Genomic DNA, 122520 nt, shown 5'->3' with positions numbered 1-122520 from the left:
TTAGTACGTAAACAACGCGTAGGATAAGACACTTGTTGGTTTGTGATTAGTTCGTTGACATGAATTGGTGAAAATTAATGGTGATAGATAATTAGTAAATGAAAAAAAAACAAAAAAAAAACCACATCTTATATTTAACTAAAATACTTCATACATTGAATGACCTTAAACTCTAAATTACCTATATTATTTGGTGTTCATGTTATTTAACCAAATATATAAAATGTATCAAAAAGATGAAAGCATTGCAGTTTTTTTTTAAATATCATATGATACAATAATAACAAGTAGTCAGAGGAAAATTAGATGTGAATATATGTAAATATATTGGCTATTCGAATCACACATTTGCTTACTAATTTATAAAACAATTGTCCGAATATATTTGAAAACATTTGCAATCACAAAAAATATAAAAAAAGAAATAAATAATAATAAAAAAGAATAATAATAAAAAAAAAGAAAAAGAAAAACAAGCAGGTAATTTATTAAAAACTAAAAAACAAAACAAAAATAATTAGAAGCAAATACAAAACGAGTCTTAAAGTTTGTGCTATGATAATTTAATTTGATTTGTATAACAAAGTATCCTAGCTTATTGTTGGCATTTTTAACTTTTTAGGATTCGAGCGTCACTGATGAGTCTTTTGTAGACGACACGCGCGTATATATTAAATTTAGTCCTGGTATCTTTGATGAGTTTATTTACAACCACTTGGTCGATGCCACTGCTGGTGGAGATTTATTTCCCCGCGGGTATCACAAGCTCAGTAGTCAGCACTTATTGTGCTGACATGAATTATCATTGATATTGTTATATTTATAAATTAACTGTTTACATAATTTTGTATTTTTTTTTTGAAATACTAAGGCTTTTCTACCTCAGGCATAGATTACCTTAGCTGTATTTGGCAACACTTTTAGGAATTTTGGATCTCAATGCTCTTCAACTTCGTACTTTATTTGGCGTTTATAACTTTTTGGGATTCGAGCGTCACTGATGAGTCTTTTGTAGACGAAACGCTCGTCGGCGTATATATAAAATCTAGTCCTGGTATCTTTGATGAGTTTATTTGCCACACTGGTTAGTTTTTCTATGAATTTTTACAATAACAATAGCAAATGATACCGTGGAGAAGTATCGACAACCAAATACGTTTTACAGATCTTTTCATTTGATTTGATTTGATAAATGCCGTTTTGTGCTTCTTTGTTAAATATTTGTTGTTTTTATTGTGATTTAGATTAACAAAAAATGTTGAATGCTGTAACCCAATTTTTGACATTTTTACTTATGTCGAATAGTTTTGTTCACGTATCGTTGTCAATGTAATGGAATGTGATGCGACTGCCATACAAATGAGAGGTTAAGCTAGCTATAAAATCAGGTTTCATCCTTCATTTTCGACACAAGAAAATGTCTGTACCAAGTCAGGAATATGATGGGTTTTTTTTATTTTGCCATTTTATTAGGGAATTTCCCTTTTGAATTTTGCTATTTTTTCAACGTTATTGTGAGTTTATTCTTTTTTCACTTAAAGCAGAGGTTATAAATGTTGTTTTAAGTATATCAGCAAATATGCAGGCTGGTAGTTTTTCAATGGACGTGAGTTTCTTTTACGAGAGTCTCATAAGTGATGCCATGATAATAACAGTTAAAATAACTGATTCCCAAGAAGAATGTAATTAAATGGACAATGTTAACTGTAATATGATAAGGTATCATCATGTCTAATTTGCAATGAATACCTCAATGAGGGACAAAATAATAAGATATGGGTATTTTAAAAAAAAGATTAATTTCTTAGACAAGTTATATTCACCATTTGTTTGCTTTGCTATTCATCATTTTTATTGATGAAAAATGATAATGTTGCCTTAACAAAGAATGCAAATTTTGTTTTATTTCATTTATTACATATAAGTTTATTATAATATCAAGATATAGATATAATCTTCAATAAAACAATATTTATATTCTGTATTTATCGGTTGTATAACAGTTATTTCTGCACTTCCTCTGTTATATCTACTTTTGTATTTCATGAACGTTATTATCTACATTTTGTACATTTTTTGTAAGGAACATTGAGTATGTTCCAGACCATATAAGTATTTGAAATATTCACGTATGGCCATGACCGTACGCATATACTCGTATGGTCTGACCATATGTGAATGGTCGAATCATATGAGTATTATACTCGTTTTGTTATTAACGCACCAGACAATATGAGTATTCATATTGTATAAGTATTTTTGGAATAATTATGACTTTCTTTTTGAAGGAATACCAAGCCTATTGTATAAACAGAAAACGACACAAGTGAATGTCATTATCTGTCACATAGTGTATTAAACATGGTGTTACTGTTATGTTGCATACGTTTGTGTTAATTTAAATCGCTTTTATACTGCCGATATAGGTCCGTAAAGGGTATTTTTCTGCTTTCTTAGTGTTTCATTTACTATTTCAGAAACACATTTCTTCTTATTTCTGCTTATATTCATACAGTTGATGTGTTCTTGCTCATACGACCTTGCTGCGGTTGTAAGATTGTATAAATAGGAGCAAGAACACACGACAAATTAACTAGAAACATCTTATAAGAAATATCAAAGAAACTTTGATAATATAATAAAATCATATTTATACACGAATATACATTAAAAAAAATAGAAAAGAAAGAGGGTTCAATGTCCAGCGTTCATAAGTTGAGAAATTGTCTGATTGTATAACCATTCACAAATATTTATTAGAAGTAATTTTCCTAAGTCGACTTATCCGTTTCGTAACGACAAATCAATAGTAATAACAACATCAAATCAATGTAGTATTTATTTTTTTTACCGAAAAAGTCCAATGAATTATTTCATGATAGTCATGTAAATAATATGAGTATGTTGAATACTAAAAATTCTAAACCAAAATGCATTCAATCTTGTAAACCTTATAGTTTGCTTTTTGTAAAGTCTCATCGATGATAAAATTGAGTATGGAAATGGGGAGTGTGTCAAAGAGATAACATCCCGACCACAGAGAAGACAACAGCCGAAGGCCACCAATTGATCAACAATGCAGCGAGAAACAACTCTCGCACCCGGAGGAGTCCTTCAGCTGGCCCCTTAACAAATATGCTACTAGTTCATTGACAATGGACGTCATACTAAACTCCAAATTATACATAAAGAACTAAAATTAAAATTCATACAAGACTAACAAAGACCAGATGCTCCTAAATTGAGACAGGCGCAAAAATGCAGCAGGGCTACACATGTTTTTTGAGATCTCAACCCTCTCCCTAAACCTATATCCAATGTAGGAAAAACAAACGCACAACAAAAAAAAAAAACTTGTATAAACATTTAAGAGACACACAATTTGTGTTTTTATTGTGTTGTAGGTTATCAAATAGGGCAATGTAAGTCGAACCTGCAAAACTTTATTGTAAGCGTATTTTTTTTTACATACAACATGTATAAAGGTAGAAATCATGATTGAAATTACAAAAATATATTCTAAAGGCAGTTAAAACAACACTATGTAGTAATTTCCAATAATATTTGGTAGTGAAAAGCAAGAGATTTTGCATATCAATTTACAAGACGTTATTCATTATACAATGACAAACCAATTGCAAGGAATTGATGATTTTTTTTTATTTATCTAAAACCAATTCTTGAAAATAATTTGGCTTGAGTAAACTTTTAAACTGTCGGTATTTGGTATGTGCCAGTCCAAGAACACAATGAAACAACAAATGTTAAAAAAAATCAAATTTGAATCTTTCTACTGCACTCAACAGCCAGTTTTCAAGAACTTTAAATTTAGTATCAGGCTAAATCAATAGTAGTTTGACACTCTAAAATTTGAATGACCAAATATTGTCTGAAACCAAACATTCTTAATATCATAACTATGAAATATAAGAAACAATATTATTCTACCATATTAACCAGAAATTCAGTTGATAGCAATCAACTTAATCACGAGTAATCTCATTTAATTCTGTCAAATATCATATCATGTTTTACGCATAGATTACCTTAGCCGTATTTGGCACAACTTTTTGGAATTTTGAATTCTCAATGCTCTTCTACTTTGTACTTGTTTGGCTTTATAAATATTTTGATTTGAGCGTCACTGATGAGTCTTATGTAGACGAAACGCGCGTCTGGCGTACTAAATTATAATCCTGGTAACTTTGATAACTATTTACCAGACAAGATAAATTTGATTTCATGAATGATCTAAGGAAGTTCGCTGCTCAGTTTCAAAATAAACAGCTTTCCATAACACTAGTATATATTGATAGGGGATTAATTGAGGAATTAAAAAAGCCAAAAAATATAGGGGTCAATGTGCATGTTTTCATGATATTAGCTATTGGAATTTTGGCGGGAAAATATTATCTCTTGATTTTTCATAGCTTTACCATGGACCAGTTAAATTTCTAAAAAACTATTAAAAAATAAATAGAATTTTATAAGACTTTTATCAATGACTTAAAATAACATATTAAAAAAGGAAATGGGGGTCAATTTGTAATTTTTTAAGGCATTTAAATGGATAAAACCAGAGGATTCCGAAAATCTTACAAAAATCCCAAAACATGACAAGCGAACATCCTTAAGACGATTACAAATGCGATTTAAAATCTAATTAATCCTTTTTTGTGTTTTTCATCGACGTCATATGTGTATATTAGTAAGAATGTTAAAACCATATTTATATATAAATTATGAAGGCAAAATCCTCCGACCACATTATGTACAAGTTATATATAGTTGTAGGTATATATTTCTTGCGATAGAATTTTATTATACTTTGCCAAAATGAAGGTTTTACTATGCTCTTTAAAAAAATATAATAAAAAGTATGGGTCACCGTCCTAATTTCTTAGCTACGTGATGTTGAAAAATGCCTAAATTTGGTTAGATTATCCACGAAAAAAACTAATTTAAGTGTATAAAAGAAAATCTTTCAGATAGAATTTTGAAATAAATTGTGAGAAGATAGGTTGTATAATATATTTTAAGAAAATAAAAGGAAAAAATGGTGTAGTCGAACTTGTTTTCTTGCTTCGAGCAAAAAAAATCACTATCAATCCAGAATATGTTTTTTTCTTAAAGAATTATCTCCCCTTTAATGGCTAATTTGAAAATAAACTGATACTAACAACACCAAAAACACAACTTAAATTTGTTAGAATATTTTGAGTTATACAATTAATCACCAAGTTTAACTTTATATAAATAAACAGAATAACCAATAAATTGCAATTATGTCTCCAAATTTGCAGATTTGTGAAAATAACTAGACCTATTTTGTACTTGGATTGTACAATCCAAGATGGCGATATACCATGTATATACCTTAACTCCCAATGGAAGTTTTATCTTCAATTTTGTTCACTGTACAACACACATATCAGAATTTAAACGTGCTTTCAAAGCTGCAGATAATGTTTTTGCTCTACCATCCGACGACTTCGAAAAACTTTGCATTGTAGAAGTAGGTTTCGGAGCATCAGTGTTTGATTCACTGGAGACAATGTTTCTCTGTACATAATTAGGTATTGAGGATAACACTAATTTTCTGTCAAACACAACAAAGATTTGAGGATCTTTATCTTATCCACACATTTTAGAAAACTAAAGACTGAGCAACTTGAACCCACCAAAAACTGGGGGTGATCTCAGATGCTTCGAAAGGGTAAGCAGGTCCTGCTCCACATGTGGCACCCGTCATGTTGCTCATGGTTTTACAAATCCGATAAATAGTCTAAATTGGTAGATCACATTCATGAAAATGGAAGGGGATTGTAGTTACAACGAAAGAAACATATCCGATATCATCTGTGAAACGGTTATTACATAACGGTCAACCAACTCGTGATGGCGTCCGTAAAATTAACGAAAGGATGATTTTAACTTTACCATTTGGAATTCTTGGTTTAATAGCTTCCTTGAAAGCAGCAACCCTCTGTCAAGGAAATCATGATAAGAAAAACACTCGCAGGAATATCGTATCCATTGGGAGATATATACTCCGTGTGCAGGCGCTGCTGAAATGTTGCTGTAGAGAAATTGAAAGTTCACATTTGGGAAGCTGAAATCATTTCGTATGACAATCCAGTGGGGATGTCCTCATTTTCATGGTCCAGCAACTTCTTGGAAATCTTTTCACTTTTGTCGATGAGTATAATTGGTTGATGGGTTCCTTGCGACGTCTACATGTTTGTCAGATAGGTTTCATTGTACCTCAACCTTATATCATGGATCAGTGATCAAAATTAAAGATGTTTTATGATTGCTTGATCAATGTTAAGTTTGTGTGGTTTGGTCTATGTATCAGTGACTACAATTATTCAGAACACTATATTTAGTGTATGGAAATATTATGACGTGTATATATCTATCTTGCAGTTTTATATGACATTGCCGTCATTTTCAATGTTCATTGGTCAATGTTAAGACTTTTCATGTTTTGATTGATTTAATTGTAAGGTGAACAAGTTTGGCTGGCAGGAATCATCCGACATTGACCCAATTTTCATGGTTTATAATCAACGTTAAGTTTTTGTGTTTTGGTCTGTTTTTGTCATTACTTTAAGCAAATATGTAAACTAAAAACAGTTCACTTATCATTAGATATTTTGTATAAATTGATCTTATCTTCACCCCAGTAGTCAGCACTTCGGTGTTGACATGCATTTCAATGTTATGGTCATTTTATAAATTTCCTGTTACAAAACTTTGAATTCCTCGAAAAACTAAGGATTTTCTTATCCAAAGGAATAGATTACCTTAGACGTATTTGGCACAACTTTTTGGAGTTTTGGGTCCTCAATGCTCTTCAACTTTGTACTAGTTTGGCTTTATAGCTATTTTAATCTGAGCGTCACTGATTAGCCTTATGTAGACGAAACGCGCGTCTAGCGTACTTATTATTAATCCTGGTACCTTTGATAATACATATGAGAACTTGTATCCTACTGAACAATTGCGATATACTTGTATGTACAACCTGTTTATTGTGTAACTTATGATAAAGTAAAAAAATCAACATGTATTATATAATATTCACATAACACCATTAACAAAGAAAACAACTGAATAATTATACGACTCTTTGCTACTGTTGTTACTGTCTATATTTAAATTACATGACACACATATTGCAAATAAGTTTGTATTGACCACTTATCATATTGAGTGAAATCATCATGTGATAAAAGCGAAAATTTCAAAAACTAAAGAAATAAAATAAAATGTTGATGAAAAGATGCAACAAGATAAAGAAATAGCGATGCCAGACATTTCATTTGTGTTTTACGATAAAAAAAAGCCGAATATTTGAAAGCAAATGATGTATAAACATGCACCACAACAGGTGAACAGCTACATGAGCAAAACGAAAGAAAGAACAATTATTTGAGTGGTTAAAAAGAGTTAAAAGCTTCTTTTAACAAAATATGCATGTTCTTTTAACAAAAAGTTGTTCTATAACAGCACAGAACGCAAGAACACTTCATAATTAATATAGCATCAACAAATAGAAAGTTTATCCGAGTCGTCTTCATCCTAGTGTCCATCACTACTATCAGCCTTCAGTGGAACCAAATTCTGATCCAGGTAACTTAAATCAGACTTGTCTTCATCCTAGTGTCCATCACTACTATCAGCCTTCGGTGGAACCAAATTCTAACCCATTTCAATAAAATCGCTTCCTTTGTATACATCGTCATCATCGTCGACAAGTTGTTTGTAATGGTCCGAGTCACCTATAGCATTTCGATAATTGGACACTCTTTTAGGTGGAACGTAGTTTTTTTCACTATTAAAACAAAAAATGGAGAAGCAGTAGGAAATTAACAAAATAAAACCAATAACTTCATATATGTTACATTAACAAGCGTTGAATTGCTTTCAAAATCTTTATATGTATATAACTATGAACTACCTAAACTAGCTACTTAGTATGTTGATTAGGTCGAATAACACTTTAACCTACTGAAAATTGATACTTTGGGTTTCTTGAAAGTACTTGGATTTTTTATGCTATCATATAATTCACAAACTGTCATTTGCTAATTCATGTCATGGTTCTATTATAAACAACAGTTGGCGATGTCTTACTAAAATATACAATAATAAGTTTTGTAACAAGAAATATAATTATTAATTCGAGTTTTAAAGTTTTTTCGTGTTTGAATAGTTTAGTTAATCAAAATGTAAATTTTATTCCATTTCCGAAGGTGTGGTGAAAAAAAAAGCAAGTACTGAAAGACTTGCACGATTTTAATTTGATATGCATACCAAGAATGCAGAAATTCAAAAAGAGAGCATTAATTGGGAGATGCTGGTCACCGTTTGTGTACTATTTGAAATGAATAAAACACGTAACAACAAAATATATCTTGGTAAGTAACCTATGTAGACCATAACATTAAAGAACTCAACAAAGTAGATATTGAATAATCAATCTTGAAAAGTAAGTTTCAGCGTTTGAATGATATTCGTTTTTAAAACAATTGTAGCTTTTTCATAGTGGTCAAGACATGTTTAAGGGGCGGGGTAGACCTTGGTTCAGGGAGATAACTTTTTAAATCGGTTAAGCGTTTGTAAAAGTCAAGTTCATCAATGTATTTTAAGCATTTACCTGAAACAGATTGAAAATAATCTATGTAACCTAGAAGCTTAGAATATATTCTTTAAAAAATGGTTGACACAAACGTACTGATGATTTTAAGAGTTATTTTCCTTAACCTATGTCTACCTCCTTAATATCCCATCAAACATTATTACTAGCACTAAGAAATAATTTAATTTTGAATGCAACACGTCTTCTGATTGGCTGACGTCGTTTTCTTTATCAACCCATAGACATAACTTACTCATGTGACCGTGACGTCATCAACGTTTTTTTCATTTTTTACTCCGGTTTAAAATGGAACTTATAATTAAATGATAAGAAATAACTGTTATATTTTTCTGTCTATTCGAAATAACACAAAAAATGTGTTGCACACTGTTGTATAACCCGCTATTTTCTTCATAGACAGAACAAATATTACAGTCATTCTTTAATTACATTAATACGTGTGCTAGTTATAGTTAATAATCACATTTGTTTTTTTCTTGATATGAGTGAGCTTCTTTATTATAGCTATTCAAAGTAATTTTTATCTGAAAGTGTAACTGTAGTTCAAAGTAAACAATGGATAAATTGAAATAAATATTGTCAAACGTTTCCCGTGGATAATGTCTTATGATCATGATGAAAACGTATAATCACTATCATTAAATTCCGAATTCATGGATGCTTTTTAAAGAAGTTTACTACATACTTAACCTGAATTTTGAGGAGAATCCCACGATATACTGTATATGTCTCATCTTTAAGACTTATTTCAAAGGCACGACAAAGTTATCTTAGATATTGCATCCTTTTAATCTTATATTAAATATTTGCAATACATATTCATTAAAACCTGTCTCATATTTACTCTGTTGACACTGACAACTTGTTTTGATAATACAAGTAAATACTAAAAATCATACACTGTATGCTCTGAAATAAGAATCTATTAAACAAGTTTTGATTTATATAGAATTGAGTTTGATAGCTGTACGCCAAAAGCGTAGTTAAAATAGTTCAACTCTCAACTTACAATTTTTTCTCATAAACATCATCTTTCGACACAAACAGTGGACGTCTGGTAATACTTTGTTCTCTATCTGTTTTGACGTTAACCTGGATCATCTTCTGGAAATCTATCCTGTACATACTACGGTTGTTCTCCATGGTATACAAATAAGTGTTCTGTTTAGTCTGATACGTCCTCTCAAGGTCATCCTATGAAAATAACAACTTTATATGAAAAGTGATTAAAAAAGGTAAATGTCAAAAATGTTATTTCACATCATGAACCCAAAGCTAACACCAGAGACACTTAACAAGTTGAATTTTTTTTCTGTTAAAATGTAACGTATAACACAGTATTACAAGCGAATAAGGGATGCATAAGTAACATGGTATTTATTGAGCGCTGAAACGGTAACATACGCGCTTATATGGTTATTTCACCTTAAGAACCCTTAGCTACCACCAGAGATAAGACAAAAAATAAAAAGCATTTTTTTAAAGGTGCAACGTATTACACGCGTATTGCAAGTTAATAAGGAACGAATAAGAAAGAGGGTATCAGCCGAGCGCTGAAGCGGGTACATACCCACTTATAGGGTTATTTATCCCCATAGAACCCATAATTAACACCAGAGAAAAAGAAACAAATGCAAAATATTTGTTTTAAAAGATGCAACGTATAACAAACGTATAACAAGCGAATAAGGAATGAATAAGTAACAGGGTTTCAGTCGAGCGCTGAAACGGGTACATACGTGTCAATAGGGGCATTTCACTTCTAAGCACATAAAGCAAAGACATTATAACAATTGAAAAGATTTTTTTTTTAAATGGGCAACGTATAACACACGTATTTAAAGCGAATACGTAACTTATTTATAACAGGGTATCAGTTAAGCGCTGAAATGGGTTCAAACTCGCATCTATGTTTATTTCACCTTTAAGAACCCATAGTTACCACCAGAGATAAGACAAAAATTGAAAAGTATTTTTTAACAGATGCAACGTATTACACACGTGTTACATGTGAATAAGGAACAAATAATAAGTAACAGGGTATCTGTCGATGGCTGCAATTAGCGCCAAAAGTGTATTTCACCTCTACAAAACAAGAACTATTAACAGAAAGTAAAGCAACACAAGAGGGAGAATACTAAAATCGAATAAGTAACGAGTACGTTATAGGTATCGAATAAGAAATAAGGAATAAGTAACGATTAGGTAACAAATAAGGAATAAGGAACAAGTAACGAAAAAGAATAAGGAATAAGTAACGAATAGGTAACGAATAAGGAATAAGTAACGAATAGGTAACGAATAAGGAATAAGTAACGAATAGGTAACGAATAAGGAATAAGTAACGAATAGGTAACGAATAAGGAATAAGGAATATGTAACGAATAATGAATAAGGTATAACTTGATATTTCTTATTTTTATACGAAATACATCAACACACGTTATTAGGGATTGCATTCAAAACATCAGAAATCAAAAGGCAAAAACATTTCGATACCCTTGACAGTAACCCCTTGTGCTGTCGCATTTTTTTTATATAATTTTTTTTGTATTAATGTGATGGCAATGATGGCAAATTGGTGTTTAAACAATCTAGTGGTAACATTACATAAATAAATTAGGTCAAACATTTTTATCTGCTAACCATTCTAAAGCACATGAGATCATTCCTAGTTTTTGATGAAGTTCGTGAAGCTCATTCTTTAGTTGTCTATGTTGTATTTTGTGAACTGTTGTTTGTCTTTTAGTATTTTCCTTGTTTAACCATAGTGTTGTCAGTATATTTTTGACTTATTAATTTGAATGTTCGTTAGTATCGGTTGCCTCTTTTTCATGTGATTTGTACTGGTTCGTTATGCTGAGCAGAAATTTTACAAAAAAAACCCAAATTTGACGTGTTGTCAAGTCTTTGTTTAACCCTGTTAAGAATCGCTTCTACGGTTTCTTGCACTCAGACGACCAAGCTACTTTTTCCAAAGTACCAAGTCAGCAAATGGCCATTGTTATATTATAATTCGTTTCTGTGTGTGTTATCTTTTAGCGTTGTGATTCTGCTGTGTCGTAGTTCTCTTATATTTGATGTGTTTCCCGCAGTTTTATTTTGTAACCCGGATTTTTTTCCCCCAATCGATTTATGAATTTACAACAGCGGTATACTACTGTTGCCTTTATTTACATCACGTCTGCAGTAAACACAGACTTGAAGTGTGACAAAAATATAAGTTGAACACCCTATCAAGCTTTATGCAGACGAAAAAGATAATAATTAAATTTTAAAGTATATGGGACTTATTTAGTGCTCCAAATATTAATTATAATGTATCCCTACCATCTGAATATGTAATATATGTGTCAAATTTGGATTGTTATTATTAACATTGCCATGACTATATGGAATTCAACAGATATTACAATTTGACTGATTACGGATGAAAAGCACAGGTTTTTTTTTCAGGTTAAAAAGATACAAATGGGTTTAAAACATATAAAAATGTGAACCGTTTTTACCTTGTTGTACATGTTCCATTTTTTACTGCCATCTTGCCAATACCATCTCCATTGTGTAAGATAACTATCAACCAACATTTCATTCTCAGTGAAGGATGGGGTACTCAGACGTCTGACATTACACCTCTGGGTACCAACGGCAGGTTGACCATCAACATCATTAATTATGGCCTGCATTTCTGAGAACCAAATATGATAACTGAATTTATTACTACCATTGTACTTTACCTAAAATTAATTTGAAATATCTGTGAAATATGTATTATAGTATATGTCATTACATTTTAAACGTTTTGTCTCCTTTGAAAAACTGTATTCATTAACAGTATATACAACCAACCATTTATATGAACGACTTTTTTTACAGACAATCAGTCCGTCATAAATTGTCTTATGACATTTACGTACTTTCTTCAAATAGAATCAAATTAATAACTGAAATCAGTATAACTTACTTCAGTTGATTCATCATCTAGTAGATTACAGTAACCTTTTTCTATTTTCTCGTTCTCTGCCAATGTTAGTGAAACCCATTTGTCACGCATTTTTATTTGCCACAAGTAAGGAATGCCACTAGGCAGATGCAGATTCTTACAGGATGCAGACGGACATTTATCCTTAGACACGAAAATGCAGATTTCAGAAATTTCTGTTTCATCCTTTAACAAAGCTGGGTTTCTTTCCTGATAATCTTGATTAGATGGACGCAGTTTTGAAGGTTTTGGTGGAGGCTTTGGCTTACCAACTTTACCAGAACTGATTTCTAGCTTCTTCTGTTTGTACTTTTCCATCATTATCCGTTCTTTAATGTCATCATCATTATCATCATACTTTTGTTGTGGCGCAGATATTTTAGGAAGACATTTGTCGTCTTTTCCTACAATTCCACAAATGATATGTTCTGATGATTTGAATCTTTCTCTGCGGCCAGGTTTTATCGTTCTCCTTTCCTTATCATCTTGCATACTAAGATGTTCAACAGAAGTGATCAGATTATTGGAATTTCTGAACGGCCCACGTGATGGAGTACTTGAAAGACTTTCTTTATTGTCACTGGTATCACTGTCATAACGACTACTGGCATCGCATGCATCGTCTTTATCTTGACTGAGGGCAGAATCATCGGACTTATCGTGATTTTCTTTTCTTTGTATGGGTGGTACATATATAGATCTCAATACTCGTCCCTCTGGCCATCTACTCATATTCCATGACGTAAGAACCCATTTGTTGTGATACTGAGTAATAGAGTGAGTTTTCATGAACTTGCAGTGGCCTTCGCAATTTCCAAATACTTTGTACTCACATAAATGTAAGTGTGGGCATCTTTTTTCTCCATTTTCTACCTTACAACCATTGTTGTAAACATAGTCTGCACAAACTGAAAGAGAATTACAATTAAGGATAACTCTGATATCAACATCACTATAATCACTGAAGCCAAGTTTATCCCGTATAGTCTGATTGTGTGGATTTCCTAAACTATGTGACAGCAGACAACTGCTTTCTTTACAATTGCCTCTAATAAAGCGACGACAGATATGGAAAAAATCACACGGAATATTCCGACATTGACCAGGATTTTGTCTATTATTCCATTGGGTGCAGATTTTGGCCTCTTGATAAAATGGTTGAATATAAACAATATCATTTTCGTCCCAGAAAACATGAAATCTTCTACTATGCTTTTTAAACCACGAAAATAAATTAGAGCCCTTTGGAAAAAGATCACAACGTATTAAAAAGTCTTTGAAAGTACATCCTCCACCAAAAGATTTGATCAAGAATTTAAAAACATCAATATCATCAACACCAGGTATTTCCCCATCTTCTTGTTCATTTGTTCTCTCCAATTGACGTTTATCACCTCTTCCAAGACTCCTATCGCTACCATTACCCCTCCTTTTTTGATTTTCAAGAGCATCATTATCGTCCAACTGTTCATGTTTATTTTCATTAGAGCCATGTCCACCTCTCCCTATTTTTGGACCTCTGACTCTTCTTCTATCTTCTTGGTGTTTAATTTGTTTTTCTTCTTCAGACATTAATAATTCAGATAGTTTCGTCTGTTCTGACCTAGGAGGATCCTGTTTTTTATTCTCTTCTGCTTTATTTTTGTCTTGTTTGCCTTTTTTCTTTATAAGCTGTTTTTCTCTGTCTGAACTTTGTTTGTCTCTCTGTGGACTAACTTGATAATCAATCATATTCACATTTCCTGCCAAAATATATAAATTTGTTGAGTTATGTACATTTTAATTAATTGATCTAATGGAGACATATGTGCATGCCTGTGTTCAGCTTTTTTTTTTTAGTGTTGAGAGTTCAAATTTTCGAAACATAATAACATAGTAATTATTTATTTATCGTATATATTATAAAAACCTTTTTTTTCTTCTCTAAAGTGAATATTTCGTCGTGGTGTCTTGCCATGGCTTTGTTTGGACTTGTTTATTTGCTTGTTTGTCCCTTATATTTTATTAACTATGCATTTGCATTCAGGTATCGCAGATCTAATTTATTCGTTCATAGTGTGTTAATTTACGTTTTTCATTGTGTTAAGCCTTCCTATTGATATTTTATCGTGTGTTTTTCTATGATGTTATGCTATTGTTTCAGAAAAAGGGAGAAGGTTTCGTAGCATTAAAATGTTTAATCCAGCGGCAAATGTTTACACCTGTCCAAAGTCAGGAATCTGAAGTACAATAGTTGTCGTTTGTTTATGTAATTTATACGTGCTTCTCGTTTCTCGATTTTTATGTAGATTAGACCGTTGGTTTTCCCGTGTGAATGGTTTTACACTAGTAATTTTGGGGCCCTTTATAGCTTGTTGTTCGGTGTGAGCAAAGGATCCGTGTTGAAGGCTGTACATTGACCTATAATGGTAACTCACACCACATCTTCTTATATCTATCTATGAAAGTGTCCTATGTGAAATCTGCTATTTAACACTAGAAACCGTATTCAACCTTCATCAATAAGTAAATCCTATAATGCATAGTCTGATATAAAACGGCGTGAAATGACAATGTAAACTTGTTGAAATGAAAACACTAACGGCTTAATTTGTGTACAAAATATTGAACGAAAAAAATTATTTGAAATAAATAGCAACACATGACAACCATTGAAAAATGGCTCATTACTAGGGACAGGCACATACAGAATATTGCGGAGTTAAGCCAAGAACTACACGAATAGGTATCTTGTAAAAATGCAAGTATAACCCTGCACGCTGCGTTAACTATGGAACGCCGGAACTGTCTTATAGTGTAAATATTTCACGTGTTTTGTCGATTTGCCTTTACGTCCTGTCATTCCTTCTTTATGTTATGTGCAGATGCCTCTATTTCCTGACACGGCATCTGTTTATGTTAAATGAGTAATTTGTTTGGTCAAACAATTGTATGATATGTCATTGCTAAACTTCGTTGTGTAAAATATGCATTACATTATGCTGTTACTACGACATATTCTGTGAATACTTCGAAATTTTATGATCAACCACCTTTACATTCTCTCATATTTTATCTATGCTGTGTCTATTCTTCTTTTACGTAAGTCAGTTAATAATTGCGTCCTGTCTCAAGTGTTATTGATTTGTCAAATATTCTAAAGGTTTTGTTTTGATACACCTTTGTTCTATGTAAATCTCATGATATCATAGTCTTTTGGCGTTATGTTGTGTTTATACATATGTATCTACAGTAAAAAAACACAATACATCATGGTATACTTCATATGCGTTTTGCCGAACAATTGATACTCTCTGTGAGCATTCATTACGTCATGTGCAAATGCCTTTTACATTATGTGCAAACAACTAATACGTTTTGTGCAAACCTCGTTTACCTTATGTGCTAACATCGTTCACCCTGTATTCAAATATCGTTTACCTTATGTGCAAACACCTATTACGTTATGTGCAAATACCTATTAAGTTATGTATAAAAACTACATCATTATGTGCAAACAATATAACGTTATGTGCAAACACTATTACGTTATGTGCAAATACCGCTTACATTATGTGCAAACACCATGTAAGTTATGTACAAATACCTATTACATTATGTACAAACATCTATTACGTTATCTGCAAACACCTATTACGTTATTTTCAAACACCTATTACGTTATGTGCAAACACCTTTTACGTTCTGGTAAACGCTTTTTTGACACAGATTAAAACAAAACGCATCAATGATATGCATTTTGAAAATGAGGAAAATTAAAAGTTTGACCTTTCTAGCAAACTGCGCATTTTTATATTAATTATATTGATTGGTGTAAAAATGCTATATACATACAATGTATCTAGTTTTGTGGGAAATTATTTTGCTCTACTTTAAGAGTGTGCGTTATGCATCCATGCTTTGAAAATTTGTTTACTTGACTTGTTGAAAATTGTAACAAATATACAGATACGAATTTAGTTTTCAAAAGGTGCAACTGAAAGGAACAATACGATATAAAAAGGAAGATGTGGTACGAATGCCAATGTGACAACTCTTCACAAGAGACCAGGATGATTTGTTATTACCCTCCCAGTAGGGTTTTCATCTAGCGTGAAACGTGTACTAGATTAATGCTACAAATGTAATGACGTCTCCCATGATTCATGTAGCAGCTAAGGAATCCTACAAAATGTTTAAGATTTTATTTTCGTTCATTTCCTTTAACAGTTGTGAATATTATTCTGAATAACCTTCCTAAGACTTATTATTTCCTCCGTCCCTGACAAGGCGTGTTGAGACGGGTGGGTGTCCTGAAAAGGGGTGGTCAGGTGACCCGTCCCTCTTATCTGACAATTTTTTTAAAACTAACAGGGATGTTGTAAAAATTTGATCCTATTTTGGATCAGACAGGTAGAAGGGTGTAACAAAAAGCTGCAAATCCACAAAAATGACGCATACACATATTTTTTTTCCTGAATGAAAGGGTTATCAGCCTTGTTTCACCTTCACTGGCCATACTCAAAATTAAATCCCGCAACCTTAAACTCCAGATAATGACTTTCATTTATCCGTATTTGGTCGGGTAACTTTCCGAACCGTGTCATTAAGAACGATACTAAAAAATTCTAGTAAATTGTAATTGTTTACTTCTATTACTTTTTTTTATAAATGATATGCATATCGTTTATTTTGTTGTCTATAAGAAGAAATAAATAATTTCGTTGCTAAAATGGTCATCATAACATAACTTTCCCTTCGAATTTCAGAAAAAAAACTGACTATATAAAAAAGATGTGGTATGAATGCCAATGAGACAATTGTCCACGAGAGACCAAATGACAAAGAAATAAATAAAAATACATCAACAAAAAGCACATACCGCATAGTCATCTAATCTATTTATTTTTCTACCCCATTTAATTTTTCACCAGTTTTTAAAAAAATGGTTACAGTTAAGGAATTCGCTTTTATCCTGCAATTAGCTAGTTATTGTATACAAATAACAGGAAAACAACATTTTTTTTTGCTTTGTATGTACATGTACAAATAAATTTTCCTGCTACCCGTTTCCATGTTGATCAATCGGTTATATGGATATTTCTTTCTGGGTAATAGTTTATTTTGGGGTTTTCTTCGAGTCCGCGTTTCAATAATTGTAAAAATCAGAGACAATGGTTAAGATTTCTCATTCAATGACCAGTGGCGGAACCAGGTTTTTTAAAACGATGGAGTTGCGTTTGTTGGCTTGAGTTTGATTAAGATGGGGATCTGGACTCAGTTTTGCCAAACTCCCTGCTAATTCAAAAAACAAATACAAGATAAGAGGTGGCGGGAAAATATCTTTGTCCTCGGTCAATATAATCTGAATAGATGCATATATAATGTTTTGACCTTGTCAAAAGTCTATAATTCATAAATGTAATTTGGCGCTTTCAAAAACCATATTTTATGATTATGTATGCAAGATATGGCGATCTATGAAATGACCCGCTTGGTGCAGTTGAAAGAGAACATTACATAAATAAGGCCGTTAGTGCTCTCGTTTGCATTGTTTTACATTATCTTTTCGGGGCCTTTCATTGTTGACTATGCGGTATGGGCTTTGTTCATTGTTGAAGGTCGTAATGTGACCTAAAGTTGTTAATTTCTGTGTCATTTTTGGTCTCTTGTGGAGAGTTGTCTCATTGGCAATAAAACCACGTCTTTTTTTATATCAACTTATTTTCCGTAAAGAAATCTAAAATCCGTTGCATTTTGTTTTTTACATGTAGCTTTATTTTGCTTCGAATAACAGGGCAAAGCTTTTAGTTTCAGTCGATATACACGCCCTTTTGAAATAATAACTTGCCACATATATATTCTGTTTGTTTGCGTCATGATGTTGCTGATATTCAGCAACAACTATTGGCTTAAAGAGATAAATAATTACAGACTGTTTTCTTTTGAGGATATTAAGCCATCAAATGCCGGAAAATTAATTATGTGTATTACATTTCAGATCAAATGTTATTAATTCATGGTCGTTTTATTATGCATATATTAAACACTGAAATTGAAAATTGAAATATCAATCATTAATACGTCTTTATTTTCATTGCTAATCTGCAATATGCACGATGTGTTTGCTAAAAAATGTCCCTGTACAATGTTTTCAAAAATGCCTTAAATGTATTCTATGACTTTTGTCAATCAAAGCTCACCTCCAGAGAGACACACCTCGATAATTGTGTTTATATATTTGTAAATATTTTCAACAAGTAAAGTGAACAAAATATAAAAAGAATGGACGTATAACGCCCACTCTTTAAGTAGAACAAAAAAACTAAATATTTATATAACATTTTTATATCAATCAATATAAATATAAAAATACTACATTTCCAATACTAAATCAACCACCCGATGCACATATATTACCTTCAGTTCACATTCAGCATCCAATGGATATTACCTTGAACAAGAATACAGCGAAGTAGTTTAGAGTTTTTTAGAAAGCTAAAACTTATAATTTTCTTAATTTTCAAAGTGTATATCACTGATGCGTTTTGTTCTAATCTGTGTCAAAAAACGTTTACCAGAACGTAATAGGTTTTTGCACATAACGTAATTGGTGTTTGGACATAACGTAATAGGTGTTTGCACCTAACGTTATAGATGTTTGGACATAATGTAATAGGCATTTGCACATAACTTACATGGTGTTTGCTCATACTGTAAGCGGTATTTGCACATAACGTAATAGTGTTTGCACATAATGATGTAGTTGTTATACATAACTTAATAGGTGTTTGCACATAACGCAATAGGTGTTTGCACATAAGGTAAACTATGTTATCACACAGGGTAAACGATGTTTGCACATAGGGTAAACGATGTTTACACATAGGGGGAACGATGTTTGCACATAAGGTAAACGAAGTTTGCACAAAACGTATATAACTTGTTTGCACATAATATAAAAGTTGCACATGACGTAATGAATGCTCACAGAGAGTATGAATTGTTCGGCAAAACGCATAGGAACTATACCATGATGTATTGTGTTTTTCATTGGAGATACATATGTATTAACACAACATAACGCCAAAAGACTATAATATCATGAGGTTTACAGAGAACAAAGGTGTATCAAAACCAAACCTTTAGAACATTCGGCACAACAATCACAGTTGAGACAGAACGCAATTTTTAACTGACTTACGTAAAAGAAGAATAGACAGAACATATATAAAATATGAGAGAATGTAAAGGTTGTCGATCATAAAGTTTCGAAGTATTCACAGAATATATAGCAGTAAAAGCATGATGTAATGCATATTGTACACAACAAACTTTAGCAATGACAAATCATACTACTGTTTGACCAAACAAATAACTAATTTGACATAACACAGAGATGCCGTGTCATGAAATACAGACATTTGCACATAACATAAAGAAGAAACGATAGGACGTAAAGACAAAGCGACAGAACACATTAAATATTTACACTATAAGACAGTTCCGGCGTTCCATAGTTAACGTCTAGCTGCATGTTTATTTCAGTCCAAGATTTCTCTAATAAATAACATCATTTTAGGTCTGACTGAGATAATTATCCCCGTCAGAGCAATATTGTGTTATTCCAAACCAGTGTTTTGAAGAATAAAAATATATTCGAATAAATGAAATGGAAATGGGTTTTGAAAATATAGATGTATTTACCTTGAGGCGAAATTGTCGGGGTGTATGGTTGCATCACTAGAGGATTAGGTGCAAGTCCTTGACCTGAAGGTGATCCAGAGGGAACATGAATCGGTAGCACGACAACTGTATAAAAAAAGCCTTATTAAGAATTAATGTTTATGAACATGAAAGTTATTTATTGATGGAAAGTTATAAACAGAACTGTATACTGGTTAATTTGTTTTATTTTTTGTGATACTTTTGTTATCCAATTAAGTAATTGTAAGTGATAAACTTAATTTAATATGGAAGAGTCGTTACTAGAATGTTATTTTGATTTGTACGGAACATGTCGGGCATTCTTGCATACTAGTCATTTTGGGGCCTTCTTAGCTTGCTGATTAGTTTGAACCAAGGCTCCGTGTTGAAGACAAAATTTGACCTATAATGGTTTACTTTTACAAATTGAAACTTGGATTGATAGTTGTCTCATTGGTATTTATATACCACATCTTCTTATATCTTTATGTTGATTGGCAAACAAAATTATCAAACATGTTTTTAAAACTAAAAACTTTAGACGTTTTTGTTTTATTTCGTTGTTGTCTTATTGATATATACTCTATAGTCACTTCTTTTCGTTATTATTTTTCCTTTCATATTATTTTTATTATTTTCACCATCAGGTAATTTTTCACTGATTCTTTAAGAGTCATTAATAAAAACGCGATAACATATTAATCGTCCTTAATTAATTTAACTTACCAGTGAAATTCTGTTGAGGCGGGTTTATATTTTGTGCCGGTAATAATGGTGGTGACATCATTCCTTCTAACCCCTGACTATATAGTTGTGGTTGATGTGGTTGGTTGTATTCATGAAACTGGTTTTGGGGTTGGTTGTTACCTTGATGCTGGTTTCGTTGTGGGTTATATCCTTGATGCTGATTTGGTTGTTGGTCAAATCCTTGATGCTGGTTTGGTTGTTGGTTATATTCTTGATGATGGTTTGGTTGTTGGTTATACCTACGATTGGCACACATTCCTTGTGGTCTTTTTTGATACTGGTTCAGTGGTTGGTTAAATCCTTGATATTGGTGAGGTTGTTGGTTATACCCTTGATTGGCATACATTTCATGAGGTCTACCTGGATATTGGTTTTGGTTCTGGTTAAATCCTTGGTGTAGTTGTTGGTTATACCCTTGATTAGCATACATTCCTTGAGGTGTTCCTGAATATTTGTTTTGGGGTGGATTTAATTCTTGATACTGGTTTGATTGTTGGTTATATCCTACATTTTTGTACATTTCTGTTGGTCTTTCGTGATGCTGATTAGTAATAGACTGGCATCCTTTTCCTTTTAGATGTTTATCAAGTGGTCTCTCTGGAGAACATTCGTTCTACTCAAAAGAGACAAATTAACCATGTAATATAAAAAAGAAGATATGGTATGATTGCCAATGAGACAACTATCCTCAAAAGACCAAAATGAGACAGACATTAACAACTATAGGTCACAGTACGGCCTTCAACAATGAGCAAAGCCCATACCGCATAGTCAGATATAAAAGGCCCCGATAAGACAATGTAAAACAATTCAAACGAGAGCACTAACGGCCTTATTTATGTAAAAAAAAATGAAGCCTATATACAAAATTAATCGGAAAACTGCAATGTCTTAGCTGCACGTTTCTGTATTAAAACCATGACAATACCATATATGGTGTATACGATTTACACCACTGGGTCGATGCCACTGCTGGTGGATGATTCGTCCCCGAGGGTATCACCAGCACAGTAGTCAACACTTCGGTGTTGACATGAATATCAAAATTGTGGTCATTTTTATAAATTTCCTGTTTACAAAACTTTGAATTTTTCGAAAAACTAGGGATTTTCTTATTCCAGGCATAGATAACCTAAGCCGTATTTGGCACATTTTTTTACAATTTTGTATCCTCAATGCTCTTCAACTTTTTACTGGTTTGGCTTTATAAATATTTTGATATAAGCGTCACTGATGAGTCTTATGTAGACGAAACGCGCGTTTGGCGTATTAAATCATAATCCATGTACCTTTGATAAATCTATGTAATTTTGTCTGTCATAGTATCAATTTTTTTCAGGATTTGTTATAGCATTTCATCTTGTATCTTCTTTCACAGTTATTCGTATCAATGCAGCGATTTAGAGTTTTCCAGGTCCTGAGCGTACATGGTGAGGCAACATATGTAGAAAAACGTAATACTACTATGACTAGGAAAGTAATTTCTGAAGATAAATTCACAACTTAATAAACTGTTTGAATTGAATGGATTTGTAAAAGCAATAGTCAAATCTGAAATAAAAGTAAAATTGTGGTAGACTGTATCATATTTGCTAATCAAGGACAACACGCATATTTGATTTTTTCTGTTGAAGATTTTAACAGCTACGTATGTCCTCTTCACACTTAATCCGTTGGAGGTGTACTGATTGCAATTTGAATCTGGTTTATTCATAAGTTTACATTTAGCTTTAAACTAGTACTCAGTAACTGCTAGTAATGGGATATTTGTACTTAACATGCTTAACGTATTTTTATTTTATATTTATTGTTGTGCTTTGTACTGATATATAGAGTCAATCCCTTTCCAGATAGTTTTTACAGTGTGATCCTTATGTGGTGGAGTTGGCTCATTGTTAAATGCTGTATGGTGATCTGTAACTGTTTACACCTGTATTTGTTTGTTAATCTTTATGGAAAATTATCTTATTGGCAATCATACGTCATCTCCCTATACTTTTTAACAACTTTTACAGGAAAACTATGTGGAATGAAATGTTTACTTGTTGAATATAATGTGCAATTGAAATGACTAAAACCTATTATGTTTGACAAAGGATAGGATTTGACAAAAAAAATTATACACGTCTAGATAGGTTTTCATGAACAAGATGAAGTGGAATAAATACTGACATCAAAAGAATTTCTATCAGTGATAAATAATATATTACACATCATTACTGCCGATGAAGAGATTAAATACTTGAGATCGGTCTCGTCTACACTGTTTGAAAAGATTGTTTGATACATTAAATTTAAAAACTGTGAATCAAAAATATCTTACTAAAACAAGGGCACTAACTAACTTGTACCTGATTTCTAGACATTACTGGACTTTGATTTTGTCTTTGTTTCATACCATCTAAGTAACCATTTTCGTTTTTGACGTTAGTTCTCTTAGAATCCGAAATCTTTTTTATCACTCCGATTGGTTCATTCAACGTACATTCTTTCCGGGCATTTAGTTTTCTTGTATCTGATTCTTTAGGAGATACTTTCGCTGCAGTAGAGATTATGATAAATAATCTATATTTCCATAAAGAATGATCAGACATTTTATCTATTACCTGCTGCTGAACTTGGAAACTCATATGATATTAACACAGTGAAACAAATTTCATTCATTATCATGATTAATATAATAATGTTTGTCCAGTAAAAGACCAATCTTCTCAGACTATATTGTATGATAATTCCATACAACGTCAATCCCATTTACCTGTCATAAACCTTTTATGCAATTTCATGGATTTATCTTATTCTTACAATTATAAGTTACCCCTTCTTCAACAACAAAGACTGTAGAGGCTATAAATTCTCTGGTTTCTGCCAACACAAACATTGACAAAGAGCAAAATCTTTTTCATTTAATAATACCAACTCCTATACAAAGATAACTCCCAATGTTATCTATGCTAACATATTTACCATGTTTACAGATCTTGTATCGCTGATTTAAGTTTCTATCTATCAATCACATGTATTCAAGATTATTGTTTAAGGAAAACAGAGGGTAAAATTAATCGTTTAAGAATTATAACTGATCTGGCAGTTTGATAGACAGTAGGTAGATGTCATCTTTCAAAACATCCTTTATCTGTAAGATTTTCTCTATGAATATCTGTATTCAAGATTTGAGGCAAAACTACATTGCATCCTTAATTCTGTATTTCACATGTTTTAAGTCTGTACTATTTTTCGGCATTTCGTTTATATTGAATGGCAGTCTGGGTCATCCAGACATACTAAAAAAAAATTAAAAAATACACAAATAAAGGTAGTAAACGGACGACGATGGACAACGACGGCGCTAAATGGGCCAGAAAAGATAATAACATATATCAAAGCATTATATACACGGATTCTAACACTAGTTCTGAAGTCGCAAATATGCATAAACCTTTATTTTTATGTATGAATACTGTTGTACACATTTTTACACAACCTACATAGAAAACTAAAGAATAAGCAACACCAATCATGTATTAACCTATATATGTTTTTGTTTGGTTATTTTTTACAGAACTATTTCATTTGCCTGTACCTCATACCTGCTGTTTTTGATTTTTAACTTACAATATGCAATGTATCTTTCTTCACCTAACCTCGGCGGTCGGCTATTGTTTTTGCAAATCTCAAAAGTTTTTCTATCAAACCTTAATCTATTTACCTTTCCAAAACATAATAAAAGAGGGGCGAAAGATACGAGGGACAGTCAAACTCATTGATCGAACATAAACTGACAACGCCATAGCTAGAAAGAAAAAGACAAACAGCCAATCATAATACACAAGACATAGCATAGAAAACTAAAAACTAAGCAACACGAAACCCATCAAAATATGGGGATAACAAGTGCTCCAGACGGTAAAGGAGATCCTGGTTTACATGGTAGCACACGTCGTGTTGCTCATTTTATTACAAACCCGGTGTATAATCTAATTCGGTATCAAGTATTTTATAACTTAAACATTTCAATATCATACCCTTTGCGCTTCTTGACTGTGGTCGTGCTGTATCGCACTTTGAACAACTTTCATTCTCCACACTGTTTTCCATAAAACATTTTGAGCATATCCACATTTTATTACTTTTTTCCCTATGAGTGATCAAATTAATTAATCATTTAACAACTGTCATGAAAAAAAAATGCGATTAACAAATGATTATGTATGGAAAATTAAAAACAAATACCATTGCTCTATCAATTCAAATATTTTGTTTGCGCTTGTTCAGTGGTCATCCATTTTGGATATATGCATGCTTTGGTTCAATAATAACCTCAACGTTATAAAAACCAGAAACTCGTTTCATAGAAATTGAATAAGAGGTTAAAGCCGAACACATTTTGGTAAATGACCTTTATAGGTTACTAGTATTAAAGTATTATAAGGAAAGAAAAATGGGGCAAATTAACTATAGTTAACTATTAGTGTTTTATTTGTGGTTAACATTACAAAAAGTATTCATCTTTTTTCTGAAGAAATCAATTCGTAAATATAACGGAATTTGATGAGACTGTCAACAAAGTGAGAGGTTTAGCGCTATAAAACCCGGTTTAATGCACCAATTATTACATTTGAGAATGCCTGTACCAAGTCAGGAATATGACAGTTCTTGTCCTTTCGTTTTTGATGTGTTTTATCATCGGATTTTGCCATGAGTTTAGAATTTTTGTGATTTTACTTTTTTCGATCATTCGCTCATTATTAAGAAAATCTACATAACTTTTTTTCTGTTTAAAAAATGTCCTTCAAGTTCACAAATTTTAACACACTGTCATGCTTGCTGAAATGTATTGTTTGTACTGTCTAGATGATTCGCAGATTTATTTAACCATTAGACACAATAAACTGTCAAGCAAAGCGAATCAATAATGAACTAGTATCGAGATAGTTTGTTTAAAAAACCACAGGTGAATATCGGTGTATATGCAAAGTTTTACAAACAATAAATGTGACATAACCCATATACCTGTTTACCGTAACAATGAACCTAACTAATGACTTCAGTTTTTGTCTTTTAAGAATACGTATTTTGTCAGAACACTATTTAACAATCAATGTTCTTCAACTTCGAACTTTATCCTACCTTTTTCACTTTTTGATTTAGAGCCTCACTGATGAGTTTTATATTTACAAAACGCACGTATGGCGGCTAAACTTTTGCTTGTTATGGTTTAACTTCTTCTGATATAATTGCATTAATGTTAAGATTTACTAAATTCATATGTCGGAATTATAAAAACAACATTTCTTTTACACTTTTATTCAGGAAACGATACATTAAACTTCACGAGACTGTTTGATAAGATTTTCAGAAAATCATAACAGTCTTAGTTTCACTTTTAAGAAATTGTTTAAAAAATGAATAGTGTACGATAAAAAGTAAGTGACTTTTTTTGTAAGTTTTCAAATATAAATAGAATTATAGTATTTATATATATATATATATGGTTCCAACCACTACAGTACTAATATAACACCTGGTGGTTAATTCTGGACTATAACTAGTTGCTAGGTAAACAAACACACTAAAAACTGAAATGAAAAAAAAAATACAAATACATAGGCTTATATTTATAGATGAACAGCTGATAGTTATCTTACATATAACGTTTCCAAAATAATTCAATCGCTCAAAATTATTTTAAAAGATTACACGCACTTAGAACCCTGTACACAGTTGAAAAACTGAAATGTTGCACTAGGCATAATTGTCAGACCATTAAGCAAAGGAATAAATATCTATCATGTCTATATAAACCATTTTAAAAAAATAGGTATAAAAGACTTGAAGACTTATAGCTAAAATTTAGACAAAATTATTAATCGAATTCTTTCTGTTTTCAAGTATAAATTAAAGCGGAAACTTTCATCTTTTTCATTATAAACTGTCATTTTGACCCACATTTGTCACAGTAAGCTCAAAATCATCTCATCAGTATTATGGACTTGCACGTCAATACCTTAACCTTATTGAACCAGTATTCATGGGATATCAATAATATCCCTTTAGCTAGAGATGACTTTTGCCTATTCAGGCGTATTCAGCGATCAAAAAAAAAATGTCAACATTGAAAGTGAAAGGAGGCTGAACTATTTGGTTTAGTGATACGAGCTACAAACAAAATCCTTCTAATACAGAAAGAATCGATGATTTACATATTTGTTAGCCTACAATATGAAATCAAACAAATCTAGAAGGTGTTCGTTTTCTTTGAATCTGTTTTCATGTTTGATTCAGGTTTTTTGACCATCATCAATCTTCGTAGGTCAATTAATTAGATGATATTGGGACTTAAATACACACAACATGCAAATACATATAATGTTGTCTATGCATTCTAAATTGTGTTAATGAAGAATGTTTTTGAAATTTGTCAATACTTTTACTATATTATAAATCATATATGATAATTTCAGTAAAATCGGTGAACGTGAATTTAACAGCTAATGCCTCACTAAGAACCAGTTGTAATTTACAAAAGCTGTCTTCCAATGGAAGCGATTTGAATTGAGCTCACTGTGATGTAGCAAAAATCCAGTGATTCAATTAAATATAAAAAAAATAAGCAAAACTTGTTTTTTAAATTCCATATTATCAACATTTTTCAAAAGTTTAATTAGTTAATTATTTATTAAAGTTACTAAGATAGAATTTCATATAATGAACTGATTTTAAATTTACACAAACTAACTTGATAAAAATTCTGCCTTACCTGCGTGATGTGTGTGTTAAAACCTTTTAAAAACACACAGATGTAATTCGAGATACCAAAATAAAACTATAATAAACTTATTGTAGTATACACAAGTTTACCTGATAAAACCCAAACATAACATGAGAAAAAGATGTGTTTTGGAGATGTTTAAAAATATAAAAAGAGATTGAATATTACCTCTCTCACATAAAAAGGCTTGCCTTTATTAATTGTTCAGCAAAAGTATTTTTTTAAGAAATATTCAATTGCATCATCTGTTGTTCATGCAATATAACGGATTTTACTACTTTTGCCAAAACATTAAAATTTCAGAAATCTCAATCACTCGATTTATAGACATGACTAAGTTTTCTTTTATTCATACTGATTGTTAGTCTGTTATATTATTGGATGGTCATATATATATATATATAACTCGTCTAAACATCAACCCAACAATGTTAGATCTATAAATTTGCTTTTGCAATTTATTTGTTCTTCCCTCGCCGGAATTCGACGCCTGCACTGTAGCCGTCCGGCTAGACCAAACGAACACTTGGGCTTCATTAAAATGAAGCTTTCGGGGGCCGGGTGTTACCTTTCCACGTCAGTTTTAATCTAGCGTCGTACTACAGTACATGATATATAAAAGAGGGACGAAATATACCAAAGGGACAGTCAAACTCATAAATCTAAAACAAACTGACAACGCCATGGCTAAAAAAGAAAAAGACAAACAAACAACAGCACACATGACACAACATAGAAAACTAAACAACACAAACCCCACCAAAAAACTTGGGGTGATCTCAGGTGCTCTGGATGGGTAACAGATCCTACTCCACATGTGGCACCCGTCGTGTTGCTTATGTGATAACAAATCCGGTAAATTATTCGGTAGGTCACATTCATGAAAGGGAAGGGGATTGTAGTTACGACGTGAGGGACATATCCGATATCATTTGTGAAACGCATAACTGTCAACCAACTCGTGATGGCGTCCGTAAAATTGACGAAGGGATGATTTCAACTTCACCATTTGGAACTCTTGGGTTCATAGCTTCCTTGTGAGCAACAACCCTCTATCAAGAAAATCATGATAGAAAATGCAAGCACGGGAATATTGTATCAATTGGGAGATATATACCCTGTATGCAGGTGCTGCTGGAATGTTGCTACTTAGAAATAGGAAGTTCATAATTGGAAAGATGAAATCATCTCTTTTGTCGTAAAGTTTTGTTTTCAAGGCATGCAAATGTTATACATACAGACCAGCTAAATTATTTATATTAAAGGATCCTACAAATTAATGTTAGATACAGTCACAGAAGATAATTATATTTATAAGTACGTCTGAGCCAGTGACAACTCTACAACAGATTTATCCATCGGATTACCAGCAGTGATAGTTATACATGGCTGTGTACATTATGTATATACAACTCGTCTAAACATCAACCCAACAATGTTAGATTGAATTAATTATCAAACTGTACCTATCGATTTGTACAGCCGTTTATGCTTTTCCATTTGACACTATATTTGGCCTGCTAACTTTTCCTATTCGAGTGTCAATGATTATCATGTCTTTTGTAGACGAATCTTGCGATCAAAACTTTTATATACTTTTTAAAATCTCAGAATAATGTCAATATTAAGAAAAAAGATTATAAGTGTAATTATTTCAAATCAAAGAATTGAAGTACCTGGTGTAAAGTTACTAAACTACTGTCCCAGCACTAATACAAATTGAAAAAAAAACACGAATTAGGTATTGAAAATTCACTTGGAACCCCAACATATACCCCCACGACACTTACCAAAGAGGAATTCCTGGATAATCATAGGCCTGTTCTATGTTCCTTTGAAATTTCATCCAAAGATGATGAACTTGATCTTCCGTCACTGTATTGGATACCTTAACTGCATAAGTGTCCTTACAAACAACGGTATATAGCTGGGTCTTCCAAGTGCTCCACGAAACCTCTTTCTAAATTATTAACATCTATTTTATCAGCAATAAAAGACGGGCTTCAAAGTTATTGTGAAACTGCCTATTCTAGAGGTGGCGTGAATCAGATGTGGATACTTAAGAATTCAAAAGATGTTTTATAGTATATACAATCTAACTCTCTTATATCTTGTAATGTATTAACACATTTGACTTTTCTATACTTTATACAAATATGCAAAATTCCAAACTAAAAGACAAATTGAAAGAGTTGGTATTGCTTTGTTTCATAAACAAGAATGCCCAACGAAGATACAAGTATCTTGTCTCAGGAAGGGATAAATCTTACTTTATAAAGGATCACTCTGATTCAAACAAAAAATTCTCTGAAACTGACACTATCAAGATGCTTGATTTCTTGATTGACAACATATTTGTGACGTTCGGAGGACGTGTTTTTCAACAGACTATCGGCATTCCAATGGGAACGAGTTGTGCCCTTCTTTTTGCCGACTTGTCTCTTTATTAGTATGAGGCTGACTTCATATAGGAACTTCTTAGGAAGAAAGATAAGAAGTTAGCAATATCCTTCAACTCTACTTTCCGCTATAAAGATGATGTTCTTTCACTAAATAGTTCAAAATTTGGTGACTATGTCGAATGCATTTGTCCAATTGAACTAGAGATAAAGGATACAACAGATACAGTTAAGTCGGCCTCTTATCTTGACTTACATCTAGAAACTGACAATAAGGGTCGATTGAAAACAAAACTTTACGACAAAAGATATGATTTCAGCTTTCCAATTGTGAACTTTCCATTTCTAAGTAGCAAAATTCCAGCAGCACCTGCATACGGTGTATATATCTCCCAATTGATACGATATTCCCGTGCTTGCATTTCCTATCATGATTTTCTTGATAGAGGGTTGTTGCTCACATGGAATTAAATTAAATCAAGAGTTCCAAATGGTGAAGTTGAAATAATCTCTTCGTAAATTTTACGGACTCCATCACGAGTTGGTTGACCGTTATTGAATAACCGTTTCACAAATGATATCGGATATGTTCCTTACGTCTTAACTACAGTCCCCTTCCCTTTCATAAATATGACCTACCGAATAAGACCATTTACCGGATTTGTTATTTCATAAGCAACACGACGGGTGCCACATGTGGAGCAGGATCTGCTTACCCTTCCGTAGCACCTGAGATCACCCCTAGTTTTTAGTGGGATTCGTTTTGATTATTGTTTAGTTTTCTATGTAGCGTTATGTGTACCATTGTTTGTCTGTTTGTCCTTTTCATTTTTAGCCATGGTGTTGTCAGTTTATTATCGATTTATGAGTTTGGCTGTCCCTCTGGTATCTTTCGCCCCTCTTTTATGAACTATTGACTTTCCAAACGTGGTCAAATAAAGGACTGACATTTCGACAACAATTTTCATTCCAACACGAATAAAATATCTATTAGTTTTTATGACTTTACACTAAGGATGTATTCGTCGTTTACCACATGAAATTAATTTGATGATTTAAGCAAAACTAAGAAAAACTATAAAAAAATATGTTTTAATCGGCATTACGCTTTCCTGTGTAAAATTTCACTCTTATACATGTATTCAAATTATTAATATTGTTATATTGTTTTTATGTATATATTAATGTATTTTTATTTAATATGCTTTCATTAATCTTAACTCCAGGCATGTTAACACGCTTACAAGTTTACCTTATTTACTGAAATTTTGTGTTGACATAAAACGAAACCATGTATGACTATAAGCAGTCAACCATAATAATAAATCAATCTGATATCGGGTCAATGAAATCTTAACTGATCGATCGGTTTCCAGTATCAATCATGTCATAGTTGAAGGATGAATGGATAATTGTTTTTGATTTTCAGTTCAAGTGGAACATATCACAAATTTTAAAAATACTAGTACATGCAAAATTTGAAACAAAAATGACCAATCGACCGGTCGTGAGTGTTTAATGTAGCAATTTTTCTTTTATTCTTGGCAGCATATATTTAAGTGTGTTTTAGAACTCACATTGAAAATTACTATTTAACTTTTCTTGAAATTTATTTTACCTGTTGTATATATATTAACAACAATCTTGTTCATTCTAATTCAATCAGTGGATGACACGCTTATGACTGTAAAGATTGACATAAATATAGATCGGTTTTACATTTCGTGTTGATTTTCAGAAAATCATGACATACTTTATTTCACTATGAAAGGTAATGTATTTGCTTTTTAAAAATGAATATAATAAAATACAATCTACTGACTTCCGTAAAGTGGGCTACAAGGTCACTAGAAATGGGAGAGAAAATAGAACGACAAACTTAAGGTTAATATATATTGATAAACAGCTGATAGTTACTTTAGAAATAATAATAACACGGCAATTAAATTATTATCCGTTCAAAAAACGTAAATACCGACAGCTATCTACGTTAAAAAACATTAATTTATCGATAATTTTATCGATTTTAAAAACGCCGAATTTGGAAGAAAAGGAAAACCCAGGTGTTTTTCAAAATTCAATATCGTTTGATTCCTTAATTTTTTTTTCCTGATATGTTCACCTTTTTTAATTATGTTTCACAATTATTGTTATAAATTATTTATAGGACTAAGCACTAAACGCTATGGCAGTAGAATATTGCACCATTGACTTAGTATGGATGCTTTATGAATTATTGAGTAAAGACAACATAGCATAGACATTGTATTAAGTCATTTGATTTTCAAACGACAACGGTATAAGAATGAAGATTGGCACGCTGATAATCATGTTTCTATACTTTTGATATAGGTCATTCGGATCTCTTTTGTGCGACTGTCATACAATTGAGAGGTTAAGCTAGATATTAAACAAGTTTAATCCACCATTGTCTACATAAGAAAAAACTGTACCAATTCAGGAATATGACAGTTGTTATCCATTCGTTTGATGTGTTTCAGCTTTTGATTTTGCCATTTGAATACGGGCGTTCTTTTGTAATCATTTGTTAATTTCAGCAGTGCGTTATACCAATACTACAAGCTTCTCGTATGTACCTAGCCAGTACTTATAACAACCAGTACAAAGTTATATTTAGAATTATTTTACACACTTGTACTTTATTGTCTAAACACATTATATTCATTTACTTTTTAATAAAATAAATGTTGACATTTTTATTGACTTTTACAGATCTCTCATCAATGTAATTGCCATTTTTTATTTAAATTTCTGAGAATCCGATTTACCATTAAAGTGCCAATCATTTATTCTACAAAATCACTTCCATTTTGAAGGTCTTCGTCATCTGAATCGAAAACATCGATTACACCAACATCTCTTCCATTACGAGGCTCTGTACTGGAACCGCAGCTATCATAATCTTGACTTGTCTTTGATGGAACATACACTTTTTTCATTATATTTTCCTCCGGCCAGTGACGCATTTCGAACGCGTCAAGCACCCATGCATTATGTTCAGTTTTCAGATTATGACTCAAATTGAGTGTACAAGGTTCTTTGCATTTTCCAAATTTGTATAATCCGCATAAATGCAAGTAAGGACATTTCACACCTAACTTGCAATGCCCTTGTGCAGAATAATATTTCTGGCAAATAGCAGGATAACGACAATTTAAAACCTTTTTCATTGGAGTATCTGGTAAATCATCAATTTCAAGTTGCTTTTTAAGTTGTAAATTGTGTTCGTTTGTAAAATCATGGTCTAATGTACATTTTTTATATGTACAAGCGTTATTTCTAACTGACCGTCGGCAGATGTGGAAATGCGAACAATTTGCTTCTGTACAAACCCCTGGTCCATGAACGTTATTATAATGGAAGCAAACACTAGTGTTCTCAAGATACGGAAAAATATAAATGATCTTGCCCATATCTTTATACAGACGAAATTTTGAAGTATGCTTTTCAAACCACAGAGAAATATTGGCTTTTTCAGGAAATATCTTGCACCGCATACAAAACTTTTCAAAGGTGCAGCCTCCACCAAATGTCGTGACGATATATTTTAAAATATCATTTGCATTGATTCCCTTTATTTCGTATTGATAAATGACTGCAACTTGGCTCTGCATGTTATCTGTGCTATCTTGAGATTGCTGTTGCGTTTCTTTTTGAACGTTAACATCTGTAAAGTACAAAATAGATTCTTTATCAAAGGTGTCAGAAAAATCATAAATACACATATCAAAACTATACGTGCTATTTTTATACATATATGTGTATATTGTAACTAGAATAAGATATATAATATATATTACACTACATAAGATGTCTTCACAAACTATTAAAATATACACCTTATTTGAATTATAAGATATAACAACACATGTATTATATATCTTTTGAACCTTATGAGAAATCGTCAAAATGGAATTAGCTTAAAAACAGTATGCCCTTCACATTATTAAAGGGCTATCAGACAACTTTTTATAAATTTTACGGACGCCTTCACGAGTTGGTTGACCGTTATGGAATAACCGTTTCACAAATGTTATCGGATATGTTCCTTACGTCGTAACTACAATCCCCTTCCCTTTAATGAATGTGACCTACCGAATGTGGAGCAGGATATGCTTATTTCCAGAGCACCTGAGATCACCCCTAGTTTTTGGAGGGGTTCGTGTTGCGTATTCTTTAGTTTTCTATGTTGTGTCATGTGTACTATTGTTTGTCAGTTCGTCTTTTTCATTTTTAGCCATGGCGTTGTCAGTTTATTTTCGATTTATGAGTTTGACTGTGACGTCCCTCTGGTATCGTTCGTCCCTCTTTTATATCATCTAGTGATTATTCAATTAATAAATTACAGATTTTGAGTATAATAAATTAGTAAAGTAAAAGTATGACAATTTTCAATAGAGATGACCTAGGGATACATCGTTCTTGTTTGCATTGAAAAACATTAAGGTACTATATTACCGTTATGTGAATTACTTTGGGTCTTTTGAAAACAAAACATACCCACTTTGGTACAATGATCAGCAGCTGATGAAACGCCATCTTTTACATTATCGCAATCCATCGTTGTTTGTGTTCCTTGGCTTTGAGAAGTCTTTTTCATTTTAGAATTACCAGAACCTGTTATATATTTATAGTATATACAATAACGACTAAGCAAGTAACAATAGATCAAAGGACCGATCATTCCATTGCATCACCAGTGAAGGTGGAACACGGCTGAAAATACATATTATACATTCCTTATCACTCTATATATCAGCTCAACAATGTTAATAACAATAACGGCACCAATTTTCTTGCACCAGATGCGCATTTCGACAATTCATGTCTCTTCAGTGATGCTCGTGGCCAAAATATAATCTGCAAATTTTCGGAAGCAATTTTTTTGTTCTTCCTCCGAACTCGTAATACATACACTCCACCCAGACCAATCGACGAACTAGATCGAACTGAGAATTCAGCTAACAGTATTGTTGATAATCTTTTTTGATTTTTTTGAGATCACAAATACATGAAATACCAATTGAACGAAATACATGTACTTTTTTTGCCTGATATTATTACTATTACATGTTATATATTAAAACACAAACACACAGATATTTGACAAATTCAAGATGCATGCTAAATCTATCTTATTATGAATCGTTTGACGTCGTAGGAAAAGCTTATATGCGCCACGATCTCATTAAGTTTATAAAGCATTTTTTGCATCAACCCTTTTATGCATCTCGGTAATATTTGAGAAAGTAAACACATCAAAACAGGTATACGTAGTGCGGTTTTGTATGATTGTAACGGTTTTCAGGAGCCTGTAATTCAGTGGTTGTCGTTTGTTTATGTGTTACGTATTTCTTTTTCGTTAATTTTTTTTTATAAAAATAAGGCCGTTAGCTTTCTCGTATGAATTGTTTTACATTGTCATATCGGGGCCTTTTATAGCCGACTATGTGGTATTGGCTTTGTTCATTGTCGAAGGCCGTACGGTGACTTATAGTTGTTTATGTCTGTGTCATTTTGGTCTCTTGTGGACAGTTGTCTCATTGGTAATCATACCACATCTTCTTTTGTATATTGACAAGAAATGAAAATTACTGTTGTATTTAACAATTGAGGGAATTTTTTAAAATCTATAGTCGTTGCTCATAAAAGGCCGTTTTGTTTTTGCCGATTAGATACACAGCTACTTTTGCATATGTACTATTTCTGTACTAAAACTTTGTAGTACTGGAAATCTACTTTTAATATTCAGTACTATTTTGTTACTCTAAAATTATTGTAATATTTAGGTACCTGTACATGTATTTTACAGCACTTCATTTGTACTTGAAATTAAGGTACTACAGATTTTTGGTTACTACAGTTACATTTTCAGCATTATGAAAGTTTTTCTATTTCAAATCTCTTAAAGTTATGATTTTCAAACATTGAATATTGCATTATTTCTGTACAAATCAAGTACTGTAAAATACAATAGTTTTAAAGTAAAGAAATAGTACTAAATATTACAAGTAAATTTCCAGTACTGCATTTTTTATTACATAAATAGTACCTATGCAAAGTAGCTGTGTATGATGAGTCAGGTAAACAATAGTAAACAAAAATGTCGAATTTTAGTACATATGCTTGTTTTACTTTCGTATAAGTTGGTTATGTAATTGTAAATGTTAAAACACAAGACTAGTTTGTAAGATTTTTGAGTCATAACATCATGATAAATACGATATAAATCCATTTTGAAAATATTAAAATATCAAAATATTTATAAGTCAGACTTTTGTGTAATTTATGTGCGTACAGTGTCACTGTAACACCTTTTAATAAATATTATTTTTATGTTATCTAATTACCTTGAAATCTGTAGAGCGAACTTTTTTAGAACGTTTATGATGACTCTAACAAAAACATCAGGGTTTCTTTAATTATCTTTATTGTTTATGAAACATTTTTTGTAAAGTAATTCAATGGGCGAGAACGCGTCTATCCTGTCACCGCATTGTTACATTAATTGTTACTCAATCTAATTTAAATGTTGTAGAGTTTTAATCCTTACAGTTTCGTACACACAAATGTAATACTTTTATAGGTAACATAATAGATTAACTTAATTAGGTGATTTATTCCGTATTGATTAAAACTTCAGAAGGTTTTTCTATATGAATGGGATTTTGACATATTGACCTGCGAAAAAGTGTATTCCCTGCGCAAAACATAGCGTACTTCAACATGTATAATTTATACTATTTTAATAAACATTTCGAATTTTGTAGATTGTTTGTTATCGATATTATATCGAGTAGGATGCATGCATCTAAACATATTTTTTACACTCAAAGTATCCTTGAATAATTTGTCTTCCATATCAAAGTAAGAATCGAGAAAAATATATATGTAAAAACACGATATTTTGATGAAAAAAATCCTTTCGTCTAATTCCAGAATATCAAATGGTCATCTATTGTTCATGAGACTTTAAGAGTGCTTCAATTTTCGAGGAGGAGTTTCTTCTATTCTCCAAGTCATATCAAACATTTATTTACTTTACCGCAAGTAATTACATTTATATTTCAAACGCTAGTGCTGTATATCAGAAACATCGTCAAACTAAAAAAATCAATGGTTTTCGGCAAGGAATAACTTTAAAAAAACGTCTATTTTCTGTGATGACAGGCAATGTCATATTCGTATTTGCAGTGCAGAAACCAGCAAAACATTGCTTTTTGATAAAGATATTCTGTTTTATACGCGACAATTTTGATTATTTGAAGAAGAAATATGTCTTCATTATTCTGTGCACGTTTAATTGTCAGTGGAATGCTAAAAATATCTTACCCATTTTATGCTATTATCTCTATTTCGGCAATCCAGGATGAACTATGAATACAATTTTGAATGTGAATATGAATTTTGTAGATTGTTTGTTATCGATATTATATCGAGTAGGATGCATGCATCTAAACATATTTTTTACACTCAAAGTATCCTTGAATAATTTGTCTTCCATATCAAAGTATGAATCGAGAAAAATATATATGTAAAAACACGATATTTTGATGAAAAAAATCCTTTCGTCTAATTCCAGAATATCAAATGGTCATCTATTGTTTCATACGCGACAATTTTGATTATTTGAAGAAGAAATATGTCTTCATTATTCTGTGCACGTTTAATTGTCAGTGGAATGCTAAAAATATCTTACCCATTTTATGCTATTATCTCTATTTCGGCAATCCAGGATGAACTATGAATACAATTTTGAATGTGAATATGAATTTCTCTATTTCCGCTGGATATACAGCTAGTCGTATTGTATAATGATGCAGGTTGTGTTTGTTGTTCCCTTGGATATGATTGTAATTTTACCTTCATAACGAGTACGTAAAGGTAGCATATTTTCACATTGATTTTTCGGAAATTGTTGTAATGCGACACTCTAATTATTTATGCTTTGCTGAAAGATCGATTGCATTTGAAAAGAATTTTTTGATTTACTGTTAGGTGTTTAAAGGGACGAAATAATATATGACTAGTTCGGCTCTATTAAGGTGATACAATGATTGCATATCAAGAAATTAGTGGGTTTTTTTAACAAATAACATTCTTGCGTTGTGTCATTGCTTTACACTGTATTTGTGACATTGCTTTATACTATTAATAAAGGCAACAGTAGTATACCACTGTTCGAAATTCATAATTCGTTTGAGAAAAAAAGCAGAAACACAATATTAATTGTGACATTGCTTTCTACTGTAATTGTGGCATCGATTTATACTTAATTGTGACATTGCTTTCTGTAATTGTGACATTGCTTTATACTGTAATTGTGACATTGCATTATACTGTAACTGTAATTGTAATTAGAAATAAGGTTTTTAATTTAACTAAACAACATTCATGCGTTGTTTCATTGCTTTACACAGTAATTGTGACATCGTTTTATACTGTTAGTGTGACCGTGCTTCATACTGTAATTGTGACATTGCTTTATACTGTTATATGGACATTGCTTTATACTGTAAATGTGACATTGCTTTATACTGTAACTGTGACATTACTTTATACTGAAATTGTGACGTGGCTTTATACTGTAACTGTAATTGTAATTATAGATTAGGTTTTTTATTTTACTAACTAAAATGCATGCGTTGTGTTATTGATTTACATTGTAATTGTGACATTGCTTTATACTGTAATTGTGACATTGCTTTATACTGTAATTGTGACATTGCTTTACATTGTAATTGTGACATTGCTTTATACTGTAATTTTGACATTGCTTTATACTGTAATTGTGACATTGCTTTATACTGTAATTGTGACATTGCTTTACATTGTAATTGTGACATTGCTTTACACTGTAATTGTGACATTGTCAAGCCAACAAAACAAGTTATTTTCTTATATTTTACCCATTATATGTATAGCTATGAGTGAGGTCCAATACAACTTTTTTATATTGCGTAACGCCTTGTATAAAGCGTCCAACCCCAATGAGTTTTTAAAAACAATAATGCTACATACACGTAACATTTCTTAACTTACAGCTAGAAGTTAATAATTATTCTAATTTTCCAACTGTGATATTTCAATTTCTGTGTAGCATCATACCAGCCAATTTATTTTGTTTTCCTAACATCAGTATTGGCAATAGTAGTATACCGCTGTTGGAATCCCTTCCTATGTTATGTTTTATCGGTCTTGCTTTTTCTGTTTGTTTTTTTGAATTTTTCTATGGCGGCCACGTTTGACCTTAACATTTTCAATTATCTGCTTGATATGGTTCTTTCTTATAGAAATTCATTTGCCTTTTAAACTAAAAGGACTGAAGGAATCGAATACATGTGTTTCTATTTATATTGTCCTGAAGTCGTAAAACTGACGAAAAAATCTTATATGTACCATTTTGATGCTATCTACCAGACTTTCATGTCTCTGATTCTACTACTAGTAAAATTGATATTTTTACATACACAAGGCTACCGCTTGCATACATAATAAATAAGTAGAACACGTGATATGGTACATCCGATAGATGCGGCCCCTTGCATACATGATAAATAAGTGGAACACGTGATATGGTACATCCGATAGATACGGAAAAGAATTCAATTATTTATCAAGTAATCAACAGGGATTAAGCTGGCAGACTTTCGATATTTAAAAAGGAATTTTCAGACTTGTTTGATCTTCCACTTTCTATGGTTATTTTACAATCAATCAAAGATCAGAACTACTGAACAACACACACATTGAACTTGACCAGCATTGACCACTCTTCCAAACCTCTCGACATATGGAACAGTGGTGTGTACATCTTCAAATGTAAATTACTCTCAAACATTCTATATAATCAAAGTGTTGGAAACTGTGGAAGTTGATTACACCAACAAAAAGTAAAATCACAAAAATACTGAACTCCAAGGAAAATTCCAAAAGGAAATTCCGTAATCAATTGGCAAATTCAAAATCTCATACACATCAAACGAATGGATAGCGGTCATATTCCTGACTTTGTACAGGCATTTTCTTAGATAGAAAATGGTGGATTGAATCTGGTTTGATAGCTAGCTAAACCTCTCATTTATATGTAGCTTCTTTTCCCTGCCTGGCAAAAAAGATTTTAATACTTACTGGCCTAATTTAACTTCACTTTACCTCAAACTGGATACGTACGTCGTGCCGACTGGTCAAATAAACAAAAGCAATTTCAAGATCAATAGTTTCAGTTTTAATTACCGTTAATTTCAAAATTACATCTCATTTATCTTGTATATTCTAATCATACGGTAAAAGTAATAATTATTATTTTTTTTTCCATCCATTTCACCACAAACTGAAAAATATTCACACATTTTTGTACTTTGTAACGACATAGAGATATTAATACAGGCCTAACTAAATAAGCACTATAATAATCAAAATAATATTCTTAAAATTACTAATTCAGGGACAGCAGACGAACAACGGGTTGTATGAATTTGTGGGGTGGACTGATATCAAACCAATTAAAATTTTTCACCTGTCAGATTTGCTCTAAATGCTTAAAATTTTTGTTTCATAGATATAAGCCAAAAACCGTATTTTACCCATATGTTCTGTTTGTTTATTGGCACGCGGGTCGTCTGTCCAGTAGTTTCAGAGAGGAAGATTTTGTAAAAGTAAACGACGACCACGATGGACGAGTGATGAGAAAAGCTCACTTGCACTTTTAGGCCAGGAAACCTAAAAAGTAGCCTTATTATACCATAACCATTAATAAAAATGACAAAAGAAACCCTTACCACAATACAAAAAATACATAAACAATAGTCCAGGCAATAAAAGACAAAATTAACAATGTCATGCCTTGAAATTAATCACATCCCTTCCATTTCTTCGAGTTAAAAAGTATGGCTGGGTAGAATTGACTCAAGCTGTAAAATAACTATATAAAATATCAGAAAGTGCAATATTACCAGTAGTTTATCATCAAAATTGCATATGTGTGGAGGAAGATTATTAGAATCTTAATTCTGCATATAAAAAGGTAAGGGTTTTTGACAAAACAAAAATTTTTAAACTATGAAAAGTAAGGCTAAGTGTTTTATCCAAAGTCAAAGTGAAATGCATATGTACAATGATGTAAGCAGTTCATTAGCAGTTGTATGGTAGTTTCTTGAATTTTAGAAGTTTTGAAACAGTTTTAAACAGTTTTTTTAGGCAGTTTAAAACAACTGCTTACAAGTAAATGATAAATGTTAACTAAATTCATATGAAACCAGTGACTTGTGAAAAATAATGTTTATCCAGTTCTTGAACCACTACATGGATATATTATAAACTTAGTCGTCTGTGCATGATTTTATTATTTTTTACCCAAACATTTCGTAATATCGTCAATTTTTTCCTCTGTCTGTTGTGTCAAAATATTGCAGCTACTTAATTGTCGTGTTTTAAGCCGAAGTTTACCGATAATTGACAAATATAATGAACAACCAACAAAGAAGCATGGATATTGAGCATGTGTATAACATGTACAATCAGATAATAGTTTATTCAAATGACAGATCCATTTGTATTGTGATCACCGTATTTTACGAGAAGGGTCACGCTGAGGTCATTTGCATACCGAAAATATGTCGGGCGAATTGCTTCCTTCAGGAAGCAATTTAAAAAAGTAAAATTCTTCAAAATGTGGACAAATTAAAGATTTTTTTTTCAGAATAAAGTATATGTACATAAGTTTTATAATAAAAATTATACATTTAGTTAAAAAAACATATGCATCTTTTTTTTTAATTTGAGGTCTCATATGACTTTAAAGAAGTAAATATATTTCCAAATAGTTTTCCATAGCAGTTTTTTAAAGAACAGTTATCTCGATTTACAGTTTCCCCTATCATCAAGATACAAATTGATGAAGGTTATAATTGTCTTCCAGTTGAGCGGGCGGTCAGTGTTATATATACCAGTTCGATTTGCATATTATTTCTAAGCAGTTAAATTTGTTACATCAAACAGAAATATTTAGATAAAACCGGTCTTGTAGAATTGTGCCATCTATTTATAATTAAGTGGACAGGAAGTATAATCTACACAGAGATTGAGAACACAAAGGATAACACATATCTTAATAAATAGTTCTGCAATAACTATCACTTTTAAATAACTAGAGGCTCTCAAGAGCCTGTATCGCTCACCTGACTCTACTTCGGTTTTTGTAATCATATAAAGATAAAATTTGGTTACAAAGTAACAACACTTGGCCAGCACCTCCTACGGAAAGAAACATTCATGCTATGTTTGGTTTCATTCAATTCAGTGGTTCTCTAGAAGAAGACTTGTGTATGCATTTCCTATAGGGTCCTATGTTAAACTAAGTCCCCCGCTGGCGGTTATTTTTGATGATGGATCAGCTACAAAGTAACAACACTTGGGCAGCACCTCATAAGGAACATACATGTTATGTTTGGTTTTTGAAATCATATAAAAAAAGATAAAATTTGGCTACAAAGTAGCAACACTTGGCCAGCACCTCCTAAGGAAAGGAACATTCATGCTATGTTTGGTTTCATTCAATTCAGTGGTTCTCTAAAAGAAGTCATTTGTATGCATTTCCCATAGGGTCCTATGTATAAATAAGTCCCCCGCTGGCGGCCATTTTGGATGATGGATCGGCTACAAAGTAACAACACTTGGTCAGCACCTCATAAGGAACATGCATGCTATGTTTGGTTTCATTACATTTAGTGGTTCTCTAATAGAAGTCATTTGTATGCATTTCCCTTAGGGTCCTATGTTAAACTAAATCCCCCGCTGGCGGCCATTTTGGATGATGAATCCGCTACAAAGTAACAACACTTAGTCAGCACCTCATAAGGAACATTCATGCTATGTTTGGTGTCATTCCATTCAGTGGTTCTCTAAAAGGAGTCATTTGTATGCATTTCCCATAGGGTCCTATGTTAAACTAAGTCCCCCGCAGGCGGCCATCTTGGATGATGGATTGGCTACAAAGTAACAACACTTGGTCAGCACCTCATAAGTAACATTCATGCAATGTTTGGTTTCATTCCATTCAGTGGTTCTCTAAAATAAGTCATTTGTATGCATTTCCCGTAGGGTCCTATGTTAAACTAAGACCCCCGCTGGCGGCCATCTTGGATAATGGATCAGCTACAAAGTAACAGCACTTGGTAAGCACCTCATAAGGAACATTCATGCTATGTGTGGTTTTATTCCATTCAGTGGTTCTTTAGAAGAAGTTCAAAATGTGAAAGTTAACGACGACGACGACGACGGACGCCAAGTGATGAGAAAAGCTCACTTGGTGAGCTAAAAATTAAAGGTACTAATATAATTTTTTTAATTTTATTTTTTTCGTAATTTTCATAACCCATTTTTAAGACTTTTGTAGACAAAACACGCGTCTGGCGTTTTACATTTTAATTCTGGTACCTTAAATAACTATTAACACCCCTGGGCCACTACTGAAGGATGTTTCGTCCCCAAAGGTATCACCAGCCAAGTAGTCAGCACTTCGATGTTGAAATGAATATCAATTATATGGGCATTTTAAATATTTACTTTATGCCAAATGTATGAATTATTCGAAATACTTAAATTTTCTTATCACAGGCTTGGAGTACCTTAAGTTAGCACTATTTGTCATCTTTTTGGAATTTTGGTTTCTAAATGCTCTTCAACTTTGTACTCGTTTGGCTTTCTAACTATTTTAATATGGGCGTCACTGCTGAGTCTTATGTAGACGAAACGCGTGTCTGGTGTATTCAATTACAATTCAGTTCCCTTGATAACTATCATATGGATTATATGAGAATGAATTTTATTCAGCCTTTTAATATACATGTACGGTACCAAATCATATTCAAGAGTCTTCTCACTAATCATGTCATACAACAAACAATTAATTTAAAGTAAATCACATTGCATAAGTTGTGATTACACAGCATTTAGACAGAAATATGTTGCATGTATTTTTGACATTAAAATATGTTTACAATACTATAAACTGATAACCTAAGGATTGTTTAACAATGATTATGTTTAGAAGTATTGTTTCGTTTTTGATATTTACTACATATTATAACATGTTACTGTTTTAATAGTTACTATTAGTACCTGTAAGAATAATGCACAAGATCATGACCATATTTGAATTTTCCTTCACAGTTTCCCCCTAGTTTTATATGAATATCATTTCCTTTAAAGCAGTTAAATATGAATATGCATAAGCCGAAACAGTTTAAGTACCAATTTAAATAATTCGTTAAATATTCTGCTACAAAACAACCTTAAGGATGTACTTAGGTGAGGTTTTGAAATTTGTGTCAAATGTTCGGACTCCTTGGTGTTTTTCCATACAATACAATGTAAAATATTTTGCCCCATAACACCCATTTATTTTTTCATATAAGATTTAATTGCTCATGAAAGTTTATTTACCAAAATTTTAAAAGATTTTTGATTTTCTTTCTTTTGTTTTAAGACCCAAATAATACCAATGCAAATATAAGGTAAAAGTCAGAGTCAGCCTTTTCCCGCCATTTCTTAATCTCAAATATCTCGAAAAGGAGGTTCATGACCTATCAATATTTTTAGCTTATCTTTATCCTTAATTGATGCTCTACCAGCCTATAGTATCAATTTTAATTTCTTAATTTATTAAATTTTACCTAACCTCACCTAAGTACATCCTTAAGCAGCTAAAGAACTGCTATGGACTGCTAGAATAACTTTGAAAGTTTAGAAACCGGTAATTTTTGTATAGGAAGAAACTTATTAATTTTATCCAGTAAACCACTGTCAAGCATCAGAAACTGCTAAATCTGGGAAATGCAAAGGATGAATAACTGACAAGAAACTGCCTTCAACTTTGACTTGGAATAAATCACGACACATGAACCAAGTTGTCTCATTAGAGACTCAAACTCCTGATCTCTGTGTTTCAAGTCAGTTCGCTAACGGACTGAGCTAGAGAAGTACTAGTAAGATAGAAATTCAATTCTGATGTAATACGAATCTCAAGTAACACCTGAAACCCAACTCAAAATCAACAGTGGTTAGACATGATATCTACCCAGTTGTATGAATTGGGAGAGTCATTATGGTATGGTGACTCTTGAGTTAGAAGGAGTGTGGCAAGAGTGCTTCCCTCACAAAAAAGACAATTCAGGCTAGCTGTATATGGTTGAGTTAGGAAAGAACTTCTTTATCTCAGTCCGTTTAAAAGATCTGACTGATAACACAGAGGTCCCATGTCTGAGTCTAAGAGGAGACAATATCATTTCAATGTGATTTTCTAATAAGAATCATGCTCTATTTCTCCTGATTCATACTATTGATAACTTTTTGCATAACCACAATTTTTAATCAAATATTCTTGACAATACAATGTTCCCTTTAACCGCACATATTGTAACCCACCACAATAAATGAATCCACAGTATCATGCATTAGACTATAAGATAACACAATCTCTATCCTGATTTGTATTTGTGCTGATGGAGTTTTGTGATGAAGATGGTTGACTACTACCAGAACTCACATTAGAATGATCAAAAGGCTGAAAACTGGTAGAACTTGATGAACTTGAACTGTTCATCATACTTGATGATGAATTAAGAACAGGATTATATTTTGCTGCAGTCCCAGAACTGATTTCTCCTGAGGAGTTGGCGGTAGAACGTGCTGAATCTGTACTTGATTGTACTGGTGTCCTTGCAAAACCTGAACTTGTACTTCCTGACGAATGACCAGTAGAACTTGCTGAATGTATACTTGATTGTACTGGTTTCCTTGAAACTCCTAAGCTGTTTCCTACTGAGGAATGGCCAGTAGAACTTAGTGAGTGCATATTTGTTTGTACTTGTTTCCGTGGAACTCCTAAATTGGTTCCTCCTGAGGAATATGCAGTAGAACGTGTTGAATGCATACTTGATTGTACTGGTCTCTGTGAAATTCCTAAACTGGTTCTGAGGTAAGAAGGTATTGAATGTGTACTTGATTGTACTGGTTTCCGTGCAACTCCTAAACTGGTTCCTCCTGAGGGGTAGGCAGTAGAACTTGTTGGTTGCATACTTGGTTGTCCTGGTTTCTGTGCAATTCCTAAACTGGTTCCTCTTGATGTATACGCAGCAATTTTTGTAGGCATTCTTTGGTGTATTGGTTGCTGAGAAGTCCCTCCTGTTAATGGATAGGATGGAACTGAACTATGTGTAGTCCTTGAAGAGATTCTTCTCTGATCATAATCCTTTTCTCTGTAGTTGATAAGGTATTCTGGGTAACTTTGACTCCTGTCAAAAATGACAAAAATGTTTGGATTTATTGGGTTGTTAACACAAGAATCGTACAGTTTATGACTCTGCCCTGGAATTTCTGGTGGTCTGCGATACTCAGGTTCACCTGTTGTAAATTTTCCAACTAAAACTTTAGCCCTGAACATGTATCGGTCACCAAAATCGAATGATGCTTCTGTGTATTGATGACTATATCTTGCATCCCTTGCAAAATATGATCCCTCCCCAAAAGCTGTTGCATTTTTACCACTTTTTCGAAAATCAAAGTTGTTTATGCATATACCTCTGCAAACATCTAAAGAGTTTGTTCCATGAAACAGAGATCTTTCGTCTATTGCTGAAAATGTTGGATTGTATTTCTCTGCATCCGCATACAATTGTTTCTTCTTGCTGTAATATAAGAATATAAAGCATAATAGCTTTCTGGAATTTTCAGCTCCTGGATGATTAAAAAATTGAAGTTTATGTTATATTTTTGACCTGACCGTTTGCATTAAACAACCACACATTTCCAGTCATTAAAGTGACATGCATGAAGAATAACTAATATCAGAGATTTTCTTGAAAACATTTTCTTGCTATGACTAATTTCGCTATGAAAACATGCAACTTATATTAAAATCATTAGACCTAAGGTAATAATCATTTGATCCAAAGCTTTTCCAGATAGCAACTTATAGGTAAGGCCAAATAAAATATTTGTAGCTGAGGTTACATTAATGAAAAATAAAGGGTATGTTTCTAATTAAGGTAAAGATGTACAGAGGATACATTGTAACTTAAACCAGATCAACAGTACTTATATTAAAAGATGTAATTTTCTTCAGGGAATTGTATATTTGCACAAAAATATTCTTTGGTTAAACATGTTAAAGTTATAGCTCAGAAATGAAGCAATGTCAAGTATGAAAATAATGTGGAAAGAGCTTATAAAATATGTAGTACATGTATCAAAGTTATCCATCTCTGGTCCATGTTTTACCATTGTCAAGACAACATCTTGTATTGGGAAAATGTACTTTTTATCTATTTTACAAACAAAAGTGAAGATTCATAGCTTAGTTTTGCTAAAATAATGAGTCTTACGCAGAAATTTGTATGTAGATATTGCACACTTCAAATGATGCACTGTCAACTCAACAATTAACATCAGAACATTAATTTTTGTATCAACAGTCATTTTACATCAATCAGTCTTAATAATATGAACCTTTACTGATTAATTATTACCTTTTCTTACTAAATCTGAAGGAATTAAAATCATGACAAGACAAAAAATGTCTAGCAGGTCGGAAATGTTTTTGAAAACCCTGGTATTAACCAAAATAGAGCTAACACCAAACTAATCCTAACCTGAACCATAACCCATATTGAACCCTAACACTATTACCCCGATCCCAAACATCTAATCCTCACCCAGAAAAAAAAATCATTAAAATGAACCCTAATCCTCAAGTACAGAAACCCCTTAAAAAATAGTCCCTTTCTCCTAAAAATTACAGAAACAAGTGTAAAACTAAAAGTTATGATTTTTCTGTGATATCCAAATATAAATTTACAGAAATACTGGAATAATATATAAATGTTTGGTGAGATTTTTAGAGTAACAGAAAACAATTTAGAGTTATATATATAGCTATACACATTCAATTTAGTTCAGATGAATACAAAACAAGATGAAAAATTATTTATATTATTTCATATTTTTTATCAGTTGTCTGGGCCAAATAAATTTAGGAAAAAAAAGCTTTAATTTTCATTTTAGACATTCAACATTTCTAGTAACTTAATTAAAATATTCAAAAATTTGCATTAAGCAGCAAAGTCATAAATACTCAAGATGACACTAGACAGTAGAACATATCTTCAACTTGATTTTTATAAACAAAGAATGTGAGCACACAAATGCACCTGCTTCCAAAAAATACAGCACATTTGGTAATTTTTCAATTTACTAATTGTTATACCTCAAAAAAGAGACACCACCCTTATTCGAACTTGATCTGTGCTTTGTGGTAATGAGTATTGTGTATATGTTTTAGAACATTTAATTGAGACAAACTAATGTTAGAGAATAGAAACTAAGTCAAGGACGTACGGACAGACATACACATGGACAACTGTAAAACTTATTGCCCCCTCTGCAATGGCAGTGAGCATAAAAAAAAGACTTACATCTCAAACTCAGACCACAGTTTCTTGCTTTGGACTCTTAAAATAGATCTAACTTCATACTTTTCTTCACTCATGGTCTCATGGAATGAACTCAGTACATCGTTATATTCACTGGTAAATGAAAAAGGTATTTCAACCAATTCAAACTCGTTAGCAAGATCCCATGGATAAAAATGTGCTGGTTTAGATTTTTCGCCATCAATTGCTGTACTTACAATTTTCTTAGGACTGAAAAGAAATTCACCATTATGTAAATTAACTGGCTTGCAATATTTCAAACTTACATACTTACATACTTACATTTTTATCAACTATAAATTGTCATGTGCCTGTATAAGGTAAGGAACAACATGAGAGCTTGTCTAACATGATAACTCAAAAATATTTGTCTTTTAATATTGTTTATACTCCTACATTTCATTTCATTTCATTTGTTTTTTTTGTTTATTTATGTTGCAGGGTTGCCATTTCATTTACATACACCCTTCATTATGTTTCATTCATATAAAAATACTAGTAGGAAGTTTTACCAAATATATCTATATACATATATATTATCACAGTACCCAAATTGCACCTATTTTACAAAACAAGCAGTGAAAATCTTGAAAGTTTTCCTGGCAAATAATTATAAATAATTTGTATTTGTTCATTATTTGACATTATATGCGTGTCTTTCAAATAGGTAATTGTATAATTTAAATATTCACAAAAAGTTCAGTGTAATAATCAACAGGCAGATAATTAAAGAGGTCACTGGAAAAAGTAGAATCTTAGGTACTGTCGCTATGCTACGTCCACAAAAAGTCATCGTTTAAAAAATAGCAAATAAAATATGGTCTGAGCATCCATTTCTTAAAAAATGAACAGTAAACACGCACTAATGTTAAATTGTTCTAAATATTTGAAGAAATAAAACAAAACATCATGTAAATGATGTGAATTTCATTTAAGTGGCAATTTGGGTACTCCTCATTACAGAATCATGGATTGTTTAAAGGGGCTTCAAACCCATTTTCTATGATTCAATGTGGATTTAGAATTCAATTGGTTGAACAATAATATATATATTATTTTCAAATTGATAAGAATTTTCAGAAAAGTTATTGTTTAGAATATTACAAATAACTATTGATACCCTTCAATAGGTTTAACAAAATAAACATCCAAACAGACTGGTGTGCAGTGTTTAAATGCATAGCCCAAACCCTAGAGGTTGAAATTGCAATCCCTCTATAAACTTAATCCTTGAGATTGAATTTCAAAGAATCCCTTATATGCTTATTCACAGTATCTGGTTTAAAAAATAAAATGAAATGCCCTGCAAAGTGCAGCTTGATACAGTCAAAGAGGTTGCTGGGCTCTATAGTTTAATGTTATACAACTTTCACTTTTTACCATTTGTGGTAAATTGTCATTTTTAATTAATTAGGTTATATTAATCTCATTTTGATACAATGACTATGACTCACTGATTTTTCTTTTGAATGTCCTCCTTGGAAACAAATAATGGACGTCTCATGATCTCTCTTGTTGTTCCATATTCTATATTGACCTGTTTCATTGAACTGAAGGATAAACGATACTTTTGTTCATAGTTTTCTCTTGAGAATAAGTATGTTCTCTGTTGATTCATATATTTCACCTCCAAAGTATAAATCTGTAAATCCTAGAATAAAGAATGCTTAAAATAATTTTGATATTAGCAATAGAATTCAAAGGATAACCAACTAGTTAATCTTATAGATACTTAAAAATGTTAATGTTAATAAAATGTAGATTTCTTTCAAAATTGTATTTTAATGGCTTTTGCCTAATCTGCATTATTTGATCATGACCAAGTTCAAAAACAATTACTACATAATGTACTAGAGGAAAAGAAAGAGAGTCATCAAAATCATCCACTACTGCAAATTTAAAAATTATTGCAATGTTTTTATTACTGCGAAAAAATGTGACAGGGTAACGTCATAATAATCACAATAATTTAAACTCTCATTTTGAAATTTTTAAATAAATAAAACAGGATTTTTCTTAATCTCACAAAAAAACAAAATGGCTTTTTAATCTTAAATGAAAAAATCGCAATAAATAAATGCACGCAATAATTTCTTAATTTACAAAATGTGTCAGTTAACATCTGACCTGATGGAAAAGAATATACTACCTTTAACAATAAGGATTATTTTAACTGGTAGATTGAAAAAAGATAAACTTAGGTTGACTGAATTTTCTAAGTACTAAAATATGTGAGTGATCCTACTGACCATTGAAGAACTCTAAGCAATAGTCAAGAATATCCGTTGAAGGAAAAAAAAACCAACAATTTCATAATGGTATGGCATTACAATGATGCAAGCTAACGATTTTAATATATATGCATATATTCTTTTCTTCTTAAAAAAAAGAGGTAGAATAGTTATCAAAGGTACCAGGATTATAATTAAGTACGCCAGACGCGCGTTTCATCTACATAAGACTCATCAGTGATCGACGCTCATATCAAAATATCTATAAAGCCAAAGAAGATGTTAATCAAGGTAAGGTATTTCCAATTGAAGCTTAATGGTGTCATTTATCAAGAAGCTATATATGGCTCGTACTCACTTGCTTAGAAAATATAATATTAATATATATAAACAAAGCATATAAACACTTGCATAGAGATCCTATAGAGCAGATACAATAACTTACTGTATCAAATAATAACCACACATCATGATCATTCTTCCAGTACCATCTCCATTGTGTCAGGTAACTATCCACTGATAGATATCTCTCACCAAATGAAGGAGTGCTAAGACGTCTAACATCAACCCTATTAGTAGCACTAGCAGTGTCATCACAAACATTCCCATACATATGTTCATCAATGATCTCAAAGCTTATATCAACTGTACATATGTTTCCAGAATAGACAATGTCCTGTGAAGATTTTTTTTCATAGAGGTAATTAACAAAATACATAGAATACAGTACTATTCTAACTAAAGGTTTGATGAAATGTTTGCTTAACAGTTTACCTCACAGTAAAACAGTATAATCAGGTGTATGTTCTGCCTAACTCCGGTCTATAAATGAATTTTGGGGCCAAGCTTTAAAAACCCTGTTATGGAAAATTCTTGGTATTCATTTACAAAAGAATATGTTCTATTAATTTTTTTAGGTGTAATAACACCAAATCATAGTATTAAGTTACACCCAGTTGCATACTCAAAAGGGTAAAAAAAAATGTTTAACCTTGTATTAAACAGTTTTAGGAAAAACTGAGAGCAGAATAAAAAAGGAAAAAACCAATTTTCCTCTTTTTTCACTCTAATTTCTGACAAGTGCAATTAGAGGCTAAATTTGGACCAGAACGTAATAAATTTATTCTATAACCCATGTATTTGAGAAAAAATCATGAAAAACAAAGACGATTCTGTTATATTAGACTTTATTTGTTACATTTCAAAATAAATTTATACTGAATTCTACACTTAGCTGTCCATTTTTAGTCAACTCTCTGTAAAGGATGCAAAATAGAATAAATTTATTCTAAATGCATGGTGCTTTATGTATATGATCATTTATAAAATAAATTTATTATATGGAGCCTTAATATCTATTATTAGTTCTAGAAAATCATAGAATACATTTATTCTACATTTAATGTGATTTATGATTATAATAATATATAAAATAAATTTATTTTGAAAGTAATTTAAGTAATCTGTATGGTGAGGTTGGGAACAGAATAAAATTATTCTATGTTCAATGTGATTTTTGTCTTGTATAATAATATATAAAATAAATTTATTCTGAAAGTACAGTTATTATATTAAGGTGGAGACACAGAATAAACTTATTCTACATTCAATGTGGATTAAAAGTATTATGATATATAAAATAAATTTATTTGGATAGTACAGTAATTATGTTAAGGCTAAGACACAGGATAAATTTATTCTGGTTATAAAAATATATAAAATTTGTTTAGGAAAGAAATACACAGATCTGTATGATTTGTTTAGGCTACATAGAATAATTTTATTTTAAACCAGCGGTGTGTTTGATAATATTTGATATGTTCACATAATTTTACCTTGAAAATACATTTAGGTCAGAAAAAATGTGTTCCTATATAATTTTCTATCTTTCATGTCATTTACATGTAAGATTTATAAAAATGTATTTTATTTGAAGTTGCGATGTGACTGTTTATAAACCCAACTTAAGACAATGCATATATCTGCTATCAACAATGAAAAAGGACACTCCCTTGAAATATGAAAACATCAATTTCTTCAGCTGATTTTGTTATGTGGGACTGAATAGAAATACTGTGCAGCAATTTAAAAAAAAAAAAAAAATATCAATATATAAATGTAAAATAAACAGATAAGAAATAGTAAAAGTTCAACAGGTTTTTCTTAAATTGAAAATATATCTGTTTTTTAAAACATGTCTCTCTCTGTAGATGCACGTGCTAAAAATTGTCTTTTTTCTTGCTTCTGGATAGGCCTGATCTGAAAGAAATAACGACAAATTCAAAACAATTTCAAATATTTTTAGTAACCATACCAAAATTTATAATCTTTGATAAAGAAATTGTCTGTCTTTCTTTTAATCTTACTTATGATGTCCATTTTGCTTATCAGTCGGACACCAGGTTGAAATAGAACAAAAGAATCGAAGCTCTTTGTTAGAGAAGGCGATAAATGTTTACTGTATTGTTTACTATAGTGACAAAATTTTTAAAAGTTAATAGAAACAAACAAAATTGCAATTTTCTTCTCAATTACGAGGTGTTTTATTTTAAAAACACCATTTGCATAAGTTTTCAATTTATCTAGTTCATAGTTAAGCAGAACAATTAGATATCAAGTCGACGACATGGGTATCTTTCAAGTTGGATGACAAAAATGCATAACCTCCGATTTTTTTGAAAAAAATACCACGGACGGAAACCATATCAATCTATTACTTCAGTAATTTTCGTGTCTGCCCTTCCATTATGTGACTGAAGAAAAAACTCCAAAAATGGGTAACAATTGTATCGAAAAGAGAAAATCGAGTGCACCGTTTTATGTTAGGGCGTGTTTGAGTTGAGTATTTTGTCTTGATATCGTACAAAGCAAGAATATTTCATACATCGTCTCGCTTCAAATTTTATCATTTTTATACATTAAAGCTACAGGTTGACGTTATAACACAAAAAAATCACAGTACTAAAAGATGAAATTTATAGGTCAAGTGAAATACCTATCTAATGAGTCACAAAATCAGAGAAGGTGTGTTCGAATAGCTATTTTTTGTACTGCAAGTACTTGACGACAGTCTTTCAAGTTGGATGATGAAAATGCATATCTTCGAAAAATTCCAATTTTTTGTGTGTGATAACTAGAGTTTATAGTCTTCATACACTAAAAAAATCTAGTCTGCCCTTCCACGAAATATTTATTTAGAATTTTTTTAAATGTTTATGAATTTTCGAAAATTCCACCTGACAACCGATCAGACAATAGTTTTAAGTTGAATCAATGCAGACAAGATTATTAACTGATGCTCATTAGCTAGTTGATACATTTGTCTTTAAAAATACAACTGATATATAAGGATCGTAATGGTGCAATATGAATAAATTTATCGGTTTCCAAGAGCAAAATTGGTAGCGCGTCATCCCTACAATGGCTTCCGTTTCTACGATTGTGAAAATCAACTGGCGTAATGGGGAGATAATTTTGACGAAGTAGAATCCTGACTGTTATATATAATATTATTCACTCTCTTTATTGTAATTAATAATAGTCTTCCTCTGTGTTGAAGTCCGTACTTTGACCTATAATGATTTACTCTTATAAATTGTGACTTGGATGGAGAGTTGTCTCATTCATGTCATTGGCACCTATACCACATCTTATATCTATTGCCTCTGGATACAGCAAGATAAAGATGGCTATGCTATGCACTTGAACAGTAATTATTGAATTTTAATTTATACAATAAATGGATTAACTTACAGTAACTCATTAAACTTTTACAATTTAAAAGTCAACAATCTATTAAATTAAAACCTCGGTATTACATACCTAATCTTCATCTTCAGAGACACTGAATAAGTCAGGACTGAATAACAATCTAGTCTCTTTTGCTGGTGTTTCATAACAGTTTTCTCACTCTACAAGAAATATTTGAAGTTTAAAATGCAGGAACACTTACTCTGTTATTGTTTTTCTTCAGGCATATTTCTTTATTTTTATCAGGATTGGCATGTATCATTCCCAACTTCCTGAATATGCATGTAATATTTGCCATTGGACATTCAGCCAGTCATGATCAATCAATCAATCAATCAATCAATCATAGAGTCTTAAAACAGATGAGTCGTTTATGCCTAGGAGACAGCGAACTGAATACACAAATAACATTTAAAATCAGGTTTCATTAAGTCTTAAACAAAACACAGGAATGGTGTTAACAATACTTTTACCTATCCCATTTAACATACCAGAAAACAAGTAAGACATGTTCCAAAAGGAACAGCAGCTTCTTCAGGTAAAAATGTGAGTAATGTACCCAACACATTCTCCCTTCAACAAAATATTCATTTCCCTCTCAAAACGTTAAAGATGCGCGTTCAGCACTCTGATACAAAAATATATTGAAATTTAGGTACATGTACTTTAGTCAACACTTTACACATTTTATTACCAAAATATGAGTGCAAATGTCTCGCCTTTGTCTTACTTATTATTGAAATCATATTGAAAGTCTTTAGTACAATTATCAGGTATACTTAACTTTATCAATGCATAACTACAATGTATGACACAACTAAAAATTGTCCAATGAACCATAAAAATGAAGTCGAAGTCAATTGAGACCTGTCAGACGGACATTTCCAGCTGACAATGATTCCATACATGATACACCCTATATAGTGGTCTTACTACTTTAGTATCTGAGTAATAGATCAAACCACAAACACTATACATTGGCCAATGAACCATGAAATTGAGGCCAAGGTCAGACGGAACCTGTCGAGTGGATATGTACACCTTACAATCATTTCAATAATCCATACACCAAATATAAATGACTTACTAGTTATAGTATCTAGATACGGTCTTGCTTAAGTTACTTTATTTTTGATAACTGATCCATGGAATAAGGTCGAGGTCAGGTTAACCCTACATGTACCTAGCTGATGAACATGTAAATGTTGCTAGGAACCTATATACCAAACAAAGTTATCATATTACTCATAATAAGTGAGTTTTTCATTTAACAAAACAAAATGTATCAAGCAGTTACTGAACCATGAAAATGAGGTTGCCGGGACAATGACATACAGTACGGGTAGGGACTTATTTTTATGTATGCCTTAATCCGTCTAGATGTCAGACTGGTCGGACAGTTGTCCCAGTGTAATAAACACCTGCTGTGCAATATCCAAGTGGAAGGTCGTAAATCAATCTGTACCAGCTTGATTAGAATTAAATTTTACCTGTACAGATATATTAGTATTTATGGAGGATAGATAAATGTAAAATATTGTTTTGTATTTAAAGAGAAAGAATAAAAATTAAAATTAAATATAAGACTTAAAATTAAAATTAAATATAAGACTTAAAATTAAAATTAAATATAAGAATGAAAATTAAAATTAACTATACTTTTATTTTTTTTATAATTTGAAAAAGAAATAAAGACGATTTTTAACAATATATTGTATTGCCAATTATTTCAATAGTATTGTGCCAATAAACTATTTTGTATTTGTAATTGTAAAACGTAAATATTTCATCTAATTCAAAATAATAAGCCTAATAACAACCAAGACTGTTTTCAATAGAAGTTTAAATCAAATTGTTGAGACTTCAATCCCGTAAACTATACGAGTTTTTGTTGATGGTTATATTATTTCCTCCTTTTAACGTCCTGTTCCTTTATATGTTATTATTAGAAACTCAATTTTAAGTATAAGGCCAACATATCGTATTTATAAAATATGTATAGGCATTGTAAATTAAGTTATTTTCCTTCTGATACAACATTCCCCGTAGGAGCCTCTACATCTATTCACACCTGTCAATCATTTCTCGCAAGTGAAACATTTTGGTCAGACAGATCACTCGTGCTTTCTATTTTGACATATTTCCTGTTAATCTCTTTGAAAGTCAAACAATTGGTTTCTTTTAATACAATATTTATACCGCCGAGATCATTTTAATTTATTTTTTTAAATTGTCGACACTCGAGATAATGCCTTTCTATTTTCATGTCTGAAATTTTTTATGAAAATGGCCGGTGTTATATATATTTTACAAATTGTATCAAATCGATACACGAAAATTAAAGTTTAACCTTATATATAGTTTATTGAATAAATGCACATTTATACCCCAATGGGGTTGAAGGCTAGTCGTACTAGTCGTGATCAGCTGTCATTACTTTTTCGACGTACTTCTAGTCATACTAAAGCTCGCGTAGTCCGTATGATTTTTTGAAATCGATGTTGTATTATTTCCGAAGTTTAAAGGAGGTCTCCAAATAGATTATTTAAATGGGAATCCGGGAAATGACTGATAAATATTAAACAAAAAAAAGTTAAAGAAGACTAAATTTTGTTTTGATTATACATGTATGTAAATCGATTAAATTTCTATTCTGGTAAATCGATCAAGAGCCCCAAAACTAAAGCACAATACTGTCAATCATTCCACATCAAATTTAATCATGAATGGATTTTCCCACGGTCGTTCAAGTAAGGTCACCTGTGTTTACTGTTACGACATTTCCCGCCATATAAAAATCTCGTGCAGTGGACAAAATCGATCTTTAATATCTTTTATTAGCATTCAATATTATTGCGAGTGAAGTCAAGTTAAAGTTCAACCACGTGCACACGTACGCTGTTGATCACTGATATGTGTATCATGAAATTGTCTTTTCACGGCAATTTTTTCTTTTAGATTGCTATAAAAAATATAACATAAAAGTTTCCTTTTTTACATGGATTGTGCGTAAATTAATATTGTGCAATTAAGTTCGGGATTTCGGGATTAACCCTTTCGAGATCTGGGAATTCTTTTTTCGCGATGTCGGGATTTAAATTTATTTAAATTAGGGACCTTGGGATTTCGAGATCCGGGCCCCTTGATCCCCTAACCCCAAATGCAGATCAATTATATTAATTTAGCATAATGAACAAACACGGAAATCTTAAAATAAACTTAGGCCCGGGAAGAATCAATATTTTCTTCTAGTGTTATTATTTGCGTTCTATTTGTGCATCTCCAACTTTCGGACAATATTTGTTTACAGTAAAAAGTAAAAACTACAAAGAATCATCAAGCTACTAATAATATACAAGTATTGCTCACTGTAATTATTTTTATCTCGGAACTGACCAAACACAGACTGAGTATTAAATACAAATTATAGAAATATTTTGCATGTGACCGCGTCAAACTAAAACGTATGCAGCAGCACTTGATCAGAGACATGTATACTATTTATATGTCTCTGACTTGATACAGTATTCTGCTAATCAATGGATTTACGTGGAAAATAAATCAGTAAAACAAAAATAACCGCAAGCTTCAAGAAATAGAATACATGTAAAAATATATATGTGTAAAAAATTATGCAAACAAATAAGAAAAAGATACAACAAAAAAAAAAAAAAAAAAACGAAAAGGAACAAAAAATAAATATAATTTTTAGGAACAAAGAAAATAAATAGCAGTTGAAATATAAAAACCATAATTAACAAAAATAGGCTATTTTTATTAAAACAAAGTTTTCTCCAGTACTTCACCTATAAAAATATTTTATGTCAAATACGATGTAGAACTAATATAATCAATAAAGTGACTAAGAGATTAAAATTACAGGTAACCTGATTCTGAAATCAGTGAACCGTAATTCTAGCAACACGGATTAAGATGAAAGGACCATTCACACCTGTATTTGTTGATTAATGACCATACTACCTACCATAAAAATGTCCGATTATTCATATCCGACTAGACGGATTAAGACATCCATAAAAATAAGTCCCTACCCGTACTGTATGACAGACGGAAATTTCGTAACATAAGGTATGAAGCATTTAGATTGTCTAACTTATAAAATATAATGCTTCAAACAAATAGTGTACACCATCGTCGCCGCCATTGCTTGGTTGCAATACCTACCATGCCATATCTCGCATACCCTGTATGAAACAATCCGTATGGAATGTACACGGATTATAGTAGGAAAATTGCTTTGAATTCCTACCAGAAAAGAGTGATATTCTAGTCAGACAGTAGTAGGAATCCACACGGAAAATAGCCGAAAAATTTAAATTAGCAGGAATTTCTTAGTAGGAATTTTGTATATTCCTACCAGAAATATGCAAATTAGCAGGAATAATTTGGTAGGAAAATAAAATTCCTACTAGAAAACCGGGTAGGAATTTCTCAAAATTCCACCCAGAAAAAAATATTTTCTGGCAGGAATCTAAAAATATACAAAATGTACATTGTAAGTGTATATTCAAAAATACACAACTGGGTCAATGATAAGTTTGAATCTCAACAACAAAGGAAATTCATGGAATCAATTCCTTTTTAAGAAAATGGACTTTTGAAATTTTTAAGGAAACTGCATGCAATATATGCAAGCTATAGAAAGTGTTATACATCAACATGTAGATCTACATTAGTTTAAAGAACAAATAATGAGTAAGATTATGCACTATTAATGAATTATTAATTGATTACTAAATATTTTTGGCAGGCAGATAAAAAATAAAATCATCTTGAATGTATAAGAATTACCTTAAGTCTTGCCATATTTTCTTACATTTCTATATTGTTACGTTGTGTGACCCTAGCTTGCAGCATTGTATTCCAACACAACTTTTCAATCTTTCCCCTCCAATTTTTGAATTTGTGAACTGGAACTTGCTTGCATTTAACATTGCAAAATATGTGTCATTAGCAAACAGGAATCCAGTTCAAGATAACTTTCCAGGTAGAAAGATTTTCTGGTAGGAATTTATAAATTAATTCTGGTAGGAATCTTAAACATGTAGTAGGAAAATAAATAATCAAATCAGATTTTCAAAACAGAAAAAAATCTATACAGACTTTAACAATTCCACCTAGGTAGTAGGATTTTTGAAGTAGGAATATTAAAAAATCCAGTCAGACTTTTGTTCATTTTCCATGTCCGTCTACGTTTTATATGGAATCTTTTAATCTAGGTGGATTCCTACTTCATTCCTACTAGTGTCTAGGTGGAATCCTACTACTTATTTCGTACGGGACAGGCGAAAAAAAAACCCAAATCACTGCACAACAGACATCAACGTTTCATATAAACCTCTGAAGAAAGAGATACCTTTCTGAGAATTTTTTTCCCTGAAAGGACCCTTTAATTTGTATTCATGCTGGACTATATTTCTTCCAGAGTTTAATCGTTAATCATTGTTAATACACATGATATATATGCTACACTTTTACTATTTTATATAAAATTTATGAAAAATTTACTGTTGTTAAAGTGTGTACATTCCCTCGAGATACAATGTATATTAATTACCATTTAAAATTCCTTGCAGTCAGAATTAATACATTTTTTTAAAAATTATTCGAAAATGCCTGCCCATAACAAGTATTAATTTGATGACCATTCGGGCATTCATTTGAGAAGAAAGATTCGACTGAGGTGTGTTTTTTCAGGGAGGTTCTTTTAGTTCGAAAAGGACATCTGTGGTCTACTAAAACAGTGCATAGTTATGAAAATTTGTCAACAGAAGGCATGAAAGGCTTATAATATCTATGTTAATATATAAATACATAAAATAAATACTTACAAACTTCTGTTGTCTATCCTGATATGTTCCTGGTGCCGTTTCAACCACGACAAATACAATACACAAACGGACATTGAATCGTCGCTCCTAATCTTTGAATAACATTCGAAACAGACCTTTCCTCCATGTACTAACTCGAATAATTCAGCGCCCCCAATCCACTACTTTTCTCGAGGAAATGGTTCATGGAGTGATCGAAGTGATCGTAATATAAAGACTGGATTATTAGGGTTATCTATGTACTGACAAATATATTAAGATAGAGTCAAATGCACACGCTGTGAATTTATTATGTAATTTCCGTCGTTTGTTTGTCATTATCTATCGTGCGAAATTTTACATTCGGATGTTTATAATTTATTAGGTTTATATGATCACGATGGCTACAGTATGTGGTCATTAAAATATGATATGGGTAATTAGCATATGATAACAAATCGTGTTTGAAGAAAGAATCGTAAGATTTTATATTACAATTATCTTTTTCGTTTAGTTCTTAAAATTAAAAATCATTTACGTTATTAAAAAAAATCGAAGTTTTGAATACACCAATATTTTATTTTTTGTATAGGAACATTTATTCCATAGAAAAACAAAAGAATATAGGGTATCGATCCGTGACACAAAATGAATATAAGCACATTATAAAACACGTACACAAAATAAGCAAAGGAACGCGCTTTAATTGCTCAAAGTCACATTAAACCTTCAACATGCAACAAAAAGGATCTCACCACACTGCAAATGTAAGACGACCACTAGCAACAGCCAGAGCGAAATAGTTTGCAAAAACAATTTAAAACAAACTTTATTATATGCAGAATAATTTTTTGTAAGTTATATAGATATCAAATGAAAGGGTAAGGACTGCTGATCCTTGTAGAACACACACATTTGACAGATGAATACAAATGATACAAATAGTTATGAACAAATTCTATAAAATTGAGGGCGTATACTGCCTGTTACTCAGATATGAAGTACCTAGTTTGGTGTATCCAAAGTTATAATATAATAAGTACAGTCTGATGTGTAAATAATGGTATACTTATCCTCCATATATATATTTGCATGCTGTTTTTTTTTTTTGTGTTGACGTCTGCACTGTAGACTTACAGTTAAAGGTTTTTTGCTTGTGAGAGAAACATGTTTAACCCCGCCACATTATTTATGTATGTGCATGTCCCAAGTCAGGAGCCTGTAATTCAGTGGTTGTCGTTTGTTTATGTGTTACATATTTTTCGTTCATATTTTTTACATAAATAAGGCCGTTAGTTTTCTCGTTTGAATTGTTTTACATTGTCTTATCGGGGCCTATTATAGCTGACTGTGCGGTGTGGGCTTTGCTCATTGTTGAAGGCCGTACGGTGACCTATAGTTGTTGATGTCTGTGTCATTTTGGTCTTTTGTAGATTGTTGTCTCATTGGCAATCATACCACATCTTCTTTTTTATATTAGCTTATTGTTCCTGCTTTCCGTAAAAAAAAAAGAATGGCTTTTCCATGATAGTATATGTTACATTGCTCCTACCAAACAAATAATGAAGGTTAAGAAAACATTCGTTTATATGTAATGAAAGCATTTGAAGACTGTTACGATTGAAGTTAGAATAATGTGTCTTGGCAGAGTGGCATGTCTTCTTACAAAGTTATTACTTCAAAATAAATGTATTTTATATATTATTATAAACCGAAATCGCATTGAATGTAGAATAAATTTATTCTGCGTCTCAGCCTCACCATACAGATAAATATTATCATAATCATAAATGACATTGAATGAAGAATAAATTTATTCTATGATTTTTTCGCACTAATAATAGATATTATGGCTCTATATAATAAATTTATTTTATACATGATCATACACAGTAAGCACCATGCATTTAGAATAAATTTATTCTATGTTGTATCCTTTACAGAGAGTTGACTAAAAATGGACAGCCAAGTGTAGAATTCAGTATAAATTTATTTTGAAATGTAACAAATAAATACTAATATAACAGAGTTGTCTTTGTTTTTCATGATTTTTTCTCAAATACATGGGTTATAGAATAAATTTATTACGTTCTGGTCCCAATTTGGCCTCTAATTGCACTTGTCAGAATTAAGAGTGAAAAAAGAGGAAAATTGGTTTTTTCCTTTTTTATTCTGCTCTCAGTTGAAATCAATCCTACATTTCATAGCAGTAAAAAATGTCTGGGTTATAAATATATAACTTGAGTGTTTCAAAGCGTATTATTTTTTTATTTGGTGTTTCTATAGAATATTTTGGAAACATGTGGTTAGTAATACATGGTTAATACTTAAGCTTATACACAAGTTAAAACAAAGGGAACAACTGATTGGTTAAGTTCCAGTGATTATTATTTTCTTATATGCAATAAAATGTTATATGAAATTTTGTCTATAGTACTGGATAGGATAAAGCTTAACTCCTGCCAAGCATTTATTCATTTGAAAAAAAATATATCTTCCCAATTTTTTGAAAAGTGCAATTTTAACAAAGACAAATAGGGGAAAATCAATGGCATTATCACCTAAATAACTCAAATCTTGGAAACAATTATATAAAGACAATATTTCAAAAACACAACAAAATAACTGATATTTACTACCTAATAGCAATGCATAAATGGAACATTGATGTTTCCAACCTCAACCTCATCTGAAATAATATTTCGAAACCTATAATAAAGCCACCTTAAATTCAAGAGGAGTTATATGGTGGACACATAGGCAGCTTAATGTATTTTTTTTAATTTGAACTTTATTTGTCCTTCTTTCATTACTATTTGAGAAAATGAAGATGTGGTATGATCACTAATTAGACAAAGATCTAATATAATGTAAACCAGGTGCTCCGCAGGGCGCAGCTTTATACGACCGCAGAGGTCGACCCCTGAACAGTTCGGGGAAGTATGGACAAAACATTCGAGCGTGATACAGCTCTGAATTTGGATTGTGAACAAATTTTTGACATTACATGGTTTTTTTTACACAAAACAAATGTCAAGATTTTACAAATCAATTAAAGATTTCTTCTTCAAACTTATTTAAATCTAAAATTAAATAGTTGACACAGCATAGGTTTCTGACACAGAATGAATGTGGTCTAATGAACTTAAAAAATTTTTTTTGCCTTTGAGCAATTTACTTTGCTGTTGAATATTAATCCTCTCAAAAAAATGTTTGAAGAAATTTTCTTTTTATTTATGAAATCTGAAATGAGAAAAATTTACCCCCCCCCCCCATTTTTTTTTTCTCACTTTTTCACATCCCTGTTTCCCTTTTTCCAAAACTGATATCAATTCAAATTTCTGATGGAGTTTGCATCAATAACTACTCTTTTAAATACATCATAAAATATTAAAATGTAAAATAAAGTGCTTGTTATCACTGCATGGAAAAGATTGGTTGGTAGTAAAAGTGAATATACATTGTTTATTGTATAAAACAATAAAAAAAAAATTCATCAGCAACATTTTATATTCGGAAATTTCCAATGAAGTTATTTACATAAAGTTATTGGCAAATAAAAATAGAAAATGACATCATAGTCATGTCTGGCAAATTTCCAACATATATTATCAACTACTATTCTATACAAAGAAAGATAACTCCAATTGAAAATTAATTGCTATTGCACAATATTGTGCAATTAGATATTTCTTGCTATTGTGCAATACTGTGCAATTGAAAATTTCTTGCTACATGTATTGCACAATACTTGATATGGAATCCTGATTTGGACCAACTTGAAAACTGGGCCCATAATCAAAAATCAAAGTACATGTTTAGATAAAGCATATCAAATAAGCCCAAGAATTTAATTTTTGTTAAAATCAAACTTATTTTAATTTTGGACCCTTTGGACCTTAATGTACACCAATTTGAAAACTGGACCAAAAATTAAGAATCTACATACAGTTAGATTTGGCATATCAAAGAACCCATTTATTCAATTTTTGATGAAATCAAACAAAGTTTAGTTTTGGACCCCCATTTGGACCAACTTGAAAACTAGGCCAATAATTAAAAATCTAAGTACATTTTTAGATTCAGCATATCAAAGAACCCCAAGGATTCAATTTTTGTTAAAATCAAACTAAAGTTTAATTTTGGACCCTTTGGACCTTAATGTAGACCAATTTGAAAACGGGACCAAAAATTAAGAATCTACATACATAGTTAGATTCGGCATATCAAAGAACCCCCATTATTCAATTTTTGATGAAATCACACAAAGTTCAATTTTGGACCCTTTGGGCCCCTTATTCCTAAACTGTTGGAACCAAAACTCCCAAAATCAAACCCAACCTTCCTTTTATGGTTATAAACCTTGTGTTTAAATTTCATAGATTTCTATTTACTAATACTAAAGTTATTGTGCGAAAACCAAGAATAATGCTTATTTGGGCCCTTTTTTTGGCCCTTAATTCCGAAACTGTTGGAACCAAAACTCCAAAAATCAATCCCAACCGTCCTTTTGTGGTCATAAACCTTGTGTCAAAATTTCATAGATTTCTATTCACTTAAACTAAAGTTATAGTGCGAATTTGGGCCCTTTCAAAATCAGGAGGCGTATAGAAAAACAGTCTGTACAACTGTGATTTTCAACAATTTTCAAAGTTGTAAACCTTTAATTTTGTCAAAAAATAGCGGAGCGGAAGGAAACTTAAACATGTCAGATCTGTAACTCAATCATGGTTAGCTCACACACCAAAAATCAGGCCAATATCTGTAAGCATTTAGAAAAAAGGTCTGTATAACTGTGATTTTCAACAATTTATCAAAGTCCAAAGCCCTAAATTACAGCAAAAATTAGCGGAGCGGAACAAAATTTAGACTTGATCTGTACAACTGTGATTTTCAACAATTTTGAAAGTTGTAAACCTTTAATTTTGTCAAAAATTAGCGGAGCGGAAGGAAACTTAAACATGATCTGTAACTCAATCATGGTTAGCTCACATACCAAAAATCAGCCCAATATTTGAAAGCGTTTAGAAAAAAGTCTGTATAACTGTGATTTTCAACAATTTATCACAGCCTGTAATTTGGGAAAAATTTAGCCGAGCGGAAAAAACTTTAACTTGATCTGTAACTCATCTTGGTTGACTCACATGGCAAAAATCATCCCAATAAATATCTGAAAGTGTTTAGGAAAAAATACATCATGTACATATAACTGTGATTTTCAACAATTTATCAGAGTCCAAAGCCTGTAATTTCGACAAAAACTAGCAAATCGGAACGAAACTGAAACTTGATCTGTAACTCATCATGGTTGACTCACATACTAAAAATCAGCCCAAAATCTGAAGGCGTTTAGAAAAAAACTCTGTATAATGGTTTGTTGCGGAATGACGGAATAACGGAATAACGGAATTACAGAATTTCTGAATTACAGAATTATGGACAAGGGTAAAACTAAATGGCACCGACAACTTCGTTGCGGGGCCATAAAAAAAATTGTCATATTACATGTATTATGGCAATATTACTGCTGACCTACATGATTTATAAGTATTTGTCTGACATTTTTGATGTAAATCACAATATTCTAAACATTTCTGTCCCCATCACATTTTTTCTATCATACAGTGGTTTTCAAAATAATAGACAAAATTTGCATTTTTACCACATGTTCTATTTTTTTAAGCCATGTAAACCTTGTTGATTGGCAAAATTGGACACAATATTTTCATATATGAATGTGGCCAAGTTTCATTTAACTTGGTCTCATGGTAGTTTCAGAACAGAAGATTTTTGGAAAAATTAAACAGATTTGTAGTAAGGAAAAACACTAATAGTAAAGTCACATAAGTAAAGCCTGATAGTTTTCAACAGGTATTGCTAAATGTTTTGATTGTAAAGGATATATTTTGTTTGTTGATTCAAGAGTTTAAAATTACAAATTTAAAAATCGACCTAATACATAACATGTTAAAATAAAAAATTAGCTAAATGTCAATGATCTACATTAAGTTATTAATTTGGTTTTAATCAAGCATTTTATGAGAATTGCATAGCAAAACAAAGTCCCCTTCCTTTTATAAAAATTCATTGCATTAGAATGAAATTCTACCTTCAACTTAAACTTGTAATGGTGTAAACTACATTAAAATATCAAGTCAAAATCTACAAGTACATGTATGACAAAATAAACAGCTGCGCCATGAGCGCATGATACGCCCGACGTCTTGTGTGGAAGTTGTATGCAATAATCATAAATAGTTTCTGAGAAAGTTTTAAGCAATTACCATTTATTGCTTTTGAGACACAGCGGGACATGTGAAACCCCCCCCACCCTGTTTTTTTTTTTTACAAATATCACTAAAATAAAATTTTGAATCAAACCAAAAAGTATACAGATCTTTAGATTAATATAACAAAGAAGTGTGTACAGTTTCAAGCAATAATCATAAATTGTTTTTGAGATACAGCGCGACATGTAAAAAAATCCCTCCCCTTTTTTACAAAATACTCAATAACTCAAAAATAAAATTTTGAATCATCACCAAAAAGTATACAGATCTTTAGATTAATATAAAAAAGAAGTGTGTAAAGTTTTAAGCAATAATCATAAATCGTTTTTGAGATACAGCACGACATGTAAAAACCCCCTCCCCCTTTTTTACAAAATACTCAACAACTCAAAAATGAAATTTTGAATCATCACCAAAAAGTATACAGATCTTTAGATTAATATAACAAAAAAGTTTGTAAAGTTTTAAGCAATAATCATAAATCGTTTTTGAGATACGGCGCGACATGTAAAAAACCCTCCTCCTTTTTTACAAAATACTCAATAACTTAAAAATGAAATTTTGAATCATCACCAAAAAGTATACAGATATTAAGATTAATATAACTAAGAAGTGTGTAAAGTTTTAAGCAATAATCAAGAATCGTTTTTGAGATACGGTGCGACATGTGAAAAAAAAACACACCCCTGTTTTAGTTACAAAGTGCCGTAACTCAAAAAGTTTAAATCTTATTTTCACCAAAAAGTATACAGATCATTTGACCATCATAAAAACAACTATATTAAGTTTCATGAAATTTAGATAAGTCGTTCTCAAGTTACGGTGCGACATATTTACGCCGGACAGACAGACGGACGGACAGACGGACAGACAGACAGACGGACGGACAGACAGACGGACACCGTACATTTGTATACCATAATACGTCCCGTCAAAATTTTGACGGGCGTATAAAAAACTGTAGAAAGCCAATTATTTAAGTGACCATATTAACTCTGCACACAATCCTCAGACCGGAACAACATAATGCAAATTAATTTGTAACTAATGTCATGATAAAATATATACAAATTATCACATCAATGTGTCCAAGGATGGCAAACAAACCTACCACTAAATTCTTCAAACAAATTTATGAACAAAAAAAGGAAAAACTCAAAAATATCATTTTGTCTTCTAAAAATCTTTAAAAAAAAATAAGTAGTTTCCCTTTGAAAATAAATTTACTCATTAATAAGTATTTCATCAAAAATGTAATTCTAGGGAGAGGGCTTTAACTAAACAAAGAGAAAGGCTAAAATTGTGAAAATTGAACTTTACCTGTAACTTATTATGATAAAACAATAAACCAAATATCAAATCAATACCTTCAAGCAGGAAAAAAAAAGTTTGGAAAACTGATTTGCAGACAGAAAGATAGACATACAAACAGAAGGAGTTCAAACCTCAAGTCCCCTTCCATTTCTTCGGTAAGGGACTAATAAATATGACACTAAGTCTAGCACGTACTAACCTTAATCTGTACATTCTGTTCAAGTGAGCAATAGGCATTTTCTATTTTAAAGTTGTCCTTTGGTAGAAATGACACCCATTCTGCCTCCATTTTTACCTGCCATAAGTATGGAACACCATTCTGTAAGTGTAAATCTGAACATACAGAGCTTGGACAATCTTTCTTGGTCAATGCTAAACAGATGTGTTTTTTCCCAGCAGCCTCTGCCAAAAGACTATCATCTGATTCTGGGGTATCCTCAGTAACTACAGAATCACTGTATCTAACCATTGATAATTTTACTCCCATTTTTTCTTGTAATGCAGCTTGCTTTCCAATAAATTTGAACTCTGATGTTGAAAGATGTTTAAACCCACCTCTCTGATCTGTCTGACATTGATTGGTGGTATATCTGAAGGTTTCTTGTCTTGAAAAGTCATCCACTTTTGATTCTGTATTTGCCTGTTCTTTGAGGTTCTCCAAATTAGGAGGCACATAAATCATTCTTTTCAAGTTATCTTCCTTATGATTGGCTAAATGACAAGATGTTAACACCCACTTATTATGGGAATCTGATAATGAGTGGTTATACCTACAATTATCTCCTCTGTCACATTTCCCAAAGAAATAACTTTTACAGTAATGAAGATATGGACAGGCCTCATGTTTATTCTCAGTTTCTTTACAACCACCATGTTCATATATATAATGGTGGCATAATCTGGGAAGTTTCCAGTTCAGTAAGACAATTATATCTGAGTCTGCAAAATTTTCAAGTCCATATTTTTCTTTGATTTTAACATTTTGAGGTGAGGCTAAGTCATGAGGGAAGCTGCAATTTTGTCTTCTACAATTTCCTCTCACAAAATTTCTGCAAACATGGAAAGCGTTACAGTTGTCATTTTCACAAAATGTTGGTTTTGAAGGGTTGAAAAAGTGCTTGCAAATATTCAGGTCTTTGTAGTAAGAACCAATGTAAACAATTTTTCTGCCATCTCTGTAAAGATGAAATCTTTTAGATCTTTTGTTGAACCATTCTTCTATTCGTATACAGGGATAAAATAATTCATAAGCTACACAACAAAAAGTTTCAAAGCTACAACCACCCTGACATACCTGAACTAAAAATTCAAGCACTTCCATTTCGTTAATTTTGTCTAATTCTTCTTCCATAAGTTTTTTCTCTTTCATTTCTTTACTTTTATCAGTCTGTATTTTAACCTTTGGTGTATCTTCCAGTAAGGTATTACATTTTCCTAGAGATTTTGTAACATCTTCAATTGTTGAAAACTTTTCATCAAAACCACTGGATGAGTTGGAGTACTCAATTTCTTTTATTTCTACATCTGAATTTATATTCTCATCTGAACCATCTGGAAATTGATGTTTTTGTTGATGATGCACTTTTCCCCATCCTCCTGTTATCCTACTTCCTTTTCTCTCTCTGTCATCACTTCTTCTGACTGAAGAATTGGAATATCTTCTAATTCTCTCAACATTTGTTTTCCTAGATTTTGAAATAGACTTTCCAGAAGATTGTGAAAGACTACCATCATTCAGTTGCATCCGTTCATCATCCTCCTCATAACCTTGAATTTTTCCAATCTTACCTTGATGTTTTCTATTGGTTGGGTCTTCTATACATTTAGGAAATGACAAATCCTCTGACCTTGTTTCAGTATCAGCAAAATGTGGACTTCGATCCTCATCTGACACATTATCTCCATCTTTCTGCTTTCCTGTATGTCTTATTCCACCTCCACCACTACCCTTTTTTCTTGCTGTATACCTATCACCATTCCCTTTACCTTTATTTGGTTGTCGGTAAACTGCACTCTTGGTTGCAACACAGGAATGTGTGTCATCTGATAGATTCTCAGAATCTGCAAGTAATTCTTGTGTTTCAGAATCACTGATAGATCTATCATTATTTTCAGTAGTTCTAACTTTTTGATGAATTATATTTGATGTTGTCAGATTTTCTGTGCTTTCAGCTTGTTGGCAATTATTTCTTATCCTTTGACCTCCTTGGAATCTACCTCCGTTATCTTTTATTTCTGCTCTGTTTGGTGTGTGCTTGTCACTATACATTTGCTCTGATTGTTCACTGCCAATAAAATCAGAAGAATTTTCATTGTCAGACAATTCTTCATTTCTTTCAGCATCTTCTTTGCTAGAGTAAATATTCTAAAAAACAAATTAAAAAATCTGGAAACTTTAATATCACCAGCCCAGTAGTCAGCACTTCTGTGTCGACTTGAGTTATCATTGATATGTTAATAATTAATTAACTGTTAACAAAACTTTCAATTTTTTAAATGCTAAGGCTTTACTACCACAGGAAGAGATTACCTTAGCTGTATTTGGCAAAACTTTTAGGAATTTTTGGTCCTCAATGCTCTTCAACTTTGTACTTTATTTGGCCTTTTTAACATTTTTTGAATGGAGCATCACTGATGAGTACTTGGTAGAAGAAACATGCGTCTGGCATAAATGTAAAATTGTTATTCTGGTATCTATGATGAGTTTATTTAGCTGTGGTTTTTCCCAGCAGTTGGTTAAAAATTTCTGATCAGTTAACCAATTCAAAGTTTGATAAAACAAATTGCAATTTGGTTAGAATTTTGATTGAAATCCAATGGGCAGAGAGCAACACTTACAGTCAAGTCATATCACTGCTTTTAGGCATCTTCATGATCTTCTGAACATTTGAAGGTCCCTACTATGTATTGGTTACCTACACTACACAAAAAACAGTAACATGTCATCTCATCTCAGCCTCTAGTAAGTGTTCTACAACTAATCATTCAGCACTGTTATCTAGTTCCTTAACTACTATCAAGGAACTTATCATAAACGTTTTTATCTAATTATAAATGGTCCTTTCAACTTAGAGAAGAAGTCTTTAAATGAGTTACAGCAAATATATTTGCATTCAAACTTACCCAAAGGAACTTACTCTAAATAAATCAAATCTGAACTGTAACAGTTATAACTTAAAATAATCCTTTAAATAAAAAAGGTTACCAATTCAACACTGTAATTATAACATTGAATATTGTTTTTCTTGGTATTAATATTGATTATGTTATAAGTAAACTAAATATTATTGTTATATACATATGCACATTCATGGATCTACTATCTGTTGATACCTATATCTTGGCATTGCACAAGGTCATGTTTTTATTTCACTGTTTAGGACTTATTTTAACTAAATCCATGGATGTGTATTGATTGATAATTAAGTCGAAGATACATGATTTGTTTTATTTGTTGTTATTGGCTTTGAAAAGCACTCTCAGATCTGTACCTTTTTGTTGTTAGTATGTACAATACCCTGCCAAGTTTACTCTGTGTTTTTGTTAGATGTAATTCTATGTGTATCCATCTGAAGACTTTAACCTTTTTCAACTGATTTTAATAGTTTTTCTTATGGCATGTGTACTGTTCAACCACTGTCCCAGATAAGGATAAAAGGTTGGGATCCCATTAACATGTTTAACCCAGCCACATCCTGTATGGATGTTCCTGCTCATTGTTGAAGGTCGTAGGATGACCTATAGTTGTTAATTTGTGTGTAATTTTGTCTCTTGTGATGAGTTGTCTCATTGGCAATCATACAACATCTTCTTATTTTTCATATTCAACAATAAAGCTTAAATTGAAGGGTGCAAATTTAGGTAAGATACTCAATATATACTTATATTTACATAGAAAATAACTCTCTCTCTCCTGACAATGGAATATTAATTATTCACTGGCATAATAGCCAGGCCTCACTGTGACATTTGGATGATAAAAATGATTTACTGTACTGATTTATATTTTCTTCTTTGATAATACTTTTTTTGCAAAAAATATTCAAATATATTTACCTTGAAAGCATCTAATTTGATGTTTATCATAGCTTTTGCAGTTTCTATGGATTCTGGATTTCCTATTATTTTGAAGATAACACCCTAAAACAAATAAAGGAAATGTTAAACCACTAATCGAATGCGATTGTTATGTTTTTATATCTAGTGCACCATCATAAGGATAATCAAAGCATTGTTGGTGCTGTGATTCTGCCATTTGTTAGCATTGGCAGGTAGACAGACACTTTTTCTGATCTTACTTTTCAATAAATTGTTTTTTACATGCTCCTGAAAATATTTATTGACAACCATCACAAGTTTGATCCACAATTTTAGTTTAGTTTAAACATATTTATTTTTAGTGGATTGGGAAACAAGTTTTGCAACTTATATTAACCCTTTCCACTTTTGCGGGTGAGAGTGCTGCCATGTAGCAGCATTAGCCTGCTCTTTTTTCGAAATCTACAAGGGTGTCTTTAACATGCAAGAGATATTGCTCTCTCTTTACACGGGTCAGTCATTTGTTTTTGGTTCATTTTTTAAAATAAATGAGGCTGTTAGTTTTCTCGTTTAAACTGTTTTACATTGTCATTTCTGGGCCTTTTATAGCTGACTATGCGGTAATGGCTTTGCTCATTGTTGAAAGGCCGTACGGTGACCTGTAGTTGTTAATTTCTTTGTCATTTTGGTCTCTTGTGGAGAATTGTCTCATTGGCAATCATACCACATCTTCTTTTTTATAATATCATATGTGTAAAACAAACAGAACACACATTGAGGCTTGAATGAATAACAGTACTTCATTTTCTATAACTTCCCTTAAAAATTACCAGTGTTATTATTCTATTTTAAATATTGGTTTGGATTTTTTTACCTGATCTTCTGATTGTTTATTGATTTTTTTAATAAAAATTTTGCCACCATAGATGATCAAACTTCAAACTATATATGTACTGTGGATACATTATTATTCGTTGGATACCAATTTTCATGGAATTCGTGAGTACAGGGTAACCACGAATTTGAATGTTCAATAAATTACAAATTTCGTAAGGAATGTATGCAGATTTTGTCAAAACCATGTAATTAAATATGCACAATTATGCAAGTTTTCCTCAAACCACAAAAAATTGGTACCCACAAAAATAAATGAATCCACAGTATATATAATTTTCAAAATTACAATTTGATGCTGTATTTATTCTTAACTATCTACTTTGGATCTTTTTTTAGTGTGCAATACATCCCTGAAGCTGGATTGTTATTTAATTTCACACAACATTATTAATTATGGAGTTTCTGACACAGAAGGAATGTGGTCTCGGAACATAAAAATTTGAAATTGGTCATATATACCTTTTTTGTCCAATATCCAAAATATAAATACATAGTTAGTTTCAGCTTATTAAGAATGCTTGATAAACTTACATCTGATTTATTTCGCCTGATAATTTTGTTTACCATTGATTTATTCTTGATCTCATCTATTGTTTTTCCAGCCTTGCCAATTAAACGTCCTAAAATATATAAAATTACTTGAATATGGTTATATTTATGAAGTATTTGAGAAAAAACTTGAATCTGTATACCAGATAAACATGATAAAATGCAAAATATTTGCAATACTGTTAGTATAAAACCACTGCATGCAAGGAGAATACATAGCAATATTATTTCCATTGATAGTGTACTAGCTAATAGTTTGGTAGATCTACCCTTAAATGATTGTAATGGAGCACATCTTGCAAAACTGTCAAGTCCTACACTGTACAGGCATTTTCTAATAACATTTGAGAGTTGAGATAAGTTTTCTTTTTCCAATCCTAAAAATTCTCACAAAAAAGAGCAAAAAGCACAAAATTTCTTTTACTTGTATGACAGCAATTTTTAGATCCAATGATCAATGTATCTAAGAGTTAAGGTCTATATCTAAACGCAGAAATTTAATGACTCTCTTGTTTCACAGATGACTACAGTCGACTGTAGGCAAAACCAAAACAAAATATTTACTAAATTCTATCATTGGTACAAGGACATCATTCGTAAATATAAATCGACATGCAGACATCTTATACATTCAAGTATTTCACATCCAATATTTTATGGTAATATTCTTGACAAAGCACAAAAATATCAACATTTACCGCAAAAGGTATCCAAAGCTTTAAACAGACTTATTTGGAAAGGATATAGTTACGATACTGTTGTTAAGTCATTCAGGATTGCATATTTTGGTATCAATATTGATTCACTCATAAGTTCTTTGCATCGGAAATAAACATGATTATTTCAAAACCAGTTGTTGGCATGATACGGGTTATGTTCTTCTCATATATTTTATGATGGAAAGATACTGAACCCCTAAAGGGAGGGATTGTACTTTATTTTCATATGATGAAGACATAATCTTTCAATTAGTTTACTTGAGGTCTGAAGCTGACATGTCAGTAACTGCTTGTAGTCCTTTGTTCATTTATGTATCATTGTCATTTTGCTTAGTTTGTAGTTATGTTAACTTTGTAGCCTATTCTGACATTGGATTAAGACTTCTTTTTAACTGCATTTTACTTTGAGTATTGCTAATTAGTGTTTCTTTAATTTACATTGACTGGAGGTATAGGTGGAGGGTTGAGATCCGGCCACATTGTCCCAAGTTTGGAGCCTCTGGCCTTTGTTGGTCTTGTATGTTTTTTAATCTTAGTTCATTTATATGTTTTGGAGTTTATTGTGACGTCCAAATTTACTGAACTAATACACAATTCTATTTAGGGGCCAGCTGAGGACAAACTCCGGGTGCCAGATTTTCTCGCTGCATTAAAGACCCATTGGTGGCCTTCGGTGGTGGTCTGCTATTTTATAGGGTTGTTGTCTCTTTGACATATATTCTCCGTTTCCATTGTCAATTTTATCTCTTTTGTAGTTTAATTGGGGTTTGACATCATACTACAAATATGTTATCATTTTTACGACAATTAGCAACTGCAAAAATGGCTTGAGCAGAGCTCCAGATAAGCTGCGTATTTGCGTGATCACGCAATACAAAGAATAAAAAACCCAATGCAATTGTCCATAGCAGGGTTCAATAATCCAATTAATTCAAAGGAAAACCCAATAATATGCCAAAACCATGAGTTCTCAACCCTTTTATTGGCTACCATTTGCGTTATTTATCCTTATCTGTTTACAGTCGTCGCGTAAACTATTTTTATAATATTTATAATTGGAAATTTCCTCTGCGTTTATCCAATTCGGGATTTATCATAACATACATTGAATTAAAACGAAAGTGAATGTCCGGTAAAAATATTGAATAGAAGCATGTTTTCTGCTTCTTTTGAAAAGCTGAGGGAAAGTTATGATAATAACAAGACTCAGCCAGTGTTTTTAGGAAGCATCCATCGAACACATGGGCGTGTGTGCATACCTTAAAGAGAACATTGCTAATAAAAACAGGGTTTCCTCAAAAACGAAATCAGTTGGAAAAAGTGAAAGACCAAATCAATTATGACATGATAAAGCATCAGAAACCAAAAGTTCTAATAAAAGACAACTAAACCCAGATTTATGAAAATTGGAATAAAACAAAACCATTCAAGTATAATTAGAGTTTATATACTATTTTTTTCCATTTTACTGTTAATTAATGAATACACACACAGGCACTGGTCTCAGAATTTATTATATAAAGGTATAAGACGAGTGCATATACATATCCGTTTTTTTTACAGTTTATATGAGAAAATACAAAACTGGCAGAAGGTTTGAAACGGAACACAAATTAAACCTACAATTGCTCCTCAGTGAATAAACCATCTAATTGATTGGTGTATATTAATCCCTATATTTTTTATGGATTGTTTCAAACTATTGATTACTCTGAGACTATTATACTAATATCAATATATTATGGCCCAACTTAATAACTTTTATATTTTTTTATGAGAAACACTGAATGTCATACACAAGATAATTTTTAATTAAATTGTAATTGATATTTTATAATTTCTTTACATTTTTTAAAATAATTTTTTTTTCTTAGTGCTAGATATTTAGTTGGTAGCTAGTTTCTCACAAGGGCCTTAATTAAAGTAAAACTTAAACAACTTTTAATTTCAAATGTTACTTTAATTGTAAATTTTTTACTCAGATATGAATTGAACAATATAAAAAGAACATTATTTACGTATGGCCCTTTATACTACTGTAAAATCGAAACATTGTAGCGCACCGCGCGAATGAGCACTTCTCTTTCAAATCTCACCACTCCTCCCTATCAGTTTCAAAAAGAGAAGTCACTTCTCCCTATAATTCTGAAGTAGTGTGAGCCCTGACCCTAACTCTAAACCAAATAAAACAGCTAAACAAAGAAAGAAACATATTTTTAAAAGATGGAAAAATCTGGGGTTGCTATTGCCTAAATATTCAATATTGTGTTGATAAAAAACCCAATACATTAAGTAGCTTGGTGGTGAAAAACCCAATTTGATATTAACATGAGGGGTCAATTGGAATTGATCATGCAATTAAAAAACTTTATCACCCAATTATATATGAAAATGGTGGGTTAAAAACCCAATTTATGAATTCTTATCTGGAGCTCTGGCTTGAGCATCAGTGTGTAAAGAACATTTACTAACCTGCAAATTGACGTGGTACTGTTAGTTGCTCTTTCTTGAACTCTAACAAAGCTCTAGCTTTTATAACTGCTTCTGGAGACTTAAATCAAAACAAAAGACAATTGAAATTTCTGTATTGAAAAGATAGCCTTAGACAATGTTATTGGAATGAAAGTGAAAGTAACCTCTTCTTTTGTAAATGATATTATAGTGAGTTGACTATGGGTGTTACTGTTTACCTGTACCTATAGCTCAACCTGAAAAATTGACAATACAATTGATGCTATTTGTACAGTTTTTTTTATTCACCTATTCTAACCTCACAGCATACTTTTTTTCTGAAGTTTTTCTTTACCTAGGATTATTCTATTCAAAAATTGATAAGGAAGAAAATATTTTTGGATTTCATTGTTTAAAATGCCAACTATACATGTATATGATTTATCTAATTTTTACCTAAAATTCTAAATCAGTAAAAGAGTAAACAAGTGAAACTGCGAGCTACTGCTCGCTGATGATACCCCCGCCGCAAGTGGATAATGTTAATAGTGTAAAAATATGCAAGTGTTTAGTAAACAGGAAGTTGTCGAGTGATGAATCTGAAAACGCATCCCACGGTATAGCTGACTTATATAAATCCTGAAACCAAATTTCAGAAATCCTTGTATTGTAGTTCCTGAGAAAAATGTGACGAAAATTTTCAAGTTGGCTATCATGTGTAAAATCATACAAGTGTTCGGTAAACAGGAAGTTGTCGAGTGATGAATCTGAAAACGTATCACACGGTATAGCTGACTTATATAAATCCTGAAACCAAATTTCAGAAATCCTTGTATTGTAGTTCCTGAGAAAAATGTGACGAAAATTTTCAACTTGGATATCATGTGTAAAATCATACAAGTTTTTTCGGTAAACAGGAAGTTGTCAAGTGATGAATCTGAAAACGCATCACACGGTATGGCTGACATATATAAATGTTGATACCAAATTACAGAAAGGGTGGATGTGTAGTTCCTGAGAAAAATGTGACGAAAGTTTCAAGGGACGGACGGACTGACTGACGGACAGACGGACTGACGGACGGACGGACGGACGGACGGACGGACGGACGGACGGACTGACAGACAGAGGTAAAACAGTATACCCCCCCTTTTTTAAAGCGGGGGTATAATAATTAACTACTTGTTAATATGTTTGAAAATTTAAACTGTTTTTACATAATAAATGCTTCTTTAAAATTTTAACCCTTATACATATGGTAGTATTGTCCAACTGCCAGTGAAACAAGAAATAGCTGTTCAGGTGTTTACAGTTTAAATTTTCAGATGGATATGTTGTTCATTTCTTCATGTGTCCCTTCAAGATTTCTATTTGGGATTATTATTTGCAATGTTTGAAATCTATTGGTATCATTGTGCATACAATATTGGATTTATTTTATTTGAATTCACTTCTCAGACTTTTTATAGTAATTTTGCTTCTTAAAATGCGACTTGGTTTTTTCCAAGAACGTATCAAGGAGGAAATAATTCATTCAAACTGTTTTGTGGGGCTTTCATATGGTGATGTACATGTAATATTCGAAATGGTTTTGGAGTATACCCTGCAGCGCTTTTTCTTTGAAATCTATCATAATATATGTAGGACTTTTGAGCATAAAATGATGTGTTCAATCAAGGAAAATTCAATTTTCATAAGTTTGGATTTAGTTATGTTATGGATTAAAAAATTTCAAAACTGGAATTCCATTAGGAGATATAGTGTGAGTTCAACCAACATGTTTCTGTGGCTTTAAATGTGATTTTGAAAACATTCATTATTAATTTTGGGATCTATTACAAAGATGATTCACCATTTAAATGGAATCTTGGAAATTAAATAAAATGTTGGATTAATGCAGTGGATATAGTCTAATCTAGTGATAAAGTGAAAAATAAAAGTAAAATATTCCAAAATATTCCTAACCTGAGGATATGTTTTAAGTGAATGTGAAATTGGAAATAATCATTATAAAATTCTGGATCAAATATTGTCTAATTTGGACATATATCAAAGGAAATGACATAAAATGTATACTGTGGATATAATAAAAATCAAGTGATATAGTAAAGATATGAATAAAATATTACAAAATATTTGTAAAGTGAGGATAACTATTTTGAATATAAAAACGAAAATGATTAAAAAGATTCTGTATTATATAAAGATTCTGCCCCTGTTTAATTTGGATGTATATCATGGGAAATTAGACAGAAAAACTATGGATATATAAAGAAAAAAATCTAGTGACGAAGTGAAAAATGAATAAAGAATTATTTAAAACCTTTGGAATTCTGGATGAGATGTCAAATATCAGTGTCAATAAATAAATAAAAATATTTATTCAACCATGATTTTAAATTTCAATATGCATAAACAATTTGTACAAGGAGCATGTCAATAAGTATTCATCAAATTATGATTATCTCTATTTCCTTCTAAATATTGAATACACTCATTTCAATGAAAAGAATATTGTAAATACAATGTTTATTTCCTTTACTTGTTTAGGATTCTCAAAAGAAAAACATGGGAAAGTGATTTTTTTTTAAATCAGAAGTTTTCAACAAATATTCAAGACATCTTTTACTGATTTAGAATTTAAGGTAAAAAAAAATAGATAAATCATATATATGTTCCGGACCATATGAGTATTTGAACCATACGCGTATGGTCATGACCATATGGGTATATACTCACATGGTCCAACCATACGCGTATGGTCCAACTGTAAGCGTATGGTCGGGATGATTAACACTCTGTTACAGTTTACTTTTACTACTTCTAAACTTTATCATATGGTATGACCGTTCATCAAAAAGACGCTATCCTATACTAGGTAATTTTATTATTATATTATAATAAAAAGATAAGCTACATAAAAAAATTAGAAGTTTCCCCTAGTTAATTTTACTTACTTGTCAAAACTATAATAAACACATTTTATACTTATGGTCATTACTGATGGTCAATACCGATTTGTTATTACGAGTGAATGGCAATATTTCGACTTACAAAAATAGATTCCAAAAATTTCTTAATGAACTGAACAACATTACACAATTAAGAAGTAACTGGAAAGTAACATAGTTTATTTAAGTGGTTTGTGATTATAATGTATTGCAGTCATGTTACGACATTTGAGATCTAGAGATTCTTTTAAAAAAAACCACTGTAGACATATCGGAATGGCCCAAGACCTCGGTGTCACTGTACACAGAGCTACAAAAAGAAAAAGGCTAGCTTTACACTTGCAAACAAAAGGTGTAAATGAAAAGGATTGTGCACAACCAAGACTTGCAAATGCAAAAAAACTATGATACTGTATGGAAGTGAATGTCACCCAAGCCTACATGTAAGAATGTAATTAACGATGAAAACTAACTATGGCATCAATATTTAATTTTACGTAGTATTTGTAATATGAAAATTATACATTGCCATGTTACCATCATTTTTTTTTAGATAAAGTTTTTGTATTATTGAAACTTTTTATAATGTAATTAAAAAAATAAATATACCTATATGGTCCAAATACTCATATGGTCCAGCTTGTTAATAACCAAACGAGTATTATACTCATATAGTCCGACCATATGAGTATACGCATATATATGGTCATGACCATACGCGTATGGTCCAAATACTCATATGGTCCGGAACATATATTCATTGATATTGGGGATTTAAAACAATGAAAACCAAAAATATTTTCTTCCCTATCAATTTTTAAAAAGAAAAGTTCTAGGTAAAGAAAAAATTCAGGAAAAAAGCATGCTGTAAGGTTGGAATAGGTGAATAAAACAGCTGTACAGGTAGCACAATGTAGCATCAAGGTAGATTTAAATCTAACAACACCAACTGGTCAATTTAAATGTCCCTATTGTGTTGTTAATTCTAAAATCAGGTTGAGCTATAGGTACAGGTGAACAGTAACACCACTGGTCAACTCACTGTAATAAGATGGAATTCAAAGGACCAGGTATAAATTTTTATTTTGTGATTTTTCATCAATCTGCATTTGATTTCATTAATGCCATTCAAAAACAGCCCATTCTATAAATTCAAAAATAATTGTTTGCAATTTATAATCAACTGTTAATTGATGGATAAAAGTGCAAGATTGATTTATATTAACAAAAGAAAAAATTTACATAAAGACAAGGGAAAATATCTCTTTTATTTTGAAAGTTTAGCACATGTTTTGCCAAGGTATTGAATTATGAAAGTTGGTGTTTTCACCTAAAATAATCCAAATGCAAACAGAAGTATCTTTAAAGGTAAGTCATAAAGGTATATTTTGTTAGTGACATTTAGTGAAAATTAACAAGAGACCCCTTCTGTATTGTATGTCCTTTATATGACCCATTGCCAGACTTACAAAAGTTAATCTACATACAAAATTAAAAAGCCTTAATTCAAGTCTTTTTCTTAGAACTGACTGTGAATATATATATATTTCTAATCAGGTAGAAACACAACGATGAGGTCACAGGCATACATGCAGATGGTACGCACCAATAGTCCTTCTTAACTTTGTACATGAAAACTAGAATAATTTCAGTGCTTAAACTTACTGTCCATTATTGCTTGTCTTACTGACTGTGTTTAAATTTAGAGTCTAATTTTGCAAAAATCTCCAAACTAAACTAGAGGCTCTCAGGAGCCTTTTGTCTCTCACCTGACTCTACTTGGGTTTTTGAAATCATATAAAAAAAGATAAAATTTCATAACAAATACGTAAATAAAGATTGAGGCCGAATTTGGTTTATTATAGGCCCCATAATTTAATTGTAAATCTTGCAGGTGGCCAACTTTAACAGTAAATCAGTAACAAAGTAGCAACACTTCATCAGCACCTCATAAGGAACATTGATGACATATTTATATGTATTTCCCTTAAGGTTCTATGTTAAACTAAGTCCCCCAATGGCAGCCATCTTGGATGATGGATCAGCTACAAAGTAACAACACTTTGTCAGCACCTTATAAGAAATATTCGTTCTATGTTTGGTTTCATTCCATTGAGTGGTTATCTAAAAGAAGACATGTGTATGTATCCCACAGGATCCTATGGTAAACTAAGCCTCCAGCTGGCGGCCATCTTGGATGATGGTTTGGCTTCAAAGTAACAATACTTGGTCAGCACCTTATGAGGAACATTCATGCAATGTTTGGTTTCATTCCATTCTGTGGTTTTTATTATTATATTGATGTTTTGGGAGGAAACTTTCCTGGTAAGGAACTTGCGCCCTCAGTGCATGGTTCTCTAAAAGAAGACATTTGTATGTATTTCCCATAGCGTCCTATGTTAAACTAATTCCTCCGCTGGTTGCCATTTTGAAGATGGATCGACTACAAAGTAACAACACTTGGTCAGCACCACATAAGGAACATTCATGCCATGTTTGGTTCCATTCCATTGAGTGGTTCTCTAAAAAAGTTCAAAATATAACTAGAGGCTCTAAAGAGCCTGTGTCGCTCACCTTGGTCTATGTGAATATTAAACAATGGACACAGATGGATTCATGACAAAATTGTGTTTTGGTGATGGTGATGTGTTTGTAGATCTTACTTTACTAAACATTCTTGCTGCTTACAATTATCTCTATCTATAACAGTACTTTCTGTGGAAAATGTTATTGAAAATCTTCAAATTTTAAGAAAATTGTTAAAAATTGACTATGACATGTATGAAGGGCAATAACTCCTTAGGGGGTCAATTGACTATTTTGGTCATAGTGACTTATTTTTAGTTCTTACTTTGCTGTACATTATTGCTGTTTACAGTTTATCTCTATCAATAATAATATTCAAGATAACAAAAAAACAGCAAAATTTTCTAAAAATTACCAATTCAGGGACAGCAACCTAACAACCGATTATCTGATTCATCTGAAAATCCCAGGGCAGATAGATCCTGACCTGATCAACAATTTTACTTCCTGTCAGATTTGCTCTTAATGCTTTGGTTTTTGAGTTTAAGCCAAAAAACTGCATTTCACCCCCATGTTCTATTTTTAGCCATGGCGGCCATCTTGGTTTGTTGGCCGAGTTACCGGACACATTTTTTTAACTAGATACCCCAATGATGATTATGGCTAAGTTTGGTTAAATTTGGCCCAGTAGTTTCAGAGGAGAAGATTTTTCTAAAAGATTACTAAGATTTACGAAAAATGGTTCAAAATTGACTATAAAGGGCAATAACTCCTAAAGTGGTCAACTGACCATTTTGGTCATGTTAACTTATTTGTAGATCTTACTTTGCTGAACATTATTGCTGTTTACAGTTTATCTCTATCTATAATATTATTCAAGATAATAACCAAAAACAGCAAAATTTCCTTAAAATTACCATTTCAGGGGCAGCAACCCAACAACAGAATGTCCGATTCATCTGAAATATTCAGGGCAGCTAGATCTTGACCTGATGAACAATTTTACACCATGTCAGATTTGCTCTAAATGCTTTGGTTTTTGAGTTATAAGCCAAAAACTGCATTTTACCCCCATGTTCTATTTTTAGCCATGGTGGCCATCTTGGTTGGTTGGGCGGGGCACCAGACACATTTTTGAAACTAAATACCCTAATGATGATTATGGCCAAGTTTGGTTAAATTTGGCTCAGTTGTTTCAGAGGAGAAGATTTTTCTAAAAGATTACTAAGATATACGAAAAATGGTTCAAAATTGACTATAAAGGGCAATAACTCCTAAAGTGGTCAACTGACCATTTTGGTCATGTTGACTTATTTGTAGATCTTACTTTGCTGAACATTATTGCTGTTACAGTTTATCTCTATCTATAATAATATTCAAGATAATAACCAAAAACAGCAAAATTTCCTTAAAATTACCTTTACAGGGGCAGCAACCCAACAACAGAATGTCCGATTCATCTGAACATTTCAGGGCAGCTAGATCTTGACCTGATGAACAATTTTACACCATGTCAGATTTGCTCTAAATGCTTTGGTTTTTGAGTTATAAGCCAAAAACTGCATTTTACCCCCATGTTCTATTTTTAGCCATGGTGGCCATCTTGGTTGGTTCGGCGGGGCACCAGACACATTTTTGAAACTAAATACCCTAATGATGATTATGGCCAAGTTTGGTTAAATTTGGCTCAGTTGTTTCAGAGGAGAAGATTTTTCTAAAAGATTACTAAGATTTACGAAAAATGGTTCAAAATTGACTATAAAGGGCAATAACTCCTAAAGTGGTCAACTGACCATTTTGGTCATGTTAACTTATTTGTAGATCTTACTTTGCTGAACATTATTGCTGTTTACAGTTTATCTCTATCTATAATATTATTCAAGATAATAACCAAAAACAGCAAAATTTCCTTAAAATTACCATTTCAGGGGCAGCAACCCAACAACAGAATGTCCGATTCATCTGAAATATTCAGGGCAGCTAGATCTTGACCTGATGAACAATTTTACACCATGTCACATTTGCTCTAAATGCTTTGGTTTTTGAGTTATAAGCCAAAAACTGCATTTTACCCCCATGTTCTCTTTTTAGCCATGGTGGCCATGTTGGTTGGTTGGGCGGGGCACCAGACACATTTTCAAACTAGATACCCCAATGATGATTATGGCCAAGTTTGGTTAAATTTGGCCCAGTAGTTTCAGAGGAGAAGATTTTTCTAAAAGATTACTAAGATTTACGAAAAATGTTTCAAAATGACTATAAAGGGCAATAACTCCTAAAGTGGTCAACTGACCATTTTGGTCATGTTGACTTATTTGTAGATCTTACTTTGCTGAACATTATTGCTGTTTACAGTTTATCTCTATCTATAATAATATTCAAGATAATAACCAAAAACAGCAAAATTTCCTTAAAATTACCATTTCAGGGGCAGCAACCCAACAACGAAATGTCCGATTCATCTGAAAATGTCAGGGCAGATAGATCTTGACCTGATGAACAATATTACTCTGTCAGATATGCTCTAAATGCTTTGGTTTTTGAGTTATAAGCCAAAAACTGCATTTTACCCCTATGTTTTATTTTTAGCCATGGCGGCCATCTTGGTTGGTTGGCCGGGTCACCGGACACATTTTTTAAACTAGATACACTAATGATGATTGTGGCTAAGTTTGGTTAAATTTGGCCCAGTAGTTTCAGAGAAGATTTTTGTAAAAGTTAACGCAGGACGACGACGGAGGAAGACGACGACGACGGACGACGACGGACGCCGGACGCCGGACGCCAAGTTATGAGAAAAGCTCACTTGGCCTTTCAGCCAGGTGAGCTAAAAAGTTAATGACGACTTTGACGGATGACGAGGCCCGACGCTTTTGGGCCAGGTGAGCTAATAAAAATATTGGCCATAATCAACAAACTTTACCTCACCACTAATTTTAAAAAGATATCCATCATCACGTTCCACTTTAGTAACAGACCCAATGCCTTTCATACGTTCAGCTTCCTTTATGTTAGCACCTTTGGTACCAATAGCTAGTCCCATTAAATCTGATGTGACCATGAAAGTTTCTGTATGCTTGTTCTTTTCCTGCAAAAACAATACAAACATTGTGCATTACCCATTTTAGTGCAAAATTGTCCCTTAATGCTTTAAACAAGACTGTTAAAGGGCAAAAAAAGTGAAATATGAACCTTCTAAAGAAAGCCCAATTAAGGTGGTACATAACACAACAGGGAGATAAATCTGTAAAAATCAGCTATAGTTAGGGAAATATTAAGCTTTTCGAGTTCAAAATCAGTGTTTGTCAAACTGCTTTATTTATCCAACAAAATGTTTCCAATAATATATGTGGGTCAAGTTTTTTGAAATTTTCATATTTTTGTCAAAGGGTCAAAGTAAATATTTTGTCAAAATTTTATGAAAATTAAACAAGCAAAATTAATTTTAGTCAAGGTGTGTGGTAACATCTTAAACATCAAAGAAAACTTCATAAAAAATAACCAAAAATTCAAGAAACTGACTTATTAGGAAAATTGTTTTTTATAATTGAAAATTTAATCAAGAAAATGAGGTCAAGGTCAGAGGAACAAAGGAGTAGGTCCGGTAAGACCCCTTTTTGGCCCCAAAATATAGCAGTTTTACAAAATTGTTAAAATGTAAACGTTTAGTTATTTATTGGACAGTACAATACTTCTGCTACATAAATATGGGCTGTTTTTGACAATACAATGCACATATATCGGGTACTAGCACCATTAAGTCATGCTAAATTACTGAAATCTTCACAACTCTAGCATTTTAGTTAAATTTTAGACGGTTTTCGTGTAAAATGAAAGTGGCCACATTCGTGTTCATCCTTAATATTGAAATGTAAGTTGTATTTTATGATAATACATAACATATATAATGGTTGAGGATGAACACTGATGCGGCCACTTTCATTTTTGACAAAAACCATCTGAAAAGTGTCATTTTTCGGCATATTTGGTAGATTTTTCATATTTAAGCTTGAATCGGATCGTTTTTAATGACTAAATCAGTTAAAATCTTTCACATAAACTAATTGATTCAAATGAAATAGACACTTAAGTGTTTAAAAAGTGGTCAAAATCTTTCATCAGATGAACCTGAAATTTGAGGCCAAAATCGGTCCTTACCGGACCTACTCCTTTAAATGATGAAGAATTCACAAAGATTCTATATACCCAAAATAGTTAATAAAATTGAAAAATGGAAATAGGCAATGTGTCAAACAGACAACCTATGGAAACTTACATAATGAAAGATATACTGAGGGACAATAAATGTGTGTAAGGTCAGATGAGTCCCCTTTCAACCATTTAAAAAAAGATACATATCTTGCTAAATACTTATAGCAACTGAAGTTTAAATATCTCAATAGTTGTCTTATCTGTAATTTTACCAATTCAAGATAGTAATATTTTGACTGAGTATGGAAAGACATATGCATGGCAGAAGATTCATGTATAGCAGGAGACCAGCACACCAGGTCTTGCTCTTTTTAGAGTTAATGCAATTTACTCAGTATTGTTTTGTTACCCTGATTTGTATTTCATCAACAGATGAGATTTAAACAATGGTAACTTAATAACTGTTTATCTAATTAAGTTAAGTTTAAAAATTAAAGTGATCAAAATGAGAAAAAATTCTCAAGGTTACAAACATATATTATTTTTCAAAAATCTAATTCCCTTGATATCATAATACAACATGATATTGTTCTTGTCTTTGAATTTGTTGATAATTTTAAATGCAGGTCAATATCCTTAGTGGTAATAATTTGTATAAATCAAATAATATGTATTTGAAAAGCACACAGTGGCTTACAGTTTGATGAGTGAATTACCACTTGCATGACTGACGTTATATTTATGCATTCAAATTATAAAATTGCAACAATATCCATATTTACTGTATATCATTTATCAAAATTAAAAATAGGGGAATGTGTCAAATAGACAACAACCTGACCAAAGAGCAGAAAAAAGCTCAAGGCCAGCCACTAAAGAGTCTTCAACAGATCGAGAGGGTGAAAATTAAACTATTTGTATGGAACTTACCCTATATTGTCTCTGTTGTAATTTTTCTTTTAGTGCCTTCACATGTAAATCTGCCAGAAGTTCAGCCTTCTTGTTTAAATATTCACTGGTAGACTGATCAAAATGTTAAAATTTATAATATGATAATAAGAGATGTAGAAAGATTCCCAATGAGACAGCCGTTTATAACCAATGAACAAATGAACTACTGGCGTTTAAAACTATATATCACTGTATGGCTTCAATCAATGAGCAAAACCCATACAGTAAAGTAAGCTATAAAAGGCTAGATATTACAAATGTAAAACAATTTGGTTGCGAAAAACTATTGGCCTGATTTATTTACAAAACAACATATAAGACTTTTCAGTATAAAAAGCAAAAAATGGTTATAGATTAGATTAGCTTTTACAGTGAGTTGACTGTTAGTGTTGCTTAGTTTAAACATATTTTATTTGCGTAAATGTGCAAAAGTGTTGCTCTCCACCAATTGCAACTCATTCAAAATTCTGACCAAATTGCAATTTGTTTTATTAAACCAAATTGTTCAACTGGTCAGAATATTGAACAAATTGTTCAGTCAAAATGTGAAAGTGCAAGGTGATAAAATAAAATATACTTACACTCCTATAAGACTTTAACTCCACTTTAATGATGTTGTGACATAATTTTTTTATCAGTTTGTATAGTTATATTATAGTCCTTTCCATGCTGAAGAGGAACTGTTTATTTTGAATTGCTATAAAATTGTCCAAACTAAGCTTCATATAGTTTTTCTTTCTAAAAGTATTCTATATTTATAAGAATCAGATATCATTTTAAACAAGAGGCTCTCAAGAGCCTGAATCGCTCACCTTAATTCTTTTGGTTAAATCTCTCATTAATGATTATTTTGGCTTTTCAATTTATTTAAATGTTTTTTGGATCGTCCTATTTTCTTTAAAAGCCAAAAAAAATAATCATTTTCTCCTATGTTCTATTTTAGCCATAGGAGCTATGTTTCTTGACATACAAGGAAATAAAATATAAAATTTATACTAGATACTCTGAAACTCATTTAGCCTAAGTTTGGCTGAAATTGATACAGCAGTTTCAAAGGAGAAGATTTTTTAAAGTAAGTCAACATGATGAACAAATTGTGAAAAAAGTCTTTAAAGGGCAATAACTCCTTAAGGGGTCAATTGACAATTTTGGTCAAATTGACCTAATTGAAGATCTTACTTTGCTGAACATTATTGCTGTTTACAGTTTATTTCTATCTATAATTATATTCAAGATAATAAACAAAAACAGCAAAATTTCCTTAAAATTATCAATTCAGGGGCAGCAACCCAACAACAGGTTGTCTGATTCATCTGAAAATTTCAGGGCAGATAGATCTTGACCTGATAAACAATATTACCCACATCAGATTAGCTCTAAATGCTTTGGTTTTTGAGTTATAAGCCAAAAACTGCATTTGACCCCTATGTTCTATTTTTAGCAATGCCGACCATGTTTGTTGATAGATCATAACTTCGGATACAATTTACAAACTAAATACCCTAAGGAACATTCAGTTAAAGTTTGGAAGTATTTGGACCAGTAGTTTGAGCGGAGAAGATTTTTGTAAAAGATTACTAAGATTTACGAAAAATGGTTAAAAATTGACTATAATGGGCAATAACTCCTAAAGGGGTCAACTGACCATTTCCGTCATGTTGACTTTTTTGTCAATCTTACTTTGCTGAACATTATTGCTGTTTACAGTTTATTTCTATCTATAATAATATTCAAGATAATAACCAAAAACAGCAAAATTTCTTTAAAATTACCAATTCAGGGGCAGTAACCCAACAACAGGTTGTCTGATTCATCTGAAAATTTCAGGGCAGATAGATCTTGACCTGATAAACAATATTATCCCCATGTCAGATTTGCTCTAAATGCTTTGATTTTTGAGTTATAAGCCAAAAACTGCATTTGACCCCTATGTTCTATTTTTAGCAATGGCGACCATGTTTGTTGATAGATCACAACTTAGGATACAATTTACAAACTAGATACCCTAAGGAACATTCAGTTAAAGTTTGGAAGTATTTGGCCCAGTAGTTTCAGAGGAGAAGATTTTTGTAAAATATTACTAAGATTTACGAAAAATGGTTAAAAGTTGACTATAAAGGGCAATAACTCCTAAAGGGGTCAACTGACCATTTCCGTCTTGTTGACTTATTTGTAAATCTTACTTTGTTGAACATTATTCCTGTTTACAGTTTATCTCTATCTATAATAATATTCAAGATAATAACCAAAAACAGCAAAATTTCCTTAAAATTACCAATTCAGGGGCAGCAACCCAACAACAGGTTGTCTGATTCATCTGAAAATTTCAGGGCAGATAGATCTTGACCTGATAAACAATATTACCCCATGTCAGATTTGCTCTAAATGCTTTGGTTTTTGAGTTATAATCCAAAAACTGCATTTGACCCCTATGTTCTATTTTTAGCAATGGCGACCATGTTTGTTGATAGATCATAACTTCGGATACAATTTACAAACTAGATACCCTAAGGAACATTCAATTAAAGTTTGGAAGTATTTGGCCCAGTAGTTTCAGAGGAGAAGATTTTTGTAAAAGATTACTAAGATTTACGAAAAATGGTTAAAAATTGACTATAAAGGGCAATAACTCCTAAAGGGGTCAACTGACCATTTCCGTCATGTTGACTTATTTGTAAATCTTACTTTGCTGAACATTATTCCTATTTACAGTTTATCTCTATCTATATTAATATTCAAGATAATAACCAAAAACAGCAAAATTTCCTTAAAATTACCAATTCAGGGGCAGCAACCCAACAACAGGTTGTCTGATTCATCTGAAAATTTCAGGGCAGATAGATCTTGACCTGATAAACTATATTAACCCATGTCAGATTTGCTCTAAATGCTTTGGTTTTTGAGTTATAAGCCAAAAACTGCATTTGACCCCTATGTTCTATTTTTAGCAATGGCGACCATGTTTGTTGATAGATCAAAACTTCGGATACAATTTATAAATTAGATACCCTAAGGAACATTCAGTTCAAGTTTAAAAGTATTTGGCCCAGTAGTTTCAGAGGAGAAGATTCTTGAAATAGTTTACGACGACAGACGACGGACGACAGACGACGGAGGACGACGGACGCCAAGTGATGGCATAAGCTGGGACAGGTGAGCTAATAAACTAGAGGCTCTAAAGAGCCTGTGTCGCTCACCTTGGTACATTTGTATATGTGAATATTCAACAAAGGACACAGATGGATTCGTGACAAAATTGTGTTTTGGTGATGGTGATATGTTTGTAGATCTAACTTTACTGAACATTCTTGCTGCGTACATATATCCCCATCTATAATGATTGGCCCAGTAGTTTCAGTTAAAAGTGTTAGTAAAAATTTACAAATTTTATGAAAATTGTTAAAAATTGACTATCGATTCGTCTGAAATTTTCAGGGCAGATAGATCTTGACCTGATAAACAATTTAACCCATGCCAGTTTTGCTCTTAATGCTTTTGTTTTTGAGTTATAAGCCAAAAACTGCATTTTATCCCATGTTCTATTTTTAGCCATGGCAGCCATATTGGTAGGTTGACCAGGTCAATGGACACAATTCTTAAACTAGATACCCCAATAATGATTGTGGCCAAGTTTGGTTTAATATGGCGCAGTAGTTTCAGAGGAGAAGATTTTTGTAAAAGATAACTAAGATTTACGAACTAGAGGCTCTAAAGAGCCTGTGTCGCTCACCTTGGTCTATGTGCATATTAAACAAAGGACACAAATGGATTCATGACAAAATTGTATTTTGGTGATGGTGATGTGTTTGAAGTTCTTTCTTTACTGAACGATTTTGCTTCTTACAATTATATCTATAATGAACTTTGCCCATTAGTAACAGAGAACTATATTTGGTAAAAATTTACATAAATTTACCAAATTAATGAAAATTGTTAAAAATTGACTATAAAGGGCAATAACTCCTTAAGGGGTCAACTGACCATTTTGGTCATGTTGACTTATTTGTAGATCTTACTTTGCTGAACATTATTGCTGTTTACAATTTATCTCTATCTATAATAATATTCAAGATAATAACCAAAAACAGCAAAATTTCCTCAAAATTACCAACTCAGGGGCAGCAACCCAACAACCGATTGACCGATTCATCTGAAAATTTCAGGCCAGATAGATCTTGACCTGATAAACATTTTTATTCTATGTCAGATTTCCTCAAAATGCTTTGGTTTTTGAGTTATAAGCCAAAAACTGCATTTTACCCCTATGTTCTATTTTTAGCGGTGGTGGCCATCTTGGTTGGTTGACCAGGTCATGCCACACATTTTTTAAACTAGATACCCCAAAGATGATTGTGGCCAAGTTTGGATTAATTTGGCCCAGTAGTTTCAGAGGAGAAGATTTTTGTAAAAGATTACTTTAATTTACGAAAAATGGTTAAAAATTGACTATAAAGGGCAATAACTCCTAAACGGGTCAACTGACCATTTTGGTCATGTTGACTTATTTGTAGATTCTACTTTGCTGAACATTATTGCTGTTTACAGTTTATCTCTATCTATAATAATATTCAAGATAATAACCAAAAACAGCAAAATTTCCTCAAAATTACCAATTCAGGGGCAGCAACCCAACAACCGATTGACCGATTCATCTGAAAATTTCAGGGCAGATAGATCTTGACCTGATAAACATTTTTACCCCATGTCAGATTTGCTCTAAATGCTTTGGTTTTTGAGTTATAAACCAAAAACTGCATTTTACCCCTATGTTCTATTTTTAGCCGTGGCGGCCATCTTGGTTGGTTGACCGGGTCACGCCACACATTTTTTAAACTAAATACCCCAATGATGATTGTGGCCAAGTTTGGTTTGATTTGGCCCAGTAGTTTCAGAGGAGAAGATTTTTGTAAAAGTTAACGACGACGGACGACGACGGACGACGGACGACGACGGACGACGGACGACGACGACGACGGACGCCGGACGCAAAGTGATTGGAATAGCTCACTTGGCCCTTCGGGCCAGGTGAGCTAAAAATGGTTAAAAATTGACTATAAAGGGCAATAACTCCTAAAGGGGTCATTTGACCATTTCGGTAATGTTGACTTATTTGTAAATCTTATTTTGCTGAACATTATTGCTGTTTACAGTTTATCTCTATCTATAATATTTTTCAAGATAATAACCAAAAACAGCAAAATTTCCTTAAAATTACCAATTTAGGGGTAGCAACCCAACAACAGGTTGTTCGATTCATCTGAAATTTTCAGGGCAGATAGATCTTGACCTGATAAACAATTTTACCCCTGTCAGAATTGCTCTAAATGCTTTGGTTTTTGAGTTATAAGCCAAAAACTGCATTTTACCCCTATGTTCTATTTTTAGCCATGGCGGCCATCTTGGTAGGTTGACCGGGTCACCGGACACAATTTTTAAACTAGATACCCCAATGATGATTGTGGCCAAGTTTGGTTTAATATGGCGCAGTAGTTTCAGAGGAGAAGATTTTTGTAAAAGATAACTAAGATTTACGAAAAATGGTTAAAAATTGACTATAAAGGGCAATAACTCCTAAAGGTATGGAACGCCACGACTGCCTTATGTTAATAATCAGCATTATACGCAGTGTTCACAGCATTATATGAAGTGATCACAGCATTATATGTAGTGTTCACAACATTATACGAAGTGATCACAGCATTATATGCAGTGCTCACAGCATTATATGCAGTGTTCACAACATTATATGAAGTGCTCACAACATTATATTAAGTGCTCACAACATTATAATAAGTGCTCACAACATTATATTAAGTGTTCACAACATTATATTAAGTGCGCACAACATTATATGTTTGTTGTTGTATGATGAGATTGATGTATGATGAGATTTATGAATGATGAGATCATTCGGTAAACTTCGTTTTTTAGCGGCGATTACCGAATCCATAATTGGTAAATAACGGTAATGCCCAGCAAACAAATTTAAAAAGTTATTAAAATCATGTTATCATAAGGTAGCATACAATATTTAAAACTGATTGAAATAAGTAAGGAAAAGATGAAACTGAGAGGTGAATGATTTAAGTAGTTCTGTTCGTCGTAAGAAATACGAATGGCAAAATGTAAGTTAAATAATAAAAAGTTTATTTAATGAAATATCGAAGGAAAATTTGTATGATACATTCTCGAGTTCATTTCCAACTGAAGAAATTTAGCAAGGTGCCACTTTATAGTCCGTATTCAGTTTTAAAAAGCTTGATTACCTTTTAAATAAAACAGTCATCTTTCTATAACACATAGGTGCCATATTACGCTAGCTTACATATGTCATAATAGAGTCATTTTTGGCATCGATTTTCAGAATTTGGCATTTTTACATGAATAAGTATCTAACAGATATGGAAAATGCAGTTTAAAGCATTTCACTGTAGGTGTTAAACATAACTTTACATCAATTATTCCATTTCAGTTTTACAAGCTTTTTAGCCCGGCAAGTACTAACATTGTCTTCTAAATATGATCAGCAGTCTTATATAGAAATTTAAACTTTCATAGAAAAATTTACCCTTTCAAGACCATGTTTAACATTTTCATTTAAAGTTATCATCTCTTATGAAAATTGAGTTTGTGGGGATGAATAAAACGTTTACTACGTTTGTTCGTCAGTTTGCACGGTACATATATATATATAAAAGTGGTATGCTTGCTAATGAAACAACTTTCCACAAGAGACAAAATGACATCACAGAAATTTTAAACAGCTAAACGGCCACAGTACGACCTTCAACAATGAGGAAAACCCATACCGGAAAGTCAGCTATAGAAGGCCCCGAAATGATAAACGAAAAATATTCCTAATTTATGTACAAACAAACGATCGAAAAACTAACATGTATATAACACATTAATTAAGAAACGACAACCACTGAAATAAAGGCTCCTCCTGACGGCCACATATATGCAAAATGAAGCGGGTTTTAACATGTTAGCGAGATGTTGGTATCCTCCCTCTAACCTGGGACAGTGGCGTAACAGAACAACATAAACACGAACTATGAAAATCAGTTGTAAAAGGCTTGTTAGTTTTCTCGTTTGAATTGTTTTACATGGTCGTATCGGGACCTTTTATAGCTGACTATGCGGTATGGGCTTTGCTCATTGTTGAAGGCCGTACGGTGATCTATAGTTGTTAATGTTTGTGTCATTTTGGTATTTTGTGGATAGTTGTCTCATTGGCAATCATACCACATCTTCTTTTTTATATTAACTCATTAGATAGGTACAAATATAAATACATATGATCTAACAAGAAAATAGAGTGAACGTGCATGTGGGCGGGTACTTGTATATTCCAACAATAAAAAGACACTATAAGTACTGATCTGAGAGTATATATAACTAATATAGTACCATGCTGCTGATTAAAAATAACATCACTCCAGACCCTTTTGTTTTCTACATAATTAATATTGCCAATAATTAAGAAGTTCGGGGTCGAATCGATACCAATAATATATCCAACATTATATGTTCGTTCCGCATCTGACAGGAGTACCACGAAACACTGTATTTAAGATTTTGCTATATACACGCAGGGGCGGATCCAGAACCTTGATGTCTGGGGGGGGGGGGGGCACCATGAAACCAACATTTTAGATTTTTTAGAGATGTATATACGGTATATGCGAGTGTGAGTGTTTTGTTTTTTGGTTGTTGGTTTTTTTTTCCAAAGGGGTGGGGGTGGGGGGGGGGGGGGTTCAGATCATCGTTTCTATATCTCTATATTCAGTTTAGATCTTTGTTTTTACTATTTCACTTTATACTTTCTTTTCCTGCCAATTGATCTTTATAATATTTGTCCTCAACATGCATCAAATATTTGCCACTGGACGTCATACAATCAATCAATATTTTCTTCATGACCTCTATATTTATTTGGTCTTGCTCTCTAGACTTACTTTTTTGTACATTATTCTAATATCTGTAAAACACCTGTATATCCTTACAAATGGTGACATTTTTTTAGCCTCATACATGTACATGGCAATTGAAACAAGAAAAATAAACAAATATAACTGTATGCTCGGACATTCAAAGAAATGATTAAGTCCCAGATTCAGTTACAAATAGATCTTAGGAAAATAATTTAGCATTTTATTAATGATTTTTTTATAAGAAAATGTCAATTCATCATGTTTTTCCTAGACCGGTGAAAAGGGGGGGGGGGGGCAAATCGTCGATTTCCCTTGAACATAAGAGGGAAGGAAACAGGACATTCCATTTAAAAAACAAACGTGTATGGTATCAAAAAACAAATGATTTGTTCACCAAAAAAAAGTTTTGAAGAGAGAAAAAACATAAATTCTAAATAAAATGGTATTGTGAGTACTGTATTTTGGAATGGAGAGGAACTAAGTACCTAAATATAGATGTATACCAACATAATCGACATTAAACATATAATTTCTACCTATTCTTTAAAAACACAGATCAGAAGTTTCACCTTGTAATCGATCTTAATCGGTATTGTATTATAAACCAATAAAAATTCGTACTATTCCAATCGACTTGTAAATGTATTTTCCATAATTTAAGCTTGCAAAGAGACATTAAAAAGACACAAAGGTGTCAATATTTACACAACCATCGATAAGTTGTCATAAATCACGCATGTGGACGCTGGCATTAATTAACGGCCAGTTTAAGAAGTCAAATCAAGCTGTGATTCATTTTCGCTCTAGATAAGAAGATTCAGTAGCAATAAAATTATGTTAGAAATTATTTTTTTGGTGACCTGAACTGGGGGGGGGGGCACGTGCCCCCTGTCCCCCCGGTAAATCCGCCAATGTACACGGGTCGTAATCACAGGGTTGAAACTACTTAATTCAATCATTGTCACATTGTTTCCGATTGTAGTACTTTAATCAGTATGACTTTCTAAGATGACAATAAGAATAATAAAAATCTGGACTTAAAATAAGGCGTAAAGGTACAGCATGTGCAGTTTTCAATTTGTTAGACGTTTAAACAGCGAATCAAAGATTCAATTTTATTCATAACTCATAAAGGACAAAACTGTTGATTAAAAAATACTCCTTTCCAGAGACTTTTGTTTTCCAAACAAAATCAATAGTACCAATATTAAATTGACAAGTTCCAGGTCGACGGGTTCAAACAGAAAGATGTTAAAAGCAGAGAAAACTTCATCTTATAATCGGCATGACTTTATCAGATGACAATACCAATACTAAAATAAGGCTTACGCATAGTTATATTCTTTAATTCAGTCACAGACCCGCGATATCACGGATGTGTTCTAGTAAATATATATATACATATTAAGTTGTGAATATGGTGAAACTAATCCTCAAAATAAGTTTAAAATGCCCTGGTGTGGAATAAACTTGGGTTAAATTGATCATACTTCTTAATTTACTTATTTCAATCAGTTTTAAATATTATATATTGCCTTAATGATCACATATATAATAATAACTGTTTAAATTTGTTTGCTGGGCATTAATTTACCAATTATGGATTCGGTAATTTCCGCTAAAAAACGAAGTTTACCGAATGATCTCATCATTCATAAATCTCATCATACATCAATCTCATCATACAACAAAAAACGTATAATGTTGTGAACACTTAATATAATGTTGTGAGCACTTAATATAATGTTGTGAGCACTTAATATAATGTTGTGAGCACTTCATATAATGTTGTGAACACTGCATATAATGCTGTGATCACTTCGTATAATGTTGTGAACACTGCATATAATGCTGTGATCACTTCGTATAATGTTGTGAGCACTACATATGATACTGTGATCACTTCATATAATGCTGTGAACACTGCGTATAATGCTGATTATTAACATAAGGCAGTCGTGGCGTTCCATATAAAGGGGTCATTTGACCATTTCGGTAATGTTGACTTATTTGTAAATCTTATTTTGCTGAACATTATTGCTGTTTACAGTTTATCTCTATCTATAATATTTTTCAAGATAATAACCAAAAACAGCAAAATTTCCTTAAAATTACCAATTTAGGGGTAGCAACCCAACAACAGGTTGTTCGATTCATCTGAAATTTTCAGGGCAGATAGATCTTGACCTGATAAACAAATTTACCCCCATGTCAGAATTGCTCTAAATGCTTTGGTTTTTGAGTTATAAGCCAAAAACTGCATTTTACCCCTATGTTCTATTTTTAGCCATGGCGGCCATCTTGGTTGGTTGACCGGGTCACCGGACACAATTTTTAAACTAGATACCCCAATGATGATTGTGGCCAAGTTTGGTTTAATATGGCGCAGTAGTTTCAGAGGAGAAGATTTTTGTAAAAGATAACTAAGATTTACGAAAAATGGTTAAAAATTGACTATAAAGGGCAATAACTCCTAAAGGGGTCATTTGACCATTTCGGTAATGTTGACTTATTTGTAAATCTTATTTTGCTGAACATTATTGCTGTTTACAGTTTATCTCTATCTATAATATTTTTCAAGATAATAACCAAAAACAGCAAAATTTCCTTAAAATTACCAATTTAGGGGTAGCAACCCAACAACAGGTTGTTCGATTCATCTGAAATTTTCAGGGCAGATAGATCTTGACCTGATAAACAAATTTATCCCATGTCAGAATTGCTCTAAATGCTTTGGTTTTTGAGTTATAAGCCAAAAACTGCATTTTACCCCTATGTTCTATTTTTAGCCATGGCGGCCATCTTGGTTGGTTGACCGGGTCACCGGACACAATTTTTAAACTAGATACCCCAATGATGATTGTGGCCAAGTTTGGTTTAATTTGGCCTAGTAGTTTCAGAGGAGAAGATTTTTGTAAAAGTTAACGCAGGACGACGACGGACGACGACGGACGACGACAGACGCCGGACGCAAAGTGATGAGAAAAGCTCACTTGGCCCTTCGGGCCAGGTGAGCTAAAAACATCATATATTCAGTAAAATATGTGTGAAATAACAATATGCTATTGATAAGTTTTCAGGGGAGATAACCTAAAATATTATTCTTTTGAATAAAGACTTTTTGAAAGAAAAGTTATTATCTCCCCCATGGAAACTTCCTACAAACATATATTGCAATTTTACACATATTTTACTGAATATGAATCGTTTTAATTCACATAATGTCTGATTCTTATAAATATAGAATACTTTTAGAAAGAAAAACTATATGAAAGCTTAGTTTGGACAATTTAATAGCAATTCAAAATAAACAGTTCCCCTTCAGCATGGAAATGAATATAATATAACTATACAAACTGATAAACTAATTTTGTCACAACATCATTAAAGTGGAGTTAAAGTCTTATAGGATTGTAAGTATGTTTTATTTTATCACCTTGCACTTTCATGACTTGGCTGTGGTTTTCTACAGCAGTTGGTTCAAATTTCTGACCAGTTGAACAATTTGATTTTATAAAACAAATTGCAATTTGGTCAAAATTTTGAATGAATTGCAATTGGTTGAGAGCAACACTAACAGTCAACTCACTGTAATACATTTGTAGTTGGAAATTCAACTTAATCTGAGTCTTGAGTTTTTGACCATGTGGGACCATTTAAAATACACAGCTGTACTATAAATATAAAAATAAGGCCATGTGATAATTGATTGCCAATAGAGCACATATAGTACAATTATACATAACCAAGGACGTATAACTCTAATATAAGTCTTGACATAACTAATCTAATAAATGTTACAAACTAGAGGCTCTAAAGAGCCTGTGTCGCTCACCTTGGTCTTGTGCATATTAAATAATGGACACAGATAAATTCATGACATAATTGTGTTTTGGTGATAGTGATGTGTTTGTAGATCTTACTTTACTGAACATTCTTGTTGCTACAAATATCTCTTGTCTGTAATGAACTTGGCCCAGTAATTACAGTGGAAAATATTTTCTACAAATTTACAAAAATTTATGAAAAATGTTAAAAATTAACTATAAAGGGCAATAACTCCTTAAAGGGTCAATTGACTATTTTGGTCATGTAAACTTATTTGTAGATCTTATTTTGCTGAACGTTATTGCTGTATACAGTTTATCTCTATCTATAATAATATTCAAGATAATAACAAAAAACGGCAAAATTTCCTTAAAATTACCAATTAAGGACAGTAACCTAACAACGGGTTGTCCAATCCATGTGAAAACATCAGGGCAGATAGATCTTGACCTGATAAACAATTAAACCCTGTCAGATTTTCTCTTAATGCTTCGGTTTTTGAGTTATAAGCCAAAAACTGCATTTTACACCTATGTTCTATTATTAGCCGTGGCAGCCATTTTGGTTGATTGGACAGGTCACGCCACACATTTTTTAAACAAATTACCCCAATGATGATTGTGGCAAAGCTTAGTTTAATTTGGCCCAGTAGTTTCAGAGAAGAAGATTTTTGTAAAAGATTACTAAGATTTACGAAAAAATGGTTAAAAATTGACTATAAAGGGCAATAACTCCTTCAGGGGTCAACTGACCATTTTGGTCATGCTGACTTATTTGTAAATCTTACTTTGCTGAACATTAATGCTGTTTACCGTTTATCTCTATCTATAATAATATTCAAGATAATAACCAAAAACAGCAAAATTTCCTTAAAATTACCAATTCAGGGGCAGCAACCCAACAACAGGTTATCCGATTCATCTGAAAATTTCAGGACAGGTAGATCTTGACCTGATGAACACTTTTACCGCATGTCAGATTTGCTCTAAATGCTTTGGTTTTTGAGTTATAAGCCAAAAACTGCATTTTACCCCTATGTTCTATTTTTAGCCATGGCGGCCATCTTAGTTGGTTGGCCGGGTCACGCCACACATTTTTTAAACTAGATATCCCAAAGATGATTGTGGCCAAGTATGGATTAATTTGGCCCAGTAGTTTCAGAGGAGAAGATTTTTGTAAAAGATTACTAAGATTTACGAAAAATGGTTAAAAATTGACTATAAAGGTCAATAACTCCTAAAGGGGTCAACTGACCATTTTGGTCATGTTGACTTATTTGTAAATCTTACTTTGCTGAACATTATTGCTGTCTACAGTTTATCTCTATTTATAATAATATTCAAGATAATAGCCAAAAACAGCAAAAATTCCCTAAAATTACCAGTTCAGGGGCAGCAACCCAATAACGGGTTGTCGGATTCATCTGAAAATTTGAGGGCAGATAGATCTTGACCTGATAAACAATTTTACCCCATGTCAGATTTGCTCTAAATGCTTCGGTTTTTGAGTTATAAGCCAAAAACTGCATTTTACCCCTATGTTCTATTTTTAGCCATGGCGGCCATCTTGGTTGGTTGACCGGGTCACGCCACACATTTTTTAAACTAGATACCCCAATGATGATTGTGGCCAAGTTTGGTTTAATTTGGCCCAGTAGTTTCAGAGGAGAAGATTTTTGTAAAAGTTAACGACGACGGACGACGGACGACGACGGACGACAGACGACGGACGACGACGACGACGGACGCCGGATGCCAAGTGATGGGAAAAGCTCACTTGGCCCTTCGGGCCAGGTGAGCTAAAAATGGAGAAAAATTGTCGAAACCAAAATCATTTTTAATCAAGATATAACATTTAAACATGACTAATCTCTGCAGGCTTCATATAAAATTAACTTGACCTTGGTGCAAGGGTTAAACTTAGAATCAGATTAAGTTTATATTTTCATACATGCATAAAATATATAAAAAGAGAGGCAAGGGGTTCTAATAGAGACATTCAAACTCATAAGTTGGAAATAAACTGACAACACCATGGCTAAAAAAGAAAACGACATTTAGTATCCAGAAAAAGAATGTTAATGAGCGTAATATATATATTGGAAAACACAATTAAATAGTAAAGCATGTTCATGCAAATGAAACTTTCAACAAGCTTTGATATGTAGTTCCTTAGAAAAATTTAACTGTATTGTATCAAATGGTTCAAACAATCTTTTTGAAGGAGATATTACTCAACAAAATCTGCATATCTGTATAGACATGTTTACATTAAACTTACTACAAAAATCAAGGATGATGATGCTCGACTGTATATTACTGCGAGTACACCTGAATGTTTGATGAATTCTGTATGTATTCCAGCTTCTTCACAACTACAAAATCATAATTAAGTGTAAAAACATTCCTTTGAAATAGCAGTTTTCAAAGTATAAGTGCCAGTGTATCAACAAATGGAAGTTTTTAACGACCTTGACTGGCTATACAGCCCTTGCACGGTCGGTATTGCAGTGTATCATATAAGCATAGAAGCATTTACACTTTTTGTATTTAGGTGAATTTTGTGTCTAAATGACCCTTTGACACCAAACAACAATTGCTATCTAATTATGAAGTCAAGGTTATGGCACAAAAATTCACTTTAAAGTGTAATAACTTCTAGTAAAAGAATAAATTTAGAATTCAAGTTGAAGATTTCATACATGCAATATGGTGTGTGATTATAATTTTATATTTTCAAGGCAAGTTGTTATTGCCTTAGAACTAGCTGTCAGTAGCTGTGAGTACTCTCAGATCTGTACTTAGTAATAATTTGTTTTTGTCATGTACAAGTACCCACCAATATCCACTTTGTGTTTTTGTTACATGTATTTCTATTTGTATCCATCTGATGATTTAGCCTTTTTCAACTGATTTTTATAGTTTTTGCTTAAGTTATACTGTTACAGTGGTTTAGGGGGGTTGAGTGCTAACAAACATGTTTAAACTTGCCACATTCTCTATGTGCCTGTCCCAAGTCAGGAGCCTGTAATTCATTGGTTGTCTTTAATTCATGTCTGTCATATTTGTTTTTCGTAAAATGTTTTGATATAGATTAAGCCATTAGTTTTCTCTATTGAATTGTTTCATATTTGTCATGTCAGGGCCTTTTGTTTTAAAGCTGGCCTCACAGTATATTTTTATCTCATTTATCGAAGGCCATATGGTTTCCTATAATTGTTTACATCTCTTCATTTGAACTTTGTTGGATAGTTGTCACATCTTCTTATTTTTTATCAGATGAGTTCAGGAAGTACAAAATACAAGTTTATAAAAAAACAAGAATGTGTCCTCAGTACACAAATGCCCCACTTGCACTTTCTTTTTCTATGTTCAGTGGACCGTGACATTGGGATAAAAACTCTAATCTGGCATTAAAATTAGAAAGATCATATCATAGGGAACATGTGTACTAAGTTTGAAGTTGATTGGACTTCAACTTCATCAAAAACTACCTTGACCAAAAACTTTAACCTGAAGCGGGACAGACGGACGGACAGACGGACGGACGGACAAACGGACGAACGGACGGACGAATGGACGGACGGACAAACGGACGGACGGACGAACGGACGCACAGACCAGAAAACATAATGCCCCTCTACTTAACTACTATTGTCAAGTATTTGCCGCTGTACAATTGCTTAGTAACTAACGTCACTAACGTTACCTATTGTTTTACGTTGCCTATTGTTTACGTAACGTTGCCTTGTACATAACTTGAATACAATTTGATATGAACACAACGCCTTTCATTACTAACTCTAAAGCGAAGTACTAACCACAAGAAACACGATACACGATATTGGTGCCGTGACCCATGGAGAAATTAAAAGCAATTCGTGGTGGTCACCGTAGTGCAGTTACAAGATTAATTAATAGAACAAAGGAAAGAATTTCGCAAGAAGATATTGGACATGAAGAACTTTCGGCTGCCGCAGACAACCTTACAAAGAAGAGGAACCTGCTTGAATCTTTAGACTCACAGATCTTAGATGGAACCGAATTAGAAGACATGGAACAAGAAATTCTTGACGCGGACGATTATGCAATGAATATGGAAGTCGCCATTCGCCGATTCAAGGACATAGTTTCTGGAAACAAAACAACCCCATTTCAGCAAACGGTGAGTGAAACAACTTATGTTCCAATAGCCAATACACTTGATTCATCAAATTTTCCGTCAACAAGTATTGCAAATCATAATTCAAACCATTCAGAAAATGTATTTTCCGTAGATAACAACTCCGTTTATACGAATGCAAACCCAACAACAGCAACAAACTTCTATCACAAGCTACCGAAGCTTGATCTACCAAACTTTACGGGAGACATATTAACATGGCAGACATTTTGGGAATCGTTTCAGACAACCATTCATCACAATCCCTCTTTGACAAATATACAAAAGTTCAGCTATCTCAAATCTCAGGTACACAGTGAAGCCGCACAATGCATATCCGGTTTATCTCTATCAAACGCCAACTATGAACACGCAATTATATTGTTAAAGGAGAGGTATGGACAGACACAAACAGTTATAAACGCGTACATGCAGAATCTACTAGAACTTTCGCATCCGTCACTTACACCACAAAGCATAAGAGCATTTTACGATAAAATGGAATCGTGCATAAGGGGATTAGAGTCGCTCGGACAATCGCAAGACACATTCGGATCACTTTTAGTACCAATAATATTTGGAAAACTACCCGATGAAATGAGAAAACTTATGACCAGAGAACATGGGAAAAAGAATTGGGATATTAGGTCACTGAGGGAAGCGATTGGTAAAGAAATGCACGTACAGGAAACTGGTTTTTCGAATCAATCAGATAACTTTACTCCCACTGCATCATTTTACACAGCAGCTAAACCCAAAAGCTATTCAAGACCCCAGTCCGGAAGCTATCAGACCAAGCCCAAAACATGTATTTATTGCAAACAATCACATTAAATTCTTCCCTAGAATGCACAACTGTTGTAGACAGAGAAAAACGCTTTTCTATAATTAAACAGAAAAAAGTATGCTTAGTAACAATTGCTTTGGAAGTCATAAAGTTTCAGAATGTCGCTCGCGTTTTAGATGTAGAAAATGTGATAAAAAGCACCACACTAGTCTTTGTGACAGTAATAAGAATCAAGAAAAAGAAAGCGTAAGTACAGCAAAACCCTTACCGCAAAATGCCATAGTCAATACAGTAGAGAGCGAAAATGATGCATTAACATGTTACACGTCGACATCGAACATTAAACCAAGGACAGACGTTTTGTTAAAGACAGCCATCTCACCAGTATGGGTAGATGACAGGTCAGTTACAGCTTATATACTATTAGATGAAGGATCTCAGAAGTCATTTATTAGCCAAGAATTAGCCGCTGAGTTGCAGTTAAAGCCAAATGGAATTTCAACAGTTAGCCTAGCAGCATTTGGAGATGCAACCAGAAATACACGAAATTTAAACACTGCCGTCATAGATTTACAAACTCAGAATGGGAAGAAAATACCGATGGAAGTATTGATTGTCCCTACAATCACAGCACCGTTACACAACCGCACGACATACAATGCTGCTAAACTGCCATACCTCAGAGGACTTACCTTAGCGCATCCTGTAAACGACATGGATAAATTCCAGATTTCACTGTTAATAGGTTCTGATTATTACTGGGATATCGTACAAGACAAAGTTATCCGTGGACCAGGCCCAACCGCAGTACAATCAAAACTCGGATACCTGCTTTCTGGACCAATGTTAAACTCAAATGGACCCACAACTTCCTCAGCTTTCATGTTCAATGTTATGATGCAACACAAAACAGAAGAAGTCGATTTGGAACGTTTTTGGAAAATCGAATCACTTGGAGAAGTTTCTGACGAATCTGGAAAATCAAGCAAATCCTTTTTCGAGACATATGAAACAGACAGTATCATAATGAAGGACAACCGATATATTGCAAAACTTCCTTGGAAAGAAGATTTTCCGGAGTTGCCTAGTAATTACAATATTACAAAACGCCGTACACTTAGTTTGATAAATAGATTAAGTAGGGAACCAGAAATGATGAAAGTCTATGGAGACATTATTGCTGACCAGGAAAAACGAGGATTCGTGGAAAAAGTTCAAGATGAAAATGCAGGTGAGAAAATACACTATATTCCTCATCATGCTGTTAAGAAAGACTCACCAACCACCCCAATTCGCATCGTATATGATTGCAGCTGCCGAGAATCATCAGATAAGCCCAGCCTAAATGATTGCCTTGTGTCCGTCCCGCCACAAATGAATGAGTTAACTGGAATAATAGCAAGATTTAGATTACACCAATATGCAGCTACGACAGACATCGAAAAAGCTTTCCTTCAAATTGAGCTTGACGAAAAGGATCGAGACGTGACGAGATTTTTTTGGCTAAGTGAACCCGCCGACCCAACAAGCCAGTTGATAACATATCGTTTCAGAGTAGTTTTATTTGGTACAACATGTTCCCCGTTCATTTTGAATGCAACCCTACTGAAACATTTAAATAATAATTCGTCAATAACTGCAAACATGTTAAAGAAAGATTTATACGTGGACAATGTTTTGTCAAGTTTTCAAACCGAAGAGAGCATGATGACATTCTACAAAGAATCGAGAGAATTATTATCCAAAGGAGGATTTAACTTGAGGTCTTGGACGTCGAATAATGTAAAATTACGACAAGTTGCAGCAACGGAGAATTCCCTGGATAAAAGCAAATCTGTGAAAATACTCGGTCTGTTATGGAACGTAGATAAAGATACAATTTCGTTTCAAGATAGTATAAAATTGGACCAGGCCAGATGTGTAACGAAAAGAGAAATATTGCAACAATCCTCTAAAATATTTGACCCATTAGGCATATTAAGTCCTGTTACAGTACGAGCAAAGATGTTGATGCAGCAAATTTGGAAACGAAAATTTGAATGGGATGAACCACTACCAGAAGATATACGGAACAAATGGTTTATTTTATTACAGGATCTTAAACAGGCACTCACAATTGAAATACCGAGATCTTATTTCTACAATAACGAATCGTCTACTATTACAACTAGAAAACTGCATGTTTTCACAGACGCAAGTCAGAGCGCGTACGGTGCTTGTGCGTACCTAGTGAACGGGGACCAGTCAGTTATTGTAATGGCAAAAAATAGAGTATCCCCTTTGAAAGAGATAACACTGCCTAGATTAGAACTGATGGGAGCATTATTGGGAGCCCGACTTGCAAAACATTTACTTGAAAACATAGGAGAAATGGATGTGAATTTTTGGTGTGATAGCCAAATCGTGATTAGCTGGATATATTCAACAAAGCCACTTAAAAATTTCATCGCTAATCGTATTAAAGATATTAAAGAAAATGTAAGAAATCAACAATGGAAATATTGCCCAACACTTGATAATCCGGCAGATCAATTAACTCGTGGAACATCAGCTGAAAAATTTGTACAAAATAAGTTATGGATGCATGGACCGGAATGGATTACAAATGAACATCAGTGGCCCTCATGGCACGGAAACATGACAACAACATCATTAATCGTAAATGAAGAGGACGAGGAACCAGTAGCTTCTCTTGTATTACCGGCACAGACAGAGAATACAGGTATACACATAATTATAAATTTGGAAAGGTTCAGTAATTTAAAAAGACTGTTGAGAGTAACAGCATATATATTTAGGTTTATTCATAACTGTAGGAGCGAGACAAACAGAAAGACATTTTCTTGTTTATCTACCAATGAGATTCGCCATTCAGTGTTAGTTTGGATTCGGAACACACAGAACACTACGTATAATTTCGGCGATAAACCAAATAAACGATCATCTATTGTTAGACAGTTAAAACTTTTCAAAGACGACAATGAAATATTCAGATGTGGAGGAAGGATACACAATGCTTCTTTGAGTGAAAATACGAAATTTCCGTACTTGTTACCTGCCAAACACAATTTCACAAATCTAGTGATTAGGGATTCGCATGTTAACCATTTACATTCAGGACTGAATAGTACAGTTACACATTTACGCCAAAGTTATTGGATACCAAGAATTCGACAATGCGTAAAAACAGTTTTACGGAAATGTGTGACTTGTCGTAAAGTAACGGGAAAACCTTATCTGAAACCAGACCCTCCGCCGTTACCGAAAGACCGAGTTGATGAACCCGTACCGTTTACTGTGACCGGAGTCGATTTCGCAGGACCGTTATATGTAAAGAATTGTGAAAATACCAAGATTAAGGTATACATTTGTCTGTTCACGTGTGCTTCAACAAGAGCCGTTCATCTGGAGATTGTCACTAACTTGACAGAAAAATTCTTTATGTTAGCATTCAGAAGATTTTGTAGCCGTAAATCCGTTCCGAAAACGATGATTTCAGATAATGCGTTAACTTTTATTACAGCTAGTAAAGAGTTCAAACTATTAACCAATTCGTTATCTTTAAAGGACAAACTCAATGATTATGGAGCAGAATGGAAATTTATTCCGAGTAGAGCGCCATGGTATGGCGGATTTTGGGAAAGAATGATTGGACTTACAAAAAACATTTTGCGGAAAATATTAGGAACTAACTGTGTTAATCTTGAAATACTCCAAACAGTCATTTCGGAGATTGAAGCAATATTGAACGATAGACCATTAACGTATGTATCGTCCGAATCGTGTGATCCAGAACCGTTGACACCATCTCACCTTCTATACGGCCGGAGAATAACCCGTCTACCATATCCGTCAGACATTACCGAAAATATCGACAAGCTTACCGTACCTACTTCTACTACTTTTATCCGTCAAGCAGATATTAAACATGAACTTATTAGACAATTCCAAATCAGATGGAAAAATGAATATCTGACTGCATTAAGAGAATTTCACAAGACCATCGGTACAAACAGTCATATTATCAAGATGGGCGATGTAGTCCAGATTCACGATGATTCTCCTAGGATAACATGGAAGCTAGGAGTCGTAGATGAACTTTGCCAAGGAAAAGATGGATATACTAGATCAGTGAAAATTAGAACCAAGCACGGATTGACTAGTCGTCCTATTTCAAAACTTTATCCGTTAGAGGTTTCCGACTCGACAGTGCCATCAACAATGCCAGCCACAGAGACCAGAGAGCGTAAATCGAAAACAGAAGCCAAACTTAAGATTAAAAAATGGACTTCTTAATTAATTTTGTTATAATACAAGAGACTGTAAATAGTGCGCCGTAATTTTGATATATAGTGAATAGACAGTTCAATGATTTCTATTTTATTACATGGACTTTAAATGAATAATTATCATTTTCACTTTTTGTAACTTAATTTCATCTTGATAATATTTTAATAATTTTCACTTCTCGGCGCCCCCAGTGTCAAGTATTTGCCGCTGTACAATTGCTTAGTAACTAACGTCACTAACGTTACCTATTGTTTTACGTTGCCTATTGTTTACGTAACGTTGCCTTGTACATAACTTGAATACAATTTGATATGAACACAACGCCTTTCATTACTAACCCTAAAGCGAAGTACTAACCACAAGAAACACGATACACGATAACTATCGTAGGTGGGGCATAAAAATGATTGATTGATTGATGATTAAGTCATATGGCAAATATTAACATATACAATAAAAACAACACTCCAGAGAAATTATCACATATCCTGTTTTCAATCAAATAGACATGCAGTGCTTCAGTAAAATCAAAGAGCTGATAGCTCTGAGGTGGAAGAAGGTGAATAAAAAGTAACTTTGACCATTAAAGCAGTCCCACTTACCCAGCCTGCTTTGTTCCATTATCGTTATGATGTATTTTTTTTCTTCAAACAAGAATGTGTCATAAGTACATGGATTTCCCATCCGTGCAATCATTTTCTATGTTCAGTGGTCTTTACCGTGAAAATTAGGTAAAATCTTTGATTTGGTAGTAAAATTAGAAAGATCATATCATAAGGAACACATGTGTACTAAGTTTCTAGTTAATTTGATTTCAACTTCATCAAAAACTACCTCGACCATAAACTTTAACCTGAAGCAGGACGGACTGACAGACCAGAAAACATAATGACCATAAATGGTGCATAACAATAGATATAGACTTGTTACATACCTGCCAGCTTTTGAAAGTTCCCATGGGGGTTTTTAGTGCGCGACAACAATTTTAAAGATTACAATTTAGAAAAGTGTCATATTTGTATGATGACCTTACATGCCTTTTTCTTAAGTCTGTTTGCATGATTCTAGTTATTAAATCAGTAGAAAAGATTAACATGTAGCTAGCAGACCAGGATTTATTTTCTTGTGTAAGAATATATGATGCTTGTTGAAATTTCCAATTTTGAATTATGCACAGGAGGTCCGAGACCACCATTCTCGTCCTTTGATTTTCGTTGTTCACAAATATAGTCGCTAGTGTTGACAGTGGGTTACTTGCCATTAATTTTTATACCCTTTCCAAATTTGTTTCTCCATGTTTAATGCCTCAAATTGCAAGTCAAGATGCAAATAGGGGGGTGAAATTAGACTGTAAAAAAATTTGGGTCCAGAATTTTAAAGGAAAGTAGTGATTTGGTCCAGCTGAAAAAGGTTTAAAATTAGCACTTCGGAAGCTGTAAAAAGATTTCAAGACCCCCTTAACATAAAATTGTCCATATTTTGAGTTAGAGACGATGAAGTTTTCTATAATTTTGATATAATTTGTCCCAAAAGTAGTACAACACACTGTAAAAGTTTCTTTGAGAAAGCGCAGGGAGGTTTTTTTTTATTTTCATTTATGTTCTAAAAGAAATGCACTACGAAATAATTGTGGTCTCGGATCAGAAGCAGTATAATAAACATTTTTCTAAACAATTTTGAGAATTAATGAATCAAAGTTATAAATAAACTTACATGGCTTTGAGATTTTTTGGAACTTTCACTAAAAGCTTTCTAAAACAATCGCTAAAAAAGAAACAAAATTACAAAAAAGTTGTTTAATCAAAATAAAACCTAAAATTTTGTAATAAATTGTGATACTCTTACATTGACTTTTTTTAACCTAGGAAAATGATAAATAAATGAAACAGAAAGGCCATAATTTCTGAGATGCTGCAAGAAATACAAATAATATCCTCCTGATTTTGGCTGTTTTAAGGAGGAATTTTGGTCAGTAAATAGTAAAAATATATTATCAGGAACTAAAAGAGCTACAGTTCTGCAGCTAAATTGTTGTCTGTCCTTAGACTAATTTGGCATAATTAAATTCTCATTCTATAAAACCTCAATATTTTTCCATCTAATTCTTTGATTTTTTTTTTGGATTACTTTCCTCTAGTACAAACCCCTGATTAATTGGTCGAATGTTGTCCTTCTTTTGTAAATCCATGCCGCCCCTGTTTACATATTCTATATAATAGTTATCTCCCTTTAAAAATTGAATCTTAGCTTTCCACCATCCTTTGATGTGATCTTCATCGGCCTTTGAATAAACCTATGATAAATACAATAAATAAAATTGAGAATGAAAATGTGGAATATGTCAAAAACACAACCTGACCAAAAAAAGAGAACACCTGTCTGAATCTAAAACTAGGTTAACCAGAGACCTCTCTTTAAAAGTTTACTGGCATTATTAAGCAGGTATAAACTTTGTGTACTATTTTTTAGTCATTTAACTTGTGTTGAGAAAACTCCTTCATTATCTGTTAAAAAATGTGTTCGGTCCTGAAGAGAGTTGTTCATATACAAAGGAGATTAAGGCCCGGTTTTGGCCAAAGAAAGTAAAATGTTTGACAACTATTTCAAATAGGCACATCATATTTGAAAATGCATAGGGTCATAAAATATAAATGAAAAACATAAAGATTTTTATCTGATGACAACAGAATTACGTCATAAGATGTATCGTTTTCACAAAAACAAGGAAAAATACAGAATTTATGCAGTTTTCTGTTATTGTTTCCATTGTGGAAACATCCTGGGCAGCCAAGAAACAACAAAAAAATTTAAGAGAAGCTTTGTTATAACTATTGACGTAATCTCACCAAATATAAAGTTCAGTTTCTTTGCTGCACACATACTTTTCCAATCAAAATTATACTTAAAATTTGATGAAAAAAAAGGAAAATCAAGAAATTTTTCAAAATATGCAAATTTTGTCATGGTTTGCTGCCATGCTTACTTGTTTAATGTGAATTTTTTATCTATTTTCTGGAGACCTTAAATCTTAGTCTAGTTTGGACAAATTTAAGAATATGTATGATAACTTTTAAAGGAGTAGGTCCAGTAAGACCCCTTTTTGGACCCAAAATATAACAATTTTACAAAATTGTTAAAATGTAAACTTTTAGTTATGTAAATTTAATGGAAAGTAGAATGCTTCTGCTACATAAATATAGGCTGTTTTTGACAATACAATGCACATATATTGAGTACTAGCATCATTAAGTCATGCTAAATTATTACTAAAATCTTCACAATTTTAGCATTTTAGTGAAATTTTAGACGGTTTCCGTCTTAAATGAAAGGGGCCGCACTTGTGTTCATTCTTAATATTGAAATGTAAGTTGTATTTGTTGATAATACATAACATATATATAAAGGCTGCGGATGAACACGGAAGCGACCACTATCATTTTTGACAAAAACCATCTGAAAAATGACATTTTTTGGTATATATGTGATAGATTTTTCATATTTAAGCTTGAATCGGAGCATTTTTAAAGACTAATTCAGTCAAAATCTTTCACATAAACTAATTCAATCAACTGATAGACACTTAAGTGTCCCAAAAGTGTCCAAAATATTTCGTCAGACAAACCTGAAATTAAAGTCCAAAATCGGACCTTACCGGACCTACTCCCTTGCAGTAATATTTGGGCCAAATAAGGGCCTTATTGTCCCATCTCCTTATCTCGTATAATTTCTGTAAAATTGCTATGTGTAATGTTATGGTGTATTGAATTGGATTAGTAAACATAGAGTTTATGTGTTTCTATGCATGTTCAAGATCTTTTAGTAACCTTTAAAAAATTTAAAACAAAAACTAATATAACTAGAGGCTCTAAAGAGCCTGTGTTGCTCACCTTGGTCTATATGAATATTAAACAAAAGACACAGATGGAGTCATGACAAAATTGTGTTTTGGTGATGTGTTTGTAAGATCTTACTTTAATGAACATTCTTGCTACTTACAATTTTCTCTATCTATAATAAACTTGGCCCTTTAGGTGTCAGACCACCAATTAAAAATCCCTATCTGTTCAACCAAATTTTGCAATTTTCACAGCTTTCTAAATATTTTACCTTAAGTTTAACTTCAAGGAAACCAGGTATATCCTGAATTGTACATGTATCACCTTCCTACATGCCAATTTTCAACCAATGTTTAAAGTCTTGTAACAAATTTCTGATTTTGAAAAGACAGGTACTACCAAAATAACTCCCGGTTTTCTGGAAATCTTAAATTAGGTTACTATGTAGCGCATTAATCCTGAATTTTTAATGCAAACTCATAGACAAGTGTATTTTGGCTCAAAATGGTCTAAATGTATTTCCCTTTCACCAAAAGTTTCATTTCTGCAAATTTGTTGGTTAGTTTAAGTAAACAATGACATCAAAAGCACTATTTTGTGTCAAAGTAGGACTACTTTTACATACGTTCTAAATTGGAGGGAGTAATTGGTGGTCTGACACCTAAAGAGCCAAAAAAGTTGCTCAGAAATCTTTGCTTTGCTTTATTCTTAATCCTTAGTCAATTTGAAGTCAGAAACATCCTATCTGAGCATAATGTGACTTATATTACAAATTTCACAGCTCAATTTAAACTGACTGTAATGTATGACTTTGATAGAAAATACTTGAAAATTTCATTTTGGACTACAGGAACATAAACTCTCATTATCAAGATCAGTTTTGTTGATTTTTTTCTTGTTTGTTCTACTTCTTAAAAGACTTTCCACAATTTTTACAATGTGTTAAGTAAAAAATTCAAGGTATTGAAGAGTCAAGGAATATTGACCCCCCTTTTTTACACCTGGTGTAAGTAATGGGACTATTAAATGATCAAAAGTGCAGTCATGGTCATTTAACTGTTTTTATTTTCTATCAGTTGATACAACTTAATCATAAAACTTTCATTTGAGACAATAAATGGGATTTTTGTGAGTTTTTGCAATGTTTACATCAGGCTATGTTATCTGCCAAATACATGCTTCGACGCAATGATATAAGGGATAAAAATCAAATAATTTCATTAAATCTTGATGACAAGAACTTTTTTCGGTGGTAAAATAACCATGTTTTAATGTTAATACCACAGAAACATCTTGCTGTGCATTTATAACAATTAGGGACATTTTTTTATGTGAAAGCATATTGTCAGGGTGGGAAAAGCTAAAAATAGCACAAATTCAGGTCTAAGGCTCTAAATTTGCAATATGTGACTTTTCGCCCCCAAAAAGATTGAAATGTGACTACTATCACTTCATATGATCAGTTAAGTAAAAAAAATCAATTGTTTTCTGAATTTGGGGTTTCACCGCATTTCCCTTAAAGGTGTCAGACCACCAATTAAAAATCCCTATCTGTTCAACCAAATTTTGCAATTTTCACAGCTTTCTAAATATTTTACCTTAAGTTTAACTTCAAGGAAACCAGGTATATCCTGAATTGTACATGTATCACCTTCCTACATACCAGTTTTTAACCAATGTTTAAAGTCTTGTAACAAATTTCTGATTTTGAAAAGACAGGTACTACCAAAATAACTCCCGGTTTTCTGGAAATCTTAAATTAGTGTACTATGTAGCGCATTAATCCTGAATTTTTAATGCAAACTCATAGACAAGTGTATTTTGGCTCAAAATGGTCTAAATGTATTTCCCTTTCACCAAAAGTTTCATTTCTTCAAATTTGTTGGTTAGTTTAAGTAAACAATGACATCAAAAGCACTATTTTGTGTCAAAGTAGGACTACTTTTACATACGTTCTAAATTGGAGGGAGTAATTGGTGGTCTGACACCTAAAGAGCCAAAAAAGTTGCTCAGAAATCTTTGCTTTGCTTTATTCTTAATCCTTAGTCAATTTGAAGTCAGAAACATCTTATCTGAGCATAATGTGACTTATATTACAAATTTCACAGCTCAATTTAAACTGACTGTAATGTATGACTTTGATAGAAAATACTTGAAAATTTCATTTTGGACTACAGGAACATAAACTTTCATTATCAAGATCAGTTTTGTTGATTTTTTTCTTGTTTGTTCTACTTCTTAAAAGACTTTCCACAATTTTTACAATGTGTTAAGTAAAAAATTCAAGGTATTGAAGAGTCAAGGAATATTGACCCCCCTTTTTTACACCTGGTGTAAGTAATGGGACTATTAAATGATCAAAAGTGCAGTCATGGTCATTTAACTGTTTTTATTTTCTATCAGTTGATACAACTTAATCATAAAACTTTCATTTGAGACAATAAATGGGATTTTTGTGAGTTTTTGCAATGTTTACATCAGGCTATGTTATCTGCCAAATACATGCTTCGACGCAATGATATAAGGGATAAAAATCAAATAATTTCATTAAATCTTGATGACAAGAACTTTTTTTGGTGGTAAAATAACCATGTTTTAATGTTAATACCACAGAAACATCTTGCTGTGCATTTATAACAATTAGGGACATTTTTTTATGTGAAAGCATATTGTCAGGGTGGGAAAAGCTAAAAATAGCACAAATTCAGGTCTAAGGCTCTAAATTTGCAATATGTGACTTTTCGCCCCCAAAAAGATTGAAATGTGACTACTATCACTTCATATGATCAGTTAAGTAAAAAAAATCAATTGTTTTCTGAATTTGGGGTTTCACCGTATTTCCCTTAAAGGTGTCAGACCACCAATTAAAAATCCCTATCTGTTCAACCAAATTTTGCAATTTTCACAGCTTTCTAAATATTTTACCTTAAGTTTAACTTCAAGGAAACCAGGTATATCCTGAATTGTACATGTATCACCTTCCTACATGCCAATTTTCAACCAATGTTTAAAGTCTTGTAACAAATTTCTGATTTTGAAAAGACAGGTACTACCAAAATAACTCCCGGTTTTCTGGAAATCTTAAATTAGTGTACTATGTAGCGCATTAATCCTGAATTTTTAATGCAAACTCATAGACAAGTGTATTTTGGCTCAAAATGGTCTAAATGTATTTCCCTTTCACCAAAAGTTTCATTTCTGCAAATTTGTTGGTTAGTTTAAGTAAACAATGACATCAAAAGCACTATTTTGTGTCAAAGTAGGACTACTTTTACATACGTTCTAAATTGGAGGGAGTAATTGGTGGTCTGACACCTTTAGATACAGAGGAAAATATTTTGTAAAAATTTACAGAAATTTAGTAAATCAATGAAAATTGTTTAAAATTGACTATTAAGGGCAATTAAGGGGTCAACTGACAATTTTGGTCATGTTGACTTATTTTTAGATCTTACTTTGCTGAACATTATTGCTGTTTACAGTTTATCTCTATCTATAATAGTATTCAAAATAATAACCAAAATTGTCAAAATTTCTTTAAAAATTACCAATTGGGGGACAGCAACCAAACAACCAGTTTTCCAATTCATCTGAAAATTTTAGGGCAGATAGATATTGACTTAATAAACAATTTAACCCCTTTCAGATTTGCTCTAAATGCTTTGGTTTCAGAGTTATAAGCCAAAATCTACATTTTACCCCTATGTTCTATTTTAGCCATGGCAGCCGTCTTGATTGGTTGGCTTGGTCACCGCACACATTTTTTAAACTAGATACCCTAATAATGCTTGTGGCTAAGTTTGGTTAAATTTGACCACGTAGTTCCACAGGAGAAGATTTTTGTGAAAGATTACAAAAATTTACGAAAAATTGGTAAAAAATTACTATAAAGGACAATAAGTCCTTAGGGGTCAATTGACCATTTTGGTCATGTTGACTTATTTGTAGATCTGACAATACTGAACTTTATTACTGCCAACAGTTTATCTCTATCTATAATAATACTCAAGATAACAACCAAAAACAGCAAAATTTCCTTAAAATTACCAATTCAGGGGCAGCAACCCAACAACCAGTTGTCCGATTCATCTGAAAATTTCAGAGCAGATCGATCTTGAGCTTGATAAACAATTTTACCCATGTCTGATTTGCTCTAAATGCTTTGGTTTCAGAGTTATAAGCCAAAATCTACATTTAACCCTATGTTCTTTTTTTAGCCAAGTCGGCCATCTTGTTTGGTTAGCCAGGTCACCAGACACATTTTTTAAACTAGATACCCCAATGATGATTGTGGTTAAGTTCGGCCCAGTAGTTTCAGAGGAGAAGATTTTTGTAAAAGTTAACGACAAAGACGACGGAGGACGGAGGACAGAGGACGGACGCCAAGTGATGAGAAAAGCTAACTTGGCTCACTTAGGAATTGGATTAATATTACTGTGGATTCATTATTATTTGTTGAATACCAATTTTCTTGGGTTTCATGGGTACAAGCTTAAGTGAACCACAAATTCAAATATCCAAGGAATAACAAATTTTTCATAGGCTTTGTATGCAGAGATTGTTAAAACTATGAAATCAAATATCCATGAAATACAAGTTTTCCTCAATCCATGAAAATTGAAACCCATGAAAATAAATGAATTCAGAGTTAGTTACTTTTTAATGAGTTTGAACCCAGACTGCACTATTATTTTAGGGTCCAGACAGTGGTCATTGTGTTTACTACGGTCTCATGAAGTTATGGATGTTTTATTTCAATAACCTCCTTGAATTTATATAGCATCATATTATAAAACTGCAATACATGTATAAATACTGCTGTGATAAAATAATTATGAACATAGGTGAATATTGTGAACAAAATTATATTCAAAGTAATTTCAATGCAAAAATCATGAAACTTTTTTGACACCAGTTACACAAACCTGAATTATGTCCCCTTGTTTAAAATCAAAGCTGTCTTCATCTTGATGTGGAAGCAGTCTTACTTTTTCAAATCTTACACTGGTTTCTGGTTTCAAGCTGAAAAAAGGAATGTATGAACAAATAATAATGAATAAAAAACAAGGTGCTCATGTCTAAGTCGCTCTTGCTGGTCTTTCAAAATTGGTACCTATTAAAAAGTTTAAACCCCTGCATTTGTTTGCACCTGTTCTAAGTTACGAACAAAATGTTCAGTAGTTATTGTTTGTTGATGTGGTTATCGTTTCTTGTTTTTTATGATGATTAGGCTATTGGTTTTCCTGTTTGAATGGTTTTACACTAGTTATTTTTGGGGACCTTTATACTTGTACTGTTCGGAGTGAGCCAGGCTCCGTGTTGAAGACCGTACTTTGACCTATGACTACAATAGTTTTTTACAAATTGTAAATAAGATGGAGAGTTGTCTCATTGGCACTCATACCACATCTTTTTATATCTTTTTGATTACTGGTGATTCATCATGTCATTACTAATAATTTGTAATTTTAATATAACACCTAAAATCACCTTCGTTCACTTGAAAATTCATCACATAAGTGATTTTATATTGAATCCACTTGCCAATGTTTGTATACATACATGTACAGTATTTAAGATCAAATAAGTTGAACTTCTTGATGAATTAGAGATGGAGAAACTATACTTTATAAAAAAAAAACTCAAAATACTTCTGTCTCAATTCAACTGTTTCTTACATATCAATGAACCAGATATAAAGTTTTGTTCTCTTTTAATTTATTTCTAAATCTCCTCAGGATTAATGTTTGGAGGTACTTACTCATCTTTGAAAACAACAAGTATTCCAGATTCTGTTATATCTTTTATCGAAGCCTAAAATATCAATGTTTGCCTTAATTATATAAGTACATTTGTAACTAAAATAGAACTGACAATAATTAAAATCAACATATCTATAGTATTGTATTGCATAATTATGTGCTAATGTCATTTAAGAGTAATACCATTCATTGTAATATAATACATGTAAGTATATTTACTTGTATAAGTATATTTGTAAGATATACATTTCTTATTCAAGGTTTCAAATTGAATTATCCCCCCTTATGCTTACCACACAACTTTTTCTTTGTGCTTGATGCATTTTTTGAGTCATTGTAATAATACTCTACGGATAAAAAAATGGGCCATCCTTTAACTTTTCCTTCTTTTTTTTTTATAAATTATAACCTTTAATATGCTGAGTGAGGATTATAAGATATAGTATTAATACTGTTAAAGTCAATTTATTTCATGTTTTAGTGAAACCTAAAATATATCAAAGATTGTTGTTTAAAAAAAGTTCATTAATTTTTAACCGAAAAGACCTTACAATTATCAAAATACTTTATTGCATAAATTTGTAAATGTTTTTCAGGGGCAATACTTATATCATTCATGGTAATATATTTGAAGATGTAAATTTTGTATTCAAGGTTCAAATTATCTCCCCTTATGCTTACCACATTATTTTGGAGTCTTTGTAATATATCTTTAATTTATGGACAAAACCATACTGCACAATCTAAATTTAGTAACATTTTCATATTGACCACCAATATACGTATAAATAGAAACATAGCGTCAATATACGTAAAAATAGAAACAAGACGTCAGATACGTAAAATAAACTTTGCAACACGTTACTGATCGTCATATCCAATGAAAACAGTAGAATGCAACACCATACATTGCCATATGAAATATATAGTTATCTTCATCAATGCTTTTAATGCATTCACGTCAAACAGAATTATAGAAATAATCTGTGTTATTAAAATTGTACTCAGAAGCTGAGCATAAGCTGGGTACGCATCAACCAGTGCTATAAATCATAACATTTAAGAGAGTTGTTGATCCTTGATCAGATGATATACTATAATATACAGGGGCGGATCCAGCCATTTTCAAAAGGGGGGTTCCAAACCCAGGATAAAAGGTCGGGGGGTTCCTATCATATGTTCCCAATCAAATGCATTGATCGTCCAAAAAAAAGGGGGGGGTTCCAACCCCCTCTGGATCCACCAATGTATACTATGACTCACCTGATAACATGCACCATTTGGCAAATCAACTTCTACTTCTGTATTTCTCCAATCCATGCTTGTAATTTAAAACACTTTTCATCTGAACATAGCTTCTATGTCATGCCATTGTCTGCTTAAATATTAAAAACTTAAATATGTTATATTCAAATAAATGATTGAGGCATAATAAGCTCTCAATATTTTTAGCTTACTTTGATCCTTAACTAATGCTCTTCCAACTTAATTATACATGTCATAATATCAATTCTATAATTTCTAGATTTTAAAAATTTCACTTATAAATGTCATTGCAATTACATCCTTAAATCTGAGATTTGTAGATTGCATCTCAACTCAATTTTATTAACTTACAACTCAACTTTTTTGACTTGCAACTCAACTTTTGTAACTAATTGCAACAGTTTGACTTTTGTAACTTATCATGCTTATTGCATCTCGACTTTAATAACTCACAACTTGATTTTATAAACTCTTGACAAAACTTTTTAAACATACATATATTTGTACATACTTCAAGCCAACTAAATGTTTTGTGACTCAAGAACGTTACTCAAATTTTGTAACTATATCCACAACCTTACTGTGAGCTACTATAACCTGGGATCAGTATATCTAAAGGGAAATGAATCTGATAGGCTTTTTTTCAGAATAAAATTGATAAAATCTTGGACTCCCCGAGACTATTATCCCAAGATTTATATATTTTGGTAGAGTCTGACTGAAAAACTATTGGAACTGGTCAAAAAATTAACCACATAACTCTAACCAAAATAAATACAAGTTTTATCATAAAGTATAGATATATTTTGTCATATAAAATTACCTAAATAAGTTTGATTTATTCGATGTAAAGTGTTTTATAATTGTTTGGGAATTTGATTGCCACCATTATTTTAATAAGCCTGTTAATTTGTATTTTGTATTTTTCTGTGATGAAAAGAATGCAATTTTAACAAATTTGAAGTGACACAATACATTAGTTTGATACTGCACTAGCTAGCATTACTATCATGACTATAAAACTAGTTTGAATAACTTTTTTTTTATTTTATCAGAAATTATTAGGATAATAGCGAGTCTCTATTTTACATGTGTCCGTTTCTGTATCATATCTTTATACATGTTATAACCCATGACCTGATGATAAAATCAACTACAATTAGGTAGTGTCAAGTCCCGTCAAATATAAGTTCCGGCCGTATTGCACAACTCTACTTTTATTACCAGTAACACATGGCCAGTATTCTACATATATTTAAAAAAGATGAATTTTTTTTTGGTGGTATGATTGCCAATGAGACTACTGTCCACAAGAGACCAAAATGACACAGACATTAACAACTATAGGTCATCGTACAGCCTTCAACAATGAGCAAAGCCCATACAGCATAGTCAGCTATAAAAGGCCCAGACACAATGACATGACAATGTAAAACAATTCAAACGAGAAAACTATAACAGCCTTATTTATATTAAAGAATTAAAGAAAAAACAAATATGTCACACATAAACAAACGACAACCACTGAATTACAGGCTCCTGACTTGGGATTTTCTTGATAGTTTTAAAAAAATTCTTAGCTAGATTAAGAGTAATTAATAAGAATTGTGGAAGAAATAATTTAGAGTATTTATAGGTTCTTTGACTGCAGTGGTGGACCCAGAAATTTTTATAAGGGGGCCCCTGACTGTTCTTAAAAGGGCCACAGGAGTTTGAAACTCCTGTGAAAGGGCCAAGCTCCAGTCATGCTTCAGTGATTACCTATAATCAACATTTTTTTTCCAACAAAAAGGGGGGCTCATTCCCTGTATTCATCTATGCTCAATGAGTAAAGGGTACAGATTATTTGTTTCACAAGGAACAAGCATTATAACATGTTAATAAAAGTTTCCAGGCAAGCTTCTATTAGGAGAAACAAACGTATGTCAACATTGAAAACAATCCCCCCTTTTTGTGAACAAACCTCAACCGCCGTAAGTATCTGTAACTATTTGATGTCGTTTTTAGAAAGTCGAATTATTGTAGAGAAGGTCATTGTTATCTAACTCTCAAATGTTTATCACAGAGTTGCTTATCTATAAATATCAACCTTTGCGATTCTACTTTCACTTCTGTTTCCAATGGGCTTGCTTATTTATCAACTGAAATCCAGAGTAAACCATAAGCAGATAATACTCATTAAAACAATGATATGATGGTCGTAAAACTGTTCAATATTCATCTATACTATTAAACGAGAAGACCTCATTTTGGGTGTCGCTTCTCTTCTTTCCACAATAAATTAATCAACACGCCTCTGTGTCCTACAGGTACAGTGTAGAGTCGCATTTGTCATCCATTCATATGATTATTCAGATTGATTTATTTTGGGAGAAAAACAAGAAAAAAGGCATCCGGATATTGTCCCGTCATTGGACGAAATTTTAAGTCAGATTATACCTCCGGTTTGCGTTTTTCTGTATACTTTCAGAATTCTAACTGCTATTATTTTGAAGTTTACTATCCACGGCGGTCACGGAGTTTATTAAATAGAGAGAGTCTGTATACTATTTCAATGACCACCATGGATCAATTAGTAAACTTAGAATTGAAAGTAAAATTATATAGTAATGAATGTTCATAATATACAGATAAGCGCTAAAAATATTCATGTGAACTTTTGATACCTTTTCTGAAATTCTCCAGTCATTAAATCTTTTACAAAATTCATTGATTACAAAAAAAAGAAGATGTGGTATGGTTGCCATGTTGAGACAACTCTCCACAAGAGACCAATATGACACAGAAATTAACAACTATAGGTCACCGTACGACCTTCAACAACGAACAAAGCCCATATTTTAAGTCCGTATTCATGTGAACTTTTGATACCTTTTCTGAAATTCTCCAGTCATTAAATCTTTTACAAAATTCATTGATTACAAAAAAAAGAAGATGTGGTATGGTTGCCATGTTGAGACAACTATCCACAAGAGACCAATATGACACAGAAATTAACAACTATAGGTCACCGTACGACCTTCAACAGCGAACAAAGCCCATACTTTAAGTCAGATTAGACTTCCGGTTTGCGTTTTTCTGTATACTTTGAACATACATATACAAAGAATAAAGTGTATTTTCAGAATTCTATCTGCTATCATTTTCAAGTTTACTATCATCCACGGCGGTCAAAGAGTTTATTAAATAGAGAGAGTCTGTATACTATATCAATGTCCATCATGGATCGATCAGTAA

General features: G+C 32.3%; 3 protein-coding genes and 2 long non-coding RNA genes across 6 annotated transcripts; all 5 read right to left on the bottom strand.

Moving 5' to 3' along the window:
• Positions 1-7020: 7020 nt before the first annotated feature.
• On the bottom strand, positions 7021-20439 carry LOC143056728 (uncharacterized). Its single transcript, XM_076229880.1, has 5 exons — positions 20337-20439; positions 12633-14392; positions 12178-12405; positions 9678-9862; positions 7021-7840 (listed from the first exon to the last, which is right to left on the bottom strand). Exons 1-5 carry the CDS (start codon positions 20368-20370, stop codon positions 7708-7710), a joined length of 2340 nt encoding a protein of 779 aa, XP_076085995.1. The 5' UTR covers positions 20371-20439; the 3' UTR covers positions 7021-7707.
• Positions 20440-21048: 609 nt separating this feature from the next.
• On the bottom strand, positions 21049-26805 carry LOC143057445 (uncharacterized). Its single transcript, XM_076230752.1, has 4 exons — positions 26608-26805; positions 25109-25221; positions 23435-23622; positions 21049-21696 (listed from the first exon to the last, which is right to left on the bottom strand). The coding sequence occupies exons 2-4, from the start codon at positions 25203-25205 to the stop codon at positions 21049-21051; spliced, it is 933 nt and encodes a 310-aa protein (XP_076086867.1). The 5' UTR covers positions 25206-25221; positions 26608-26805.
• A 6501-nt stretch (positions 26806-33306) lies between these two features.
• Positions 33307-38178, bottom strand: LOC143056564 (uncharacterized). 2 transcript variants are annotated; one of them, XR_012972404.1, is made up of 3 exons: positions 37975-38178; positions 34776-34892; positions 33307-33942 (listed from the first exon to the last, which is right to left on the bottom strand). It is a non-coding gene; the product is annotated as an uncharacterized LOC143056564 (long non-coding RNA). The 2 variants fall into 2 exon arrangements; XR_012972403.1 differs by lacking the exon at positions 37975-38178 and adding an exon at positions 37608-37683.
• A 7441-nt stretch (positions 38179-45619) lies between these two features.
• Positions 45620-121384, bottom strand: LOC143057083 (uncharacterized). The gene is made up of 17 exons (XM_076230315.1): positions 121247-121384; positions 119281-119395; positions 118017-118069; positions 117181-117277; positions 110564-110712; positions 110133-110183; positions 101462-101555; positions 87396-87488; positions 85237-85401; positions 76858-76936; positions 73649-73737; positions 72239-72322; positions 68382-70547; positions 51443-51673; positions 50221-50417; positions 48749-48976; positions 45620-46963 (listed from the first exon to the last, which is right to left on the bottom strand). The coding sequence occupies exons 2-17, from the start codon at positions 119335-119337 to the stop codon at positions 45736-45738; spliced, it is 5061 nt and encodes a 1686-aa protein (XP_076086430.1). The 5' UTR covers positions 119338-119395; positions 121247-121384; the 3' UTR covers positions 45620-45735.
• Positions 53140-60754, bottom strand: LOC143056566 (uncharacterized). Its single transcript, XR_012972405.1, has 3 exons — positions 60600-60754; positions 54820-54908; positions 53140-53256 (listed from the first exon to the last, which is right to left on the bottom strand). It is a non-coding gene; the product is annotated as an uncharacterized LOC143056566 (long non-coding RNA).
• Positions 121385-122520: the final 1136 nt, after the last annotated feature.

Source organism: Mytilus galloprovincialis, chromosome 13 (genome assembly GCF_965363235.1).
Source record: "Mytilus galloprovincialis chromosome 13, xbMytGall1.hap1.1, whole genome shotgun sequence".
NCBI classification, from domain to species: Eukaryota; Metazoa; Mollusca; class Bivalvia; order Mytilida; family Mytilidae; genus Mytilus; species Mytilus galloprovincialis.
Note: the sequence above shows the minus strand (reverse complement) of the source record. Positions and strands in the feature narration are given on the sequence as shown.

Coding starts and splice junctions, on each gene's coding strand:
- LOC143056728 (XM_076229880.1), bottom strand. CDS start 20,370: ATGCAACCATACACCCCGACAATTTCGCCTCAAG. Junction 14,393..20,336: donor CCCGACAATTTCGCCTCAAG/GTAAATACATCT, acceptor ATATTTTGGCAG/GAAATGTGAATATGATTGAT. Junction 9,863..12,177: donor AATGGAACATGTACAACAAG/GTAAAAACGGTT, acceptor TTATTTTCATAG/GATGACCTTGAGAGGACGTA.
- LOC143057445 (XM_076230752.1), bottom strand. CDS start 25,205: ATGTGGATATGCTCAAAATGTTTTATGGAAAACAGTGTGGAGAATGAA. Junction 23,623..25,108: donor ACAGTCAAGAAGCGCAAAGG/GTATGATATTGA, acceptor TCTCTACTGCAG/CGAAAGTATCTCCTAAAGAA. Junction 21,697..23,434: donor CAGTAATGTCTAGAAATCAG/GTACAAGTTAGT, acceptor TCTTTTGAGTAG/AACGAATGTTCTCCAGAGAG.
- LOC143057083 (XM_076230315.1), bottom strand. CDS start 119,337: ATGGATTGGAGAAATACAGAAGTAGAAGTTGATTTGCCAAATGGTGCA. Junction 110,184..110,563: donor ATTCGACCAATTAATCAGGG/GTTTGTACTAGA, acceptor TTTCTTTTTTAG/CGATTGTTTTAGAAAGCTTT. Junction 70,548..72,238: donor TCAAATTAGATGCTTTCAAG/GTAAATATATTT, acceptor TTTGTTTTTTAG/AATATTTACTCTAGCAAAGA.